This window comes from Vicugna pacos, chromosome 7 (assembly GCF_048564905.1).
Source record: "Vicugna pacos chromosome 7, VicPac4, whole genome shotgun sequence".
Taxonomy (NCBI): Eukaryota; Metazoa; Chordata; class Mammalia; order Artiodactyla; family Camelidae; genus Vicugna; species Vicugna pacos.
The window spans coordinates 40,443,580-40,584,326 of record NC_132993.1 but is presented as its reverse complement, the minus strand read 5'-3'; the positions used below and the strand labels follow the sequence as shown (position 1 = coordinate 40,584,326).

General features: G+C 51.3%; 2 protein-coding genes and 1 pseudogene across 13 annotated transcripts; 2 read left to right on the top strand and 1 right to left on the bottom strand.

Annotated features, from left to right (window-relative positions):
* Positions 1–8,385: 8,385 nt before the first annotated feature.
* INMT (indolethylamine N-methyltransferase) lies at positions 8,386–12,916 on the bottom strand. The gene is made up of 3 exons (XM_072965420.1): positions 12,730–12,916; positions 11,046–11,253; positions 8,386–9,026 (listed from the first exon to the last, which is right to left on the bottom strand). Exons 1-3 carry the CDS (start codon positions 12,881–12,883, stop codon positions 8,597–8,599), a joined length of 792 nt encoding a protein of 263 aa, XP_072821521.1. The 5' UTR covers positions 12,884–12,916; the 3' UTR covers positions 8,386–8,596.
* A 10,984-nt stretch (positions 12,917–23,900) lies between these two features.
* MINDY4 (MINDY lysine 48 deubiquitinase 4) lies at positions 23,901–131,601 on the top strand. 12 transcript variants are annotated; one of them, XR_012074373.1, is made up of 22 exons: positions 23,903–24,071; positions 30,081–30,200; positions 32,953–33,188; positions 34,596–34,842; positions 38,345–38,772; positions 64,692–64,750; positions 69,463–69,569; positions 72,006–72,122; positions 73,358–73,446; positions 82,295–82,396; positions 84,064–84,127; positions 85,259–85,324; positions 89,745–89,812; positions 100,026–100,286; positions 101,614–101,677; positions 104,679–104,840; positions 111,197–111,377; positions 111,931–112,003; positions 121,592–121,652; positions 123,424–124,743; positions 124,907–125,045; positions 131,392–131,601. XR_012074373.1 is itself a non-coding variant. In XM_072964726.1 (19 exons), exons 1-19 carry the CDS (start codon positions 24,009–24,011, stop codon positions 115,396–115,398), a joined length of 2,526 nt encoding a protein of 841 aa, XP_072820827.1. In that variant the 5' UTR covers positions 23,901–24,008; the 3' UTR covers positions 115,399–115,729. The 12 variants fall into 12 exon arrangements, 6 of the variants coding, with proteins under 6 accessions (XP_072820827.1, XP_072820824.1, XP_072820826.1 ...); XR_012074372.1 differs by having other exon boundaries at positions 123,424–125,045; XR_012074374.1 differs by lacking the exons at positions 123,424–124,743; positions 124,907–125,045; positions 131,392–131,601 and adding an exon at positions 112,202–112,330 and having other exon boundaries at positions 121,592–122,043.
* On the top strand, positions 118,829–119,542 carry LOC140697489 (oxysterol-binding protein-related protein 9-like; annotated as a pseudogene).
* Positions 131,602–140,747: the final 9,146 nt, after the last annotated feature.

Sequence of the window (140,747 nt, the reverse complement as noted above, 5' to 3'; positions counted from 1 at the left end):
ATCACCTGGAGAACCTGCAGGTGAGGTGGGACATCCTTCTGACAGGTAAAACTTGAATTCTACATTTCGAGAGTCCTCCTGGCTTCTTTTACATACAAGGCATTCTGACCACTGTCTAGCCAGCAGTTGGGCCAGAGCCACTGCCAGGGGTGGGCCTCGAGCAGAGGCCACTGGGTCCTGCACTGAGCTGGGGCCAAGACCCCATGGTTCTCTCAGGCCCACCTGCTAACAGGCCTCCTGTTATTTCTCACCAAAATGGCTCCTTCTTCCTGAGAAAAACTGCTGCTATGGGGGGACTTAGGACTTCAGGTGGTTTCCCAGCCACCAAAACAGGGCTCAACCTGGCCTCTGTTGATATCTTTCCGTTTCATAATGTAATTCTACCTTGAATTTGCATCAGCTTTTTCCTTTTCTTCTTGAAGCCCGGTCATATCATTCATTCAAAGCCATTCAAAGCCAGCTCCTCTTCCCTCAGTATATCAACCAAAGCCTTCTTCCTGCTCCCCAGATGGTCAACGGGGACCCCTCAGCAAGTCACAGGCGCCTGGGACCCACAGAGCAGTCCATACAGACAGCCCGCCCCGACAGAAACATGTCTCGGTGGTGAAGGGGCCTGGTTATCCGGGTGACCCCTCACCCATCGTGTGGACAGCGCTCTGGGCCCAGAGAGTGAGCACAGGCCAGAGACCCTGCCCCAGAGGCCGGGACACCCACCAGGGCTACGAGCGGAGCGGAACCAGCCTGACAGCACCGCACCCGGTGCACGGGGTCTTCAGGGCACCTGGCGGTTTTCACACAGCCTGAGAGCTGGCGTCATGCAAATTGCTGGATTTGGTTTTAATTTATTTGCAGGTGAACATCTCTCCCTGGAGGTGGAGGCAGGAGGAAGGGGAGGTACAATCTCTCTCTAATTATTCGGGGCATTATTTACGGAGCCCTCTGAGCTGAGGCTGGGCCAAGGGTGATTGTAGTCTCCCTTCTCAACTGTTCTTCCACAATTAGATGCCCAAGAATTCGTTTGGGGCCCAGGCCGAGCCCAACCTACTCCCGCCCCCTCTGCTGCCCATCCTCCCCTTCCCCTGTTGCCCCCCTGCTCTGGGCCTGGATGAACAGAGCTTGGGTAGCACCGCTGAGCCCAGGCCTCGGCGCGGGTCCAGGTGGCACCAGGGCCGGCAGCCAGATGACCAGGCAGAGACGCGGCCCCTGGGGGGCTGCCCCTACTCTCGACCCCTCTGCTGGATTTGAAGGCTGCGTCCCAGCTTGTCAGGCCTCTGCTCAAGTGCCTCTGATGGATCTCACCTCACTCAGGGGAAGGGCCTGGGCCTTACGGTGGCCCACAGGGCTCGCCACAGACACGGGCACGGATGTGCGCAGACACACACACACACAGGGGCCAGCACTAACGACACACTCACCATTCACACACGTGTCTACAGGCACAAGTGTGCCCCTCGGTGCACAAACACAGACATTTGCACAAACAACACAGACACGGATGCCTGCACACACACACACACAGACACCTTTATACCTTGTCCCTGGAACTTGCCAGGCACCCTCCCTTCTCAGAGTCTTTGACACCAGCTGTTCCCTCTGCCTGGAAGGCACTTTTCAGATACCCCTGTGGCTCCTTCCTGCATCTCCTGCCTCACATGTCACCTGACCGAGGCCCTCCGTGGCCGCCCTTCAGTGGACACTGCTGTGCCCCATCAGGTCCCTTCCCTTTAGGCTGGGGCACCACGGAGAGGAGACGGAGAGGCCTTTGAGCCTTGGGGGGAGACCCCGTGCCCCACCTTGCTTCTACCACCTTGCATCAGGGAGGGGTGACTGCCCAGGCCACATGGCTGATGAGAGGTCCAGCTGGGCCTGGAATCCAGGGCACCTAACTCGGGTAAACCTCCAGGGCACGGGGTTCCCACCCAGCTTCCTGCTCTCGGGCTGCTCCCCGCCTACTAGAGTCTAGCTTTTCCCATTTGTGAGCTGGGTGGTTGACTCCGTGGTGCTCAAGTGGCCTGCCTGTGCTGGGACCCCCTTTCCTGACAGCTCTGCACCCGCTGGCAGGCGCCACCCATTGGGTCCTTCTCCCGAGGGCTCTGGAACTTGTCACACCTTCCCCCTCCCCCGGCACCGCAATGCAGGAGCCGTGGTGGGGGGTGGTGTGACATGCTCAGCCCCCTTCATGCATTTCCAGAAGCTTTCTGCCTTGGCCGCCGCAGTACACAAGATTTCCTTCTTTGTGGTATTGAGGGAAAAACAAGCAGTTACGCCTTTTGAGGTCTAAAATGGGCACAGTAACTCTGGGGGAGAGGCAGAGCGGGATTCCACTGCCAGCAGAGTAGACAGGGGACCCCGAGAGACCCAGAGGGAACAGAGGAGAGCAGAGACGTGTCTGTGTGTGTGTAGAGTGTGTGTATGATATATATTTAGCTGTGTTTGTATGTATGTGATGTGTGTGTATAATGTGCGTAGACAACATTGTGTTATGTGTGTGTGGTGTCATCTGTGGGGTGCAGGGTGGGAGCGGGTGTGCCAGGGCACTCGGGAGAGAGAAGCTAATGGGGCAGGGAGTTGCTGCTTCTCCCTGGCTCCATGACACAAGATTGTCTGTCTTAGAGACAAGAACCAGGGGCCCATGATCTGGAGCTGGGGGCTTGAGAGTTGCAGCAGGAGGGAGCCAGCAGCGGCTTGGGTTCTGTGTGAGGAAAGATGCTATCCATGCAGCCACACTGGGTGAGGGCATGAGACTCACACCCGTGAGGCTCAAGGGGAGAAGACTTCCCTGAGGTCACACCACTGTCACTGGTAGCATCAGAACCGGAACCTGGGCCTCCTGGTACCCAGGCCAGGCCTCCACTCGTGCCTCTGGCTCACCTGGTACCTCCTCTGAAAGCAGGGCCCACGGCTTCCTGGAATGCATGTGACCCGGGTATGCACTGGAGAGCCCCTCTCCTCAGATCTCATCCCCTGTGGGGTGCTGAGCCTGCCTCCTGCCCAACTCTCCCTCCACGTGTAGGGCCCCGGGGCTGCCAGTCTTCCTTTGAGCCCTTCCAACTTCAGATTTTGCATGTTGGTGCCTTTGCAATGCTGCTTCCTCCTTGTTCATTCAAAGGACATGAGGCTGGGGCATTTATTCCAGGTTGTCATATAGTTAAAATCATGTAGTGCATAGCCTTTTCCCATTGGCTTCTTTCACTTAGTAACATGATTGAAGGTTCCTCCATGTCTTTCATGGCTTGAGAAATCATTACTTTTTTTTAGCACCAAATAATATTCCATGTCTGGATGGACCACAGTTTATTCATTCACCTACTGAAGGACATCTTGGTTGCTTCCATTTTGGCAGTTATCAATAAGGCAGGAATAGACATTATGTACCAGCATTTGTGTAGACATAAATTTTCAACCCTTTGGTGAAATACCAAGAGCAAGTCATGGTACAAGCCCCAGTGGCATCACTTTTATTAATATAGCATTGGCCAAAGCAACTCACATGGCAAACCCAGATGGGGAGAGGGGAGGTGATGGAGAGAAATGGACTTGACCTCTCAGTGGGAGAAGCAGCAAAGGCATTTGCAAAGACATGTTGGCTGCTGGAAAGGGAAGGCAATCTACCCTACCCTTTTGAACACGCTTTTGAATTCTCCATGTTCTGCCTGAAGCACCAAGTTGTTGGACTGTGGGCCAATGGAAATGTAAAGAATGAGACAAAGCCGCTGGATTAGATGGCTTCAGCAGCTCTGAAGTTCAAAGGGAGAAGGTTGTAGCAGCACCAAGTCCACAATTGTAAGTTTCACATCGTCAACTGATTTCTTGAACAATACTGGTGGGGCACGGAGCTGGTGAAGGGCACTGGGGATACAGCAGGGAAATGGAGGCAATGACTCTTCCAGGGAGGGAAGGGGATGGAGAAGGGAAGACAGCGACATGTGAGGTGAAGGAAATAAAAGGGTGATCTGGTGGCGAAGGGACGGAGTGAGGAGGGAGGAGTTCCTCTGAGCTGTGAGGCAGGGACCTGTCACAACTGAGCTGAGAGGCTGAGTGTGAGGGGGGCCCAGAGGAGGCCACGAGCAAGGAGGCTGTCTCCCTCTCTCTGTCCCTCCTCCCCCTCTGTTTCCTGTCTTCATTTCTCCAGTTCTAGATCAGTCCCTTTCAGGCTTTAATATGCATCAAAGCCTTTGGGGATCTAGTTAAGATTCGGATGTGCTGCAGCAGGTCGGGGCTGGGACCTGAGAGTCTGCATTTCTAACAAGCTCCCTGTGATGTCCATCCTGCTGCCATGAGTCCGGAGGTGGGGACAGCCTGACCTTTCTCAAGCCCGGGGGCTCCAGGTTCAGGAGAGGGCTTGGCTAAGGGTGAGGAGACAGGGAGGGGAAAAACGCATCTCTTCTCTGTTTACCTGTCACGCCTGAGCTCAGGAGGCCCCTGGCAGTTCTCTCCTGGGCCACTCAGCTGTCCCTCCTGGCCTGGGGTGAGCAGTGAGCAGGAACAAGTCACAATCTCCTCCCAGGATCTCAAAACTGATGTTTCAGCATCACTGGGTCCAGTTTCAGATGAGGAGAGTGAGGCCAGGGAGGACAAAGGGTGTCCCCGCAATCAGCAAGAAAGTGAAAAGAGCCAAGACTGGACACCAGGGCCCCTGACTCTGTCCTTCATGCAGACAGCATCTAACAGACACCTCCTGTGTGGCAGGCCCTGCATGTGGTTAAGGACAACGTGCTCCAGGGAGTTCACTGTCTGGTGGAAAAGATGGAAAGAGACACAATTTGATGGATCCGGAGGCCGGGGCTGGTCAGGAAACCACTGCGGACTGGAAGTGAAGCTCAAACAGCTGGGTTCAGGGCAGTGATGGGGTTGAGAGCAGCTGAGTGGATCTGAGAAGCTGTTTGGGGGAACATCAAGAGACTGGGGTGAGCCGGGGTGGGGACCGAGGTGAGAGAGGAAGGAGGCTGAGACGGGTGAGAGCGTGGACGGAAGTGTCCCCTCTGGGGTGGGAACGTGGTAGGAGCAGCGTGTGGGGGATGGGAGTCTTGTCTAAGGACTTGCTAAGTTAGAGGGGCCGAGGGCCAGGCACATGGAGGCAGCTGGACACTGTAGTCGGGAGCGCCGGGCAGTAAGCAGGGCTAAAATACAGACAGCTGCTCTGTGGGGGAGCTTCTGGGAGGGGTGAGTGATTCTTGGATGGCCAATGACAGTAGAGGCAGCACGGAGATTTCTGGCCTTGATGATTGAGAGGCCTTTTCTGATTCATTCAAGACCCCAGGTCCTGAAGGACGTGGTACCTCAGGGGTCATTACTTTACACTTGGACCACTGTACTGTGTTCCTCAGTCCCCCTCTGTACTCTTGTTACTCAAGCTGGTTCTGGAATCAGCAGCAGAGGCATCACATGGGAACAGGTCAGAAATGCAGATTCCCAGCCCACCACAACCCTGCCAAATCAGACTCTGCATGTTCACAGCGCCCCAAATGGTGTAGGAGTAAAGTAATGTTTCAGAAGCCCTGGCCCAGGCCAGCAGTTGTCAATCTTGGCTACACATTCAAATCACCAGGAGATTGTCATGAAATACTGCTGCCTGGGCCCCCCAGCCTGTACCTCAGATCTTCTGATCTAGTTGGTCGGGGGGAGACCCGGGCTGCAGGAAGGTGACAGCTCCCTGGGTGATTGCAATGCATATCCAGGGTGCGAGCCCCGGCCCGAGCCCCTGCCAGGCTTCTCTGAGGGACTAGAGCTGGGAATATTGAAGGTGATGCCTTTGTGGAAGTCATTTTGCATCTGTGGGCCTCAAGTTGGAAATGTGCAACAAAAGCACCCTGTCCCCTCTGCCTCGTAGGAGCTCAGAGGAGGGCATGTGATGTGGCTGTGGGGGGACCTTCGTCACCAAGGGCTGGCTGGAAGGTGTCCAGTTGTTTGAAATACACACCAGCTTTAGCAGCAGCAGATCCTGCCGCGTCTGACAGGGAACTGCTGCGGTGAGGCGTCTGGGGCACCCCCAGCCCCTGCCCTGGAGAAGTTCCATCTGGTGGAGAAGACTGTCAAAGACCAGAGGGAGGCGGAGGGCCCCCCACCCCTGGGAGTAAGAGAAGGGGAGTGGGGTATTTCCTGGGTGGAGTGCTGGGCTCCTCCCTCTCTCACCTGGAGACGGGAGCCAGAGAAGTGAGCTGTGCCAGCTCCAAGCTGTGCCCAGCAGCCCTGTTATTTCAGGGAAAAGTCAGAATTCAAGATGCATTCCTCAGGGCCTTGATCCTCCAAGTATGGCCCTCAGACCAGTAGTGTTTGGATCCCTTGAGGCCTGCTGGCAATGCAGAATCCCAGGCCTACTGCATCAGATCTCCTGGATCAGGATCCACAGGTAAACAAGCTCCCCAGGTGACTCACAGGCACCTTCGTTTGCAGAGCCCTGGTCTCTGGGGCCCAGCTGAAATTCAGTGTCCAGCACCCACAGAGACATGAAGTTCTGGCTTCTTCCTGCCCAGGGGTTTCCAGGCTCCTATGAGTGTGCTGGCTTCTGGGCTCAGTGAGGCCTAGCATAGCCCCCGTGAGCCAAAAGGTGGCCCAAGCACAGTTTTCTTTCCTGAGGAACCTCTGCCTTCTGCCCGCCCTGCACCTCTGCTGGCAGCTTCCTGCCCTGCACTGCTCTCTGGTGGCCATGGGAAGTCATTGCTGTCTCCCATTGCCCCTTCTCTCCTGCCAGCTCCCCAAGTCCCAGCTGAGGTTGGAAGGAGGAGGACTCGCCTGCTACTGACCTCTGGGACTCCCAACAACACCGTGGAAGCAGTTTGGAAAATACTGGGTTTAGCAGCAGGCTCGCAGTTGAGGCTGCCCTTTCATCTGGCTGAGGGGTCCTGGCTCAGCCCTTCCCCTGGCACTGCCCTTTCCTGCACAGCTTGTTGGAAGCTGTTCAGAGCTGGGACATGGGCTGGAGGAGGGAGAAGGAGTTCTTTGTAGGGAGGACGTGCAGGTGGGAGGTCGCTGGCCTGGTTCAAGGAGCCCTGCATGGTGGCTGCAGGACAGGAGGCAGCAGTGAGGTTGTGGAGGGCCTCGTGGGCCGTTAGGTTATGTGTGGGACCTTAGTCTGCGGCCCGGGGTTTCAACAGGGCAGAGGCGTGACTGCGTTTGCCTTGGGAGGCTGCTCGGGGGAGCGTGACTGGGGTTGGAACATTGGGAGCAGAGAGGGGCCCATGCCACAGTTCAGAGAGCATTAGGGGCTTCACGGGAGCCAAGCTTGGGTGGACCAAGGCTGACGCCCTCCCACATCCCAGGGAGAACATGGCAGCGCAGTGTCAGGACCTGACCGGGATGTGAGCTGACCATCTGTGCGGACAAGGAGGGTGTCCAGAGACAGCTGATCTTGTGAAGGTTCTTCTAGGGACATGACCCTAGTTCTTCCCTAAGCTCCAGGAGCTCGCTTTCTTGGTCATATGGATGGAACAGCCTGACTCCCTGCCCTGCGTGGGCTGCTCAGCTGACCATCCCCGCGGCTCCATCCCCTGCCAGATCCGCAGTAACCTGGCCTCACAGGTACTGTGGGGAGCTGCCTCAGAATGCCTGGTTCCCCTCCTAAGGCCAGGGTGCTGGGCCCATGGGGTGACCTCAGCAAGAAAAATCAAGGGCACAGGTCCATTGGCTGGGTACCGGTTCCCAGTAGACTCTCCTGGCCCCACGTTGTACCCACTCCCTGGAAGCTCCGTCTCGCCCCAGGTCCAGCCTAACCCGGTTCCCGGCTCCTGTTTAGGCTGTGCAGTTGACTCACTGAGCTGTCAGGAGCCGGTCACCTCCCCTCCCAGTTGTTAGCTTTCCCACCTGAGCGGGAGCAGGAGTTTGGCCTAGAAGTCACCTAGTTCTTGCAGTTGTTTGGCCTTTGAGAACCTGAGGTCGTGCTCCTCCTGCAGAAGGGCCAGGCTGCCCAGAACCGGCCCCACACCTGAGCCAATGCGGCATCTGTATCCGTTGGGGGAGCTCTCGGAGCCCCCTCCCTGTCCCACTGGCCTGGGGCCCACCTCCAGGAACCAGCCCTGCCAGTCTTTGCCTGAGCGTGTCTCCCCCTCTGGCCCATGAACAGGCAGGCTGAAGATGCTGCCAATTAACGCCCTTGGGAAAGCCCTCACCCGTGACACTGGGAGCTGGTGGACAAAGGCCCTGCTCTCTCAGGTGGATCTCCCAAGGCCCTGCCCCATAGATGAGCGCGAGTTTCCACAGTGGTGACCGGCTTGATGACACACCCTGTGTCACCTCCCTGCCTTCCTGCTGTCCTTCCCACGCTCCCGTGTCTGTTTCCTGGGATCCCTCTCAGATCAGCTCTTTGCACTCAAATCCTATTCCCCGGGTCTGCTGAGGGGGAACCCAAATCACAACAATATCTAGTTGAGCCACTTTGTTTCCCTGATTTTTGATGCGCAATGAACAAGAAGGGGTGTGGGGGCCAGATCCCTGGGCTAGGGGAGAGGAGGGCCTGCTTTTCTCGTGTGACCTTGGGATGTGCTGATCAGAGTGAAGGGGGGAGTTAAAGCTCAGCCATTTTTAGAGGGCTGTGGGTGAGACTCTGGCCACTCTGGCTGTGACTTGCCCTCTGGGGCAGGGCCCCTGTGCCAGGGTGTCGTCAGGCCCTGGGGCCTTTGCGGGCGACCACAAAGCAGGTGCCCTCGTTGGTGCAGTGAACCTCTGAGTAGCTGATGGGGCAGTACTCGCACCGCAGCACCTGGCAGCCGGCCTCCTGCATGGCCTTCTCCACCGTCTCCTTCTCCAAGTGGAGCGCAAAGAACTTCTTGGCGCCTACCATGTAGCTCTGGCAGCGGAGGGCTATGGCCGTGACCAGGTGCCCGCCTGGCTTCAGCAGGCTGACCAAGCGCCGGATCGCTGCCCGGTAGGCGTCCACATCAGGACAGGCACACTCCATCGCCAGGAGGGTCAGCACGCAGTCAGCTGGTGGCACCTGGGCTGGTGCCAGGGGGTGTGGCTGGGTCACATCACACTTCAGGATCCGTGTGACTGTCCTTCGGAGCCGTGCCTCCTTCTCCTGACATCTGCTCCTGTGGGGAAGGGTCACAGAGGTGATGATGAAAATCGTGACATGGCCCCTGCCCTGGCCCCTTTCCAGGGTGCTCCCCATGGTCAAGGCCAGTGATTTAATCTGTTCAGCTACTCTTTGAGGGAGTCCATATTCCCCCATTGTACAGATGAGGATACTGAGGTCCAGAGAGGCTGAGTGATTTGCCCAAGTCTGTACAGCTGGTAGGTGATAGGGATTTGACATTTTATTCCTCGTTTGCCCTCTTCTTCCACCACCGGCTTCTCCTATTTTTCTTTTTCTTTTTGATTATTCAAAATAATTCAAATGTTATTATGCTACATTATTAATTTTTAAAATTATAAATCTATATAACAGAAAATTTGCCATCCTAACAGTGTTTAGGGTACAATTCAGGGCCATTAAATGCATTCCCATTGTGTGCAACTATTGCTACTGCTTCCACAATTTTTTATCAGCCATACTGACATGTTGGGCTCAGTAAGCAATATAACCCCCACCCTGCTCCCTGCAGGCCCTGGCCCTTTAAATATGTTTTTCAAACACACTCCTTCCCACTGATGGGCCTTTGCCCTTGCTGGCCCCCTGCCCGACACTCTTTCCTCACGTCTTCAAGTCCTTCCTCCCTCACCTCACCCAGGAAGCTGCTCCAGGGGCTCCTGCTTGGAGAGGCCATCTCTTGCCATCTGCTATGGGCTGAATTATGCCCTGCTCACATTCATATGTTGAAGCCTTGACACTCAGTGTGAAGGTACTTGGAGACAGGAATTTACAGAAGTTATCAGAGTTAGATGAGGTCATGTGGGGCCCTTCAGGGTGGGATTCGTGCTTTTTACAAGAAGTGACACCAGGGGGCTTGCTCTCTCTCTGCTTCTCCTCCATGTGAGGACACAGCGAGAAGACGGACGTCTACAAGCCAGGAAGAGGGCCCTCACTGGACCATGGTTTGGACTTTATCCTCCAGGACTGTGAGAAATAAATGTTTTTAAGCCCCTGGGTCCATTTAAATGGCAGCCTGAGGTGACCAAGGCAAGATCATAACCAACACAGAACGCCTACCTCTCTCTAAGCCCCTGTGAGCTGACGATTATTCTTTGGGCACTTAATTTCCCTGAATGTCACCTCTGCCTAGTTGGTTGTGTTGCCCTTACTAGTAGGAAGTGAGCTCCATGGAGCTGAGACTTTGTTCACTGCGATGTCCCCAGTACTTAGAAGTGAGAGTGACCCTCAGAATGCTCTCCACGAATGGTGACAGAAATGAATGAGGCCCAGGCTGGGTTTCATGGAGACCCCTGTGCTTAGAGACCCTCCAGCCCTGACCCACTTCAGGCTGCCGCCACCTGTAACTGGGTCAGGCCCCAGTGACCCTAGGGTGGGGCAGGAATTTAAATTTAAACTCTGGTCTTTATCCTGGCTCTAAGGTGGCCTAGAGGTCACTCTCCAGGTCTGAGCCTCAGTTTCCTTGGCTGTAGAATCAGGGCCAGGTTGCTGCCTGTACGCCTGGGGCTCTGGTAGATGCATGTCCTCTCTGTGACTTGAATGGGGACGGTGCCTGGAGGGGGTGGGTGCTGTTGGTCTATGGGTTTTGGCAACAGTGCTTCAGGGGGATACCCTGAGATCCATGGACTCAAATAACAAGTGTCCTTCCAACATTAGTTAAAGGAGAGCTGAACCACCAGTTTTCAGAGGAACGTGATACCTGTGTGGTCAGGGGCAATCAGAGGAGGCTTCTAGGGAGCAGTGAGACTGAGGCTAGTCCCACAGCATGGGCAGGATGTAACTCGTGGAGCACAGAGAGGGCAACCTAAGCTAAGAACACAGGCAGCTAAGCTTAGCTGAGCTAAACTAAGGCTGGTTGTGGGACTCACTTCAAGAGAAGGGGGAGCTCGGGGGCAAGGAGACCCAAGTGGTTCAGGAAGAAAGAGTAGGGAGGTGGTGGGGGGAGCAGGGTGGCAGGCCCACGCTCTGTCCTGTGGGGGCTGGGGAGACCTCGTCTGAGAAGGACGGTGGCCGTGGGTACCTGTCTCCCTCCAGCTCACACACGTATTGCACGGCTGGGGACCAGTCATAGGCCCCCGGCTCCTTCTTCAGCCACTTCTCCAGCTCCCGGAGGTTCTGCTCCGTGTAGTCCGAGACGATGATCTCCCGGAAGGCCTCACAGGCCGAGAGCAGCTGGTAGATGGTGGGGCCCGAGCCAATGTCGATCAGGATGTCGCCTCCCACTCCTCCTGCAGGAGACAGCATGTGCGGGTCTGTGGTGGGGACACCCTCCTCCGGGCCCAGCTTTGGTGGCTGGACACGCCAGGCCCTGCCCTTCCCCAGGACTTGCCGGCTGGGGAGGGTGACACACAGGAGACCGACCCTGCCATTGAGTGGCACCCAGATGTGTGGGGACACCAGAGCCCATGCCTGGGGCTCAGGTGGGTAACAGCTGGAGGGCGGGCCACAGCCTGGCTCACATCAAGTCCCCCTTGCTGCCCCCAGAGGCCTGATAGGACAAGTTCTGCACTTCTGGGCAGGTTTCAGATTGACTTCCCACGTGGAACTGGTTTGTTTCCAACAGTGCTCTGACTCTGGGTTTAAAACAGTGTTGAGAATCACCCCAACCACCTGCCTCCCTCCCTACCTCCTTGCTGCCAAGGGCAGAGCTTGTGATAAAGAGTAAGACCTGAGCCAGTGGTTCCACTTTGGCTCAGCCAATCGGGGAAGGCGAGGGAGTCCGATGAAGACAGGGAAGGCTCTTTGCTTCAGAGGAGCACCAAGTGCTTACTGTCCTCTTTTCTCTGCTCCCTCTTTCCTCCATTCAAACCCATCTGTCCATTTTTCAAGGCCTAATGCCAGTCCCTCCTCCAGAAGTATCTTGAGATTTCCCTGTGAACCCTAAGCCTTCTTTCTTCTGTATTTCTATGGATGTTGCTTGATCTAGCTTTCTTGGCACTGATTACATAATTAGGCAAGATTTGTTGAGTGACTGAGTAACCCCTACTTGTTCAGTACCCTCCCTGCCCAACTGTGCATGGCAGCCATAAATTAACTGATCTTTAGTTTTGTTGTTGCCACTGACTGGCAGTCTGAACTGGGCTGACCACGCCAGTCTCTCCCATCTCGGTCTCCCCCTGGGTTTTACTGAGGAACTTGGGTGGTAATCTCTGTTGACCACCCAGTCTGATGCCCCAGAGCAGGGATTTGTAAACTGAGCTCTGTAGTTTGGCTTTTGTTACCCATGAACTCTCTTAATTTCATATAGAATATTAGGAATCTGTGTGTATGTGTGTGTGTGTGTGTGTGTGTACGTACCAGAGCATTTGTCAGATTTCCAAGGGGATTCATGAGCCCAGGCTACAAAGCTGGGCTTTAAGGGAAGACAGGCAGAGATGGTCAGATGCAGGCAGTGTGCTCATGTCTGTTGTCTCATTTTCCCTCCAGAATGAGCCTGTGAGCCCCACAGGTTACCTTCCCATTTCCCAGGGGAAGACACTGAGGCCGACTGTCATAGGTTCAAGCCTGGCTCTTTGGCCTCCAAGGCCAGTGCTCCGGCCCCAGTGGGTGGCCACCAGGCAGAGGCCCTTGTAGGTTCACAGGCTGGGCTGCCTTTGCAGCATCCTTGGTGAGCAGTGTCCCAGAGGACAGGTCCCCTGCCACCTGCCGTTCTTCCTGTCAGGTGAAACCCCATCTTCCTCCCAAGATAGAGACCAGCCACTCACCTGAAGAGAAGGTTTGGAAGAGGTTTTTGAGGTTAAATTTCAGGATTTCATTTTCAGCTACAGTGCCTGAATCGAAGGCATAGTAGGTCTTCAAGTAGTGTTGGGGGTCAAATTCTTTCTTATAGTCTTCTCCAGCATACAGCCTGCCTTCCATCCTGGCTGGGAACCCGGCTGTGCCTCCTCACTCCTGCGGTCCCCTTATATCTACCCTCCTCTCCCAGCCTCTCCCCATCAGGAGTTTCATAATCTCATTAGACAGACCCTCCTCCCTCCCAGGGAGGGCATTGGATTCCACACAGTTGGAGACAGGCCACAAGGTTAGCTGGCTGGAGCTTATCTAGTCAATAATATCGAGAACAGAAATGTAAGAAGATCATCAACATGTGCTCTCTGGGGTTCTCAGTTCTTGACTGCTGAGGGTGATGTTTTGAGGGTAGGTGCTGCTAGTGGGGGTTGGGGATGGGAGAGAATAAAACAGAGGACAGGGAAACTGAGAGAATAAAGAAAGACAGATGGGCAAAGAGAGATAGAGACAAAGACACAGAGAGAGACCAAGCATTTATTATGGCTCAAGAATGCTTCCTTCTTTGATGTTTTGTGGGAAAACATGAACCAGAACAGAAAGACCCCTAAGGGTGGAAAACAGGATTCAGAGACGGCTAAGATTTCACTGAGTGAGGTCTGTGAACTTGCTCTTGAAAATAGTTTGTCCTGAACTTGGTTAAATATTTCCCTCTGTCTTCGATTCTGTTTACTCTATTCACTTAATCCATTCTTTATTTTGCTGAGGGCAGAAGTGAACTTAGCTAGGGCCCCTGAAAATGCTGGGAAATCTCTGTTTGTGCAAGCCATTTAAATAGTGTTGGCATACATAAACAAATCATGTGTTAAACTGCTCAGTACTTGCGTGCACACAGACACATACATGCACAGCAAACAGGAGTGCCAGTAAAACGGGGGAAAGCTAATGAGAGCAGTGGGTTGTATCAATGACAACATCCTGGTTGTGATATTTGCCATGTTTTGAAAGATGCCATCATTGGGAGAAACTGGGTAAAGCTTAGACAGATCTCTGCATTACTTCCTACAGCTGCAGGTGAATGTAAAATGATCTCAAAATATAAAGTTTTATATAAAAAAAAAAGGATTCCCAAATCTCTTTCAACAATTCACCTAAGAGCGGAGACCTCAGGTAGTGAACTCTAGTGTGTTTTGCAAATGGGCAAGTCTGAGGCCCTGGTGTGTAGTGAGCTACCCCTACAGAGTTCCTGCTATGTTACTGGTGTCCCCTGGTCCTCTGCCGTCATCACAGCAATCTGTAGAGCAGGTGTTGGGACCACCCCTCCTTGGAGACGAAGAAGCTGAAGGTGATGGGCTTTTCCCCAGGGGTTCCTGGCAGCAAGTGACAGGGTCTAGGTTCCTACTGATTCAAGGCCAGTGTCCAAAGCCAATGTAAAGACCAGCTGCACAGCTTCTTCTCTACCCATCACACTGTGCTGCTCAAACTCCTGTGCCCGGGAGTCCCCTGGGGAGTCCGCTAAGTGCAGATTGTGGTTGTGAGATTCTGTATCTCTGACAGCTCCCGGCTGAGACTGAGGCCACCACACTGTTAGCTCTACCGCCCAGAATCAACATTTGTTTTTCAGGTTTTTGAATTTCCACAGAAATAAACTCTAATTGTATTGTGCTGAGTGAAATGAACAGAAACTGGACTCTGTGGTGTTCCCAGCCAGTAAGAAAAGGGTGGATTATATAACAAATGGTGATGGCACAACCGTCTTTCCAGTTGGAAGAAAATGAAGTTAGACCTCTCTCCAATTTATTAAATAAACAATTTTTATATTGAAACCCAGTTAACATAAATTCTAAAAGGATTAAAATGACTAGTGACATGGAGTGTATCATATGTATCCCAGGGTTTTTTTATTATGAATGTGCCCCCAGACACGTGAACCTGCAGTGGTTTGCAGGCCTGTGGTCTTGTTGCAGAAAAACGTGTTATAGCTCTGCGTTGCAGCTCAGTTGTGACAGCAACCTGGATCCGAGTGAGAGACCAAACAGCACTTGGAGATTTGGAGAACTCAGGTTTATTATGCCAGCAGACCCAGAGGAGTTACCACTCCAAGCTCCAGACCCCATCTGTAGGGTTACACAGGCTTTTATAGGCTGCCAGTTTACACTTTGCAACATGATATGCAAATAAGGTATAACAAAAGTTGACTAATTAGAAACAAGCTTTGTAGAAATGGGCCAATCAGGAGGGAGAGAAGTAACCAATCAGGAGTGAGGGAAATGGACCAATCAGAAGTGAAAGAAAGAACCAATCAGGAGTGAGCTCAGGGAACCAATAGAATTTTAGGGGTAAGTTCCCCTTCCCTAGAATTAAGCCCTTTCATAGGCAAAAAGGGAGATAGAGCTTCTGGGTCAGGGAATGGGATGGTGGCAGGAGAGTAGTGGCCCTGCCTGGGGGTCCTGCTGTTCTTTTTTTATGGGGCTTCCCACCTCAGTCTCACCATGTGCCCCTCGTGCCTGCTTGACTGTTCCTGCCCTGGGTCAGCGTTCCTTCTCCATGTCACTCTCAGTGAGCTGGAAATAGCAGTTTCCTAACAGTGCTGCTTAGTAAACAGCACACAGAGGCTCAAGTACACTGTACACAGGGGTTTGACTTAACTGCTCCCTAATGGGTTGCCAGGTAAGACCCTTACGGGTGTTCATTATTTTAAGTAACATTGCAAGCAGTATCCTTGTGCAGTAAGCTTTTTCTGTATTTTGGATTCTGGCTTTAGGTTGGATTCCTTGTCTTAGGATTAATGAATCAAGGTTTAAAACTTGTATTACAAATAATTTAAGAAATAATTTAGGCAAGATTCTATATATTTGGCTTTCTATATATTTGTCTTTAGGCTGGATTCCTGGACTTAGGATTCATGGATCAAGGTTTTGAAACTTTTAGTACAAATAATTTAACATAAGTAATTTAGACAAATAATTGCCAAATTATTTTTCCAAAGTAAAATAATTTTTTTAGCTTTAAATTGTTTCAGGACAAATATTTGTTTAATTAATTTTTAATAAAATATATTATTTTTTCCTTTGGACTTGCTTCTATCTAAGCTTTTGAAATCCTTCCCTATCCAGAGATTAAAAAAAAAAAATCTGTTTCCTAAAAAAAATTATTTATTTATTTAATGAAAGTGCTTGGGATTGAACCCAGGACCTCCCACTGAGCTATTCCCACACTCACCCTCAGAGATTTGATAACTATTCATTCACTTGTGTTACCCTCAGTGATTGATTTTTATGAAGATATTAGGCTTTATTTCAGTGTTTGGCCTGAGATGAGGCTCTGCTTGGTTGATTATAACTCACCAGAGAAAAGTCTTGTTTACACTTGCAAGTTTTGGTCTCGTCTCTTAACACCAGAGGCTCATGTGGGAGGAAAGATAACAGAGGCATGGGGTGCTGAGATGGTAATTTTCCTAATCTGGAGAAGATTAATTCTTTCCTCATCTGGTCAACTCTTCAGCAATTTATTTTCTTGATAGTTATCTTGGAATGTGCTCTTGTGCTTGAAATTAAGGCAGAAGTCCCCTTGAATGGAAATCTCCCTGAATTAATCAAAAGTCACTATATCAAAATGCTTGAGATGATGAAGACATTCTCTTCTAAATTAAACATTTATTGACAATGAAATTAATAATTCATATTTGTGTATGAGAATATCCCTTTATGCTTGTGAATCTACTTCAGTGATGATCTAGATTAAAAACTGTACAATGAAAATCGCTATTCCAGATTCTCCTCTCTTTCTTTTTTTAATTGAAGTATAGTCAGTTTAAAATATGTTAATCTCTGGTGTACAGAATAATGTTTTAGCTATACATATATACACATATTCCTTTTCATTATAGGTTACTACAAGATATTGAATTGAACTATGTTCCCTGTGCTATACAGTAGAAACTTGTTGTTTACGTATTTTATATATAGTAGTTAGTATCTGCAAATCTCAAACTCCCAATTTATCCCTTCCCACACCCTTTCCCCCTAGTAACCATAAATTTGTTCTCTATGTCTGTGAGTCTGTTTCTGTTTTGTAAATAAGTTCATTCGTGTCATTTTTTAAAATTCCACATATGAGTGATATCATATGGCATTTTCCTTTCTCCTTCTGGGTTACTTTACTTAGAGTGATGATCTCCAGGTCCATCCATGTTGCTGCAAATGGCATTTATTTTATTCTTTTTTGTGTCTGAGTAATATTCCATTGTATAAATATATCACAACTTCTTTATTCAGTCATCTGTTGATGGACATTTAGGTTGTTTTTATGTCTTGACTATTATAAACAGTGCTGCTGTGAACACTGGGGTGCATGTTTCTTTCCGAATTAGAGTTTCCTCTGGATATATGCCCAGGAGTAAGATTGCTGGATTATATGGTAAGTCTATTTTTAGTTTTTTGAGGAATCTCCATATTATTTTCCAAATGGCTACACCAGACTACATTCCCACCAATACCATAGGAGGATCCCCTTTTCTCTACACCCTCTCTAACATTTATCATTTGTGGACTTTGGAATGATGGCCATTCTGAGTGGTGTGAGGTGATACCTCATTGTAGTTTTGATTTGCATTTCTCTGATAATTAGCCATATTGAGCATTTTTTCATGTGTCTTTTGGCCATTTGTATGTCTTCACTGGAAATTGCTTGTTTAGGTCTTCTGCCCATTTTTGGATTGTGTTGTTTGTTTTTTTTTTGTTATTAAATTGCATGAGCTGAATGCAGACTTTCTTAAAAGGGACTGAAACTGCCTAGCATGAACAAAACATGTCAAATTGATGAAGGCAAACCTTAGGACAGTGGTTCTCAACAGGGTTGGGTTGGGGGAGGGTTTGTCTCCCTGGGGACATCTGGCTGTGCCTGGAGACATGCTTGGTTGTCACAGCTAGAGATTAGATGCAACTGACGTCTGGTAGGTAGAGGCCAGGGATGCTGGTAGAGATCCTCCAATGCAGAGTTTGGTCCCCCACCCCAGTAAAGAATTATCTGGCCTGAAATGTCAGTGGTACTGAGGTTGAGAAACCCTTCCTTAGAGTGTATTCATCAAAAACTTGACTTTGAGCAGATTACCCCAGTGCACGAAGACCCCTGGCCAGGCCAGAGTCAGGATGTATGGCCGCCCTGAACACCTTCCCCCATTTCCCATCCTGGTCCCTGGAGACAGGTTCTAGGGACTGCAGGGAGTGGGGCTTGAGGTAGGGGGCTGGTGGGGCCCTTCCTCTCTCTTTGGGTAGATGTTATTCAGGAGGTGGGATCTGTCTCCCCTTAGCTCTGGATTTGTGAGCTGGGCCAGAAAACAGGAAATGCAGTGGGAAAGGTATATCACCTGATCCCAACACTCTCCATTAGCCCCTAGATCTTTGAGGTGGAGCAAGGAGGGCTCTCCTGGTCACCACCCCAGCCCCCCAGGCCTCAGAGACCCTGAGAGGGCTAAGGGCAAAAAGTAGGATTGTGATGGGGTCAGGATGTGGCTATAACAAGGGTCTGGAAAGCCCTCCGTGGGGAGTCAGGAGTGCAGGGTGGGGTCTCAGTCCCATCAGAAACCTGCTGGCAGGACCCTCAGCCTCCAAGGGCCTCACCTGAACCAACTGTAGAATGGCTTGTGGCATCGACCTGCCTCCCAATCATCACTACCTGCCCTGGGGACACAGGGATTTGGCAGTGTCCTCTGGGCTCTCATGGCTGTGACCTCCTGGTGAGGAGGGCAGTAGACGGTTAAGAGGCTGCTGAGCCTGGAGAAGCAGAAGGGGTGGGGAGGCAGAAATCAGAGAATAGACTGGCCGGATGTGACCCCACAGGCCGACAGATGGCCCCAAGCCTGGGCTCCCTCCGGGCAGCAGGTTGGAAGCTTCACTGCAGCTTCCAGGCCTCCCTCCATTCACCCCTGGGCCATTTTCCCAGGTCATCACCTTCTCAGTCCTGCTTCCTGACCTCACCTGCTCTCCCAGAGGAAGCCGTCCAGGCAGGGCTGGACATCCGGGGAGGGTCCCAGTCGGCCCTGAATCTAAAGGCCCTGCCCCAGGATGGCTTCTCTGCTTACCCTGCTGGCTGCAGTGTGTCTGCTGTAGCCTGGGCCCCTACTGCACCGCTCTGTGCAACCCTGCCTCGCTGCTCAAGCCTGGTGATGGGGTGATCATAGTCATACTTGGCGTCCCGTCCTACATGGTGTGGAAGCATGAGTTCTCCTGCTTGGCCCTGCAGAAGGAAGAGGTGGAGCAGACCATCCTGGATGCTGGCTTTGACATTGAGTAGCTGCTGCACAGCCCCCAGTGCTGCCAACCCAGGGGTCTGCTTCACTGTGGTCCGCCAGAGGCCTGATCCCTCAGCCAGCAGGGCCAGCCAGAGGTCTGGCCAGGGTCAGATCTGGCCTTGGCCAGCTATATACTAGAGAGGGGTAAGGAATGGGGAGTGTCTCCCAGCCCCTGCTTTCAACACTAATGTTCCAGTTTCTGAACTTCGGAGATTTTAACATTTTGCTTTAGAATTCTGTTTCCAATATACCTAGTTTTAGGATCCTGGAGTGAAATATTCCATTTTCTAATGTACTAATCCTGACAGCTACCCTCAGATGCTATCTGCCTCCCATAGGACTGTAAGTCACCCAGAGACATGGTTTCAGAATCTTTGCCCAGTATGTTAAAGATGGGAAGCCTCTGGACAGTGGAGCATTGGTAAATATGTCACAACCAGCTCTAAAAAGAGAAAGGCACCGATCTGTGGCGATCATGTTTCTATGGTGTACTCACGCTACGGTTGATTTTGAGCTCTCAGTGATTTAACAACTGGCTCACAAAATTGCTAAAAATTGAACAGTTAACAGTTGGCTCTTACGTGCTGACACAAGTCAGCTTGAGCAAACCACTGCCTCCAGACGAGGGCTGGCAGATTTAGCAAATACAAATACAGGATGCCCCATTAACAGAATACACAAAAACAGATACACAAAATAAAATTTTTTTAGGATAAGTGCTTTTCCAAAATTGCACGGGACATGATTATTCCAAAACAGTCTTAATCATTTATTAAGATTCAAATTTAATTGGGTGTGCTATGTTTCATCTGGCAACCCTACTCCAGCCCTAAATGGAAGAGGTGCAGCTTAGGAGATAGAGCTGCTGCTCGCACATAAGGTGTTTTTGTGCAAATTAGGAAAAGATGCCCCTATGGACAAACAGACAGACAAATTGTAGAAAGTTGCCCTCTGGGCTGATGAACTGGGAAAAACGTGTCCCCTCTCCGTCTGGAAGGACTATGAGAAGAAGGTGCCTCTCTGGGCAAACCAGTTAGAGAAAGGTGCCCTTTCCTTAATGACTTGATCCCACCCCCGAGCACCTTTCAGCCTCCTCTGCCCTACAACCTGCACCTTTGTGCAGAGTAAACCTAGCAGAGCTGAATACAGCAGCCCTGACAAGAGTCAAAAGACCTAGATCTGGTCTCAGCTCTGCCATTAATTGGCTGAGTGACCTCGGGTGAGTCTTTTCCTTTCTTTAGGCCTCATGTTATTCCTTTCTGTGACGCTGGAGAAATGGAACCTAATCTAATAATCTACAAGAAAGTTCTAGTTCATTGATGTGAAAGTGCTTTGAAAGGTAAAAGAATTTTCACAAATTGACTGTTGACATTATTTCCCCAAATAAGAATTGGAATAGCTCTTCAAAATTACATAGTTCAATTTCTTTGTTCTATAGTCCAGAAAGAGGGTCCTGAGAAGGTAAGTGACTTGCCCAGAGACACACAGCAAGCTGGTGACAGAGCTGGAGTAAGAACCTGGGGCAGGGTACCCTCCACTCCATTAGGTGTCCTCGCAGGCTTGGGAGGGCATGGAAGTCCCTCTTCACCTTGGGTCTCTCCTAGAACACACTTGGTCGGTAACAGCAGTCCCAGCTTTTCCCCAAATGTATGTGTATCTGAGTAGACCCCTCTCTGGACTCATCTGGAGAGGCATGGGTAGGTTTTGGAAATGCTTGTGGTGGAATGCTGCCGCCTTGGGCTGTGAGGTCCAGGCCACACATGGTGGAGAGACATGATAGAAGGAAACTGGAAACCTAATAACATGCGGCATCGAGTGAGCCCTGGGCTTCTGTATGAGAGAAAAGACTTCCATCTTGTTTCCAAGCCCTGATGTTGTTGACCTTCTTGTTATTGTTTGGGCAGGAATACTATGGAAGTGGGGTTGTGTTTTTGTCAGGTTTAAGTGGGTACATGATGTTGATTTGTCCCAGCGCTGGTGATGGTAACTGATTGCTTGGTTAATGTTGTGTCAGCCAACTTTCTTTACTGTAAAGAGACCATTTTCCCCTTTGTAATACAGAAATGTCTATGGAGAGATACTTTGAGACTATGTAAATACCCTGTTCCTCATCAAACTTTTACCCAGGAGTTTTAGCTCCATTGGTAATTCTTGCCCAAATGAATTATTATTATGCTAGTTGCCAAGTGGTGATTTGTTAATTCTATCATTTTTCTACATTTATTACTCGACATACAAAGCTTTCTTTATTTCTTTGCTTTCTTCTTTATATAAAAATGACTCATGGATTCTTATTTTATTCAATGGCTTATAATCACAATAGTATCATTACTTACTTTGAGAGAGAGAGAGAAATCTGCAGAGCAGGCTGGCAGGCCGGCAACCCAGGGAGGAGTTGATGTTGCAGCTTGGGTCCAAAGGCAGTCTGGAGACAGGATGTCATCTTCCTTGGGGGACCTCCGTCTTTTCCTTTTAAGGCCTTTAGTGGATTGGATGCTGACTCCATTATGGAGGGTAATATGCTTTACGCAGAGTCAACTGATTTAAATAGCAATCTCATGTAAACAATACCTTTGCAGTGACATCTAGGCTGATGTTTGACCAAATATCTGGGTACCATGGCTTAGGACGTGGACACATGAAATCAACCATCACAGTGGTGGAAGAGCATTAGATACACTTCTTGGTTAAAATGCACACATTTTCAAAATTTCATTGCATGCCTCTGCTTCTTCCTCATACTCTGTCTGGGTGGCCCTGTTGCACCGCCTGTTGGACCCCATCACTCGCGAAAGGGAGGAGGTCTGGGATGCTTTGGACTGAGTGAAAGGCTGAGAGCCTCACCAGTGTTGTGGCTGTCCCACTTTATCCTGCTGGAGCCGGGCTGAGGATTGGTGTTTCCTTCATCAACAGTCTCACATTGGAAGACACGTGAAGTAGAGATTGGGAGGTGGCCAATAAGATAAGACCATATGGAAAGCATGTGGATGAAATGTTCCTTCATTTTGCCAAGGACACTGGCCTGGGATAAACCCCTTGCCCTGACATCTGGGATTGGTGGCCAGAACAGCTGGGAAAGATTGAGTGTCACAGCATTAGAAGTACTTTTATTATGTGTTTCCAACCCAGCTGATCCAGACATGTTGCACCTGGTCAGATCCATGTTCCCACTTTCCTGAGCCTGGAAAGCAGGTCCCCGGGGAGGTCATGGTTATGGCGACAAGTGTGTGTGCTTCCATTCTCTGGATCCTCCTGACCCAAGTGAATGCCCAGCCCTGCCCTGCCCTCAAGGGGCCCTAGGTTGGTGGGGGATCCATTCAGTCAGTCCCCTCCCTGGAGCATCCTAGAGGAGGCACCACATGACCTTCACCTCTCACAAAACAACACAGCAGTCCCACCTCCCTGTTCAAGGCCCCTACCACCCCTGCTGCACCCCACTGCCAGAGCCCAACAGGGTACCAGGCAGAATCGGGGTACCAGGCAGAATCAGGGATCCCATAAACTCCTGTGGTTAGACTCACACAAATGCAGGAGCTTACAAACTCTTAGATGCCTAGAGCCACTGCTGTATAGTGATGTAGATGATTTATACCCACCCGTATATGCACGCATACACACGTATGTGTGGATACACACATGCTGGCAAGGCCTCTAAATCGTCCCTCCCATGAGGGACTTCGAACGTCCTTCCACTCCACTTTCTTCTCTCCCTTCCTTCGGGACCTCAGGGGCATAGAATTAATAAATAATACACTTTGATTCATGACATCTTCACATCATTGTTCCCTGAAAGGCCACCTTTTATTAACTAATGGATCAAGGAAATACTATAACAAACACTTATGAAACAAATGCCCTGGTGACACTTAGAACACTTACTTTAGAACATTACTTATGTCTACCCACAGGGTTCTCCCCTACCCTATCCCCCTGCTTCCCTCTCCCAAGGCAATCGTTATCCTGAATCATGCAGTCTTCACTCCCTTGCTTTTTATTTATATAAAGCTCTTCTGAAGCTCTGTTTCCCTCCAAATTATGATTTTTTTTTTTGGTTTAAGTTGGTTTAAGCTTACACAAAGATCTGCTGTATGTAATCTTTTGCAGGTTAACTTTTTTCACTCAGAATTCTATTGCTTAGCTCCGTGAGTAGTCCATTGAATTTGTGAGCAGGCAAATGAAATGACTGCCAATCACTAGTGAGGCCAACACTATGTTGGCTAATGCTGGCTTTAGGCCAATGTGTGGCATGGAGAAATTCCTAGCTGTGTGGCTTTTAGCACAATCTTAACCTCTCTGAATCTCAATGTCTTGTTTTGAAGAATGGGCCAATAGTAACCACTTTGCCTAGAGGTTATAGGATTAAAGATGTGATAATGTGTGTAAATGCTTGGTGCTCAATAACTGGCAGTCTTGTTAAGGGAAAGCGGGCATCAAGGGGGCCCGGGACACATTCTTTAATTTCAGTACCAAGTCAGCAGAAAGTCCTGGGTCTCCTTACTCTTGCAGCCTAGGCCAGTAAAAGTCAGTCAGCCTAGGTGAACCCAGGAGCCAGCTGGGTTGCTGGGGGTGGACCTCTAGGGGCCACTTCACTCCATGAACCAGGAGGCAGATATTCTCCCCAATTCATACCTTGGGAAATGAAGACTCAAGCTGGAACAGTGACTTGTTCTAGGCCACCCAGGCAGACAGGGCCAGGGCCAGAGCCAGGTCCAAAGCCAGGAGCCTACAGCCTGGCTCTGGACTGCAGAGGCTTGTGCTTTCTGGCTGCTGCCGCTTGCTCTCAGAGCAAGTTTGAAGGATGCTCCTCCCCTTCCCTCCCGCCTTTCCAGCCCAGGGGTTCCCAGGGAAGGGGCGGAGTTCTCCAGCTCTGATGACACTGTCGCCACGGCAACGCGGCCATACTGGCCCCAACGGACCCCGGAGCCTGGGGCTGCAGCGCGGCGGCCTCGTGGGCAGAGCCAGAGCATGGACAGTCTCTTCGTGGAGGAGGTGGCGGCCTCCCTGGTCAGGGAATTCCTCAGCAGAAAGGTACAAGGCCCCGCCCTCACAACTCTGGGTAGTTGCTCGAATTGCGAGGACGTTGGGGGAAAGCAGTCTGGGGGCTCCCCTGATACCTCTGCACCTTCGGGAAGGGAGCCCTTCCCAGGCCCGCTGCCTGCCCCCGAGATGCCCGATGGAAGCGCCACTTTCCCGAGTTAGGGAACTACATTTCCCAGGAGCCATTTCTGTCACCGCGTACTTCCCGCAAAGCCGGGCAGGACTGTGGCCGCCCTCCCTGGGCATCTCCCCTCCCGGGGCGCGCGAACCCGACGGGCTGGGCCGCCCCTCATTCTTCTGAAAGTCTCGCAGCTCCGGAACCCGACTAAGATGGCCTGGCTGCCGGACCCCATAACCAGTTCCAAGGTTTAGGTTCCACTTGGAAAGAACTTCCGCCGAAGGGAACCCAAGGGCTAACAAGTTTTTGCCTGTCGAACTCTTCAGTCATGTTCGTCAGTGGGAAGTTCAGTCGTTGGGGTCGTTTTTGTTTTTAAGTTCTCCTGTTGCCTTGTCTCAGGGGAGTTTTCTGAGAACTCAGAAGCTGTGGAGGGCCTTGGCTCTCATCTGCCCTTACAGCGGAGATGAGGAGAGGTGGGGACACGGTCTGGGGTCATGGTGTGTGCAGATGTAGGGAGAGCACCTATTAATTACTCCTACACAGCTGACGAGGCTGGCCACGTGCTGTGTGTTTTGTGTCCTTGCCCTGTCATGTTGGGTGGGGGCGATGGGCACTTGTCGGGCATTAAAAGACTCACACCAATGAAAAACAATGTTCTGAATGGGGGGAAAGGGAAGGGCTTTGGAATCAGAGGGAGCAGTTCAAATACCTGCTACTAGTTAGCAGGGTAAGTTTGGTTATGTAACTCACTGCCTGGATTTCCTTATAAATAATAAGGAAAACAGGAATAAGACCTACCCTTGTCAGATTTATAATGAGGATTAATAACAATGTGTGGGCAGGTCCCAGCCTTTGTATCTGGCACCTAGGAGGCATTCAGCATTGTCTCCTCCCCCATCTCTGAAGTACATTTGTTTTGAAAGTGTCTTTCTTTGCTTTTCAAAAATGTGTTTTTATTTAAAATGCAATGTGGCCTTACTTTATCTGCCCTGTTTTCATGACTAATTGATCTTGTACTCACCAAGTCCTGGCTTCACTCAGGATAGCAATGACACAACCTGTGAGGCTGACCACCGCCATCATTTCTTTCAAGCCTGGGCTACTAAGCAGAACCCTCCGAGAGCTTTCCTCATGCCTTTCCTTTCTTGAGTACAAATGAAATCCAATGGCCTCACCTGATATCCAAGGCTCCCCTGTAGCTTGACCCCAGTGTACCATCCCAGTCTCAATTCCAGTTTCTCTCACATGCTTTCCCCTGTTCCCACCGTGGCCCATTCCCAAGTCCCATGTCCTTCAAGAGGTCTCCAGTAACTCCAGTTGGAATAACTGACTCACCGGTCTGTGGTCTGCTCATTGGCGCTCGTGTTATAGTTTATACGCCTGCCTGTCTCACCCACTAGACAGGCCCACAGAGCTGACGCCTGAACTGGGCGGGACCTTGGCAGTTGTCTGGTTCACCTGGCCTCCTCTCCTGCCCACTTTTTATCTGGGCACACTTCTAAATGCTGAAAGGAGAGAGGAGTTGCCCACAGTCACTCAGATGGTCATGGAGAGCTGGGACTGCAGCCCAGGCTTTGCTCCTGGGCAGAGACCATGGACTACCCTCAGGGCTTGGCACAGGCGGGTACTGAGCGGTTATAACCAAGAGAGTTCCCGTCGTGGCGTGAGGTACTTTCTAGGTACCTGTTCGTCTTCTCAAATCCTCACAACATGCCTGAAAGGAAAGTATGATTATTCCCTTTCATGTAAGACTATCATGAGATGAGGAGGCGAAGAAGCTTGCCTAGGGTGAGCAGGTCAGATCATGTCACTCCTCTGCTCAAAACCCTCCGTGAGCTTCCTATTATAGTGAAAATAAAATCCAAAGGAAGGCCTCACCAGGGCCTACCAGGCTCTCTGTGACCCGGCTCCCGGCTTCCCCTCGGAGCTCACCTTCCACTACTGCCTCCTCTACCCTCTGCCCCTACCAGCTACATTGGCCTCCTCCAAGCATGGTCCCCGCTCAGGGAGAGTCATGACAGTCTCCTGGCAATGTTAGGGTACCCCAGGTGACTCTGCTGGCACCCTAGCCTTCCAGGTCTCCCTCCCCTGCAGTGTCCTGTCCCATCCTACTCTGCCACCTCTTTCAAGTGGTCGTGCCCTAGGCTTGTTGTTTTCATAATCTCAGTTCCCAGCATCCCATCATCCTCACTTCCAGCTCACCCCACTTAAGAGGCCAATATAAACTATTCTTCAGCCTCACTCCCATCTCCATTCCATTGTTCCTGCCAACTTTTCAGTCCCTCAGCCCTCCTGTGACCTGCCCCGAGGCTTATCCACCCATCATTGTAATCACGCCCCCAGTACCACGCTCAACTCCCTTGCCCTTCTCTCCTTCCATCATATTCTCCTGATTAAAAAATTCAGCTTGGCCTCCTCCCTGCCTGCACTGCAGAGCTGAATGGGGCTCTGGGAAAACTCATCACCATGCTGATGGTTTCACTCTACATTCATGGCCACGCATCTTGTGGGATGCCTCGGGGATGCCTGTCCCCTCTTTCAAATCTTGGGTGACCACTTCACATCTCTCTCTTCGCACTCCAAAGCCCTATCCCCCTCTAATTTCACTGAGAAAATAGAAGCAGTCTTGAGAAAACTCCAGAAGGTTCTACCACTAGTTACTAACCCTTTTGGGCCTGAACCATTTGCTCCACCCTGCCTCCTGTTCTTAGGAATGAATTCTCCACACTCCTGGGTGAGGCCAGCCCCTCCCGATGTGCCTGTCCCCTCTTGCATGCTCCAGGACACTGGTGCAATTAACATCATCTCTCTCTATTGTATCATACATTTTGCCTTCTCTACTGGGTTAGTCGTATCAAAGCATACATACACGTTCCTACAAATTCCATCTTGACCCCCAAACCCCTCCAGCTTCTAGTCTATTTTTCTTCTCCCTTTTAGAGTCAAATCCCATGAAAGGGCTATGTATGCTCTGAGTTTAATTCTCTCCCTGTTTTCTCAAACCCACTTTAATGAGGCTTTTGATCCCATCAATCCATGGAAACAACTTGTCAAGTTCATCAGTGACTTCTGATTTTCAGTCCTTACACTTATTGATCTAACAATTGTTTGCCTCAGTTGACTACAGCCTTCTTGGAAACTCATCTGCTTGACTTCTGGAGACCACCTCCTCTGGGTTTTCCTTCTATACCGATCTGGTCCCTCATTGTCAGGTTCCTGGCAGGTCCCCTCTCATTTCCTGAGCTGTGCATGCTGATGGGCTTAAAGACTTAGTGTCTGGTCCTCTTCTCTTCTCCACTCACTTTCCCAACACATCTGCCTGTTTTGTCAGTTCCAATACCGTCGATATGCTGAAAATCCCCAAATGTCTATCCTTAGCCAAGACTTCTCTTTGAACTCTTACATTCTTTCTAACTGCTTGTTTTAAATTTCCACTTGGATATCCAATAAACATCTCAACTTAACACATTCAAAGCTCAATTCTTGATTCCTTCTACCTCCTGCAATTTTTCCCGCTTTAATAAGTAGTGTTGCTAACTGTCTGGTTGCTTGAGCCAAAACCTTTGGAACCATTCCTGGCTATTTTTTCCCTCTTGTGCACCCCACATGCAGTCCATCAGTAAACCTACAGGCTTTACCACACAGCACATAGGGAATGTAACTGCTTCTTTCCACTTCTGCTGTAACCACCCTGGTCCAAGCCACCTCCATCTTTCATGTGAATTGTTCAGTAGCCTCCTAATCTTAATGCTTAATCCCCTGTCTCCTAAAGTCTGTTCTCAACCTAGTAGCCAAGTGATCGTTTACAAATATAAATTAGTCTAGGATGCTTCTTTTTTCAAATCCTCCAGTAGCCTCCCCATTTCACCGAAGCCAACAAGTCCTTTCTTTAGCAGGCTCTGGGCAACCGCTCTGACCTCATTTCCTGCCACTTTCCCCTGATTACTTGTCTCCAGCTGTACTGGCCTCCTTTTTCCTGCCACAGGGCCTTTGCACTTGTTGTCATTTTCCTAGAACACTCTACCCACAAGTGTCTGCATGGTCTGCACTCTCAGTTCCCTCACGTCTTTGCTCAAATGTCACTGAATCATGAAGCCTTTCCTGATCACCTTTTATAAAGTGGCAACCCTTTCCTGCACCCCCTCCCGACCCTCCCTGTCTCCTGACTCTGCTGTATTTTTTTTCCCATAGCATATTCTACTTGTTTTCTTCTCCCTGATAGAAAGTAAGCTCCATGAGGGCCAGCACTTTGATCTGTTCACTCCTCTGCCTCTAGCAGATGAACTAGTGGACTAGTGGTTCTTTCATTTCATGGATGGGGAAACCAGAAGACAGGAGTGAGCACATGGATGATGCTCAATAAATAGCTGACTGTCTCAAATAGCATCCTTTCTCTTTGTCTCCTCCCTTCCTGTTTTCTGCATCTCCACAATAGTGCATATTAGCAGCTGCCATACTGTACATTTACCCCTTTGTTTATGGTTTGTGTCCCTGACAGAATGTCAGTTCCATGAGGGCAGGGCTTGGGCTTATTCCTTCTATATCTCCTGCATCTGGAACAGAGCCTGCTGCATAGTAGGTGCACGACTGGTGTTTTTTGAGTGAATGATGGAACTGAGGACTGGCTGACTCCCGAGGGCATCCTCCTCCAGTGTGCACCACAGTCCTGGAGAATTTGTTACGCGTGCTAAGACTTGCTGATCTGAACTGTTGACAAACAACTGGAGTTACATCAAGAGCAGACAGGGACCCTTGTTATAGAGGTTTCCACATCACTTTGGTGGGAAAGCCATGGCTAAGGTGAAATGCAGGTGCCTCTTGAATCCCACCCCTCCTTCCAGCTGACTCTCCCTAATGCACCCAGGCATGTCCCTACCTTTTCCCCAGCATGTACGCTCATTTCTTTCTGTTCCCTCATCCCTAAGACTTCCTTTTCATTCTCTTTGGTTCAAGGTTGTGTTCATACATCTTGTTTTGCAAATTCTTCTTGCCCCAATTCATGGCAGGCAGCAGGTTCTGTCTTGTTTTCCCAGCACTGACAGCTTCTGTAAAATTCTGAGCACAAAGTCTAAGGGAGCCCTTGAGGCTTGGCTAGCACTGGGGTCTGGATCCATCAAGAGCCAGGAGCTCCCTTAGTGCCAGGCTGAGCTGTGTGTGAGGCATTCCCTCATCCTCCACCCTTGAGTGATCACCGCGATCTGGTAAGATGGGCAGGCCACAGCTGCTGTGGTTGTTTTCAAATGGAGAACCCAGGCTCTTCGGGGAACAGCACTTCCCACAGCTGGGCCTCCTGGGCATTCAGGTCCGGGTGAGGGAAAGCGGCTGCTAGGGCACAGCAAACGTTTACCACGTGCTTCATGTGGGTCTGAGTCCTGGCCTCATCGCCTCGCAGCCTGGGATGGCAGAACTCCTGCAGTATGAGTCCACTGTTTCATGTTGGGCAAATCAACCCTGGCGTCCCCTCTAAGCAAAGAAGGGAATGAACATTGTCATTTCACTTATGTTTCTCCATTTGTTTATTTTTAAAGCTTTATGTTCTGTGGCCCCAACTCTAGGCCAAATCCAAGGCTCCCCAGCCAGCTTGGGGCAAGACTTTTACTGGGTTTTTACTTTCTTTATCTATGAAACGCGCTGACTGCTGCAGCCTGAGCTCAGCCCACAGGGGATTGTAAGATTCGGAATAATAATTGTGAAGATGTTGTCAAATGTAAAGGTTATATAAAAACAAATTCTCAAGTCAGTTTTTGGTCCTCCCAATATCCTGTGAAGAAAGGAGGGTAAGATGATCGTCATGAACATCAACATTTTGTTTATACTCTGTGTCAGAGAGCGGAAGGTTTTGATTTAAAATGGTAAATAATGAGCCAGAGTTCTTCCCACAGGGCTTGAAGAAGACGTGTGTGACCATGGACCAGGAACGCCCACGCTCTAACCTCAGCATAAACAGCAGAAATGATCTCCGAAAGGTTTTGCATCTTGAATTTCTCTACAAGGAGAACAAGGTACATGCCTTTAAGGTGTGATATGGCGTTCTGGAACTGAGTTTGGCAATGTCAGAGCACTCATGAGCCCTGCCAAACCATCAGAGACCCATCGCGGGAGGCTTCCCATACTGTGGCCAGGAGAAACAGACCCAGCTGAGGGCGGACAAATCCCAGCTGTGTGTGGGGTTTCCAGCCTCTGTCGGCCCTGCTCCACTGGCATAGTGAGCTTGCGCGGCTGTGAAGCTCATTTTGAACCCAAGTCTGTAACAGTTATTCCTGGTGCTCCCTCCACCCCCGTGAGGCTATTTTTAGTAAAAGCGTACTTTAAAATGTAGCATTCACTGGTACTAAAATTTTCCATTCTCTGCCTGCATAAGGTTTTCCTTCTTCGGTTCTGAGTAATACCTTTTTCTTAAGGCCACTGGTGATATTTAATTCAGGCAGATGCGGGCTTGGGTTCAGTTAACCCTGGTGCATTGGAGTTGAGATAGCAAAAGGAAACAGGCACCTCCTTGGGTGGTGGTGTGGATACTTCTCTGATCCCCCGACCCCCTAGCCTCGATCTGATCCCCCATCTTCTCCTAGAAGCCTTCAGGGTACCCTGTGCTTTTCATTTGCTGTACTTACTAGGCTTAACAATAGAATGTATGGTTTTTTAATTAGGATCTGCCTCCCTCACTACCTTGGACGCTGCCAGGGATACTATTGTACCCCGTACTTAAATGTTGCCTGATGACATAGTAAATAGCCAGTATGTGTTTGTGGAATATATGAATGAATGAATGAGTGAATGAAGCTACCGTTTGACTTAATTGTTCTTTCTCTGGGTCCTGGGATGACACTTGGGCCCCTCCATCTCCTGTATGCACTCGGTTGAAGTTCTTTAGGTGGAAGACTGTTGCCCCAGGCAGCAGACACTCAGTGATCCTCTATTTGCTGTCTGTAAGGCTGGAGAATGGACTGTACATTCTAGAAAGCTTTTCCACAGAGAGTGAAACAGTTAACCAGAAAATTCAAATAACCATTGAGGTACAGTGGGATTTTTATGTAAATGTATCTTTACCTAATTTCCAAGAAGTATCTTTGCCGTTTAAGTTATTTTTATTTCTCCATCATAATATAGTCTTTCTAAAGTAACTGTTAATACTTAAGATATTTTCATTAGATATTGATAAGTGCACTGATTTTTTGATTTATATACTAGTTATTAGCTGTTATACAATGAATTAGAGCTTATATTTTACAGGAAAATATACTCATTAATCTACCCATGGCATTATAATTTTGACATTCACTCAGCACAAAGCTAGAATTCCGGGAAAGCCTTGCAATTTAGTGTTAATTCCAGTAACTTGTTTTTTTCCTATTAAATGTGCAATAGATAAAAATGCCTATGTAAAATTGAGGTTTTGAAAAATGAAATATATTTGAAATATATTTGAAAAATATATCTAGATTCATATGAAGGCTGTATCTATTCTGAGCAAAGTGATATGAAAAGCCACAAAGTATAGTTCAGGTATCTAGGGCCCTAAATCTCTCATATTGGAAGAAAAAAACAAGATTGAAGTAAATTATATAATGTCCCCCTGCCAACTCTCTTCCTTGTACATGTCACTAAACTTAGACAAAATAGTTCTTTTTGAATAGAATAGGTCCCATTCTGAAAATAAATAAACTGTCCCCAGATTTTAACTGCCCGAGAAATCTGTTGAATTTGGTTATAACCCACTGAGCTGTGGGTCTTGGTCCCAGAAAAGAGGGGAGAAGGACTGGCTATACCCAAGGGTCCCCTGCATGCCAAGCTCTTTGTCAGGTGCCTTACCACTCTGACTGCGGACTCACCACATGCCCCATGCCTGGCCACAGTCCCAAAGCGCCTGTATGTACCAGTCCGGTGGGATGCGGACTGACACGCGGTCCAGTCCTTGCGGCCAGCCTATGGATTGCTACTTGGGTAACTGTGTCTACCCAAATGACCTAGGAGAATTTCTAAAAGAAATCAGGGCTCTAATCTTTGCAATTCTGGCTTAGTAAGACTCAGAAGGGCCTAAGAATCTGTCTTTTTAAAAAAAAAACTCCAAAAGTAGTACTTAGTGCCATCAGGGTTGGGAAATACTGATACCATTTGTTTCTAAAATCTACCTTTGAAGAGTTTCTTTTTATCTTTTTTAAGGATTGGGATATAAATGAAGTCAGTCTTGCCTGCCTGCCTCTCTGTGTTCTTTGTAGTAACATTCTGCTGCATCGTCTCTGTAATCCCTTGTGTCCAGCATTAAATGTAGAGTACACAAACTAAGAAATCATTCAAGTCCCAAATATTTACAAACGTGTAGAGTTAGCAAACCTAAAGACTTAATTTTTTTATAACATTTATAATATATAATATATATGTGTATTATAAAGTTGTTCCCAGGAATAAAAACCAAGAAGAAATTTGCTTGGGTATTCCTCTGTTCATATCACATTTTATTACATTTTGGGTATTCCTCTGTTCGTATCACATTTTATTACATTTTATTTATCAAGTGATTATGAATCACTTGACTCATGCACTGGATGCTAGTTCATTTAGGGTACAGATTTTTATTTTCATCTCTGTGTTGCTACCTAACACAGTACCCAACATGTAAAAGGTGGTCAGTGAACATTTGCTGAAAGAATGTATGAATGAGTGAGAAGGTGATAAACAATTAGAATAGCTGTCTTTTCCACCCTTCCCCTGAAGCAATACATAAAATTAATGATTTTTCATTCTTTCAAATAATAGGCAAAGGAAAATCCTCTAAAAACAAACCTTGAACTCATTACCAGATATTTTCTGGATCAGTTCGGAAAGACTGCTAACAATTTCACTCAAGAAACTCCAATCCCTGCACTCTCACTTCCAAAGAAAAATAACAAATTACCATTGAGATGCTCAGAGACCACGCTGGTAAATATATATGACCTTGCAGATGAAGATACAAGCTGGAGAACATCACTGTCAGAAACAAGCAAAGCCAGGTACCTCTTCTCATTTTTACTATAGATTAGTTTCTTATTGCTGCTGAAACAAATTACTATAAACTCAATGGTTCTAATGGTCAGGGTTCTCCAGCAAAACAAAACCAACAGGAACCAATAGGATATATGTATATGTGTATATATATATATGTTTTTATATATATATGTGTAAGTATATATGTGTATGTAAATATTGTATGTATAAATAAAGAGATTTATTTTAAGAAATTGGTTCACATGATTGTAGGGGCTGGCAAGTCTGAAATCTGTAGAGCTGACTGGGATGCTGGAAATTCAGGTGGGATTTCTGTGTTACAGTCTTGAGGCAGAATTACTTCTTGGGAAACCTTTGTTTTTGCTCCTAAGGGCTTCAACTGATTGAACGAGACCCACCCACTTTATCTAGGGTAATCTCCTTTACTTGAAGTCAACTGATTGTAGATATTAATCACATCTTAAAAATATCTTCATGGCAACATCTAGACTAGCGTTTGACCAAACAATCAGGCACCATAGCCTAGCCAAGTTGACATATAAAATTTAACCATTGTATGTCTTAAAGCAACACCAATTTATTGTCTTACAGTTCTAGAGGTCAGAAGTCCAAAATTGGTCTCACTGGGCTAATGGCAAGGTGTCAGGAGAGCTGGTTCTTTCTAGAGCCTTTGAGGGGAGAATCTATTTCCTTTTTTCAGGTTCTAGAGACTGCCTACATTCTTTGGCTTGTGCCCACTTCCTCCAACTTCAAAGTATATGACTACAACCTCTGCTTCTGTTGTCACATCTACTACTGACTCTTATCCCCCTATCTCCCTCTAATCTGGACCCTTGTGACTACACTGGGCCCACCCAGTCAATCTTGGGTAACCTGCCCATCGCAAGATTCTTAACTTAATCATGTCTGCAAAGTCCCTCTTGCCATGTAAGGTAACATATTCACAGCTTCCAGGGATTAGGACGTGGGCATGTTTGGGAAGCCATTACTCAGCCTCCTACACTCTGCACTTTAAGAATCTCTGTCATGATGGAGCATGTTATTTTTCTCTAGAGGCCAGGGGAATGGATCGCTTTGTGACGGAGGATACTTAATGATTTCAAAATGTTTAATTTAAAGTCCATGATTTATAAGGTCCAGGGGCTTGCTTTGTTTGCATTTTCTTAAAAAAAAAATAGAACTCTAAAAGGCCATGAAACACTGATTTTGTGTCTTGTTTCCTGGTCTCATTTTATAGGCCAGACTTGCCCTAATACAAAGGTATTTTTATGTTCTTTACCTTTAATGATAAAGCACTGACTGGTTAGAAATCACCACAGATTTGTGAATGCCTGTTGAATGTGGATTTTATTATCATTGCTAATGATTCCTTTTGAGGAGTCTGTTTTCATGGAAGTATCCCTCTTTTGCAGGCATGACAATCTTGATGGGGATGTACTTGGTAATTTTGCATCGTCCAAAAGGCCCTCACACAGAAGTAAGCCCGTGCAGACTGTCCCAGCTGAAAGCCCCCCTGTGGCTCCTGCTTGGGAGAAGATGGACAAGCTGCAGTCGTCAGAGCCTTCCTTGGACACAAAAAAGATGGGAGAGAAGATCAGGCCAAAGTCTGGCCTGATTGTCCGAGGCATGATGGCCGGGCCCATCGCCAGCTCCTCACAGGTGGGGTTGGTGCTCTTACTGTTATCATGACCGTGGAAAGCAAGAACCGGACAAGGCTTACGGGGCTGTCTGGGTTTATTTGGGGTACCCCACAAGACAGGAGGATCTGTGTGGTGGGATGGGAAGAACACTCGCCTTTTTTATTCCTTCCTGGCTCTACTGTCAACTCCCCACGGAACCATGGGCAGCCTCATCACCTCCCCTGCCCTCACCTTGACCCATCTCGTCAACCAGGTGGTTGCCATGGTTTTATATTCCTTTGCCAAGTGAGAACACATCTACCCAGCTTTATGTTTGCAGTACAGGAATGGGGGACCCATCCACATCTAGAGAACATCTTTTTTTATTTTCAAAAACATGATAGTCAAAAGGGAAAGAGGAATCCCAATCCTTACACTTTTGTTTTGCTTTTAAAAAATTCTAAAAATTTAACACTGATGTTTTATAGTCTCCCTTAAGGAGGGGCCGTGGTAGGGAGACTAAACCAGATGAGAGAGTGAAAGGGGTTTGTAAAATAAAAGAGAAACTGAAAAACAAAGGAAAATCAAACACTAAACTTAACTCTGTAGTAGCAGTCAAATCAGGCAGCCTAAGCAAACCAAAAATGGGAGCCTAACAAGCCAAAAATAGTTCGTCTGGGTCCAGGACTGGTCACCCCCACTCTTACGTGCTACATGTTTAGATGTGGGTGTGACTGTTGAGGCCAGCACTGTTCTCCCAATTCATTTGGAATTTTGGCAAGCAGTGGACTCTCTCCCTGCCTCTGCCTATATCTGGTGAGATTTTTGGACAAGGTCTTTATTTCTCTTGGCCGTGGTGTTGTTTGTTAGGTTAGGTATCTAAGGTCCCTTCGAGATCTGGAATTTCATGGCTTGGAGCTGGTCATGCATTTGGAAAAGTATTTTAATCGTCTTTTCAGAAAACTAGGAGTATTCTTTAACTACTACACCAAAGCTAGACAAGTTGTAGTTTCGTAAAGTGGAATCTGACACCATGCCAATGAACTTTTTGTACTTTATCAGTTTCTATTGATTTGTCTTGCACTTTGGATGAATCTTTTACCACTGCATGATTTTGTAACATAATGCACTGGTCATTTGGAAATTATTGGTTTACTAGGTTATGTAGATCTTCTGAATGTTGACACATTTCATTATACAAAAACAAAACAAAACCCCAAAACCCCTAAAGAAGTATTGGAAGCTCTCAAGTTCACAGTGACAAAGACAAGTTTCCCCAAATTCTACTTTTTACCTGACAACATGTATTTGATCACTGACATGACAGGTTCAACTTATTTTCAAGACAATGTCTGCCAGAGACTCAAGTCTGAATAACCATAGTTCGTCTATCAGTTGTTCCATGAAAAAAATATCGAGTTCAGCTCACAACTCAGATGGTTGGTTGCATAAGTGCTTTTCCTGGAGACAACAGTCATCCTCTGCATCCCACAGAACGTTCATACCTACCTCCCATTTTGTCACACAGACTATTAAAGAGATGTATACCATAGGGTCAAGATTGAATATATTTAATATTTTTTATGTTCCACCAAGGACATTCTTAAGTGAAATTAACATTTTACTTATTTATTTTTTATTGCCAGTTGTGCTGAATACCTTAAGTACTAGTAAAGTTTGGTGCTGCTGCCTTGATTCCTGCCAACGGCCAGCAGGTTTTCCCACCAATGCTTTTATACCATCACTGCAAATGTTGACCCAGTGAAAAAAAGCAAATCATGTTGTATTATTATTATGAAAATAGTTTCGATCTCCCTGAAAGGGTTTGGGGACAGACCCCTAAGGTCTGTGGGTCACACTTTAGAAACTGGTGGAACAGATGAATGCGAGGGTCCTGTCCTGCCATGACTTTCTGATCATCAGGTCCATGCCGTTCAGACCCCTTCCTAACTGGGGTGTGAGGGAGATGACTTGGACCTGCCTCACTGCCAAGAGATTGCCGCAGACTTCTCCCAACAGGGGAAATGATTGTTCTTGGAGGGGTTCTTTTCTCCTGGGGTATTGTAATCCCCTGAGGAACACTGAAGTAGAGGTTTTCTGGTGTTCTGCGGGCCTTTGATTATGTTGGCCGTGCTTACCGTTTGCTCAAGAGAAAGAGCAAGGTTTTCTGGATATTGCATCATTTTTCACTGCCAGACCAGCTCTGCACTTTTGAAGGATGAGTAAGAGCCTGAGTGCCCTGCCCTTGGCCGGAAGTTTGGGTCCCCTTGGGAATGGTGATTAATGTTTCCCTCACTCTGGGGCAAGGGATGCCCTGGGTGGCTTTTGGAGGAGGTTTAGAGTGCCTAGTAATTTCCACTAGGTGGGAACATGACAGAATTAGCTGTTCTTTTTCCAGCACAGGCTTTACCATTTGGCTCAGGATTATTTCTGGAAATGCTGAGAGGTCCAGAATTTTAAACCCAAGAAAAGCCCAGCAGGTGTATTTTGTCCCCTCCCTCTACTCCTCCACTTCAGATTGGTAACAACGTTGAGTTCCCATTTCATCGGTTAATGATGGATAGTGAGAGAGGATATTTCAGTTGACTCCCCTGGAATTCCTTCATTTCAAAAAGTATGGAAATCTTGAGTGCTTACTAGGTATAGGTCACTGAACTGGGAGCTCTGTGGACACCAGAGAATGAAGAATAGCCTCCACCATCTGGTCTACCAGGCAGGAGGGGTTTAAGGCCATACGTAAGTGGGAGCAGGGGCAAAGATTCATAGCAGTGGCTAATATTTGTTGGCTGCTGTGACGGGTCTGGCTCTGTGCTATGCCTTACACGGGTCTCTTCTTTAGTCCTCATCATGGTCTTGCAGAAGATAGGCACTGCAGGTCCCCAATCCCTCATCCAAAACCTTTAGGCCAAATGTGTTTTGGAATTTAGATTTAAAAAAAAATTTACAGAAAGGAAATATGGTACATAAAGCACAGACCACTGAACGCCTGCAGGAGGGTCTGGAGTTGGCAAAACATTTCTGCAACAAAATATATGAATATTCACAGTCTTTAAAAAAAGACTGTAAGCAACCTCATAACAATTGAAAAAGAATCTTCCACAGGATTCCGAGAGAAACATTCACTTTTAGAGATTTTGGGATTTAGAAATTACATATAGTGCATTGTGGACAGGTTATATTACTGGTGGGGGAAGTGAGGGACAAAGTTCAGTGATTTTACCACAGGGGATGTGATGCAGGAATTAGAACACAGGTCTGACCCCGGAGCTGTGGCCTTACCTGCAGCTGGAGCCTGCTCTCTGTAAGTGGTGTGCGCGGAGGGCCGAGGCGGACTCTTGGGGTTCATGCCGTTGGGGTGCCCTGGAAGCATTACAGAAGTGGTAGCCCTTGAGTCTCTCCTCAAAGGGTAGGTAGGATTTTACGAGAAGGAGTTGGGGAAGGACATTCCTGGCGGAGGGAGCATCATGGATAAGCGCTTGAAGTGGGGTCTTTTCCCACCTCCTTCTGGGGGAGCCTCACTGCTTTGTCCTTGCGCCTTTCAGGATTCCCTCCACAAACGCTCCATGAGGCGGTCCCCGGCCTTGAGCAGTCGGGCCCAGGCGCAGGAGGAAGGGAGCCCACCAGTGCCTGAGCTCTCAGCTCACACCCCACCCTGTCCCGCCCCGCAGGAGGGCCGGGCTGCAGGCACCGGATCCACCCCCAGGAGTCCCCTGGACCCGCTCAGTCAGCTGACCTCGGAAAAGCGGAGAACCTCGCCCAGCAGCCCACCTCACCTGCCGGGCAAAGGGCTGCCCCAGAGGGGGAGTGGCAGGTGGCGAGATCTTTTAGAGGACAGCCCAGCCGTGGACTGCGGCCCAGAAGCCGACAGGACCGCCTTGAAGTTCTCCTTGTTTGGTGGGAGTGCCCGAACGAGCCAGGAGAGCCCAGAAAGAGCGTTCAAGTGGCAGGGGAGCCAGCCCCCCGCCCTTAGGTGAGTGTGCTGTGCCCAGGTGATGGTTTTTACAACTGTCCAGTCCTGAGTGGCTCCTTGGGCTCTCAGAGCAAGGCTGTGAATTGGGGAAGGTGGTGATGGTGGTCACTGTAGGTCACCCAGAGCCCACACACCCAGAAGCCTTGGGGAGGTTTCTTTGACCTTCCTTACTTCTCGGTGGTCAGGCTGATGTGGTACAAGAAGTGTATGGAGGCTGGATGTATGGTGGTGAGTCAGCTCCCACAAGCCTCCTTTGGAAATTGTTTTTAACCCTATTCTAACTTTGCTTTTATTCTTTCACAATAGACCTTGATGATTCCTACACTGATTGATTTTTGAATATTAAACCAACCTTCCATTCCTGGAATATATTACACTTGGCTATGATAGATTATCTTTTTGTCTATGGTTTGATTTGATTTATTAATATTTTGCATAGGGTTTTGTGTATAAATTCATGAGGGAGGTTGGTTGGCAAATTTCCTTTCTTGCAACAACAGCCTTGTCAAATGTTGGTATCTAGGATGTGCTAGAAGTGATCCCTCTTTTCTTTTTTTTAATTGTCTTGAAGAGTTAGTGTAAGATTGGTGTTATTTCTTCCTTAAATATTTTGGGAGAATTTACTGGAGAAGCCTTCTGAACATTGAGTTAAAAGGTTTTAAATTATGGATTTGAAAGTTTTTGTAATTCAAATTTTGTATTTCTTCTTGTGTCAATTTTGGCAGGTTCTATTTTTACAAAGAATTTAACCATTTAATCTATATTTCAACTTTTCTAGTATAAAGTTGTGTAATTATAATATTCTCTTATTGCCATTCTAAAGTCTGTAAGATCTATAGGGATGTGTGTTTCCGTTCCCAATATCGGTAATTTGTGTTCTGTGTCTTAACTAGTTTCTCTAGGGGGCTATGAATTATACACTATTTTCAAAGAGCTAACTTTTGGCTTTGTAGGTTTGTTTTCTAACTCATTGATTCCCACTCTTATTCTTTCTTTCATTCTGGTTTTTTTGAGTTTAATTTGCTATTATTTTCTACTTTATTGATGTGTATCTTAATTGATTCTCAGCTGCCTTCTTCTCTTCCTCCTTCTTGTTCTTGTTCTCCTTCCTCTTCCTCTTCTTCCTTTTCTTCTTCTTCTTTTGGCATTTCTGATTCTAATTTTTAGGTGGTTTCTGCTATTCCAGGATTATTTTCAATATTTCATACATGTAATTATTAATTGCTACCATTAATCGAGTGTTTACTTAGTGCTTGATACTATATTAGGCACTTTTCATATATTTTTCCATTTCATACGTGAAAAAACCTGCAAGGAGGTATTATTATTCCTCAATTTACAGATGAGGAATGACAGACTTATAGAGGTTATCCAAGGTTACATAGCCAATAAGTGAAGGAGCTGGGATATGAGCCCAGGCCTTTCTGAATCCATAGCCCATCATGCCTGTAAGCACCATCCTATCCCAGGTAGGTTACTGTGGGTTTTTTTGTGTATGTATGTGTGTGTGTGTTGTGTATGTTTTAAGCACTAGTAATATGCTTGTTAGAATTTCTGTAGGAGTGGGTAAAAGAAATATTAGGCATCGTGATTTGTATTACTGGCTTTTTTAGTTATTTGCTGTGCACCTAATACGTGCCATGCACTTAGGCACTGATAGTACAAGGCAAGCTAAACAGATACAGTCCATGAACTCCCTTTGTGACCATAGGTAAACTGGGCCTGCTTTGCTTATACATTTTGTAGCTATGTTATTTGATATATATATAGAGAGAGAATAAATAAATAAATAAATAAATAAATAATATAGTTTCCTGTTGGTTAGACTTTTCTATCATTATGAAATCTCTTTGTCTCTAGTAATGCTTATTGCCCTAATGTCTATTTAGGGATAGCGACCACTACTTTCTTTTAGTGTTTTCATGATATATTTTTTTCCATCTTTTCATGTTCATCCATTCTGTAGCCATATATTTAAGGGTGCCAACTGAAAGCCTTTGGGGTTTGCCAGGATCCTTCCCCCCGTTTTAAAAATAATTGTTATAATTTATTTATACTAAACTAAAACAAAGCAAAAGAAAAACATTCACCCCTTTCTCCCACCTTCTACCCACCTCAATCTTCTTCTTTTATAATATCTTTTAAGGCTACAAATTTCCTTCTAGGTAATTATTTGTCTGTAACCCACAAGTTAATATATTATATAATCATATAATTTAGTTTAAATATTTTCTAACTATTATTGTTATTTATTCTTTTGGCACATGGGTTGTTTAGACATATGTTGACTAATTCAAAGTATTTGGGCTGTTTTTCTGGTTATCTTTTTGTTTTTGCTTTCTAGCTTATTTCTACTTTGGTCATGATATAATGTGGATGATTTCAATCTTTTGGTATTTGTTGAGATTTCTTTATGGACTCGTGTATATTTAGAGCTTATCTCTTAGAAGCAGCATATATTTGGATTTTTAAAATCCAGCCTGATAATTTTTTGTTTTAGTCTGATAATTATTGCATTTATGTTTTCTTTAGTATTTCTTTAGCAGATACGTTACAATAACTTTTTTTTCAGTTTTTGTTTGGTAATGTCTTTATTTTGCCTTATTTTTGAAGGATGTTTTCAATGGGTATAGAATTCTAGATTGGTGTTTTATTTTTTTTCAGCACTTTAAGTATTTCATTTCATTGTCTGATCTTAGTCTTTCATTATCTCTGTTGATAAATAAGGTGGCATTTTTATTATTACTGTGTGGAAGAATAATTTGGAAGGTAATAATGACTTTTTTTAACCTCTGGCTGATTTTTTTTTTTTGGCTTCTTTTGAGATTTTCTCTTTCTCTGATTTTCAGCAGTGTTACTATGACATACACAGACATATTTTTCTTTGATGAATCTGCTTGGGATAAGTAGAGGTTCCTGCAGTTTGGGGTTGATACTTTTCATCAGTTTTGAAAATTACTGTCTATTATCTTTTCAAATATTGCTTTTGTCTCATCCGCTCTTTTCTCTCCTAGCACTCCAGTTACATGTGTACTAGATATTCTCATTGTGTTCTACAGGGTTAAAAAAAAAATTCTTCCCTATATTTTCCATCTTTTTCTCTATCTGTACTTTAATCTAGATATTTTCTCTTAATCTATCTTGAAGTTTGTGTTTCTTCTCTTCTGGTATACTATTAAATATGTATAATGAATTCTTAATTTCAATTATTTTTCAGTTTTATAATATCTATTTCTTTTAAAAAAGTAGATATCAGTCTTTTATGAGTTTCTCCATCTTTTATTTTCTTGAGCATATTATTCATAGTTACTTTAAAGTCCCTGTCTGGTAACTTCCATATCTGGATCACCTGTAGGTCTGTTACTATTGTCTATTTTTCTTTGGGGTTTTAATCATTTTGCCCAATTTCTTTGCATTTTTGATAATTTTGATTCTCCAGAATTCTCCAGACATTGTATATGAATAATTGTATAGGCCCTGGTTAAAGTTACCTTCCTCCAAGGAGGATTTAATTTCCTTTTGTTAGATATTAATCTCTTGTTAGTTTTAGACTTTGTAAAATATCTTCTGTCTTTCTGTTATTTGCCCCATGACTTTGTCCATTATCTCCTCTGTTGAACAGAAGTTCTTAATTTGATATAATTAATCAGTCTCTTTTCGGCATATGATTTGCATTTTTGAATTTTTAAAAATCTTTACCAAGTTTTTTCTTTCCTTTAGGTTTCAGTGATATCCCCTCATATTTTTTCTATTAAGTATGTAATTTTAGCTTTCATGTTCAGGTATTTAATCTTTTATATTTATTAGGATGAAAGACTCTTGTTTATTTTCCTCCACAGTAATAGTGAGACAGTTATCCCAGTGTCTGCTCTGCGCTCTGTTCTTTACCCCATTGACTTACGGAGCTGCCTTGATTCTATTCTAAGTTCCCATATAGACATGAATCTGTCTTTGAACTCTCTGTTGTGTTTGATTGGTGTTCTGTCTTTTTTTAAAAACTAAAACCACGTGAACATAGCTTTTCTTACATGTCTTTGTAGTCATAACTTAGCATCTTGGTAGGGTCAGTTCCCTACTTCTCCTTTCTTTTAGGAATGACATAGCTATATACAGATCCTTTTTTTTCCTACAGGCTTTTTTTCCTGTTCACCTAACATGTTTAGCTTATTTCTACATGAGAGAGAACTAGCCTGTCCCCTAGCTATAAAGGCCCTGCTCCCATGTCATCCTATGACTATCTCTTTCTAGTCAATCAGATGTTCCATACTCATAGTGGTTTTCTTTGGCTACCTTCACCTCCGGTCCCTCGCCTCCAGCCAGTTTTATTGTCATCACAGCACCTATCATTGCCTGAAATTATTTCACTTATTTGCTTATCCATTATTTGTCTTCTTCACAATAGAATATAAGTTTCATGAGAGCAGAGACCTTTGCACCTGGAATAGTAACTGGTACACAAAAGGCACTCAATGAATATTTGTTTAATACTATTAGTACTGCCACTACTACCAACAAAAATAACGAGATCAATAAACTTTTGATATTGGCCTATTTTGTGCAAAACATAGTTCTGTTTTAAATAAATTTACTTTTTAAACTCTCGTAAAGGGTTTCTGAGGGAAATACTGTTATAATTGCTGTTTTACAGATGAAGGAAGTCACACAGAGAAGTTGCTTAATTGCCCCAGTTTCCACACCTAGGAAGAGGCAGAGCAGGGGTTTGAACCCAGGCAGCTAGCTCTGGAGTCTAGTGAATACACGAATGAATGGTGTCACCTCTCTCCCCGAACAGAAGTCTCTTCCACAGCCTTAAGATGGTAACTGCCTTCAGCTTAGGTGCTCGTAGGCTGCGGTTGAGAATGGACTCAAGGGGGCAAGGTTGGAAGCAGGGAGACAGGCAGGGGAGAATGCAGTTGTCTGGAGGAGAGCTGAGGGTGGCCTGAATTGGGCAGTGGCAGTGAAGGTGGTGAGACGTGGGCTGGACTCTAACACAGACACACAGACACACATGGATCCTCTGCTTTTTAAGTTAGCTTTATACAACTTTGCTTTTATAAAAGACCTGTGTTAGCTAACCAAAAGAAATCCTAAAAGGATTTTTGCTTGGAAGGAAAAAGGCCAAAAGGGAAAATAGTGATCAGTGTTTTGTAATGAGTTCTTCCAAAGGCAGCTCGCACCCTGAACAGCAGTGAGAGTGGCATGGCCGAGCTCCTGCCCCGGAGTCACACTCCGTATCGGGCTGCCATAGCTCGGAACCATGTCTGCAAGCCTCTGTGCTCAATCTCGATTTATCTTGTGCCTCTTTTAGCAAGATGTGTCCTAAGGTAATTGCTTCTTTGCTTTATACCATTTTGGCTTAGGAAAGGTTTCGTCGGAACGGTCTACTTCCAGGTCATAGGGGAAACTTGTACGTGGTCGAGTCAGCAGGATTTGCCCATGGGTTTGATGTGCCGTATTAGAGAAAGAGAAGAGGCAAGGGTGACTCCCAAGTATCTGGCTGAACAACTGCCAGATGGGGTGGCCATTCCCTGAGACGAAGACGACATGGGGAGAAGCAGGTTTAGGTCACGGGCACTGGGCCATGGTCCATAGCCCTGGCCACTGTGATGCTTTCTATCAGACCAGTGGTGTTTCTTTGCTAACTGGTCTCCTTGTGGCCTGTGAGTCTGAGACCACGTTTCTGGAATCCACAAGTGTGAGCAGTCAGTTGTCCTGTGGTTCTCATTTCAGACCCTGTCGTTGCTGCGGTGACAGGACAATTTTATTCTGGCCTCGGGGCCTCATTGAAGTGGTAAAGAGATTGTCTCCCACACCAGGACTATTGCTAGAGCCCATGTAATAGGATTGTTCACGGATATTCTCTGAGGACAGTATAAAATCATTGTCTTGCCTTTAAATCGCGCACCTATTTTTCCTGTGTTGCAGGTTGAATTTCTACCTTGGTCAGATCTCCAGCCCTCTCTGGGGCTTTGTGTTCCTGTCTGTAAGAGAAGGGGTTGGATGGACTGCTCTTTAGTGGCTCCTTCATCTCTGACACCGCTCCTCCCCTATCCTACCTTGTACATATGGCCTTGGGTGTGCTTAGACCAAACTTCCGCCTTCTCTGTGAACTAAGACTCACAGTCTATTCAGTTGACCTCTGAGGTTCATCCTGGGTAAAGAGTGAGCCTGTAAACCGGGGGCCTTTGTCTTTGGAGTCCCTCCCAGAATGTGGGCTCCTCTGAGCTCCTGTAGTAAAATGTTCTAGGGCTCGGCAGCCTGGAGTCACCCCCAGCCCTGAGCACGAGGCTCTGTTGCTGGGTCATGATCTCCTGTTCCTGCTGCAGGTTTCGGAGCTGGGAGGCGGGCTGACCGCTGCATGGTTAAGTCCTGCCATCTCTAACCCCTTTATCTATTACTTGCTGAATGATTTCTGTCTGAGGTCAGGGTCCCAAGAACAGCTATTCTCAAACTGTGACCCCTGGACCAGCAGCATCTGTATCCCTTGGGAACTTGTCGGAAACACAGCTTGTCTGACCTGCTAAATCGGAACTCTGGGGGCAAAGCGCAACAGTGTGTTAATAAGCCCTCCAGGTGATGGGCTGCAGGCCAAGTTTTGGGAACCAGTGTCCTGGAAGCTAAGCCTGAGATGGAGGGTCAGGGGCATGCAATCTGTTGGGGGTGTGCTCTCAGGAGAAAGACAGTGAGGGAAGCAGGATAGGGCAGGGGAAGGTCTCAGCAAGGATGTGGGGTCTTAGGCTGCTCCCATAGGGAGATGAGAATGAGTTGACCCAGAGCTGATCCTACTTTTAATCCAGGAGTAGGCTTTTTTTTTTTTAAGCTGTGTCAGTCACTGGCCATGGGTTGTCCATCCTGGGGTGGGGTGGGCAGTGTGCCACCTCCTTGATGAGTTTGGTGAAGGGTGATCCTCTGAAGAAGGGTGCAGCTGCGGGCTTTTAGCAGCCACCACAGTCAGCAGCTGGGACAGGTGTGCCCCGTCAAGGGCATCTAGGGGGGACATCTGCATCTTCCATGTCAGTTCTCACGGTTCCTTCTACATTCACCCAGCTCCCAGTGGTGTAACAAAAATAGACAAGCTCGAAGCCTGCTCATGGCCATCACCTCTGGTGCACAGGATGCCCTGGTGAGGCAGGCCAAGCAGGGATCATTTACAGGTGAGGAGATAGATCCCACAGCGGGAGACTAGAAAGAAGCCTGATACAGACCCACAGACAGCCCCTCCCATCAAGACACCCGCAGCCCTCCTTGCAAAAGCACCGTGTTACCCCGTTACCGGCTTCACAGCTGGGTGATGCCCTGCTGTCTCAATCAGACAGGAAGTGTGTCTTGAGCTTTCTTGGCGCCGAGATCCGGCACTAGTGATGTGGAAGAGGGGGCTGGCTCTGGGTTCCGAAGCCCAGGGCCTGCCTGACGCTCTGTGTAATTGGGTGCTAAACTGTGGCCCTCCCAGGGGAGTGGAAGATCTGGGAGCAGATGGGGGCGCTGTTGATGGACAGGAGGGCCTTGGACTTGGAGAGGCTGTGTTTAACACAGAGGCTTTATGGTGAACTAGTAACAGCTGGAGAGGAATAGCCTGTCTTGTTCTGTGTAGGTCTCTGCAGCCTTGACACAGCCATGGCCCCACCAAAGCGTCAGTGTCCCTGCCTCTGTGTTGAAACCAGTAGTCAGTTCCAGGGATTCAGCCACTCTGACACTGGGGGTGCCCAGGTCAGATTTTGGGGTTTTGCAGGAGAATGGACGGTAGGTGGCAGCAGATCTTCATCAATCTTCAGGATCCCAGAGACTAGGTTGGCCCTGCTGCATGATTTCAACCAGGCCCCTACCAGCGATGAAGACAACACACTCAGGTGGGAGAAAGATGAGTGAGATCCAGCCCCTCCTGGGTCCTTACCCATCCTGGGCTCCTGATCATGAGCTGAGACCTGCCTGTGTCCTGACAGGGAGTGAGTGTTGCCATCTGGGGCCTGGCAGAGGCTGGGCAGAGGATGTGGCATTTGTGGTTTATTGACTATTCCCCATATCCGAGCATCCTGACTCTAAAACGCCTGCCTTGCGTGGGACAATAATGAGTGGAATTTCCATTTTAATTTGTCTCTGTACATTATTTGGACCTTATGTCAGACTAGGGAGGGTTGAAATTAGCTGACTCGAAACATACAGAACACACAGTTGCATTCCTGTGTGCCAGCAGCCCCATGCAAGCAGGTGGCCTACCTGGGGCTCCTGTGCTGGTCCAGCTCCCTCTTCATAACTGACTCCAGGGACCTGTCTCCTGGGGGGGAGATGGCTGCCCCCACACCTGCCCTCAGTGCCCTGTGCCCCGCTGGCTCTCCTTCCCACCTCTTACCCACATTTACCTTACATGTGTGCCCCCGGGCCACAGTGGAACGTCACTTCTCTCTCCTCTGAGTGCTCATGTCTCCCTAGCATGCCCAGGAGATTAAAGATGAGAAATAGCTCCAGTGCACATTGCAGGCCACTTGGATCCCTCCAGGAATAGGGTTGACGCCCTTCCGCTGTGCCGTAATTATAGCTGCTGGGTACCTTCAGATCCAGGATTTCTGAGTCTTTGATTCAATGCACCCTCCAGGGGAAGGAGACTTCTTATGACTCACATTTCCTTGGAGATCAAGAAAGTGTGGCTAAAGAGGTAAGAGAGTGTCCACACCTCTCCTTGGAAGGGTGAATGATCTCATTTTGCCTGTCTCTGGACATCAGAATGGCAGCTCTGAGCTCCTCCTCTGATCAGGTCTTGCCAGCTCTGCCCTAGGCCTGAGTCCATAGCACGTAGGCCGGGAAGATGTTCCATGCAGAGGATGCTGCTGCTGCTGCTAGATGGAAAGAGGCTGTTAAAGCTCAGGGATAATTTTGGGGAGGTGAGTGTCAGAGAGCAGGGAAGGTGTATAAAGATTTTCTTTCCTGAGTGCTTTTTTCCCCTCACTCTAAGATGCTTATCAGCTGGTCTGCAAGCCAGCTTCCAGCAGAGTCTGGCCTCCAAAACCCCAAAGAGAGGCCCATATAGAAACCAGCAATGGGGTCAGGATGAGAGTGAAGCATGTGAGGTATCTGGGATGCAAAATTTAAGGAGGCACTCACCGTTAAGGTGGTTCAACTGCAGTGTAGTGCCTCCATGAACCCAAGAGTGAGTGCCTCCTTAAATTTTGCATCCTAGTTACCTTGTATGTTTCACCCCAATCCCAGCCTGGTCTACAGAGTCGGCTGCTTCTCTTTTGCTCCTACGTGTCATGGGTAACACTCAACAGAGCCTAATGATTTGATAATTCATCTTTACTTCCATGATACTCTTTGAGGACTGGAGTGGGCCTTATTCCTCTGTTGTTGTTTCTAGCTATGTCCTTTGACCTGACAATTAATATTGAACAAATGAGAAAATGTACATAGTAAGGAGAATGAAAGGAAATACTATGCTGATCTCTTTGGGACAGTGTCACAGTGTCATGAAACTTAAACTAATCACCTTTAATAGAATTGGAACAGTCCAAACTTGATCTTCAACTTCACCTGTTGGCATTCATTCATTCACTCATTTATTTTTCATTCATACATTCAGTTAACCAACTAGTCATCCCGCCAACCAACCATCCACCCAGCCAACCAACCTACCGGCCCACCAACCCTGTGTAACCAGGCAACACGACCCATCACAACTGGGATGTTCCATGTTTAAATCATCTTAAATATTGCCTTCTCTCAGAATCCTTTCCGATCTCTTCCCTGCTCCTGGCCCTGGATGTGATTCCTTTCTCATACCTCTCACAGCACATGTCACACTGGAGGGAGCCAGATTGTCAGCCACCTGAGTATGGGCATGAGTTGTCTGTGACTCTGCCTCCCTCAGTTTTGCTCAGAATTGTTCCAAACCTATTGGGTGGAACCGAATCATTGGCTTTGCCTTGGGGTGGAGGGAAGTGAAATGTGAGGTCTTCCCTTCACTCAGGGAACACACAGGAGAGTGAGGTTAGTGATTGAGCAAACAGGAGAAGTCACCCAAAAATAACAGGCAGTGTTTGTCTCAGAGCCAGATGGATGGTGCCCAGTGAGGTACCATAGGACCTTAGAGGAGGGACTGTTCCTGGGCTGGGCTTTGATGGCTGAGCGGGGTTGGACTGGCCCAGTTGGGGGCCAGCCAAGGAACTCACTGCTATGCCTGACATACTCCTCACTCTTCTCCACCTTCCTCCAAGCCTGAGGTTTTTGGGAAAGAGTCTACTGGTGTTCTTGGAGGTCTCATTCCTGAGGACTGAAGTGGCTCTCTTGCTCATCCTCAGTTCCTTTTTTCCCTTGCAGCTTACCCTGGGTTCTGCTGCCTTTGCAGATGTTTCTGGATGGTGTGCACTTATGGAGACAGAGCCCAAGCTTTTAGCTTTCCTAAGGACTGGGAGAGGGCATTGATTTAGGGGAAAGATGGGCATCCTTGTTCCCACCCCGAGTGTAACTCTGATAGGCTGGCTACCTTGGGGGCCTGGGTAGAGAGAGTTGGAGTCTTTCCCCTGCCAAGTCCTGTTCCATCCTGCTGGAGTGGACCCTCCCTCGTGATTCCTTGGCTGGTTTTCCCAAACGGTGGCCGTGGGATGGAATGGCTGCTGTGACTCATCAGGCTGGTGCCTCCACCTTGGAAAGATGGCCTTTGATGCTGAGTTCTGTCAGGGCCACTTGGGGCAGAGCTCTTCAGATCACAAAGATGACATGCTGGGGTGGTTTCCTGTATAGCTGGATTCCGTGTGTGCCTCATTCCAGAAAATTCTACTTTGTTTTCTCTGCTCATTCCACACGAAGTTACTAAAGCCATGGGATTCCTTCCATTTCCTGTTGAGGCCAGTTTCGTGGCCATGGGTCCCTCAGAAGTAGAGCCTCTTCCCAATAGAGTAAACAGTTTTTGATCTCAATCTAAATACCTGTTATTTAATTTTATTCAATTCAACAAAGCATTTGTGGAGTGCCTTTTGAGTGTTCGAATAGTGCTGGGGAGAGAGATGCTGAAGATGTGATTCTTGGCCCCAAAAGGCTGAGACATCCATGCAAATAACTGTTCTATAGGAGTGAAAAAAAAAAAAAAGACAAGAGTGAGACGGGGACAGGCAGTGCCATGAGGCCCGAGTCTGGACTAGTTCAGGGATAATTGAGCTATTGATATTTATTGAATATTCATTATTTGAGAGTTCCTGCTGCAGAAACCTTAGATGCATTACCTCATTTAATCCTGACAGTGACTCTAGGAGGGTTGCAGCTCCATTTTACAGGTGGGGAAGCTGAGGCACAGAATGACCAAGCAGGCTGGGTTCATGCAGGCAGTCTGGCTCTAGGGGCCTCAGTCTTAACCACTCTCCCCTGTCTGAGGAAGAAGGACAGTTGGGGAGCTGACATGGGCAGGGACTTGGAGGGTTGGCCTGATGATTCAAGGAGTGGACGTGTCCCATGCTGAGGGGATGGTGTAAGCTAGTGTGAAGAGGCAGATGAGTTGGTGCAGCTGGAACACAAGGCACGTGTGGGGGCCAGGAAGAGAAGAGACTGGAGGACAGGGCAGAGCAATAGAGAGTAGAAGATCTCTTGAGTTTTTGGTTAGGTGGTGGCTGTTTTTTTAACCAATCCGAGCCGTGCTTTAGGAAGATAAATCCATAGGCTCTGCAGGACTGAGCAGGGGGACCAGCAGAGGCAGAGTGGGCCCTAACCTGACTGGACCAGAGGGGCGAGGAGCAGGGGATCTGAGAGGAGAATCCGCAGGACGTGACATGTGGGGAAGTTGTGGGCCTGATGGGCCGGGAGGCTAGGCATGCAGATGGCAGAGAGAGGGGACCCAAGGTGGGAGGCACTGGCTGGGTCAGGAAGCAGGTGAGGAGGCTGTTCCAGGACACGTCCAGTGGAGCAGTTGTTTTCAAGATCAGGAGTTGGGCAGGAACGCAGATCCTGGGAAATGTTGGATGAGAGGTTGTGAGAGGGGCGTCTGGAGGTGCTGGCGCAGGGATGAGAGCTCAAGTCCTTGGAGGGGCGGGCACGGCCAAGGGTACATGATAAAGGTGCCAAGGTCAGCACTCCACAGCTGGAGAGCCACGCGTTTGGTGTGATAAGAGGAGCGATCGGAGCAGGAGGAGGACCTGGGAGATGAGGGAGGGGAAGGTCTCCAGGAAAGAGGAGGTGGGCAGATTCAGACCCTTAGGGAGGTTAGGAAGGTCACCAGGTCTGGTGATGGAGTGGCTTTGGAGAGAGCACTTTCAGTAGGGTCTGGGGCCAGAAGGTCACCTGCGTGAGGACATGCAGCTTTTTAAAAGAAGTTAGAGGGGACAGGAAGCAGAGGGATAGGATGGCGGCTCAAGAGGGTAGAGGGTAAGGGAACAGGGTCTTTCCAGGGTGGAGGAGATGTGAGCATGTTTGTAAGTCAAGGGCTGGGTGCCAGCAACAGAGAGGAGAAACTGGTCAGTCACAGAGACTCTGAGGAGGCAGGAAGTGAGCCTGGGCAGGCCTGGGAGAGGGCAGCGGCGACAGTAGCCAGATTCATTTTCTGCCACGCTCCACGATGATAATTGATGTCCATAATGACAGGCCCAGGGCATTACAAGTTCCCAAAGTGCCTTTTAAATCCTCAGTGAAAGAGCTGGTTCTGCTCAGCTGAGTTTTTGAGTTATTTGAAATTTATTCCAATTAAGCAAAGCTTTGTTAAGTTCATGAGGACTGCTGTTTGGAAACACTGCTTTTTATTGTATTCTGAAACTTTGAAACGTGGCTCTCCATCTTTAATATATTTAGTAACTCAGCATGGTGAGGTTGAAAGGGCTCAAGATTTAAAATTGGACAGATCTGTCCCTTGCTAACAGGGTGACCTTGGGCACAATGTTGGTTTTTTTTTTTTTTACATTTTTAAAAATTAAAAACAAATCTCTTTACAGCTTAGTTTCTTCATGTGAAAAGTGGGATGATCTACCCTCCTTTATGTTTATGTTATCTTTATGTTATGAAGAATAAGTGAAATAATATATATAAAATATTTGGCCAACAATAGTTAATTTAATAAACACCTGCTTTCTTTCCTACTACTCAGTTAGCTAAAAACATCCTATTTCTGAAATGGACAGATGTATTCCTACATAAACAGAAATTTTGTAAGAAAGGACTGGGAAGTGATGCTAGAGCCTGATTATGGAAGATCATGATGGTCAGAGAGAAATGTTCAGTTCCACTGGGTGGTCCATGGCTGGGGGCAGTGAAGACGAGAGCGGGCTGGGTGCCCTGACTTGGGCTTGGAGCGGGCCCTCTGTGAGGTATGCCCCTTCTTGTGCCCTGAAGGCCCAGCTGAGGCTGGGTCCATGTGAAAGCTCTGGAGGTCCACGTGGATGTTCCTCCCACCTTTCTCTTTTCCAGAGGCTCTCCCGAGGCCAGGCCTGGACAGTGGGCTGGCGCAGGGAGCTGCCTGGGCCCGGGCCTGGGCCCAGGTGGCTGTGGATCCCTCTGACGGCTCCTGCTCCAGGCTCAGGGCATCACTAGATTCTGTGAGGGAGTATAGAGAAAGAGATGTCTGTGAGAGGAGGATGGCGTTCCTATGACTGACGATGATGCTTCCTTTGGTCCTAGTGTCACTTGTTCAGTCTTATCCTTTCTTCTTTTGAACGAGAAAAAAAAAATTGAGCAAACTAAAAAAGTCAGTGATCCAAACCAAACCGAGTTCTCACCTGGAGGCGGAGGCTCTTCTGTAAGGCTTAGAGCCGCCTTGTTTTCGTTGTTGGCCTCCTCATGGAGCAGTGACACATTGAGTGTTCCCTTTGCAGAAACTACTTTCCGGAGGGCAGATGAACTTATAAGGGCATTTCAACAAGTGTCTAAGGAGCCAGTGCCAGAAGCTGCCAAGGAAATACATCCACACAACTCTACAACTCAGAGTCTCCACCCCACCCCCGCCAGGAGTGTATTAACAGAAGAAACGAGAAGTTGAAAGTATCCACATTAAATAAAAACCAAAAACTGATCTGGCTCATTTAATATTTAATGAGGACATTACAACTGATTTATCACTCTTCTTTTTAAAGACAATAATTCCAAGAGGGCACACTTAATCAGATGCAGGAGTCTGGGAGAGCTTAAACAAGGATCCTGGTTTTAAAAAGTGTTGTCGTACGAATAAAGTGGATTTTGAGGAGACTATTCTTAGGAGTTACAGGCCGAAGTAGTATCTGCAACTTGCTTTCAGATGGTCTAGGGAAAAAAAAAAGGTGTGTGTGTTTGTATGTGTATGTGTGTGTGGAGAGAGAGAGGGAGAAATAGAGAGGGGAAGCAAATATTCCAGGATATTGACAATTTGTCACTATAAGTGAAGGGTCTTCCTTGCATTATTCTTAGGTTTAACATTTTTCAAAATGAAAAAGGAAAATTTACATGGGACAGATAGGCAAAATGAATAGTCAGTAGAATCTATCTTTTGTCTCTCAGTGAAGATCGTGCAGTGTAACAGGCTTGTAGTGTGTCACTAATGCTGGAATCTGGGTGAGGTGACAGCATAGACCCAAGGCTAGCCCAAGAAACATTGAGGGAACACCCCAACACAGCCCCTTCCTTCCTCAAGCCCTTTGACCTCCAAGGAACCAGTGGCTGTGAGAGAGGCAAGAGTCACATATGTTTCCCAGATGCGCAGATGCGCAGAAAGCAGCCTCTTTTGGTGTCATCCCGGTGGGCGCGGGAAGCCCTTTCCTCCCCTCCCTCGCCAGATCCGTCCTCCCCCACCCACGCTGCTGGGCCTGCAATCTGCACGCCCACAGCCTGGCGGTACGAGCTGGCCGCATCTTCCCTCTCCCGACCTTCTGCATGTTTTCTCAAAACTCGCAATTCTTTGATTACACCCACATCGTGAGGCTCAACGTGACATTTCCAACAGGAGACTGCCCGGCGTGGGTCCAGCTGCTTCACATGGTTTTTCTATTTGTCCTGGAAAAAGCTCCAGATACCTTTGGTCAAAGCTCTTCCTGTTGGCTGCGCTGCTGGGGCCACTGCTCGCCCACATGGTCCCGCTGGGGCTGCAGTCGGTAGATCCCTGCACGTCCACCCCTGCCTGCCTGCCTGCCTGCCTTCCGGGGACAGGTAACCATGGCAGAAGGGTGTGGCCTGGAGAAGCGAGGTCTCCAGGGGGTTTGGAGGGTGTGTGCTTTCAGTCTCCTGCCAGTGTTATCTGCATTTAGATCCCTAGAAACCAAGGGAGTCGGAGCCTTGCCGAAGGGCTTCATTCCGCTTCTGCAGAAGTTTCACTATTAAGGAGAAAAGAGAACGTGCTGCTTTGATGTTTTTTTTTTCCTCCGTACAAATTCACATGAAATATTGTTACCTCTTAAGGATCTGGAAAGGAATACCTGCCCTGTGCTAAAATTCTAAGTCCCTACTACCTGACTTCTGTGTGAGTTGAGTCCTGCGTTCTCCTGCTTTGGGGCTCTTGGAAGGTTCCAGCACAGATTCCCCACCTTTGAGCAGCTCTTCTCATCCACGTCCCAGCTCCCACTGGATACCCCTGCCTGCCAAGCTCTCCACCCATGAGCCACCTGTGCTGAATACCTGGGAATGCTCATTAGAGGCAAGGGTGGTCACCCCAGAGGGGCGGGGAGGAGGGGCTCCCATACTCTGGTTGGTACCCAAGGACCCTTAACACCCAATTTCAAGTGTGGACGCTGCCAGGAGAGGCACAGGGAAACTGCCTGGCTGGCTCAGGGACACATCTCATTTTAGCCCAGGGTGTGCTTTTCCTAATGGAAGCTGGCTCACCCATGGAAATTCCACCACTCTCCGGTTTTATGCGTGTGAGTGGTGTAATACTCAAAGTTTGCAAAGCTCACTTGGGTTTAAAGCAACACATTTCTTTCTCCTTTTTCTAAGAAATGCCCAGAAAACAATCAGTCCTCTGTGTTTTTGGAGTAGGTCAAAATTTCCTGGACATTTCCTTTTTGTGTGTGTGATGAGGCAGTGTACGGTGGAAGAAAGGGGAGTTCCACGAGCCAGTCTTGGCTGGGCCTTTCTCTATGTGAACTTGGACAAGACAATTACAAGGTGTCTGGGGCGGTGGAGACTTGGAGACATCCATCGGTATAGTGGGTCACTGTGAATTCAAGGGTCAGCAAGATAAAAACAAAAACAAAAAACAAACTCCTTGGGTTCAGGTTCAGATCCAGACATTGTGGGCCTGAAACATACAGTTTGGGTGCCTCTTGAAGACAAAGAATATTAAACTACCTCATTTTTGCAAATTTGACCAAAATAGAAGACTATGCCAACATAAGCGAGGGCCTCTTGGAGGGCACCGTGCAAGTGAGGGTCCTTGAGGCTTAGGCCCTGTTAACTTCATGGTAAATCAGACACTGTTAAGGTTGTTGTTGTAATAATAATAATAATAACCTTTTCTAGAAGTAAATGCACCCAAATTTCTTTGTTTTCAAATTGATAGGAAGTTAACCTCGGACCCAAACAGTGTTGTTTCAGACTTTCTGCTTATGGCTCTTTTATTAATGCTTATGCAGAGGAAGGTTTTGTGGATTAAAAATGAAAATATTTCACCCCAGAAGTTGTTTGAAGCCAGCCTTTGGCATATTTCACCAAACAGAACCTAAGTGGACTTAATGTTTAGTGGGACTCAGAAAGTGTCGGGCTCTCGTTGAAACAGCTCCTTCTCTGGATATGTTGGCTTTTATTAGGACAGTAAAGGACAGTCACAGTGCCAAAATGCAGCTTCTCCTAGCAGCTAAGTAAACATCTCTGCACGGCTTTCCAGACCATGGTGGAACTGGCGGCAACTCTTACGTAATGTCTTTTGGATGCGTGTTAGAACCTTCACTTTTATAACTCCAAGTGTGACTTTAGACTTCCTGGGACAGGGCCAAGGTTGGAGAGGCAATCTTTTCCATCCTGGGCTCTCATGCTAGCCTCAGGGAGGGCAGGGCCAGGGGGAATCTTTGTCTCTGATAGAGTCATCCCATTAGGTCCTCACTCCACTGCCAGGAGCCCTAATCAGAGGCAGCTGTAGTGATCCTACTGCTGGGCGTGCAGTCTGGGGCTCACGCTGGGGGGCCCTCATGGTGTGGGCCAGATACCACATCGCCTCTCTGGCTCTGGCTCTGGCTCTGGCTCTGGTCATTGCCCTCATCCTGCGTCTCACGATGGTTGGGCTTGGCCAAGCCATGCAGCCACGTGCTATTGGGCAGAGGGAAGGAAGCAAGACCAAGAGGAAGGAAGATCGTGGGCTGGCAACGTTCTGCTTGGTGAACTGCACAGCTCGGGTGAAGGAATGATTACTCAGTGGATCTGGCCATGTTCCAGAGGTGTGCTCCGTAGAGACCACTTGTTCTTCAGGAGGATGTTTTTCTTTCCCCGGAGCAGCAGCATCTCTCCTCACCTTTTCACTGCCTGTTGAGCAATGCCTGCCTCTCAGCACCAGTCACCATGTGGAGGTGAGCTCAGCCACATCCAGGAAACAGCAACCTGAGAGAAGAGCAGAGAGATAGGAGTTGGGAGAGCTGCAAAGCCCTGCTGGGAAGAGCAACCAACCTGTTTCAATGCATTTTAGGTCTTAAGATAATGCAGTCAGTGCCTCCAACATCCAGACATGGGATAGATGGAAATGAACGGAGGTGAGAGTCTGGAGCCTAAAATTCTATTTCTGACTTTGTCCATTACCCAGGGAACCTTGGCAAAAGCGTGCCACCCCCATCTCCATCCCTGCCCCCACCCCTGACAGGGTGGCAGGGTTAGACAAGATGGTCTTTCAGCCAAGATTAGACTAGATGGTCTGAGTTAGCTTTCCAGCCTTTCCAGATGGACAGACCATACCCAGGTGAACTCTGAGTACTCCTCAGCTTCCAGAGGGAGCATCCATTAAGCCTCAGTTATATGCCAAGGCCTTCTGCCAAATTGGGGGAATAACATGAGGGAAGGTCACAGCTGGTAGAATTTTATTTTCCGAAATGTGTGCCCTTGAAGGAACTCTCCCAGTCTGATACCTTGGTGACTGGGGTAAATTTTTTCTCTGTTCCTGGAATGTGCCAGAATCCAGCCCAACTCAAGGAAGGAGAAATGTTGGACTTGGTTTCGGATCTTGCCCTGGCTCTGCACACGTCTGGCCAAAGGTGTGTGCCAAAGCCTGTAGGCAAGGGCACTTATGGAAAGATAGTTAAGCCAAGACATCATCACCCCCAAAGAACAATGGCTCAGGAGGCAGGAATACAGCGTGTGTTCTCACCAGCTAGGCAGGCTGAGCCGATGGCTTTTCCAGGATGCAGGGCCATCAGTGACCCCTCCCCTCCCAGGCTGTCCTCACTGGACGATCCCTATCTTTGTCCAGGCTTTGTCCAACCTGGATGAGAGAGACTTGGGTATGCAGCTCAGTCCCAATTAAGGTTATTCACTAGTTTCAGAAAGATAATTTATTGGAGTTAAATTGTTATGGCAGATTGCTTTCACAGTATTCCAGGCAGAATGCTTTCTCACAGGAAATGTCAGACCCAGCAGTTCTAGTCAGGTTTTCCACATCCTTAGGAGAAAAGGGAAAGGAAAAAAAAAAAAAGATTCTTTTTATATGTTGAAGGTCAACAGTTGGAGAACTGGCAACTGCTCCAGTGTTAAAACTGAGATCCATGCCCACGATGACTTCTTGATAACCCAACCCTTGAGACCTCTTGTTCTTTTACAGCTTAATTTTTAACATGCCTGCTGATGCGGAGACCCAGGGAGGGGGAGCGCTTCCCAAGGCTGGGACAAGGATCCCCTCGGGCTGAGCTCCCCCGGGGTCAGGGGAGACCCTGGAGGAGCCCCCTTCCTCTCTCCAGAGTGCAGTTTCCTCATCTGTGAAACCAAAGGTGATGCCATGTAACTCCTAAGCACCCTCCAAATCTAAGTCACCATGATTCTGTACCTCGTCTTCATCTGGGGGAGCTTGGCAGGGACTCTATAGGAAGCCAAAGAGAAGTGGAGAGCAGGAAAGACAAAAGAAGAAATCTTTTCTTCTGTGGAGACTTTTTTTTTTAAAGTTCTTATGTTAGCTTGCCCTCAGGGATCTGTCTCACTAAGGCTCACCCCTCCTGAAGTTCAGTCGTTACTGTGAGCCTTTAAGCACAAGGATTGTGCAGAGTAATCGTTGGGAAGACAGGTAAGGAACACAACACAACAGAGCTGCTTCTCTGAGGGCGCCTCCTAAGTGCCTGCCAGGTGGCCAAGAAGCGCCTGCGGGTGGGGATGGGGTGGGTCCAAAGAGCTGAAGTGCAGAATCTTTAGAGGTTATGGTCCTTATAGCTTCCCAAAGATGATTCTGGTGGAAAGGAAGTTGAGGCTTGAGGCAATCAGTTTATTGCCAGGTGATGCCGTCTTCTCTGGCATGGGCTGGTCCTATTCTGTCCAGTTCCTCTAAGTCCATGGATAGCAGAACAGTTCTCTGCTTCATCACCATCTAACCTTCTTGTTCATGTCAAAAGGATGTTCTCTTTGAAGAGGCATAGTGGCAAGTATACGAACCGGGGTCAGGAAACCCGAACTCTGGCCCTGGGGTTGCCCGTTTCACTGTCTAGTACTGCCTCTAGCATGTCTCTGGTATAGTTTTGAATCTCGTGGGATACTGGGCGTCCTCATCCAGATGCTGCTGCCTGTAGTAGGGAAGCTTCCAGTGCTTCAGTGTTAGGATGCTCTGTAGACTTCAAATATATGTATCAAAACCCTTCCCTTCCCTTGAGCTGGCTAAGATTTATTTTTTAAATATATGTATGAGATGCTTTTATCAGATGCTTTTCCTGCATCTATTGAGATTATTTTAGATTTTTTTCCCTCTGGAGATTTCTAGATTTTCTAGGGAATTATTAGATTTCCTAATTGTTAAAATATTCTTGCATCCCTAGTTGATCAAAAATCTCTTCAAACTCACTGCTGGTCCAGTTGCCTATTATCTTATTTTATATTTTTGCATTATGTTTACAACTGTTAGGTTTTGGGAATCAAGGTTATACTAGCGTCATTAATCATCATCATCATTGCAGCTAATACACAGTGATTTCTGTGGTGGGAACTGTTCTCAGCACTCGGTGTATTAACTTGTTGAATTCTCACCACCATCTTTAGAGGTAGAACTATTATTAACTATTTCACAGAGGTTCACAATGACTAAATTTTCCTGTTGAATCGCTCCTTTTGCAATTCTGTAACAAATAGGTTTATCACTAACGATGCTTCCTATCCTATGGTCTATTTTTATCTGCATTTAGCTACCTTAGCTTTTAAATGATTGGCATACAAGGGATATATATCTTTCCCATGCTTTACTGTTCTCCTTTTGTGTCATGTATCATGTGAAACAGCATATGGCTCATTTTAAAAAGTCAGTATATCTCTGTCTTTTCACTGGCGAGTTTAATTTGTCCACCTTTATTATAATTACGAATGTACCTGAATTCATTTGTCCTGTTACACTTTACACTTGGATTTTGCTGTACTTTGACTTTCTTTCTGTTTTTCGTCTTTTCTTTTCCTATTCATTTATTTATTCCTTTCTTTAAATTAACTATTATAAAGTGAACAATCCAGTGGCATTTAGTGCATTCACAATGTTGCATAACCACCACTTCTCCCTAGTTCTAAAACATTTTCTTCTCTTCCAAGTAAAATCTCTTCCTGTTAAGCAGTTTCTCCCCACTACCCCCATGCCTAGCCTCTGGAAATCACTGGTGTCCCATATTTGACATAAATGGAATCTTATGTGCCCATTTGTCTCTGGCTGTTCCCACTTAGCATCATGTGATGGAGGCTCATCCTTGTTGCAGCATGTATCAGTACTTCACTCCTTTTGATGGTGGAATGGTATTCTGTTGTGTGAAGATAACATTTTGTTTATTCACTCATCCGTTGGTGGGCATTTGCGTTGTTTCCACCTTTTGGCTTTTGAGAATAGGGCTGCTGTGAACATGTATCCCTATTTTCAGTTCTTTTGGTGATTTGGAAGTGGAATTGCAGGGTCATATGTTAATTCTATGTTTAATTTTTTGAGGAAAGGCCAAATTGTTTTTCACAGTGGCACTTTCTTGTGCATCAGCTGATATGTATTCTTATTTCTTCTGCGTTCTGGTTTGGAAGTTATATACTATGTTTTTACTGTTTTAATGGTTGCTCTTAAACTTGACCATAATTGACTTGAAGTTTCAGTTCAATCAATATCATTTTATTGATACTGATTGAATTCTTTTTCCATTTCTTGGTTAACGGTGTTGTGTAAAGAAGTACTTTCTGTTATCTGTTATCCCAGCCCCATCTCCTTCCTCCTCTAGTCGCAGATTCATGGATTAAAAAACACGTATTTAATACGTCATTATCCATCACCATCATGATATGCCCACAAGTTTTTAATTTCTATGACTGTATTTGCTTTTCCGAGATGCCCAATCTTTTCTCGTAGTGTCCATTTCTTTTTGTATGATTTCCAATCCTTTTTAAAAAAAAGTTCCCCTCTCTCTCTAATTACAGCCTCTTTTAGATTGTTACTGTATTATCTCCAGTTCTTGGGAGTCGTATTTGTTGTGTCAGTTGACTTTCATTTGTGGTGGATCTTATATGTATGTATATATAACAGCTTTTTGTTTTAAGCGTATTTTCAGTGGGCCTTAAAAAAACCTTTCTCTCCCCTGGGGGAGTCTTGTGTGACCTGCTTTGTAGAAGTGCCCCTCTAGACAATTTTACATCACTTCTGTCAGAGGTGCTGGGATATCGCTGGCTTGGGAAAATTCCATGTTAATTTCTCATATTCTGGATTCTAGTGCTGCATGGGTGGGGTCATTTTGGATGCCATTCACACTGTCTTTTCATCAGACAGAATATATGGTAAGTGATCGATGTCTTTATTCTCATGGGGTATCTTTCTTTTGTAATCATAACTAATTTAGCCAAGTATCCAGTACCAAACTTCGAGGAAGGAGCATCTCCTTGTCTCTGTTCTTATGTTAAGAGCTGGTGAACTATTCTGAGTTTGGGTGCATAAGCCACAGAGCATCTTCAGGAACAGCATAACCCAGCACATCAGTCCTCTCAGAGCCCCCGCGCCTGGTCATCTTCCACAGTGAATGGTCTGGCTGAGGCTTCACCCAAGGTTCAGATGATGCGTTTGATGCCCACAGAGGGTAAGTTACTTGCCCAAGATCACTCAGAGTTGGAGGGTCAGGGGCAAGAGCTCTAGTCTCTGAGTGGCTCTTTCTACCCACCCAAGACTCAGTTATTCAGGGATTGAGTCCTGGTCCCATGTAGCCCCAAACACCTGCAGTGCCCTGGCCCTTGTCTCTCCCTTGAGGGCACAGAGAGGAGCTCGGCTGGAAAGTGGAGGCCCTAGACCCAGCAAGCAAGCTGCGTGTCTACAGCCTGGCTCCCGCGGTTTTATTAGATGCACGCTTTGACACATGTCTCCGGGTTATCTGCATGATCACATTTGGAAAAAGTGTTTTGAATCCCTGATTTATCTTTTTGTCATTGTTTTTCATAATAGGTTTCACTCAAAGGCAAGGACATGCTTTTAAACTGACCTTTTAAACTTTGTAATACTTAGGCCACAAAGGGGCACATGAAAGGAACAATGCACATTCCCTAAGTGTGAGCACTGCCGAGGTCTCCTCTGGTGAAGAGATCTATGGGGAACGGCACAAAGCATCTGAGCTTCGCTCTTGCAGCTGATGGATGGCCTTGGGGTGGAAGTCTCATGACTGGAAAGAGGCCCAGCTCCACCCTACGCAGTGGGCACTTCATCCCCACCCTCTCCCCACGGCTCGTGGCCTGGTCAGCGTGCCGCCGCGGTTCTGCCCTTGGGAGCCAAGGGAGCCACTTGGGAGGTTTGGACTTTGTCCCCTGGCCCGCAGGAAGCCATGGAGAGTTCTGGGCAGGGGAAGGAAGCATAAAATAGAAAAAGGAGCAAAACAGAACATTCAGAGTCAGCGGCCTGGGTTTGAGTCCTGGCTCTGGGGCTGCTAAGTTGCGTGATCTGTGTGAGTCACCTAGCTTCTGTGAGGGTCACCCGTGTACGGAGCACTTACTAGGTGCTGGGCACGCAGGGCACAGAGGCAACCAAGAGAATCCTGCAGGCCTTCATTCCTCCTTGGTTGTTTCTCTTACTATGTGTATTAGTTTCTCATGGCTGCTATGACGAATTACCACAAACTTAGTGACTAATAACAACATGGATTTATGATCTCACTGTTCTGGAGGACTGAAGTCTGAAATCAGCTCCACTGGGCTAAAGTTAAGGTGTTGGCAGGGCAGTTCTTCCTGGAGGCCCTAGAGAAGAATCTGTTTCCTTGCCTTTTTCAGCTTCTAGTGGACACCCTCATTTCTTGGTTTGTGGCCCCTTCCTCACCTCTGCTTCCTCATCACATCACCTCTCCTCTTCTGTGTCAAATCTCCTTCTGCCTCCGTCTTATAACGACACTTGTGATTAGGTTGGCCCCTCCTGGAGAATCCAGGATACTCTCTTCCATCTCAAGATCTTTAACTTAATCCCATCTGCAAAGTTCTTTTAACATGTAAGGTACCATTTGCAGGTTTTACGGATTAGGATGTGGATATCTTTGGGGGCCATTATTCAGCCTACCACACCACGACATGTTGCAATTTATGTCTGTTTATGTTACTCAACTGGGTCTCCTTTGGGCAGGGAGACAGCACTGCCAGTTAACTGCTACATGTTTGCTAGGTGAGCGAGTGAAGAAATGAATGAATGCATGTATTGAGGCTGAGAAGAAGGTAACATTCCAAAGGGCTGTAGAGGATTAGTATGAGTTTGCCAAAGTATATTCTAGCTGGAGTGAATGGCTTATGGAAAGGTGCAGAGACATGGGCAGTTCAGCATGGAGGAAATGCAGGTGGAGAGGGAGGGTGGAGAGGGAGATGAGGCTGGGGGGCAGGTGGTCAGGTCATAGATAGCCCACAGGGCACCCTAGTGGGCCTGGGTTTTTTGTGTTATAAGGAAGCAGTGTGTGTGGTGGTTGCTGTCATTATCTTTGGAGTTATTACCTGGGTTCAAATTCCTGTGCTGCCGTTTATTTGCTGTGTACCTCTGGGGAAATTACTGGACCTCTCTGAGACTTAGTGCACTAATACTTCATAAGGCTGTTCTGAGGAGCAGGTGACTTTTGTTGCTTGCAAGGCACTTAGCACAAAACCTGCAACAGTCAAAAGAATCAGAAAGTATGTGCTGTTATTATTGCCATCATTTTTATAAATATGATTGTTGGTGATGATGGTGATGCTGATGGGGAATCTTTGAAGAATTTCAGCCGAGCCATGGCATGGTCATATTTGCTTTTTAGAAAGATACCTTTGACACCCATGTGAAGATGTGGGGGCTGGCACAGGGTGGGGCATCACACTGGGGGTCAGGAAACCAGTGAGGGGGCTGTTAGAATGATCTAGGTCGGAGATGAATAGGCAGAGAGCAGAGATGGGTACCAGAGAGATGCTCTTGCCGCCTTTGGGATGTCCCAGAGATGTCCTTACTCCTACTGTTCCCTACTTGAGGTGGTTCTAGGGGGATTTTAGAGGCCATCTAGCACCTGTGCCTCAGACCTTCCTTTTCGGACAGGCTCAGCAAGGAGAAGTCCCCTTGCCTTAGTCTCCAGATGAATTAGTGACAGAAGGGATAGTCAAGAGATGAGACTCAGGTCCTGGGTTTTAGTGCAGCACCGTTTGGGGTGGGAGAGGTGTGGCTGGCGGAGGCTTCTGATGAAAGGCCAGTTGTCCATTGCTGGGCACTGGGGAGGGGTGGCTGTGACACAGCCTCTTTGTTGACCCCTCCATATCCTTCTACTGCCCCTCCATGCCTTAGCCCCTGTTTCCAGCTTGTTCTTTCACCATTCCCACAGGAAAGCTTGCAGAATCCTGGTAGCAAAGGGGCATAGGAATTTTGTGGTTTTAAATTGAGGAAAATGGGCTTGACTGAGTAGGGAGGACAAGGGGAGACTTAGGGCTGCCTGGGAGAGGTGGGAAGGAACTCCATGTTCTAGCGCAGGAGAAAGGAACCCGGAGTCCAAGCAGTATGCAATCAGGGATTTGGTACTGCGCGTCCTCCGAGGTCTTCCACTCAGCCCCTTCACACATCGCCAGGAGGAAGCCAATTCAATAGAACGTACCGTGGCAAGATTACGATTGTTACTTCAATCATATCTTACTCTGCAAGGATGTTGGAGGAAAATATATTTCAATGCCATGTTCAAAAGAGCTGTCATTTTTAACATAGTAAATGGGTTTTTCAAGAGGGTGATGTAATGTTATTATTTTTAATACATCCTTTTTAAAAATGATTTTACTTTAGTTCAGAATGATGCACACTGAAGAGAAAAAAAAATCTAAAGAGAGCTGAAGTACAGGTGGGCCATTTTATGAAAGCTCTGGGTGCACATCCTTGAATTTACAAGTCAGAATCACTGGACATGTTCTTTGGTGCATTCTAGAGGTTTCTTGTAAATGGCTGCTGATAGCTTTAGAAGAAAGCTGGGAGAAAGGCAACAAACAATTGAGATTAAAAAAATCTGGGCAGTGATTGTAAGAATTCGGGGTGTGTGTTGTGTGTGTGTTTGTGTGTGAGTGTGTGTGTTTGTGTGTGATTTCCCAGCAGTATTACAGTCACATCAGCAAATTAACTTGCAAGTGTCAAACTACAGGGTTTATCAGCCTATATTGGCTGCTCTGTGTGTGTGTGCGTGTGTGTGTGTACACAACTGAAAAGCACCTGGAAGTATATAGTCCCACCCAATGTGGAACCTGTGGCTCAGAGAGGGGGAGTGCTGGTGCAAGGCACACACAATGCCACAGGCCAAGGCTACAGAGAACCCATCTCCTGAAGCCCCATCCAGTGCTCCTCCCATTCTTCTCTGCTGTTTGCATTTCTCTGTCATTCTCCTCCAGTACACTGACATTTCCTTTTCTTCTAGGAAAAGTCAGTTGCCAGTGTCCAACAAAGTCGACAATGAGCCGGGTGTTCTGCAGCTTGGTAGGTACCACTGGGGCCTCTGTGCTGTGCTCATCAAGGTCTAGGGGTCTTCATTTGGTCTGTCTGGGAGGTGGTGGGTGGTGGGGCTCTCTGCTGGCTGGGGTGGGGACTCCTCTCCTCCTACATGACCTCAGGAGGCAGGGGCTGGACCGGGGAGTAGAGCAGGCTGGGCTTCTCTCTTTTTGGTTGATGTCCAAATCCATCTTCCAATGCCTGTCTTTCCTGGAGAAATCCTTATAAGAAGTCTGGACATTTTTAGAGCCACAAAGGGGGCAGGGGGTGGGCAGAGGAGTCTTTTCATCATTTGGAGGTTCTTTTAGGGTCACTCAGCATCTTCAGAGGTCTCCAGAAGTCAGTTCTTAGTCACAGTATCAGTCCAGGTCCGTCTAGAGAAGTCCATCCTTTAAAAATGTTTACCCATATACTATTGAGGTGTAAAATACAGGGAGGTGCATCAGTGCACGAACCTCTGATGTTCCGCTCGGTGCCCTCTCACACGTGTATACATCTGGGTAGCTCCTTTCCAGGATCAAGATAAGAACATACCCATCCGCTCTTTCATTTTGAAGCCATGTATTTTTTTTTTTCCTGTTTCTGGAATTCTCTACTCGCCGAAGACTGGTGTGTTTGCTGGTGTTGGCAAAAGCAGCAGTAGAAAAAAGGATGACGGCCAAGGACCAGACATGAAAGGACGAGGCTTGGGTGCCGTTGACGCTTGCTCTTCTGGAAGCCAGCAGTTTACCTGTGGGACCATTTTGGTGTACAAGAGCTGCTCACATCCTCTTCCTCTCTTTTTAAGCACTTTCTTTTACACCGAAGGAAGAAAGCAGCTCGCCCTTTAGAAGTGACTTGTGTGAGACACGCCGTCTGACAGTTTGCTTTGATGAGGTTGAAAGGCGGGGGCCGGCCTCTGAATCATGGAAACAGGGGTTTGTTTATTCTGCTTAGTTTGCTTCAGAAGTAGCAGTTGCTCAGAGTTTTCACCATCAGAAGTGGCCGGTGGGATCAGCTGGTCTACCGAGGAAGGGGCAGATTTCGCTCTGCACACGGCTATGCAGAATCAAGTACAGAGCCAGGAAACCCTGGCATCCGAAGCCTTTCTGTAAAGCGCTTTAAGGTTTTCTAATGAAAGCCACTCCTCTTTGGACATAAACTGAAGCAGTTCCTGGCTTTCAGAACCCAGAGGGCTTCCATTGGAAGGAAGGCTTTTAGCAATTCTCTCAGAACCCAGCTGTTTGAAGTATTTGAGTGTTTTCCGGAGGGAGGCCGACCCCTCTTTGCTAGTGGCTCAGCTGACGATTTAGAGACAAAAGATTAAGAGGTCATGAAACCCAGTCACTGAGAGAAAGGAGAAGAGAAGTTTGGGGTGAGGGATCAGAAACAAGGAATAATATTTGGTTAGAGGAACAGCATTCCCTTCCCCAGCCCAGTTCAGTTTTCTTTGGTTCAAAGAAACTCAGCAAACTTCTGTTAGCAGCCACGTGCCCAGGCACAGACAGGACTGTTGAAAGCAGCTGGAGGTGAATGAAAAGTAGCCTTGCCTTCTTGGAGGGCAGGGTTGGGTGGCATGAGGAAATAGAGGTGTCCTTTGATGGCAACAAGCAAAGCAGATGACCAGAAGCTCTTCACCACTTCAGGAGGCTTATAAGCCAAGCTCGGTGGTGGGTTCTGGAAGTTTCCATAGTGAGGTGGTGTTTAGACTGGGCTTCGAAAGGTGGTCAAGGTCTCGTTAAGCAGTGATGTGAAACGAATGATGTTTGGGGCCATCTCTGGCTGTGTGTCTGGGTGGGTTTTAGGGGTAAGAGCCTGGATCTTGGGAGACTGGTGAGGGGGCCATTGTTCTATCGGGGAGACTATATTTCAAGACCCTGCTTAAGTATTTCTCTCTCATGAGAAGCTTCCCTGATCCCTTAAGGCAGAATTATTTGTCTCCTGCCTTTTGCTCTTACAACCTTTGCACCTGTTGCCATTTTAGCACTTACGATCGGGGGCTCTGCCTCCCCCTGTAGTTGGTGAGCTCCTTGAAGGCAGGGATGGTGTTTTCATCGTCTCTGGCCCTCCTCTGTCACACATAATCCCTGGCACATCATGGGTGCTCAATAAAGTGCTCTGTGAACAAGTAGAAAAACGATGACACTTTCTTGTAATCAAGGAGCGAAAAAGGCTGGAGGGGAGCGTAAGAGGCACTTCAGAGGCAGGATAATCGGGAGGCTGGAGCGGCGCGGTATGTGGGAGAGGGCTGAGGTTTTGGCCTGGGTCCCTTGTGGAGGGTTGGGGAGATGGAGTCTGTTATCATAACGGAAGCTTGGAGAGGTTCTGTGCTGAAATCCCCGAGTCTGGGGTGTTGGGGTACTTCCAGGGGAAGATATCTTGTAGTCAGTGGGAAGTCCTGAGTAGGGACATGGGAAAAGAAGTATACGGGTCTCTATTTAGTATTCCTATATATATGTACATGTTTTCCTCCAAAGGATGAATTAAATGGTATGGGAAACAAAATTCCTTGCTTCTTTTCAATCAGGTATTTACAGCAGGGACTTGAAAGTAGCATTTCCAGACCAGCAGTATTTGCAGCTGGTTTTGTCTGCCTGGCCGACGTGTCTTGCTGGAGTGCTTTTGTTTTTCTTTGCATGGCGGTCCCGCCACATCTGGGCCCAAGGCCTGCTACGCAGTCCTCAACCAACTCCCTCCACAGGCGCCAGCTGCCTCCTGGCAGAAGCCAAAGGAGGCTGCTTCTTGCTGGGGGCTCCACTCCGTCAGCCCCCACTCCGGGGCTCCCAGCCTCCACCCTCAGACTTACTTCATGGGACCTGAGCAGAGCACATTTCAGCCCCAGCTCCCTCCTGTACAACCTCAGACTAAACAGAAGCCTCCGAATAGACTTAAGTCCTGCCGCTTCTGGGCCTCCAGGAAACAGTCGGGACTGAGGCATTGCAGGTCCTTCAGGGCCTGGCGGAAGCACCCAGTTACTCTCCCCCTCTGGTTTGGGCCTCTGGTGCCTTCAGTTGAATTAATCACACATCTCTATTCCTTCATGAACATTCTCAGTACTGATCTTTGCAAAGCCTGCCCATCGGCCTCCCGCCACCCTCTCCTGCCCTCTTGCCTTCCTTCCTTATTTCCCTTGCATCCCACCCCCACACTCCATGACCCTGCTCTCCATAAGCAACCATTCTCTGGTATTTAGTGATTTCTTCTTGCTTGTGCACGTTCTTGCAAACTGTGTAGTGTTGTTTTGTGTGCATGTGTTTCTAATGGATGTAAACAGTGCTGTGTTGCATATCTAGTTTGCTTTCTTACTTCCTCTACCCAGCACCATGTTTTTAAGACCTGTGTATGTTGCTGGGTGAACATCTGGTCTTTATTTCAGGGTATTTTTGGAAGACCACAGTCACAGGCTTTTTCAGAGACCCTAACTAAGAAAGGTTTTCATTTAAATTCCAGACTTATTAAAAAAATTTTTTTTCAGCCTAAAGGTAGAATCTGTCTCCTTTTCTGTGGACTGAGACTCTAGGAGTTGGTCTCCTGCTGTGCCTGGTCCTCCTCCAGGGAGAAAAGCAGGCTGTAGAACTAGATTTAAGCATGTGTCCTGGGGGTGTCAGCCTTTGGACACTATCTCAGAAGATGTGGGACAGGAACAGTGACATCTCTATAGTCCCAGATGCACAGAATTATGGCAGAGAATGTTGATTTCTCAACAGTGTGGCATGCTTTTAAAATAATCATTTAATCTTGGGAAAATGGGAAAGAAGTTCTCCAGAGACTCTCTGGAGACTGGCCTGCTCAGCTCTGCCAGCATAATTGCCTTGGGCTGTTTTCGCTTGGGCCCTTCGTCTGAGTGTTCTGGTAAATGCTGCGGCAGTGAGTGTAATGGCAAGAGGGAACCTCACCGGCAGGGAGGGCACGGGCTGCCACTGCCAGGACTCACGATGGGACCCTCTCTGGGCCTCAGCTGCCCTCGCCGTAAGAGGACTGTATCCAGAATGTGACTTAGCGTCCCCTGTGGCTGGAGGTCCAGGGAGGTCTGGCTGGCAAGATGGCAGAGCGGTTAGGAATTGGCCTGGGTTTATATTCTGTCTCTGCCGCTTTCTATCTGTGCGACTTTAGGCCAGTTACTTAACTTCTCAAGCCTCAGTTTCCTCATCTGTAAATGGGAGTGATGATAATTACTGTCTCATGGGGCTGTTATGGGGCGTAGGTGATGAAACACAAGTGGTCAATGAATGGAAGCCACAGTAGTGATAGTCCATTACTCCTATTACTGTTCTCTCAGGAATGGGGGCATTTTCTTTCCTAACTCTGCCCTCTTCATGTTCATCCTCAGGGGGACGGATTTGTGGGTTATGCCCACCTTTTGTAAGACTTGTGTGTGAGCCAGACTTTTCTGGGCCTGACTCGACAGCTTAGGCCCAAGGCCCTTGTTTCTGCATGTCCACAAGCAGAACTTTCTAGTGGACAGATAGCCAAGTCCCACTTGCCAGCATCCTTGGACCTGTGTGGGGGTGACAAGGAGCAAGGGCTCTCTCTCTGCCTTTTTCCTTCTGATGAAGGCTTAGGAGCCCCAGAGGGGACAGGGGTGGATGGTGGAGGAGCCCTCTTCTCATTCCAACCATCGCAAAACTCATCTGTGTCCTGGGTGTTAAATGGCTTCCTATTCTTGGTTTGCTCTCCACGAATCATAACAAGGAGCTCACGTGGCCACGGTTTTCTTTCAGAGGATGTGGAGGACGAACTGGTCAGGGAAGAAGTCATCCTGTCTCCAGTCCCGTCAATGCTCAAGCTGCAAGTAGTGTCAAAGCCCATCGACCTCTCAGTGGCAAAGGTGGGTGTCAGTTGAAAAGGATGAGTTGATACGTCTTGATTTGAGTTGGTGTGAAGTGGTGTGGTGTGAACTGAAGGCTTCTTGATTTGACTTGGTGTGGATGAGGTGATTTTCATCGCTCTGGCCCCATTCATCTCATCATCGTCTCTCGGTCACTGTTAAAATGGAAATTTGTGTATGATGTGGAAGAAAACCTAAGCTGAGAGTCAGAAAAACGGGTGTCTAGTCCTGGCAGCTCCCTTTCCCTCTCCAAGACAAAAGGTGAGGATACAACCTCCTCCCACTCAAACATTCCAGGATCCAGCTTTTCTTTTGGTCCAGAGCTGCTTCACAGCATCCTCAGTGGGCAACTCCAGAGCTGTGATGGGACCAGGATAATTGTCCTCATTAGCTTGACTCTGCTTCTGCACTGGTCCCCTGAGCTGGGTTCAGGCTGGGTTGCAGTGAGGGAAGGACAGGGAATTGTTACCAATTCTTCAGCACCATCTGGATTCGCACCAGTGGCCTCCTGGAGTCACAGGGCTTAGGGAGCCGGTTACTGGCCTTAGCAGCCTCCTCTGCAGGGACCTCCTCTGCGGGGATGTCCTGGATTCCTCACCATCTCCGCTGCAGGATGGCCTCGCCCTTCCCCAAGGTTCCTGTGGGATGGAATGCCGCTCCTACTGTCCTCCGCTGGTTCTTCAGCCAGGAACCAGGAGGGAAAAAATAAAACTCCTGGGGACAGAGCTGACCCTATTCTCTTGCTACTTCCCAAGTATTTACTCAGCACACATAAAAAGGTCAAAGGTTTTTCTAGAGGTTTCTGTCCTTCTCCATCCTCCCCTCCCTTTCCCTTCCTTCTTTTGAGACCACAGGGTGTCAGACACATTTAAGTCGCCCCAAGCCTGGGAGTAAGTGCTCTGGCTGTAGCCACAGGGCGATGATTCTTTGGGAGGGGCTCTCAAGGCCCCTAAAGACCACCGAGCAGTCGCATCTCCAAAAGCACCTGAAAAACTGAAAAGGAGGACCCAGGACACATGGCATCTGCAGCAAGTAGGCCCCAGGTTTCCAGGCTTCTGCCCCTGTGACCTGACAGTCATTCTGTGCCTAGCTGGGAGCTGTAACTCCGTGATCGAGAGAACGGACATAGGCTTCAGCCAGAACACTCGAGGTCCTGTAGTTTCTAGGCTTTCGGGAAGCTCCGTTCAGCTACATGGACAAGTGCAGTTGGTGCAGGAAGGGGAACCAAGCCCTGACAGGTGATTGACCCGTCCCTGTGTCCTGTGTGCCGCCAGCCCACATTTGGTGACATGCAGACATATGCTGTTATAGAGATTTTCCTTGTACTTAATGAAATGGAGAAAAAAAACTGATTCTGGAGAGAAATAATACGAGCATGTAGAAAAGATCTGACCCAGAGAAGGGGTCTGAGGGAGTAGTGACAGAATCCACGTGTTGGCCCTTCAGATGTAAAATCGCGGCAGAGAGAGAAGCAGCCGGCAGGAAGGAGGAGCATCTGGGGAAGGCTCTGCTTTCCCATCCAGGGGCTGGTCGCTGGGGAGGGTTTGGCACTTCCTGGGGCTCTGGAGGGTGAGGCTTAGATTGCTGGGAGCTCAATTTCAGCCAGAAGTTTTGAGAAGAAAGAGCTGTGAAAAAATGGAGGAGGTGCCTTGGAAGGTGGTGGGAACCCCTTCACTTGGTGGCTGATGTCCAAGCCAAGTTCCTGGGGAAACCACTAACCGGTGATGGCGTCAAGGAGGTGCTTACGTGCTATAAGTGGTTGTACTAGTGTGGGGTTGGCAAACTTTTTCTGTCAAGGGCCAGATAGTATATTTTTGGCTCTCTGTTACAATCACACAACTCTGCCACTGTAATGTAGAAGCAAACACAGACACGGTGTAAACAAATGAGCATTGCTGTGTTTCAATACAACTTTATTTACAAAGTAAGCGGGGGGCCAGATTTTGCCTATGGTCTGAGTTTGCTAAGCCTGTGCTAGGGCACCAGTTCTCAAACTTGGCTGCACATTGGAATCACCTGGGGAGCTTTTAAAACTACAGATACCAGCGTCTGATGCCCAGGGGTTCCGCTTTGGTCGGCCTGGCATGCGGCCTGAGCATTCAGGCTTCATAGGTGATTATAGCACATAGCCAAGATCTTCCAAGTTCCCCTGAACATCTAAAATTTTGTGTTTCATGGATGGATAGATTCTGGCCTGGGTCAGCACAGGCTAATTGGGTTTACAGATGTTCCAGAGGCAAGACCCTCAGGGTCAATTTTCTCTCTCCTCAAAGATGAGAAGAATGGGTTTGCAAAATAAAAAGAAAACAGATGACCCTGTTGGAAAATAAATAACCCTGCTGGAATTCAAGACCAGCTCCTGTGGGAATGCAAACACCCAGCAGTGTATTGTTGTTTGCTTTTAAAATAACTAATAAAACTCTCTTCTTTTGACAGGACATAAAGACCCTTCTGTTTGGGTCCAGCTTTTGCTGTTTCAATGAAGAGTGGAAACTTCAGAGTTTTTCCTTTAATGACGCAGCCTCGTTAAAGTATGGCATTGTGCAGAACAAGGCAGGTTGTTTTTAAGCTTCCTGGGGACCTTTCTATGGGCCCATCACAGATAGGGGCACACATCCCCTAGCCTGGTAAATCCCGTGAGAATTTCCCGAGCCAGCCCTACATTTGCCGAGTTGTCACGTGGGCAGGAACTTCACGTGTGGCTGGCAGAGCAAGAGCCAGGAACGTGCCGCCTACCATGACTGATGCATGGTGCTGGAATCCTCTCTGAGAGGGAACAGAAGGGGGCCCTGCGTCTGGCTGGGAGCACCAGAGAGCGTCCTTAGGCTGAGGATTGAGAAATGACTTTTCAGGTAGAGCTGGAGAAAGGACACTGGAGGCAGGTGGCAGCATGAACAAAGGATGGCCATGTGAAAATCCTGGGGATGCAGGAAGTGGCAGAAGTACCAAGGGTGAGGACCAGAAGCGAGTGAAGAGGAGGTGTGATCTAAGACCGGGAAACGTAGGTAGATTGTGGCAGGATTTGAAGGTGGCTGATACACATTTCCCAAGATATGCACTTTCAGGACCAGATGATGCTCAAAATCTTGCAGCTCATCCAGGTTCCATTTCTCAAGCCCCAGGAGCCTCCGCTGCCCCATTCTGCCTGAGGAAGAACCCTCACACTTCTGTCCCTAATGTAACCAAGTCAGCATGTCTTCTTGCACCCGAGTTCAAGGTCACCCACAATCTGCTGCTCTGACAGTCCTTGCACCTGTTGATCCCTACAGAGGTGAGCTCCTCAAGGAGCCCTCTCCCTGTAAGACACACCCGAAGGGTTCCTGAGGCAGGTCGCAGTCCAAGCTCAAGATTGCTCACATACGCGGAGGTTGTCCAAGGGGCTCGCTTCTGGCTGGGAGGGGCAGAGAAGCCTTCCTGGGAGGAGGCCTTAGGATGGGCCTTGAGGGCTGAGTAGACAATTGACACCCTCAGCCTGTGGACGTGGAAATATGTCTCCGGATGACAGAACACCCATGGTGACACACCTGACTGGTGATAGAGTCACTTTCCTCCCCTCACACACTACAGACTTTTTCGTTCCTCTAGCCATGGGTGCCAGGGCCTTAGTCGCCCCTGATCTGTGAGTCAGAGTCAGTGCTTCACTGAATGTCGCCAGGTCAGAGGCCCCTGTTAGAGGGGCATGGGCTCCCCGTGTTTTGTAACCTGTGGACAGAGGCTAGTTCTGGAGGAGCAGACCGCTCTGCCCTGGGTCAGTTCTCACAGGCTCTAACGCATGTCCTTCGTTGCAGGGTGGTCCCTGTGGGGTTCTGGCGGCTGTCCAAGGCTGTGTTCTACAAAAACTCCTGTTTGCAGGAGATAGCAGAGCCGACTGCGCTCGGTAAGTCAACGCTCATTCCGGCAATATCTTCTTTTCCCAAGGCTTTTCCGAACTGTCCAGAAAAAATAAGCAAGGAAACGTGTGTGTTCCCTGATATTTCCTGTCTTCTGGAAAGGGAAATGGCGGCTGGCTAACAGGGCCAGCGCTGGCCAGTTTAAATGACCTGCATGCATTTGTTTCTAAGAGCAGGGAGGCTTGGTAAGTCCTGTTCCACGTAGGAAGCGGCTGCTGGAACAATATTGACACTCAGGCCACCCCCTCCTCAGGAGTGGAGCGCAGCGGCTGCCCAAATCCTGTCCATACTCATGTCAACCTGCCGACCCCCCCACTGAGTCCAGGTCTCCCCTCCCTCCCCGCGTTACCCCGCCTCTGCCAGCACCATCTCCACGCGGTCCAGCCAGCCCCGCAGGGCACGGCTTCCCTCCCTTGGGCCACTCATTCTCCACCTCCCACACTGAGTGCCTGCACGTGGCACCTCATTCTCATTCTCACTCAACAGAGATTTCTGGAACATTGTCTCTGGGCAGGCACAGGTGATACAGAGAGGAATGGATGCATTCTCTGTTCTCCAGAGTGCCCTGTGAGGTTGAGGGATGGACAGAAAACTGTAATCCTGCCCTGTGGTTAGTGCTAAGATAGAAGGCTTGCAGAGGTGCTGGCCGGTGCTGGGGCCAGCAGGGCCAGTTTGAGGAGGCAGCCCTCTTACCTTAACCAGTAACTGTGTGCCCAGTTCTGAGTCACCCTCAGAGCTACAGAACTTCTGGCACTTGGGTTTTTTTTTTTTTAGTTGAATTCTAACATACATACAGAAGAGTACACAACTCATACATGTTCTGCTTAATTAATTATTGCAAAATCACACACCCAGATCAAGAAGGAAAATATGTCCAGCATCCTGAACAATGCCTATGTTCTTGATATAGGCATTTTAGTCCTTTTTTTTTTTTTTTAAGATATCGAGACCCATCCCCTATTTATTCATGTTCAGATTCCTGGGAGAGACACTGGTTTCCCAGATATCCAGCCAAGCTCGGCACAAATGAAACACATTTTACCAGCTTAGAGGATGTGGCCTTAGGGTCCAAGTGAAGGTAGCCTTTCATGCTTGGCATTTTATACTTTGTCCGATAATATAATTTGTCTAATTACTTTACAAAGTCATAATTAAGGATGTCTTCACTCAAGCTGGAAGATGCTAACCACAAGCGTGGCATAACCATAACCAGAAGCCTGGCGACATAACATTTCCACAGCAAGGTCTCACCTTGCCCCGTTCTCCTCCCTGCTGCCTGCCCTGGAGTCCAGTCCAGCAAAGTGCCGGCCACGCTGTGGCTGGGAGAGGCCTGCGCAGTGCCCGATGGTCAGGGCTGCTCCTGGCTGACTGGGTGGGGCTGCCTAAGTGAGGGGCCTCTGGCTGTCCAGCCTCAAAGAGTGCAGGGACCCTCTCTGAGCGTATATACACCCCCTGCCCACCTCCCCTCCTTGCACTGGAGAGGAGCACACTGGGAGAACTCAGCAGGTGCTTGGAGGGGATGCAGGGCTCAACACGGCAGCTGTGGCCTTGCCATCATGGCACCTATGGTTAAACATGAGAGCCAGATGAGTAGGAGGTCCCAGGGGACATGCAGGGAGCTCAGGGCCCACCCAGCACGAGGAGGGGTGGGCAGGCTTCCCGGGGGAGTGACGTTTTAATCTTACTGAGATCTGGAGGATGAACAATACTCCTGGTTCGCCTCACAGGCATCCTTGTACAAGCTTGCTCCTCCCTCGATGTCTCCCTTCCCAGCAGATCCCTCAGACTCCTTCCCCAGCTCCTCACCACGCAGAGGCCATGATTTCACGGGGACCTTCCGTGACCTCCCAGCTAAGACAAACCCAGGCCAGCCTCCAAGGCCCCTTACCAATGGTCGTCCTTTTTACTGCAGTCATTACCTGCCCATTGTCTGCCCCTAGAACACAAGCCCCCTGAGAACAGGGGCCTTCCTGGGCTGCCTGGTTCATAGCCTGTCCCTGGCATCCAGCCCAGGGCCTAGTCCACAGAGGAGGCCCTCGGAATTTTTGTTAAATGAACGCATGGGCAAATGCATGAGCTATCCAGACCAACAGGGAGGGGAGGGGATGGTATTCCAGTAAAGAGAACAAAGAGTACAGAGGCCTGAGGGCAGGGAGAGGAGCTGAGAGTGACCTGGGGGAGCCAGGGTGGAGTGTGGAGGGGCAGGGTGAGACCTGGGCCAGTGGGTGGGTCAGGGCCAGGCTGCCAGAGGGGCCCCAGGGCCCAGTGTTCTGCTCAGGTCAAGCCTTGGCCCTCGTGGAAGATGTTTCATAACTCTTTTCAGCCCCATGCCCCTTCAGAGCTGCTTTTGAACTTGGACTTTGGACTTCTCAGGAGAGGCTGTGGATCATTTCCCAAAAGTTCAGAAAGGGGTGTTTAAGTTGGTTCCAGGAAGGGCCATTTCTACCCAGGGCACAGGGCAGGCCTGGTTCCTTGTCTCCCGCCCCACTCCCCCACTAAGAGGAAGAGGGAACCTCTGGGTCCCCAGACAGATCCTTGGGAGTGAGTTCTGCTCTCCACACCAGAGAGGGGGCCAGTGCTTGGAAAGCAGAAGGCCATCAGGTTGGGGGCCCAAGATGGGCTCTGGGTAGAAAGAAAACTGTACCAGCTGTGGGAAGTGAGTTCTCTCCCACTGCCCACTGCCTGCCAGTCAGCCACCAGCCAAGCACTGACTCAGGCTCCCGTTTATATCAACAGTTGTCTATTTAGTCACCAACGACGGTGGATTCTGCGAAGGCCCTGCTGGGGAGGAGGGGGTGGACGGAGGAGGGGTTTCTGCCGTTGGGGGGCTCCCTGTTAGCTGGGACCCTGAGAGGATAGTTGGGGCCAGCGTAGGTTGAAGACCATCAGAGGCCGGGCTGGTGGGGCAGAGCTGGGTCCTGGGGGCAGTGGTGGGTGGGCAGAGGGGGAAGAGGTTGGAAGGAGCTACTGGCTGCTGGGGGTTATGTGTGGAGTGAGCCCTGCTCTGGGGGGAAGGCTTCCTGGCTGGGCTAGAGGAAGTCTGTGCTGAGCTGCCAGGAGAGCTCGGCCTGCTGGCCAGGGCCCCTCACCTCCTGCAGGAAGGAAGCAGGGAAGGATTCACGCTACAGAAAAGTGACCTCACCTTCCTTTGGAGCCCCACAGCTATGGGTGCTCCATGTAAGTCCCTCCCCTATGCTGTCCCTCCCCCTGCCCCACAAGCCTTGCACCCAGAGCTGCTCTCCATGCAGGCTGAGCATAGAGGACCGGCTTCCTGCTCACGTCGCCAGCAGAGCTGGCCCGGGAGTGGGCAATCTTTATACCCAACTGAGAGGGAGGAGCGGAGATCTTGGCGCCATGACCTGGCCCTCTAGTCTGGCCAGGGCTGCTAAAGGTGCTACGGGGACTCAGGAAGATGTGGCTCTGAGGGGGTCCCAGTGGTGGTGGGCTGTGGGCAAGGGGCGTCAGCTGCCTCCACACCCCTCCTTTTCCTTGTCCTCCCACTTCCGCTGCTGTGAGCCTGGTTTTGCTGAGGTATGAGCCTGCCTCAGGGGCTGGAGGGTGATTGCGGGTGGGAGGGGAGAGTCCTTTTGGGTTCAAGCTAGGACTTGGGTCAAGCCAAGGCTGAGGGGGAGTGAGGGGCTGGGGCCTCGGGCTGGCAGCAGAGGAGGGAGGTAAGAGTAGAGTTTGGATCACTGTTTGCTGAGGTGAGGCCCTGCAGATCAGAGACCACAGAAAGGCCTTGCCAAGTGGGCGTCAGTGCAGCCTGTGGGTGCCTGTGCCAAGGCTGGGGGGAGTGCCCAGCTCTGTGGTCCTTAGCCTGTGTCCAGGGCGGGGATTGCTGAAAAGAGTGCTGGACTGGCCAGAGACCTGGATTACAGTTCAGTCTTGAGCGAGCAAGGCCTCACTTTCTCCGTTTGTGAATCTGTCCTGCCCAAGTCTGACTCAGTAAGGAAATGCAGGCCAAGTCCTTTGTAAATCGTGAAGGGCTGTGCAAATGAGTGGGACCTCGAGACTGCCTGCCGTGGTACATACAGGGGAACTGCGTCCCAGAGAGAGGAAGGTGCTTGCCCAGGGTCACACCTGGCCTCTGTGACAGAGCCAAGCCTGTCACGTGACACCCTGTCATATCATGCTGGCTGTGCCCTGTAAGACACCGAGCAACAGGAGAGCCAGAGAGGCCAGGAGGGGGGGTGAGGGGGCGGCGCCGGGAGGCTGTCTTGAGCTTGAAACACCCTAGGGTTCGACCCCCAGACGGACTCTCAGTGACCAAGGTGCGGCTCTGTAGTTTACGAAGGGCTTCTGGGAAGAACCTCCCAATTTTTCCTAATTTGGAAAAAAAAAAATCAATACAGAAGAGTTCAGAGAGTAATACAGCAAACTCCTGGGGACCCGCTGCCTCACATGAGCCAAGGGTGACATTTGACACCCCTGAGGGAGGGAACCTTCTCAGCCCCAGCTCTTTTGGTTTCATTGATTCCTTTATACAGTTTCAGGACTGATTGACTGAGTCACTGATGTTGCTGCATGGGCTGTGTATGCTGAGCTGGGTTTGTGCCTTCAGGACTCCCTTTTGACTCTGAAATTCCAGGATTTCAGAAATGATCCAGATTAAAAAAAAAAAGCAGACAAGCTCCTCTGTTCCTTTCAGAAACACCACGATGGCCCGCAGGCCACACAGAGGCGGCCCCTGCAGCTGCACAGCGAACTCTGGGCCCTTGCTGGGCTCCGGGACTGGTGTGTCTTCCTGCGCTGGGTCTGCAGGCCTGGGCGAGGGGCGGGGAGTGGTCCCCTGCTTGCTGTCTCCCCCACAACGGACAGGGAAGTGGTTCTGTGAAAGCAGCACGAGGTTGTGACTGCGCCCTCCAGGGAAGTCATGCTGAAATAAAGGCATCTTGGCAGGGGTGATGTTTTTTCTGCAGGACTGTCTGTCTTCATTATGACTCATTCCATCAGGCCGGCAGCCCACCTCTCCTCAAACGGGGAAGACAGAGCCTGGCAGCAGGATCTGGTGTTTTTCCACTTGAGGAGGGGCTGTGCCTGCCGGCTTGGCTCGTGGGAAAAGATAGTGAGCCTCGTTCTTCTGCGGGCCTGGGGAGAGCCACGGACAAGGGAGCTGTCCTCTCACCCCCATTTCGCGTATCAACTGGGAAAGTCAAGGCCCAGAGAAGGAGGGGCACTTGCTCAGGGTCTCTCTGGACACTAGTTAGCGGAGCCAGGCTCGGAACCCAGGTCTGGTGGTCCCCAGGTCAGCCTTCTTCCCACCCTCCGCTAGCAGCTTTTGACCCTGAGATGGGGCGGAAAGACCTACAGTTATTCACCGGCTTTCCTCCAATCTTTTCAGCCTAGTGGGCACATCAGAGTGGACGGGTCAGCCTGTTTTGAGATGATGAGAGTAGAAACATCTCTTTAATCTGAAAGACTTGGGTAATTAAGCCAAAGATGGGATGTATTACTCTCCCACACCCGCTGCCATCCCTAGACAAATCCTGCCCTTCTACTGTGAGGAATAAGACTCTTTTAAAAAGAAACTTCTCTTGGTTTAAGAGCCCAGCCAGGTGCTAGATTCATGGTAGGAGTCTGATAAATATGTGCCTGACTGTTCAGGCTATACAGGGTCATCCTGGTCCCCGAAATGAAGGCAGACACTGAGTTTCCTGGTGAAGGTGGCGTCTGGGTGATTCACCACAGCGCCCCCTTCCCCTTGTCATCTGCAGCCACTGCAGCCCTGTCTACCCTGTGGCCGGGTCAGTGGCAGAATGGCAAGGCTAAAATGATGCCCGGAGGCAGCTGGCTTGATGCTGGCATTTATGGGTGGGGAGACAAAGGCCATTGAGGGTCAGGGACTTCCCCAAGGCCTTGAGTCAGGATAGGAGCCCAGGCCCCACCACCGTATTTCCCAATGTCACTGTTTTCTGGAAAGCTATGTCTCCAAAGAGCAGGCTGGAGAAGGCCCAGGAAAGGATGGAGAGGCTAAATGGAAGCCAATGAGAAGAACGAGGACTTTTATATAGAAACAGGCTCAAAGGGTCTGTAATTAGAGCCTGGGAGACGCAGAAGACAGGCTGGGCCAGGAGCCAGAGCCCTTGATAGCGCTGCACGTGCTGGGAAGACAGGCTCAGAGGCAAAGGGGTGCTGGTTCCCAACACCAGGAGCTCTGGACAGCTGGTTCCCCTCTCTCCCCTTCCTCCCTCACTGCTGTTTCACTTTATCCAGTTTTTACTGTGTGGCTTTGGGTAAATCATTTAGTCTCTGTGCCTCAGTTTCCCCATTCTAAAAGACGACAATAATAGTACCTCCTTCATAGGGTGGTTTTAATAATTAATGAAATAATATGAATGGAGTGCTTCTAACAGGGCCTGGCACATAAGCACTTAATATATGTTGCTTTTTAAAGTCTTATCTGTGGCTGCACTGAGAAGCTTTCAATCAAGCATCGCCTGCTTCAGTAAGTTAGTGTGGAACACAGTGAATGATTGGAAGGTGCCCACTTAGTTCTGTCTGGAGGTTTTCAGCATAGATGTTCAGGGTGGAGTATACAATCCAGGCATAACTATGCACCACTCCTACGCCTGTTGAGGGATCTAACTGGGGAGTGCCCTGGTCACATCTGTGCTGTAGGAAGAGCCCACAGTGAGTATGTGCAGTGAGGACTGGAGGGAGGGCAAGATGGACCAGCAACGTTGGTCAGGCACTGGCTGTACAGCCCAGCTGAGGAGCAGGGCACCCCAGTCCCAGGTGGGGACGGGTAGGGAGGGGGCACGGGTACTCAGGAGGTGGGATTGACACGACTGACTGTCACCTGGGGCAGCACAGAAACAGGAGCTACAGTGATGATGGAGTCCACATTCACGAGTTCTGAATTCAAAAGAGATAAACGTCCAGTCCTTTCTCTTTTGCCTGACGAGCCCTACTTTCCAGGCCCCCCGCTGGCCCTTGGCGTCCTCTCCTGAACCCAGAGCAACGTTTCCTTACCTTTGTTTTCATAGTTGACGGTGGCCTGGGGCAGCGCTCCTCACAGCTCTGGCCCCCGGGTTTGCTGATGGTGTGGTAGCTGTTTCTAGGGAGCAGTGGGCTTCCTGAGGCTGCAGACGTACCAGGCAGTGTGTGTTTCGTTTCTCAAGTGGTTGAGTGCTTGTTTGTCTCATTGGAGTTTGAAGGATCGCCTGGTGTCAGCGGCTTGTTCTCACTTTCACATCAGATGTTGGGAGTTCATTTTTCCATGAACTCGTTGGCCATGGACTTGATGTTTCCATAAAAACAACAGCAATAGGCCTTTTTATTTAACACTGTCCACGTGCCAGGCGCTTTACACACGTCATCTCCTTTAAAGCTCCCAATGCAATGAAGGAAGTACCACTGTTATTGCCAGTTTAGGGATGGGGAAACTGAGGGACCCTAAGTCACATCACCTCCCACCTTAAAGTTATTGGACCACAACAGCCTGGGTGCAGACAGCTGTCCTGGGCACTGGACAGTGACCACAAGCTGCCTACCATGGTGACCTGTGTCCTGGTGTCCTGGTTCCTCTTTCCTACCCTGGAGAAGAAGGAAGAAATGCCCAGTCATCATCCCCCCCCCACACACACACACACTGCCGCCACCCCAGCTCAGCCTGGAGCTCAGGGGCTCCTTGGTGACTGACAACACTGAAACTCCCCCTGTATCCCTCTGAGCCCCAGCAGGGTCTTCATCAAGCCCCTTTTATTTGTTAGGAAGTGAGACACTCAGACCCTCAGCCCACTTTTGCAAGAATTTCGAAAACCTTCCCAGAATCCAGGAGTGGGCAAGAGGCACAGCTCTGCGGAGCCCTGGAGATGTGACAGAGAAGCAGCGTCTGTATTCGGTTGCTGCCTCTTCTCTCTCATGCACTTTGAGCACTAGGGACCTCTTAGTTACTGGTTTTATGGTAAGAGATCTCTCTGCCACTTTTGACACCGCTGACTACCATCCTTTTTAAACCCTTTTGCCCCTAAGACTGTAGCAGCCCATCTCCCAGCTCTGCCTTTCCTGCCTTCCTCCCCCACCTCCTCCATTCGCCAGAGTTCCACTGGGCTCCTCCCTTGGCCGCTGCCTCCACCTTCCTCATCCTCTCTCTGGCAAATCTTAGCCACTCAAAGTGCTTAGGATTCCTACATGCTGGTGGTTCTTAAACCTCTGCTCAGCCCGGACCACTCTCCCAGGCGTCAGAGCAACAGCTTCACCTGGGGGTCCCCTATGCACCTCCAGCTGCCTCTCCCCTCCCCACCCCATATTCCTCATTTCAGCTGGTGGCATCACCATGCACTCAGTAAAAACCCAGGGGTCACCCATGTCCTGTGTCTAAGTAACCAGCAAGTCAGGCTACTTTCCCCTCACATGAGTGGTCTCATTTCCTATCAGCTGGTGGGAGCGCAGGGCACCCGCTTGCGTGAGCCGTCGTCTCCAAGGACCTGGGTGTCAGGGCTGGCCCGGGTAGGGTGGGGCTGTGCCTCTGCCTGGAGTGGGAGCAGTTTCCGGGCATGTTGAGCTTGGCCCCCTGGGCTGCTCCTGTCAGAACTCATGGCCTTTTTTTCCACACACCTCTGGGCCCTGCCAAGCCTCCAGAGTCCCCTTTGCTCCCATGGGTGATTTCCTTGGCCTGCTCCTCCTCCAGCATACCTGCCTGGGCCCCTCCCTCAAAGCTCTTCCCTGGGTCCTCATCTGTGGAGGCCCCTCCCCCCAGGCTCCTCTTGAGTCCCTGGGCTGCAGGGCCCCTCTGGGTGGCAGAGGAAAGGACAGGCCGTCTGCCACAGGGCGGCGCTGTCTCTGACTTGTGTTCTCAGAGGCATAAACCCGTTTCCTTTTTTTTGCCCCCAGGCAGCTGCAGCCTTCGAACGCCCACAGGACCCACTGCCTGGCCCTGGCCATCGCGGACATTGTGTGGCGGGCTGGGGGCCATGAGAGAGCTGTGATCACACTGTAAGTGCTTCCCAGGACTGTGTTGCTAGCACTCAGTCTCGGGCGGGCACAGCTGCAGGCAAGCTGGCTGTGTGCTTTCCTGTCCTTGGGGAAATCTTCTCACGCAGGCTGTCTGGGCATAAGGACCATGTCTGTGTCCTCCCAGACCTCTGCCCTGTGCTCCAGGCCAGGAGGAGCCCAAAGAGTCAGCCTGATGTGCTGGGCAGCCCCGCTCTGGGAGAGGGCCAGCCCTCCACACAGCTCTAGTCGAGAGGGGATCAGATCTGGGAGGACACCCCCCGCCCAGAGAGCCCTGGGGGACACAGCCGGCTCCCTCCTTCTATATTTCTCTAATCCAGACACTTTGGAAGACAGCCCCTCAGCTGACCCAGTCACTTGTACTGCTCCCCCCAGCCCCCAAAGCATGGGGCGGTTTGCTCTGCCACTTGGATCCCCGTTCTGTTGACGAGGAGAACTCAGAGCGGTGGGAGGGTGGTGGCAGAGCCAGCGCTGTCCTTTCCCTGCCGCCTCTGTCCTGCTGACGGATAAGCCATCCTCGTAATCCACACGGCTAGTCTGCTGGCTCTTCAGCCTGACCCTCTAGAGTGGAAGCATCATACCATCCCAGCTGTGTGGCTAAGTTTTAGTAAAGGGGGTGCCCTTTGGGGCCACGGGCCACATTCTGGTGGTGCACAGTGGTCAGTGGAGCACAGTACTTAAGTGAAGAGATTCCAGAGGCTGACTCCCAGTGCCGTTGATTATTGACTGTGGAACTTTGGGCAACTGACTCACCCTGTCTGTGCCTAATCTGTTTACTTATCTGAAAAATAGGGGTGATATTAATGATCACTTAATAGGGTGACTGTGAGAATTAAATAAGTCAATATAAATAAAATGATATATAATAGATGATTATAAGGAACTTGATAAGTTTAAATCGCTTATCCGTATAAATAAGTGATAAATAATAATAATACAAAGCACTTAGGACCAAGTCTAGCACATCTAAGTATCTGTCAGTGTTAGGTATCATCATCATCATTATCACTATTGTTCCTACTGAGTGCTTGTGCTTGGTACCCATATTCTAGGTAACTTACTAATGCTGGCCCTTAGGATCTGCATGGTAGCCCTAAGAGCAGATGGGGCAAAAATGCAATCCCTCCTCATTTTACAGGTTAGGAAACAGAAGCCCAGAGAGGGGCAATGGCTAGTCTAAGGCTGCACAGCAGGCTGATGTCATAATAGCCCCAAACCCAAATGCTGCTTCTAGTCCATGCCTCCCTGGGCTGCACATGCAGGTGCTGCGTAAACAGACGTCCGCTGAGAGGACGGAGGCTGGGCTTCCTCACGTCCCTGAGAATGAAGGGAAGTCAGCATCCCTTAGTCTGCAGATACGCTCGTCAGCGGGTGAGAGGCAGACAGACTTCCTTGGGTTTGGTTACCCCAAGCTCTCTTTCGGCTGCCTTTTTTTCATTCCACGTGCCTCCTCCCCCGTCAGTGGAGTTTTCCAGCCTCAGCCTAGTGGGTGAGTTCAAAGCAGAGAAAACTGGGAGCACTTGGCTCCCTTTTCCCCTCTGGGCCACCTTTTTGTTTGTCCTCACTGAGCGGCCTGTGTGGTTTCGCCCTGGCTCTAGGGCACGTCTTCTCTCCGCGCAGAGACTCATGCATCTCCTTTTCCTTTTTAGGGCTTCGGGAACACAGCAGTTCAGTCCAACAGGGAAATACAAAGCAGATGGAGTCTTAGAAACAGTACGGCTTTCTGGAAAATTATCACGCAAGCTTTGGCTTTGTTTGGGGACAATCTCCTTTCATATAAGTAAATCCTTTCTTAGCTGGGGATGCCAGCCCTCCTGGTGGTCCAGGCCAGCAGAATCCTCCACTTGGGACTGGGGTGGGGGCAGAGTTGGGGGGCTTTGGGGATGGGCTCTGGTCAGAACTGGCCAGAAGGCTGATGGCGCCCTGTCATGTCGGGGTTGTACAGAGCCTGAAGTTCCCTTAACATTGTGAGCATAATGCCTTTCGGCTAAACCCCAGCCTTCCCTGGGTCCTTCTTTGTATGTCTTAGCATCCTCTCTCGAATGGTTATGGGAAGGGGTGGGGGGCGTAGGAGGGAGAGGGGGAGGAAGTTAGATAAGCAGAGAAGAGCTCTGATGGACAGAGTACCAGCTGTAAAGCCAGACCCAAGCAAGGCAAAGGATGGGAAAGAAATGAGAGATGTGTGAAAAATGCAGAAACAGTGACATTTCCCTCAAATGAACCTCCTCTTCACTGAGGATTTTTGTTTTGCTTAGCTTGTTTCCTTTGACCTTGGTTTGGGCATGCGTGCCCTGGGATCATAATTAAGGGTCTCACTCTGTTGGATGTTTTCTGTAAAAGTGTTTTTTCCTGACCTGCCTGAGAAAGCACAGGAAACTCAACACCACTGCTTGCCACTGAACTCTGGACTCTGCCTGGCAGGCTTAGAACTGGCCTGGCCATGACGCTCTGGGTGGGTCACCCACCCTGCACCCCCTTGTGTCCCCCGCCCCCAGGTGCTTCTCAGATATGCGTAACTAGCCCGCAGGGTGCGGCCCCAGCCTGCCGTCAGGGCCGTGCGTGATGCTGGCTCCTTGGCTTTAGTCCCGTGTCTTGAATGCTGGGGTCTCTAAAGGCAGGCCCAGAGCTTCCTCAGGGTAGCAGCCCCACAGACCCCAGCTGGGTCCTGAAGCCTTTAAACTGCACACCAGTGTGGGAGCGCCTCTCCACCATGGCTCTCTGACTGCAGGGACATCCCGCCCCGGGGTCTTATAGATACTGAAGTCGGGGCCACAGACGCTAATCCAGCACGGGCCGCCGTCCACGGGGCTTGGGCAGTTTACTCTGTGTGTTTGTGTTTCTCAGCTCATCCTCCACAGCTTGACCTGCTTTGAGGAGCTGGTGACTTTTCTTCAGCAGAGTGTCCATCAGGTATGAACAATGGTTTGGTTTATGGGATGGGTATTGCTAAGCCTCTGCTTTCTTTGTGGAAGGGATGCTGGTGAGCTGGGGTTGTTCCCTGTTCATCCCCGCCCTGGGGTTGTGAGGTGATGTAAGCTGGAGAAGAGTGGGCTTGAGGGGCCGAGGATTTAATCTCTGCCACTGTGTCCTTGAGGGTTAACATGACTACAGGTGAAGGGATGGGTTGGAGGTCTGAGCACCACTGATGGAGACCCCGCTGGTAGAGGACCTCGGTTGGTGTCCCTGGAGGCAGGGCCAGGCCAGGCGGGGCCTGGGGAGCATCCTGTCTGCTGGAGGAGATCCATGCATCTGCCCCTGGCTGTGAGATGGGGTGGAACCCCACCAGAGCCTGGGAGCAGCCCAGTTAGAGGGCTGAGGGAACTCAGAGTTTGACTGTAGCCTCGCTGGCCTTGTGGAGGAGGCTGTTGAATGCTCCAGGGCTGGAGAGTGTGGTCTCTGGAGCCGTCAGCCTGCGTTTGCATCTAGGCTACACCCCTTAGTAGCTTTGTGGCCTAGGGCAACTTACTGGACCCTTTGTGCCTCAGTTTCCTCCTGTGTAAAATGTGGATGACAACAGTGCCTGCTCAGAGCACCGTGCAAAGTGCCTGGAGCCACTGCGTCCTGTTCCCCATTGCCGTGATCCTTAGCTTTCATCCTGGATGCTTTGTCACCATTGCCATGATCACTTAAGGCAACCTTGAGATGGGTTAGTTGTAGACACATAGAGGCCGGAGGGAAACATGACAGGCAGGAGGCAGCCTGAGCCAAGGCCGGGGACCGATGCCTCCTGAGATGTGTCAGGGCTGAAGGAAAGAAAGGGCATGAGGCCACCCTCTCCTGGAGTACAGGCCAGTCCCTGTGCCTCCTCTCGGCCTTCCCTTCAGCCTTCTGGGCTGTGGGCTCGGCTCTTTCAGGGTCCAGAGAAGACATGAGAGCATTTGGTGGTGAGTCCAGAGGGTGAGAGAACTTGCCGGATGTGGGACCAGACCAAACACTCTTGCTGTCAGAATACCCTCCTCGGACATAATTCCCGGAAGATGCTGAGGGTCTGGGCACAGCCTGGGACGTGTCCTGGCCCTGAACACACAGCTGCCCCTTGCATAGGAAAATGGGGCCTGTACTGAGCCCACAAGGAGGCAGGTGTGCCATCCCTAAGGCACTGGGCTACCTGAAACCCTCTGCCCCGGAGCTGACGCCTTGGACGTGACTCCACTCAAGGAGAGGCCCAGAGCCTGGCCAGGGCTGCCAACTCAGGGTGCTCCCTTCTGTGCTGGCCTGTCCCGGTGGTGCGTGGGAGGCACTCTGATGTAAGAGGGGTCCTGGCCTCGGCATCTGGAGGTCCCATCTGACTGTCACTTGCTCCCTGTCCCTGGCTCTCACTGGGTCTTCATGGGCATAACCCAGTGGGCCATCTGCAGGTGCAGCATGCATACTGCCTGCTCAGGGCCATGGGGGGCCTAGAGCAGGGGCCCCAGAACCTCCTCTGGCTTATTCTTGGGTTATTTGTGGCCCCATCTGGAAAATGGAAGATGGAGTAGTTAGCAGGAATCTTCCAGCTCTTTACTGTCCATCTGTGGTTCTTAAAGAAGAAACTTGAACATACGAGAAAGAATGTCTTCCAAATTAAGTACTAGGCAATTTAAATAAGCAGAAAGGGCAGCTGCTATTAAACACGCCCAGAGTGGTGAGAGAATACAGCAGTGCGTCTGAGAGAAGAGCAAACCCTGATAGCATCAGTGTGCATTCAGGGAGGCCAGGACCAAGGCACCTGTGTTCACACCGTCGGGTGAAGTGGAGCTGGAGGAGAGAAGTTCCCTGTGGGGCTTCTATGGGGCAAAGGAGGGGCCCCAGGGTGATTGCTCCCATGCCCCAAGGATCTGAGGCCCCATCTTTGCCCCTGATGGCCTGGGGTGGCCCTTTAGCACCAAGGTTGTCTATGTCCTTGTCTATAAGATGGGGTCCCTCCTCCCTTGGCCTGTCCCCCCAGAGTTTCAGTGACGGCCAAGCAAGGCAGTGAGTGTGAAAGAGGTCCTGAGAGTGGGGCTGGTGCCAAGGGAGGGAACTGCCTTCTTTCTGCCACGCCTCTGGACGCAAAGCAATTCCTCCTCCTCTCCTGGCTTTGGTTCCCGGGTACCAGCGGTCAGTATTTGGCCTCTTTGCTCTGGAAGGCGGTGTCTACCCCCTGCAGTTGAATTGATGTTTTTGCTGGAAGCTGTGCAGCTGCCTCAGCACTCCCCTCACCAAAGTCATTTTTCATGGCCTGGGCCTAAGAGGGGTTCCTCATGCCAGGGCTGGAAGTGAACACTGATCCGCCGCTGCCCAGAATAAACAGCCTCCTTGCTGCGTTTTCATTACCACTCACCCTCTCGGTGAGGTGTCTGGCCCCTCTGTGAGCTGGGGGACGCTCCCACTCCTGCCTCCCATCGGGGTTCTTGATGGACCCAGGTCTCCGCAGGGCCAGAGCCTCAAGGAAGAGTGGCCCCTTGTTCCCAAGCAGTACCAAACATTTTTCCAGACCCTGCTGGTGGGTTCCGGCCCCATTGCCTGCCTGAGCTCTCCTTTTAATGCAGGCACTTCGCCCTGTGGCCTTCCATGTCTTGATGGCTGGAATTTGATGAGATAATTTTAATAAATATTTTTTAAAAACAGAATGGAATATTGGTGCCATTCAGTCCTATTCCAGCAAGGGCCAGATGCCCCAGGCCAGGATCATGTCCCCACCCTCTGCCGTCTCACCTCAACCATCCACATGGACAGGCATATCCACAGCTCAGGGTGAGGTCCCCTTGGAGGTGGCCCCAGGACTATGGAAAATGCTGGCCTGAATATAATAAGAGTTCTGTACGTTTACACAGAGAGTTAGGCTTCCAATGGGTGTCTGTGTTCCTTACTTCATTGCTGTCCTGCAAGTAGGAAGGCACTGCAGGCAGGGCAGAGGGCTAAACAGACCAAGGATGGGCTGTGGCCTCCCCAAGACCATGTGCACGTCTATGGCAGAAGTGGGTAGGCATTTCAGAAGGAAAACTGAGACTCAGCTTTGTCACCCCCTAAGGCAATAGGCAAGCCTGTAGTAGAGCTGTGACAAGGGCGCTGGTGGCCTGGGGCCTCCCAGGCCTCTGTCCCCTGGTGCGGGATTGGCAGCGTTACTCTTTGCAATTGTCAGAGCACTTCCACAGTTGTGGTCTCATAGGATGTGCACCGTAACCCAAGGAAATATGCAAGGGAGGTATTGGTCATCCTTGTTTTGCAAATGGAGAAACTGAGAACAACAGAAGCCTGAGATCACAAAATTAAGATGAGGTTGATTTAAGATTGTTGTGGATTTATTCATTCCATTTCTGCTTCCAAAAAAAATTTAAAGTTACTTAAAAAAAAATGATGGCCTCAGGCTTTTCTGTGCTCCCACCACAGTAAACCAGACCTTTCTCGTCTCTGGGCCTTTGCACGTGCTTTTTCTCTAGCCTGGAACAACGTTCCCTTCTCTTCTGATTCCTCCTTGTCCCTTGGGTTTCTGTCTAGACATCACTTCCTCCAGAAAGCCTTCCTTGACTCTCCTTCCTTCCCTAAGCCCTGAGTCTGTACTGAAGGTCCTTTGTGTGTTTCCAGAGAACCTGTATTTCCCATCAGCATAGAGCCTTTTCCCCATTTTTTTCAAGTTGCTTACTATTATTTCTTTCCTGAGTTACTTCCTGTGAAGGTGGATCTACGTCTACCTTGTTTACAAGTATAGCTTTATTTTAGCAGGGAGCATCTTCTTGACACAAAAAGTTTATGCAGTAATTTTTTTGAATAACTGATTGAATTACTGGGTGAAAATAAGACTACGTATGTATAGTATTTAGAAAATACACATATTTTTAAATTGAAGTGTAGTTGATTTACAATATTATGTTAGTTTCAGATGTATAACACAGTAATTCAGCATTTTTATGGATTATACTCCATTTAAAGTTATTATAAAATAATGGCTATATTTCCCTGTCCTGTGCAATATATCCTTGTTGCTTATTTATTTTGTACGTAATTGTTTGTATCTCTTAACCTTCTGCCCGTTCTTGTCCCTCCCCTGCCCCTCTCTCCATGGGTAACCACTGATTTGTTCTCTATATCTGTGAGTCTGTTTCTGTTTTATTATATTTGTTTTATGTCTTCAAGACTCAGAGGTTGGGGGATGCTCCTTGGCGGGCACTGCATCTACTCCCCATCCCTTAGGGGGTCTGATTGTTGAGATCTGCATGGGGTCTGCCGTGAGGCCGCCTGGCAATCTCTGGGACCAAGGGGAGGCAGCTGGTTGAGAGTCAGGCTGTTCCCTGGGGTGCGGCCCCCAAAGAAGTGAGAGGAGGGAGGTTCAGACACCAGATGGGTGCTCATTCGTTTCTCATCTTCCCAGTTCGAGGCAGGCCCCTACGGATGTGTCCTGCTCACCCTGTCGGCCATCCTGTCCAGGTCCACAGAGCTGTGAGTATCTTCCTCCTCCAACTCCCAGGGTCGGGCTTGTCTGTCTGGTTCACTGCCGCCTCCCCAGAGCCCAGGGCAGAGATTGGCACCCTGCGGGCGCTCAGGGAGCGTGGGCGAAAGGACGAATGAAGCAGCGGACCAGGGGGCAGTTAGCCATTGTGGCGTGAGAGAACAGTTACATTCTGAAGCCTGAAGACCCGGGGGAATGAATTTTTACTTTAGGGAGGTGCTTGGTGTTGGGGAAGTTTTGAGAACAACTCTGAGCAGGTGGCCCCTGGGGACTGGGGAGATGGAAAGAGTGGCCATGTGGTGCCCAGTCTGGGGAGGCCCCGGCAGAAGAAGGCACTTGCTCCCCACACCTGGGCTCGGGTGGGCCCTGTCCGCATTTCCCGTGGCCTCTGGTGCGGGTAGGAGGAGGATGGCAGGAGCTCTGCAGCCTCGTGCTGCTGGCCTGCCTGCTGCTCACTGCTACTGACCTTATTAAATGCGTGTGTGTGCACTTTCTAATGGCATTTTTCTCCTAATCCTGCCATAATGATATGATTCATTACTGGCCGGACTCACGTGCACAGAGACCATAAGCCGCACTGCCTTCTCCCCAGGCCTGGGTTTGCTAATCCCTGGGCTGATGGTTGTGTGGGTGAGATCTCTGAGCTCACTGAGGGGAAGCTGAGTTCCCGGAAAGGTGGGGCCCTTTTGCAATTCTCTTGGCCTCAGTTTTCCCTTCTGAACGGGGCCTCCTAGCTCTGGGGATCAAAGTGTCTCTGCTCTAGGTGTCGTGGGGGCAGCTGCTGCAGACCCTGCTTGCTAGCCGGGCACCCTGTTCACATGTATGCTCCTTAGGGAGCTCTTCTGGCAGCCCTGTCCATCTGAGGGGCTTTCCAGGCCCATGTGCAGGCAACACTTCATGTCATCCACAGAGCTGCTTCTGCCACCTCCCTGCTCCATCCAACCAAGCCAGGCAAGGGTCAGTCCCTGCCTAGGTCATGACACCTGTGGGGCATCTGTGTGGGGAAGGCTGCCCCGCTGGACCTGCACAGCCTTGTGCCCATGGGCCCGAAGTCACAACCCTGTCATGCCCCTCCCCATCTACTATACACAGGCACACAGACACACACACACGGAGACACACAGACACACACACAGAGACAGATAAACACACACAGACGCAGAGATGCACACACAGACACACACACAGACACATGCAGTGTGGCTGGAGTCCCCTCTTCCCCTTGTCCCCACTGCAAGCAAGAGAGAGTATGTAAAGACAGTCTCTCTCCTGCTCAGGGCCCCTGAGGACCTTCCCGGGTCCCGGAGGCCGAGGCGCGAAGCCTCCCCAGGCACTGTGGCCAGCCTGGCCGCCTTCCAGGAGGACCAGCACAGAGACCTGCTTTAGCGCTGGACCCAGCAGCGCATTGGTGCGGCTTGTCTTACCCCTGTGGCCTCCCACACAGCGTGGAGGACATTGCCATCGGCAGTGAGAACGGTAGCAGCCAACACCGAGTAAGCGTCCCGCTTGCCAGATCGTCTGCTGTAACGTCCTACGCGTGAAACGCCTTTAATCCCCACAGCAACCCTGTTAGGTGGCACTAGTGTGGTTACTGTCACCACCTCTGTCTTTCAGATGAGAGGCCAGTGACTTCCCCAAAGTCGCGCAGCTCGACCCAGGCAGCCTGACCCGAGACGGGGCTCTTTGGGTTTGCTAACTTGGGAGTAAAACAGACTTGGTTTCAGGTCTGAGTCCATACTCCTTCGAGCCTGAGTTTCTTACTCTGTATAATGGGGGTGATGATTCCTGCCTCACCAGATTAAATGCAGAAATACATGTTGTGTGCTTGGCGTGGCTCGGGGTAGGTGGCAAGCCTTGGATGGTGGCGCTGCTGGTCCCATCCTCTCCCGCGGTGCTCAGGGTCCTCTTGTGTCTCATCCTGTCCTGTCTTGGCTTGGTACCTCGTGGTGAAGATGGCCTGCAACGTGTGATGGGTCCCCCTGTGGCAGCGCTCACCCTTGGCAGACACTCCCTGAGTGGCCCGGGGGCTGCCTAGGTACTGTGTGTCATTGTTCAGAGGGGCCAGGAAAAGGGGCAGCGGGAGGACCAATTTCTGCCCTGGGAGTGCGCTGCCCAGAGGTGTGCTTGGAAAGACACCCGGTTCAAGAAAACTTTTAGTTAGACTGTCTGAGGGCTTCAGGTGGAGAATGGGGCCTCGGGGGCTTCTCCAGACCCACCCTCCTTCCCGGCCAGGCACTCCCAGACTGGCTGCCCGACCACTCCACTCCCCGCCAGGGCTGCCAGAGACACGAAGGTTGGAGTGGAGCTGGCCTGCCATCCCTAAGTTCCAAGGGGCTTCCAAAGGGGTGGCAGCCGTGAGGAGGAGACACAGGACTGACAGTGAGGACGGGAATAGCCTGTTGAGATGCCGCCCAGATCCTGTGAAAGAGTCACACTGAAATTATTTAAAATAGCACGTTAGTTTTCCCAGCATTTCTGAGCTCCTCTGAAGAAGCTGTTCCCTCGCCCTCCTTGAGAAGGGGAGCTCCTGAGTGGTCCCCTCCCCATCAGGTGTCAGTCACATTGCACGCCAGAGCTCCCGTCTCTGTCTCTGGGGGATGCCAGGCCTGGCTGGGGGTTTGCTGTGACTTGCTTGGCAGTAATAATGACCCGGGGACCACGAAAGCCCCCCTTTTCGTGGCCTACCTCAGGGATTAGCACCTTATAGAGGCCTTTCTTTATGGACCTTTGGGCACATGGCACCCTGCACAGGCAGCACTTGTCAGACTGAGCTGAGAGGCTGGTCCAGGCTAGCCCAGGTGGTGACATCACAGGAAGACACCCACTAGTTGGCTGCTATGTAGCGTCTGAACACCTGGGTCCCCGTCTCTGTTCTGCCACCGGCAAGGTGTATGGCAGAACCAACCTGTGCCTTCGGCTCTCTACCTCTAACAGGAGTGGGTCGGACTAGTGCTTCTGAAACTCTCTTTGCAGTGAAACAAGATCTGACTTTTTTCCCAATGAATCGAATCCCAAAGCTCACCTCACAAAGCCTATGCAGCAGAATCGCTTTGACCAGAGCAGTGGGGGTGGGGAGGAGCAAACCCCTGCCTGCCCCTTCCTGGTGCCAGGAGACCCCTCTTTGGAGAAGCCCCAGTTGTGCAAACACAGCTTAAAAACTGTAGGACCAGGCAATCCCCAAGGGCCTTCCTGCTCTGAGGTTCAGGTTCAGCTTTGCTGAACTTTTTGATACCGTTTTAGGGTGATCTGGTGCTGCTTTGGGTTGTTGAAAACATGACCTCGTAGCCCGAAAGAGAGCAGAGTCTCTTAAATCATACACTGTCCAGCCAGGAGACACAGAGTAGGGGGGGCTGGGAAGACACCCAGTTCTTCACAAACACGGCATGTGTGCATTTGTGGTGGTGTGTGTGTGTGGTTGGAAGATCGGTGAGTGGGTGTGAGATGATGCGGGGGTTGGTGGTGGTTTCTGAATACTGTGCAAAGGGCGACCTGATGTGTGTGTGCAGAGTGTGTGGGTGACTGAGGGCATGGCCATCCTGCCCTCCTAGCAAGGGCTCTGAGACTCATGCCTGAGGCCCAGCAGCAGCCCTCACTCCAGAGTCAGCCTCTCGTGTCCGTCAGCTGTCCCCAGCCCTGGGTGGAGCCAGGGTGAGGGCCCCATGGGCAGACACAGATGCAGCAGAGGGCAGCCTGGCCACTTTACCCTCGGAGGCCGAATGAACAGTAGCAAAGCTGGTCTTGGACTTTTGTTTTCCCCAGGCTGAGTGCAAAGCCTTGAGAAGGTTTTCATTATTTTTCACTTGATTTCAAACCATCTATTTTCTTTCCTAAGATCTCAAGTTGCTTACAGTAAGTCTTGTACTGGATTTCATGTTTACCTAGATCCCTGCTTTCCAAACCACATGGGCTAGAACTTTCCCCAGCACACTCTCACAAGCCCCAAGGGTGCTCAAGGCCCTGGTGTCAAGGCCAGCTCTGAGCCAGGCCTGCACAGCACAGTGCAAGGGTGTGCCAGCCCCTCGGGGAGTCAGCAGTGAGCTGGGACCTGGCACAGGGGAGGGCTTGAGCGATGCCCCCCGGGCGGCTTAGGCCTGGGCAGTGCGGGGAGGTAGCTTGTGAAGAAAACCTTTTCATTCAGTAGACCCTTGGCATTCATTACAGTGGCAACTTTGGCCTACCCAGGGTAATCTTGAAAGTCCAAAATAGGCCCTAGTTTGCCATTTGCTGAAATAATTTTTGAACAGCACAAGCTAGGAACTGAGGGCAGCCCCTGCACCATGGTGACTCTGTGCTCTGTCTCCAAGAGAGTTAAAACAAGAGCACAGTTTACTTCTTTGTGGAAATAGCCTTGAAATTAAAGCCAACTGTGAGCATTGGTCATGCAAAGGCAAGTGACAGAAATGCAGTTCTTAGCCAGTGTACGCAGAAAACAGCGCTATTAATTGATTCATATCAAAAGCCCAGGGCTTTAAGGAGGGGTTAGGTCCAGGAACCCAGATGTTTTGGGGACTTGGTCTCTTCATTCTCCTTTCCTGTGTCTCCTCTATGTTTTGGGGGCACCCTCCCGCATGGTGGGCTCTGGGGAGCCCGGCGGGAAAGGGAGACTTTTCCCCAGCACTCCTCAGCCCGTTGGGAGCCGTGCCCCCATTTCTGGTGCCTCAAGGTGGCCGGGCCTGGGCTGCACCCATCCTGGGGCATGTGAACTCAGGGGCTGCCCCAGACGGCGGTCAGAACCCTCAGGGATCTACCACCCTGGCTGGGGAAGGGATGGGCTGTATAGTCAGGGCCTGGAAGTGTGGGACATATCAAGGAGCTCAGAGCAGACGTGAGCTCGGGGCTGGGTCAGATCTGGCCCCTGCAGGCTGCTCTCAGAAATGAAGAGAAGCAATGACGGAGCTTCCAGTCCATCTCAGGAAGGCTGGGCTGGCCAGGGGATGGCGGCGTAAGGATTCAAGCCCAAGGCGCTTCTGGTTGAGAATCTTAGGTTTTTGGTGGCCCAGGACGTGGTGTCCTGATGGGAGGGGATAAATGGCGTACACATCTGCATTCTCCATCACCATCCTGTCATACCACTTAACCTTTCCAGCCCAGAATGGGAGGTGCACACGGAACCTCCCAGACCTGGTGCCCTGACTCAACACAGCAACCGATTTGCAGCCCTGAACAGAGCCCTGGCCTTTCTCCCTTGTGTCTTCCACATGGGACACAGGAGACCGGACAGGATGGTTAATCGCTTCCTTCCCAACATGTCAAGCTCTTTTGACTATAGGTGGGAAACAGGAGAGGAACTTTCTCAATGAACTCCAAGTCACCTTTAACCTGGATTCAGATGCAGGTGGAGGCTATGCTAGTGAGCGCTCTCAGCAGACGTGTCTGAAGAGGCCAAGGTGGTGGGCAGGAGACAGACCCAAAGGGCTTGTCGATACCTTTGTCATCAGAAACAACAGGTGTTCCACCCAGACCCCACTTCCTTCAGCTCTTTCCTTCCATACCCCGGTTCCTTTCCTGGGAGTCCCCAGCTCCTGTGCAGTGACCAAAGCTCCATCCTGTAGCTCTCTGGCCAGCTCCCTCACCATGAAGAAGACTGGTGCTGAGAGGGGCCCTGGGCCCCTGCGGGTACACAGCAGATGGACCCTAAATTATGTGAGCCGCCCACACCCAGCCCTGCGGAACGCCTCCAGAAGCTGGATCCCATGCAGTACTTGGAAGCAGGCAGAAGCAAGCGTCCCACCCAAGTAGCTGAGGCTGCCTGGAACATCCCACCCTGGGCTTTTGGGGCTGGCAGCAACCCAAGGGGCAGGCCCATAGGCCTGGGGCCATTATCCTATTTTGCAGATGTGGGGACCAAGGCTCTGAGAATTAAGGCCAGGTTGACGGCACAGCTGACAGCATCACCTAAGTCTCCTGTACCTGCATCGCCCTTCCTGAGCTGGGGGAGGAATGATGGGCACTGCTCGGCTGCGTCTGCCCACTTAGGAGGAGATGTGGGAAGCAAGACCACAGGGAGGCTCAGACCAAACTGATGCTCATCCACCACCTTCACTCTACACCTAATTTCAGCTGGCGTGGTCTGGTCTCAGGCTGCTAAGATGGCAAGTCATGGCCAGTGAGTGCCAGCAGGGCATGGTTGAGGGTGGCCAGTCTGCCCACGGACACTGAGCCTGAGGGCTGGATACAGAGGAGTGGGACCAAGCTCAGGCCACGCTGGAGTTAGTGGTAGAGCTGGGAGTGTCTCCTGACCCTCAGCGCAGCCAGCCACCCAAGGCTGCACCTCCTTGTTCCACGAAGGGCTCACTCAGGTGCCCAAGTAAAGAGGACAGGCCTCAGGAGGAGGGAGAGGCCTTTAACCTTTTGGAAGAACTTTCTGTGCCAGGCAGCCCAGCTGCTTGGGTGGGATGCTTGCTTCTGCTGCCTCCAAGTGCCGCCTGGGATCCAGCTTCCGGAGGCCGTTCTGCAGGCCTGGGTGTGGTGGGCTCACGCACTTAAGCGCCCGTTTACTGTGCACCTGCAGGTTAGGGCCGAGCTCTGGGCACCACAGGCAGATGGACACAATGTAACCCTGGCCCTCAAAGTCCTTGCTGCCCGGAGGGGCAAGACCAGCACCCAAAAAACAGTGGGTGGGTGCTCTTAGGAAAGGGATGTCCACAGAGACATGGACCACATCTTCCCAGGGGCAAGGGAGGTGTCTCTTTATGCAGGAGGCCACATTTAACAGGGCCCTGGGATGTGTGGGAAGGGTTATGGTGGACAGCAAGAACAAAGTAGGCGAAGGCCGACAGAGGGGTTTGCAGGGAACAATTGTACAACGTGTGGTTGGGAGAGAGGGACTGGCACCTGGGGAGAGGACTGGGAGTGGTGAGGCGGAAGGCAGCGGGGGAAGGGTTTAGGCATCTTTGCTTCCTCTTCCTTCCTCCAGGCAGCTCCCTCTCTCTCCATCCTCGGTCCTTGCCCTGCTTCCTGGGTCCCCACCTGGCCCCTTCCTCCTCCGGGCCCCTGACTGCAGAATGAACATAACACCATTCCCTCCGACCTGTGGAGCTATCTGCAGTTCGCAAGGCCTTTTTATGGCCTCAGCCCTTATTGCAACAACTCTGTGAGGTGGTTATTGTTCTTCCCATCAGGGGTTGACATACCCAAGGCTCAGAGATGGAAAGCAATCTACCAAAGGTCACACAGCGCTCACGCTAGAGGGGGCCTGACACCCGTGTGTTCTGACTCATTGTCCATTTCCTCTCAGCTTTCCTGGGAAAACAGTTAATATCTGCTCTATCCAAACCCTTTTCAGATATTCATGGCCCCAGTTCCATCACTGGGAACCTCCATTTATTCTGGGTTCTTGGCCATGGTACGAACAGTTGAGGTTGCAGGAATCATGACCTCTCAGTCATTGTGGGTTTTCCTTTTTTTTTATTCTTCTTGTTATTATTGCTGTTATCATAGGAAAAAGGAAGTGACATTTACTAAATTCCGAATGCTTTAAATACTTCATCTCATTCAGTTCTCACAGCAATCTATAATAGAAGCAGGCATCTTCATACCCATTTTGCAAGCAGGGAAACTGAGGCTCAGAGAGGGGAGCAACTGGTAAGCAGGAGCAGCTGGATTTGAGTCAGAGCCCAGGTTCTCTTAGCTGTTTCACAGCTGTCCTTTTTGATGTTGATGTTGTCCTCGAGAGTCAATAGAAACCCCACTGAACAATGGGTGATTGTTTCTGGAAGCCGCTGCTTCCAGGTAGCGGGGACTGCAGTGGAAGGCGCAGTCTCTCTGGGGGAGAGGTCTCCCTGGGTGGGACAGGCAGGAGCTGGCCCAGAGGATGTGATGGTGCCTGGGCCTGGCGTCCCAGAGGTCAGGTGGAGGGGAGGTGGCTGACTGGCTCCTCCTGGGTTAATCACTGCCTATTTTAGGCATGATGTTTTAAATATCAAAGTCGTGGACCAGGCACACTTGTTCACATCCCAGAAGGTCCCCAGAGACCACCGGCTCCAGGACTCTGGTTTTATAAATGAAGACACAGGCTGAAAGTAGGCAGCAACTTGCCTGAGGTCACTGAGCCAGCCTGAAGCCGAGCTGGCCCCTGACCCCGCCTCTCGTGGACGTTGATTTTAGGTGAATGACTTGGACTGTAGACTGGAACCATAGTTTTAGGCCACTTGGACGTATCTTCCTTCTTATTCAGAAACTTCTGTACGAAATGCCCGGATTCACGTGTTCGGTCACATGGTGGGGAGGCTTTAGGGTGAAGGGACAAGCTGTGTCCCAGTAGGGGAGGGGAGGAGCCAGGAACGGGGCTTCAGGGCTCTGGGACCTGCCTGGAGCTGGCCAGCCAGGCTGACCATCACGTGTTTCAGACCACAGTGGACGTTGTGAGACTGGTGCCAGGGACACAGTCCTGGCCCACCGACTCTGACCACAGGACTGCAAGTCCCTTCTCCTTTCCCCATCAGTAGAACGGAGGTGGCTGTTCCCTGGCTCTGGCCTCACAGGGCCGTAGAGGGAGGGCAGTGCACCTGGAAGTGTCTGCGACCGCAGACTCTGCGGAGCCGAGGCTCGGGTGTTGTAAGCTGCTCGGTGGCAGAACCTCTGCTCCTCTAAGCCCCGTGACGGAGGGCCGGCTGGACGTAGGCAATGGAGCCCTAGGGCCAGCTTCGGGCCTGAATGTGGGCTGGCACCTGCCACTGGCCCTGGACCAGTTTGTCCTCTCTCTAGGCTTCTATTCTTGTGTCTGCAAAATGCTGGGCCCTGAGGCCTCTGCCATCCCTGACGTCCGCTTTGTTCTGTTTCTTTGTGCAATGCAGTGTCTCTGGGACCTCCTGATGGGGGCAGAACTGGGAGAAGCAGTCCTTGCTGGCATCCTGGGCAGAGCTCTCTGCTCCCCTTCCTCTGACAGTGGGTAGACTGGACACCCCCAAGGTCAGGTCATCACCCCAGACCATTGGTTAGGTTCTGGACTTTGGCTTCCAGGATGCTGAGGAGGTTGGCGGCAGGGCAGCCAGGGCCAAGCCCCTCCTCAGAAGCTCAAAAAGTAGGAACCTCAGAACTCAGGCAGCCCCTCCACTGATTCAGCCTCTGCTCTCAGGACATTTCATGACCTTGGAGACCTAGGGGTTCCCCAGAGGGGCCACAGGGCCTGGTGGAGAGGAAGAAGGATGGAACCAGCCTTTGCACTGCCTCCAGCCCAGAGCATCTCTGCCTTTGTGTTTCACGTATTGGCTTCTGCATGTAAGAGTTCATTTGAAGAAAGATGTTGGAGCCCCTTGTGTTGGTTTGCTAGGGCTGCCACCTGGGGAGCTCAGGCTGCAGAGGTCGGCTGTCTCACAGTTCTGGAGGCCAGAGATCCAAGATCAAGGTGTTGCAGAGGTGGTGTCCTCTGAGGCCGCTCTCCTTGGCCTGCAGATGGCCATGTCTTCTCTGTGTCCTCACATGGTCTTTACTCTGTGGGCACACATCCCTGGTGTCCTACCATGTGTCCAAGTTTCCTCTTCTTAAAAGGACACCAGTCAGGTTGAATTAGGGCCCACCCTCGTGGGGTCAGTTAACTTAATCACCCCTTTGAAACACTTTATCTCCAAATATAGTCACATTCTGAGGTACTGAAAGCTAGGGCTTCAACATATGCATTCTGGGGGACACCACCCCCATCATGTGCAACCCCCTCATATTATAAAAGGGGAGACCAAGGCCCAGAGAGGAGAGGTTTGTGGCTGCACAGCTAGTCGGGGCTAGAAATCGGGCCTGGTGATGGCCGTGCTGTGTGAGTCCCCTCTTCTCCGGGCAGAGCAGAAGCCGCTGTTTCCTTGCTCTCGGACTCCTCACACTCAGCTCTCCAGGGAATTCCCCAAGAGGGAGGCCTGGGCATCTAGATTTGCCAAAGTTGTAAATCTCTTAAGCCATAAGCCGCTCCTTGGCGTCTCCCGAATGCCCTAATATGAAATACAGATGTTCCTCCCTTTTAAGATCTGAGCCTACTTCTAAATTTCCCATCGTGTTTGCACCTAAGGATGCAATTACCATTTCCTCCCATTGTCCTTTCTGCATGTCCCCCTGCTCTCTCTCAACTGACGCAGGCGCCCAAACCCGCTGGGTGAACACGAGGCTGTGAGATTACGAGGATCGGACTGCTTCTGAAAGCCTTGGGGTGGCTCAGGGCCAGCGATGCTTATCAGTCCACCCAGGGCTCCTCTGAGGTTATTTTCTTCTTTTCAGAAGATGCCTGAATGTGCCGCGGGAAGCATTTCCATCAATTCTTCTGCCGGAGCCGGTACCAGTCGAGCGCTGCCCTCGGCTCCTTGTCCCCCTTCCCCCTAGCCGGCTCCATCCCAGGCCCGCTGGGCTGTCTTCCGGGGTGAGGCCCGCCTCCAAGGCCTTTCCCAAGGAGCCCTGGCCTCCGTGGTTCTCAGCTGGCCCTGCAGTGCCAGCCCAGCCCGTCCTCTCTTGTGGACCACAAACCATCCCCGTGGGGCCACGGTTAGTGAAAACCACAAGAAAGCATTTCTCCTGAGGAGTCCTGGAGCTTGAGTTTCTCAGCTCATTTGGAAGTTTGCAGGGACCAGGGTGTGGATTTTAGATTTGTGGACTTCTGGCAGATCTTAGATTTAAAGCATAAAATTGAGACCAGGTTTCTCTTCTCTAGAAGGAGAAACAAACGGCATGACTGCTCAGCTCTTCCTACCTCTGGGCCGCCCCTGGGCGCTCTCTTTGGGGTGGGGATGGGCAGGGCAGGCCACGGCCCGTGCTGGGTGGGCGGCAGTGTGGGGAACCGGCTTCCTGGCCTCACATCACCCCCCTGGCATTACCTCTCTGAGCTTCTCTCCATGTCCATAGTGGTTTCTACCTCACTGGGTGGCTGGAGGGTTGAAATGCTGTCCTCTGAGTGCGGCCTGTATACAGGAGCTCTTTTCCTGTTTACCCGGCCCACGGCTCTGCTCAACAATAACGCATGGTCTCCCGAGAGATTCGCTTTGGGGGTCAAAGGAATAATGTCCTAATGGTGGGCTTTCTGGGTGGCCGGAGGGTTTTGAGATTTGTGGATGGGGAGACTTGCTCCCTGGTGCTGACCTCACATGTGACAGGGCCACTGCTGACATGACACCCTGAATCATTCTGGCCCCGGATGGCATCCCACCCTAGCAATCTATTTCTGTCGGCAAAATGGCTTTTCATTTTGCACCTTTTGGGGGACCCCGTTCTGAAGGTGGAGCCACAGAGGTGACATCTGAGACTGGCAGGGAGGTCCCCCACCGGCTCCACTGCCCATGGGCCCAGCTCCCTGGGCAAGTCGATTCTCCCCTGAGCTCCAGTTTCCTCTCAGTGTAGGGAATAAGGGGTGTGCAGGGCCTGGTACAGAGTCTACGCCCAGGTGTGGCAGCTCTTGTTTTAGGACTCAAGGAGGCATTAGAGACCCATTCTTCCCATTTAAAAGACTTGCAGACTGAGAATGGGAGGTGGCAAGGGATGCCCCAGTCCCCACCATTAGTAAGTGATAGCTGGGGTGTGAATGCAGAACGTGGATTCCCAACCTGGGGCCCTTTCTGCTGCGGCATGCTTCCATCACTGACTTCTGGTGTCCGCAGAGGGCCTGGTGAAGCCAGGCTGGAGGCCTTTGCCAGAGCAGAGTGAGCCCCAGGCTTCAGCCCCAGGGAGGGCACAGAGCGCAGAGGCTCAGCTTCCCACCAAATCCAGAATTCTGGGCCTCAGTCTGGAACTGGGGGGGAACCCCTGGCCACCCAGGGTTTTGCCCAGCAGCCTGAGTTAGGCAGAGACATGCTAACACCCCTTCCTTTTTGTTCTCCAGCGTCCGCCAGGACTTCGACGTCCCCACCAACCACCTGATTGGAGCACACGGATACTGCACGCAGGTCAGGGGCACAGTGGGCGTGGGGCAGTCAGTGCTTCTTTCCCTTCCTCTTCCCTTCTGTCTTTGCCCCTGCTGCTTTCATGTTCCACCTCTGCTGGGCTTCCGCATCATGAAGACCTAGAGAGGGAACTCAGATTAGCTTCTGTTTCTGGAGTTTGCTGTGCTTGATCTGTATGTGTGGAGCTGCAGGAGATGCAAAAGAGGCAGACCCAGGCGCCGTCCAGTGCAGAGCTGCGGCACAGGCTGGGGTCCCTGGATCCAGCTGGGGAGATGACAGCCATGGCACCCTGAACATTTGCACAGGACACTGTCTTTATAATGACCTTCTTCATCTTCATAAAGGGGACTTCAAAGGGCCTTGTGGAGGGCAGGGGGGGACCCTTGGCACAGTTGCTTATTATCAATACTCCCAGTCACCTGGTGACACAGGGAAGGGGTCTGTTCAAGATCCTATCAGCGAGCATCAGGACTGGGAGCCAAATGCTACACCTGGCTTCTGTCTGAGCCTTCCTCTGCATGGCAAGGCCTCCCCAGGTGGCCCCTGGGCCACAGTTAATCTGATCCACGGTGCATCCAGGGGCAATGTGTGTAGCACAGACAGGCTAGGCAGAGCTGCTCTGTCTGCTGGGCCCAGCTGAGGACCCAGTTATCTTAGGGGGTCCTGGCTCACTTGTGTCAGCCCTGAAAACATACCTGGGCACCATGCAGGGGCCAGCTCAGGGCCTGTGGTTTATCCAAGGTACCCAAGGAGATGTGGGGTTGGCTGCGGCCCCCACTAGGAAGGGTTTCAGGCTGAACGACCAACCAGGGTGGTCCAGATCCCACTCTAGGTGTCCATCCTCCCTGTGGGAGCTTCCCCATGGGCAGGCAGAGAGCAGTGGGGCCCAGGGGTGGGCAGTTAAGCAGGGTACAGAGGATGCGGCCAGAGTCTGGGGCTGAATTCTGAACTGTGCTGGCTGTGGAATGAGCCTGGGTGATTTTCTTCCCCTCCCTGAAGCCTGGTTTCCTCATTTGTAGAATGAGGCATCTGGACTAGACCAGTGCTTCTGAAACTTGGATGTTCACAAAAGTCCCCCAGGGTCTTGTTGAAGAGCAGGCTCAGAGTCAATGGCTGGGGCCTGAGGTTTTGAATTTCTAACAGCTCCCAGGAAGGGTGACTCTGCTGGTCCGCGGGCCACACTTTGAGCGGCAAGGGACTAGATGATCTCTAAGCTTTATCACTGTGTGATTTTGAGTCTTGGAGCAAGAAGTGGCCTGTTGTCCCTTCTCCCCCATTTTGAGAAGGCTTCCTGCTCTAAGGGAAGTTTTGAGACACATCCTAGGTGGGGTGCAGGACCTTGTTCCCCCTTGAAAACCAGATGGGAACACTCGAACATGTCTGAAGAAGGTCGTGCCTTTCTTAGGCAACCACTGCCCCTGGGGTGCAGTATCTCAGAGCAGACATTTCCTCCAAATTCTTTCTCATTTCCTCCGCAAGAACACAATGCAGCCCCCTCGGTATCTTCCTCCAGTGGGGGTCCCTCGGTGGCCATCAGAGGGGCCTCTTTTACTGCCAGTGAGGCCAGCATCCTGGTGTTGACAGAGGGATTTATCAACCTGGGCATCACTCTCACAATTCAGGGGAAACACTTCTGTGAACTCTGCCCTCCAGAGTTTACGATGGACAAGGGCTGTCATGGCCGTTCCCACACCCCTCTGGGGAGACTCCTGCCTGCTGGCCTCACACACCTACCAGCCCGGCAGGAGGGGCTTAGGCAGAAGGTCCTGCCGCGGCGCTTGGGCCGGGCTCGTGTGACTCCTTCCTCAGCAGCGGAGCAGGTGCTTAGAGGTCACCCTTCATCTTGAATCTTTGACCAGCCAGGTGGTACCCTGAGGGTAACAAGTGACGGGAGAGGGAAGGGACACTGGACAGGGAGCCAGAAAGTGAGGAGAGAAGTCCAGCTCTGTCACTAACCAGCTGTGTTAGTGAAAGGCAAATCCTTTCCCAGCTGTGAGCCTGTTTCCCCATTCCTAGCAGGAGACTGGACCCTGGGTGCCCTGCTTGAGGAAGGGCCCTTACAGCCACCTCGGTGCAGGAGGCACTGGCTGAAGGAGACGGCTGGAGAGTCGGGGCGCCACAAGTCGCCGTCTCCGGGTTCCGGGGTCGGCAGGCTTGCTGGCCCATCGGGTGTGCAGCATGAGTCCCATGGCCAGTGGACCCCCGATGCCCCGCAGCTGGTGGGGCAGAGACAAGAGTGGAAACCCTACTTCCGCCTCTCTGCCGCTGCTGTCCTCTCCTCTCCCTCCCAGCTTGAAGGCCCCACCGTCAGGTCAGCGGTGAAATCCAAACATGGCCTGGAGATGGATTATTCGTATCGCCTCGTGGTCAGCTTCCTGGTGTTGATAGTGTACTGTGGTTTTACAAGATGTTATCACTGGGGGAAGCCGGGTGAAGGGTACACAGGAACTCTGTGCTATTTTTATACCATCTTTTGAGTCTAAAACTATTTCAAAATAAAAAAAAGTTTATTTAAAAAAAATGCCGTCCTTCAAGACCCACCCAAGTGTCACTTCTCCACAAAGCAGCTCTGACTCTGTCATGGGGTTGTGTCCGCCTGGGCTGTGAGTGCCCTGTGCACACATGTTTATAGTCTCAGTCACATCTTACAATGTGCTCCAGCCATCCAGGCCCACAGCTGATCCTCTCTCTAGACCCGGATGCCCGAGGTCAGGAGCCACCCACCCCCGCAACAACACAGAGACATATGCAGGGCTTAGGACAGGGTCTTGGGCACATTGGCCCTCAGTGAATGCGTGGGACGAAGATTGATGAGTTCCCAGAGTCGCTTTGATGGGCAGAGTTGGCGACTTTCCCTTAGGGCTGTGGGAATGCGGAAGTCACAGCCCCCCCGCCCCAGATTTCGGCCCCTCGCCCTCCTTGCTTTCTTTCCTTCCTTCTCTGCCCTTTGTCTCTTGCTGCCCATCTCCCCTTGACAAGCCTTTCCCCTTTCTCTCATCAACAGGAACTTGTCAATCTGCTCCTGACCGGGAAAGCTGTGTCCAATGTTTTCAATAACGTGGTCGAGCTGGACTCTGGGGACGGGAACATCACGCTCCTCAAAGGCATCGCCACACGCAGTGACGTCGGCTTCCTGTCTCTCTTTGAGCACTACAACGTGTGCCAGGTACTGAGGGACCCCCGGGAAGGAGGGAGGGGAAGCAGAATTCGACTCCCGTTCCCAGAGCCGGGTCTAGCCTCCATCATGGAGGGTTTGGGAAAAGTGCACCTTCACTGCCAACCAGTACAGGCACGAATTCACACCCAGAGCCAGCGGATACCATGTTCTGGGAGAGGCTGTTTGAAAGGGACTTCAGGAGATTTATGGTGTGACCGTGGGTCAGAGTGGCTGCTGTTGCCGTGTGTGTGTGTGTGTGAGCACGTTGGGCCTGAGGTCTTAGCTTTATGTTGGTTCCCTAGGACTGTCACAACAAAGCACCATAAACTAGGTGGCCTAAAACAACAAAAATGTCTTGTCTCATCATTCTGGAGCAGAAATTCTCCTAACAGTAAAAAAGCAAGATGTGGACAGGGCTGTGCTCCCCCCAAAACCCATAGGGAGAATCCCTCCTCTTCTCTTCTAGTTTTTGGTGTTTTTCACACACACATCCTTGGCCTGTACATGCGTCACTCCAATCTCTGCCTCTGGTGTCATGTGGCCATCTTCTCCCTCCGTGTCTGCTTTTCTTATGAGGCTGTCAGTCATGCTGGATTCTGGGCCCACCCTCCTCCACTAACCTCACCTTCACTAATTACATCTGCAACAATCCTATTTCCAAATAAGGCCACATTCTGAGGTGCTAGGGGTCCACAGTTTGGAGGGACACAGTTCAACCTGTAACAGGGCTCACTCAGTCTGTTTGTGAGTGTATTGGTCCCCCTACCTTCTCTCGTCCTGCAGCCAGGGTCTTAGAAAGGGCCAGACCTCTAGGTGAAGCTGAGCAGGGGACAGGGTGACAGTCTCTCTGGGCAGTGTGGGCAGAGGAACACCCAGGGCCCTGTGTTCTTGTCCCACCCTGCTGCAGAACTTTGAACCTCGGTTTTCATGTCTTTAGGGAAGAAATTGCTCTGTGGTTGATTACCTGAAAAGGGTTGTCCTCAAGGGCTAGCAGATCTTTATGTGCTGAGTGGCCCAGCAAAGGGTCAAGATGAGACCTGATTCATCTTATATCCCCAGGACCAGGGACACAGAGACTGGCCAAGGGGACACTCAGAGCATGGTAGGTGGATGGATTTGCAGAGTGGGTGGAGACTGGCACTTTAAGGCAGGGCTCAATTTCATTGTGCCCTTCCTGCACGACCACATGTTGAGATGTGCTGTCCCATTGCTAATGGGCCACGTGACATGGCCCTGTCCCCAGATCCTCTCTCTGGGTGACCTCCCTACCCCCAAAGACAGGAAACAGACTTGTGGGCTCCAAAGATTTGGGGAGAAAAGAATGATAGTGACTCCTTCCCAGATGTGCTGGTGTTAGGAGGAACCCCAAGAATGTGGCCACATGGCCCGTGGGATGCACGAGGAACCCTGAGCGTCAGACCCTGGGTGGGCTCTGAAAGCTTTCAGCCTGAAATTCTGCGAGCTAAGAGGGGTAACCTTGGCCAGGCTCGCAGAATCCCCAGGTTTACCACGAGCCCTGGTTTTACTCTTGTGTGGAGGGCGTTGGTCAAAAAGTAAACTATTTTTCTTTGGTCTTTTGAGGGTAATTGATGGGAACATCAGTTGGGTATCATTCTTCCCTTGGAATGAAATGCTGATTGCAGAAATTCAGGCCTTACAATGATCCAAATCCTTGAATCCCCATGGACCCCCCTCTTTGTTGCTGTGCTTGGTCAAAGACTAGGAGCATTATCTCTCTGCAGCAAGAGGTGGTTTGCTCCTCTGCCTTGGGACTGCAACCTTGCTAAAGAAGGAGCCTTGGGTCCCTCTCCTTCTCCCCAGAGCTCACTGAGGGTTCAGCCTCTGAAGGAGAAGATAGAGGCCTGGCAGTTTCAGCAAAGCGCTTTCCTCTCCCTTAACTCCACCCGCTATGCCATCTGTTGCTGAGTTCCTCCGTGATTAGTGAACAGAGAAGGAATCCAAGGAGGTTTAGCATCCAGGTCCAGACCTGGACCCAGAGCCAGGGCCCACACTCTGGCCTGGCCTGGTCTTCCTCCACTGAGCAGCACATAGGTGGTCATGGGGACAGTCTGGCATCGGGGGCAGCCTGGTCATGGCATCCACAGCAGGGCTGTTCTGGTAAGGCTGAAGGCTTTCTTTCATGTAGACAATAGAACCAGGCCTGCCTCTCACTTGCAGCCCATCTCCATGTTTCTTGGTGCAGCCTCTGACTGGGAGCCAGGGTTCTGGGGCCCTTACGAATATGTGGGGGGCGATAGGTCATGCCCATTGGTGAGCTTGTCAGGTGACCCACATTCTGGCTGCGCCTGGGTTAATCAGAGGCAACCCAAGGCCAAGAAATGCACTCCTGCTGTAAGTAACCGGCCCTCCGCCCCAGCCTGGCTATGTCCTATGGGACCTTATCTGCTATCTGTGACCCACTGGGCCAGTCTTGCCCGTCTGACTTCCCCTTCACTCCCTTCATCCCAGAGCTCAAAGTGAGGGCTGGACTGCACTGCAGGCTGCAGTGGGAAGACCAGCCCCACCTGGCTCACAGGGGCAGTGGTGACGGGGGACTGTTAGGCCAGGAAAGGACAGCACGGCACAGGAAGTTTAACCCCAGGGCTTCCCCATGACCTATAAGTCACATTCATTGCTGCCTTCATGAAGGGAGTTGGGCAAAGACGGCTTGGCAGGGAGAGCTCTGCAAACGCCATCCTCTCCCGTGTGTCCCAGCTCCGCAGACGGCACCATCCACCCAGCTTCTCAAACCAGGAGCCTGTCTGACACATCGGGAGGTCATGGGGCTCCTGCCCTAAGTGGTTTCTCAAGTCTGTCCACTTTCATCCCAATCCGAACCATCAGCATCACTCGGTCTGGACGCCTGCGACAGCCTGGCTGGCCTTTGGCTCCTGTCCCCACCTCCTTCCAATCCTGTCCCTTCACTGAAGCCAGTGTGATCTTTAAAGGAGTAGATCAGTCACATCATCCCTTTGCTTAGCAACCTTCCCTGGTTTCCCTGTCCTCTGAGACTGTCATGGCCGAATTGTTGTCCCCTCCCCAACGTTCATCTGTTGGAGTCCTGGCCCCAGCACCTGGGAAGGTGACTGCATTTGGAGACAAGGCCATTGAAGACATAACTAGGGTAAAAGAAAGTCATATGGTTGGGCCCTAATCCATCTGGCTGGTGTCCTTATAAGAAGAGGGGATTAGGACACAGGCACACACAGGGAAGGCCACGTGAAGATGCAGGGAGAAGACGTTCGTCTACAAGCCAAGGAGAGAAGCCTCAGAAGAAACCAGCTCTGCCAGCACCTTAATCCGGGATCTCTGGGCTCCAGACTTGTGAGAAAATACATTTCTGTTGTTTGGGCTGCCCAGTCTGTGGAGCCTGTTACCCAGATCTGGCAAGCGAATACAGAGACTGCCGTCCAGACCTTCCCACGGCCTGCGAGGCCCTATGAGACCTGTCGCTGCTTTACCCCCTTCATGTTTTGGCTCAGCTGTCGCTTTCTAAGGGAAGCCTTTTCTGACCTCTTCACTCTATCTAAATAGAGGTCGGCTTTCGTGGTCCCCAGCCCACCTTGTCATCCTCCGTCATAGAATCTTAAATTCTTTCCTTCACAGGCCTCCTCTTGGTTTTACATTATCCCATTTCATTGCTTTTGAGATGCAGACTTGCCCCACACTTGAACATTGCTGAGATTTTGGTGCATTATTGCAACCTGTCAGTGGTGTGGCAGACTTCAATTGCCAGCCTGCTTGCTTTCTTACAAAAGATAATGGTGAATCTGATGGCATCTCAAATTCAGTGAAATGCGGTGCAAATGAGTCTGTGTGATTATTTGTTGTCTGTTTCCTCCCCATTCATCTGGTAATCCCATAGGGACAGGCTGTTCTAGTGTCCTTCACCTCTGTCCTCATTGCCTTGCCCTGTGCCTGGGACCGAAGTGTGAGTCATGTTGAACGGATGCTATCCTTGGAGATGACCAACCCTCACTCTGCCAGCAATCAAATGTTGAGCTTTTTAAATCAGGGCTTCGGAGCTGACAGTCTGCAGTGGGGTTGGGGGCATTCACCCACCCCACCCCTGCTAAAGATGGAAGAGCCCATTTAAAAGTACAAGTTGGCCCTTGAGCAATGAGGGGCTTAATCCACGTATGATTTATAGTCAGCCCTTTGTATCCGCCATTCCTCTGCACCCAAGGATTCAACCAATTGTAGTATTTACTATTGAAAAATATCCATGTATAAGTGGACCCACATGGTTCAAACCCACATTGTTCAAGGGTCAACTGTAATCTCTAACTGTGCTGCATGTTCACACACCAGGAGAAAGGATGGGGCTATGCTGGAGGAAATGTACCCTGCAATGCACCCTGCCTTGCCCCAGGCCTTTGGTCAGCTACCGCAGAATCCAAAGGAAGCGAATTTCATCTTTGGAAAATTTCACCCACTTGGAAGGGGCTCTTGAATGAGAAAACTCATTTATAAACTCCCTGGGCGGCTTTTTTGCCCTTAATCTTTTGACTGTTGCATAAATGGCAAGCTGCCCTTTTGTCCCTCTGCTGGAAAATTCAGGGTGGCTGATTCTGCAGTTGCCTGTTCCCTGGCGGGCTGCGTGGCTCTTTTTCCTACAGTGAATGAGCACCAGGTCCCCAGTCTTCAAGGCTCCCTGTTCGAGGTGATGCCCTCACCAGAAAAGCCTCTTGGAACCTGGAACAGGAGCCAAGTTTGCAGCGGGGTTTAGGCACGTCCAGCCACGTCCTTTAAGACAACTAATCCTCCCCCATCCCACCGAGGAGTGAGCTCTGCAGTCACACTTTAAAGTCGCAGGGGGCTAGGGTGAGGACCCAACTGGCCACTTGGGGGGGCGGGGCAGGGCACTTGGACAGCAAGGAAATGAACACTTTTTGTAAAGTTCTCCCTGCTACCCTCCAGAGGAGGTAGCTGTTCACAGGCAGCCATTTCTCTGGAGACCTAGCGTGGGGCCTTCTGAGCACAGCCCCTCTGTCCGAGACACCCCAGCCCAGAGTCGGCTCCAGGTGGGCTCTGAGAGGCTGCCCAGTCACTCCTCTGTGATGGGCCCTGGAGAAAGTATGCCCATCTCCCCACTGGAAAAATAATTCCCATTCTTTCCTTAATCCACAGGCTGTGCCTGTAAATACCTGAGCATGCAAACATCTCCCTGGGGCTGGCGGGGATTAGGCCGAATCAGCCTGGCCCACTGCACGTAGGGAAATGAATAAACGTGGGCCTGGGCTAGGGAGTCCCGGGTGATGGGGAGAGAATGCATGGAGGTCTGTCTGGCCAAGCAGCCGAACCAGCCAGGCATCTGAGTAGGCCTTCAGAGGGCTCCCCAGGCCTTTCTCCTTTGCAGGCAGAACGACAGCAAGGCCTGGATGCTGACGTTGTGCATCTGCCTTCCTCCAGCACCTCTCTACCATGAATGTCCTCTGCTGGGAACCTTCCAAGGGACCCCCGTCTCCAAAGGAAGTTCCAGCTCCTTATCCTCCCCTCCTCTTGCTCTCTTTCCTGCTGGTCCCTGAATGTCTCTGGACATTTGTTCCTGGCATCACTCACAGACTGCTCACTCAGATGCCCTCCCCACTTCTCCCCGTGGCTCCAAGTCCCACCTGTCTTCAAACTACAGTTCTAGCTCAAGTTGTGTTCATCCACAGGGACCTTCATTCATCAAATGCTTGCTGATGTTGACTTAGCCTCTGCTCTCGGTGCTAAGGGTATACTCCCGCATGCAAGGCGTAGGTGAACGCTATCATGAGGCAGAGGAGGTTGGGTACCCAGTACCTAGTTCAGAGGACCCCACCCCCAACCTCCACCCCGGAAGCTAGCAGGAGGATGAGATTTGTGCTCCCTGATTGGGTAATCGGGTGATGCAGGACCCCGAAGGGGAGGAGAGGTGTGCTGGTGGACAGTGAATGCCCAGCATGGAAGCTTGCCATGCTGGGTTAGTTTGAGGACTGGTGAGAGGCTCTGTGTGGCTGTGGCTGGGGAGGGGAGGGCGTGGGAAGAACTGGTTAGAGGTCATTGCCTGGGGAGGAGAGGCTGGGCATGAGGGAGCTTTCGGAGGCAGAGTGGGCAACATCACATACCAGCTGGATGTGGGAGGTGAAGGGGAGGGGTGATGCCCAGGTTTCAGGCTGGGATATCTCCATATGATGGTGGGGCAAAGGCCCTCTGGGCAGCGGGCTGTGTGGGCAGGGACAGCTCTGTGTCGGTGAGCAGCACACACAGACTGTCATCCCCAACAGGGCCTCGCTGAGGTCAGCCCGTGCCTGGGGGTGGACAGAAGATGCTCCGGCCCCCTTCCCTGGGGATGGCGCGGTGCTTCAGGTGTCTCTGTCCTCTCCCGCTTCCTCGTCCAGGTTGGCTGCTTCCTGAAGACGCCGAAGTTCCCCATCTGGGTGGTATGCAGCGAGAGCCACTTCAGTGTCCTCTTCAGCCTGCAGCTGGAGCTCCTGAGTGACTGGAAGACCGAGAGGCTTTTTGACCTGTACTACTACGACGGTCTGGCCAACCAGCAGGAGCAGATCCGGCTGACCATTGGTGTGCCACCTCCCCGCCCCGTCCCTGTGCATCCTCTGTGCCGGGGACACTGGCCTTAGCTCGCCTGCTCAGAGCAGTCAGAAAACAATGCAGACTCGACTGGTACTGGGAGATCAGAGGGCGAGTGTGAGCCAGTCCTCCTGCCAGAGGGGCCAGAGCTGAGCCTTGGGAAACTCATGGTGTAAAAGGTGTAAGGTGAGGTTGAGACTATGTAGGAGAGAGTCACGCCCACATTATTCTCTGGGCAGTGGGGAGCCATGGAAGGTTTTGGAGCAGGGGAGTGAGGGGATGAGATGTGCTTTTAGAAGGATTATTCTGGTACCTGAAAGGGGGCAGGAAGGTAGGGTAGAGACTGGAGATGGGAGGCCAGAGAGTAGGGTGCTATGGTGTCCAGGTCAGAACCGACGGGCAGGAATGAAGGAGGGTCCAACTGAGAAGAGAAGAGAGGCCGGTGCCAGAAGTGGGCCCTAGGAGCAGGGTTGTTGGTGCTGACCTCGGGGTGAGCTCGGGCCCTGGGCTGATGAGTGTCTGCCTCTCTCCCCCTGCTCCCCAGACACCTCCCAGACCGTCCCTGAGGACAGAGACAGTGACCTCGTCCCGCCCCTTGAGCTCTGCATCAGAACCAAGTGAGTCAGGCCCTTCTGGGACCTCACCTGAGCGACTGGGAGGTGCAGTGGTTGGGGGTGGCCTGCAGAAAGGGGGCAAGTTCCTGGATTGTCCCAACTAGGAAGGGTGTGGTGAGGGGGGTTGGGACCCCTGCAGACTGGAAAGGCACAGTGCTTGGGGCTTGTTTGAACGTGGATTTTGTGGTCACTGTGGCCCAGGGAGAAGTGTGTGATTTGTGGGATGATGTGCCTTCAGACAGCTTCTTAGGATGTCCCCTTATTCGGGGCCGGGGTGATTTGGTGCCTTTTGAGGCCCTTCCTCATTCAAATCAGCAGCTGCCAGATGTGGTGAGTACTCTTAGGACGGGTAAGGTTACCCGGTGGTAGTGGGGGTGGGAGGGCTTGTATAGGACGGGAAAGTGGGAGGGTCCCACCCAGCCAGGTGTGCTTCTTGGGGCAGCGGCCCCCTCTGTGTCAGGGCGGAGCAGCCTGGGTTCTGCTGGGGCGGGTGGGGCCCTCTGAATACTGAGTGGAGGTGCCCCGTAGTCTCAGAGGCAGTGGGGTCCCTGACTCCTCTTACCCAGCCTCCTTTAAGGGAGGCTGAGGCTCAGGCCAGTGATGGGTTCCCCAGACTCCAGGTGAGTCGGGGCTCACTCCACTCAGGAGTTCTCAGCCCAGGCCCCCAGGCTGGGGCAGCACTCTGCAGGGCTGGGGTTATAGCTGTGGGAATGGCCAGCGCTCAGGCAGGCCCTTCACAGGGCCTTGGGTAGTGACTCGGGGGGCTTAGGGTGCAGAGGGAGGCAGGCTGGGGAAGGGGGGCCACCTGGAGTCCAGCAGGGAAGCAGTAAAACTTGCAGGGGTGATGAGCGTGGTTTCTGAAGTTCGAATCCTGGTCCTGCCGCTTTCTGGCTGTGAGCCCTTGGACTTCTCCAGTCTGTGCCACACTTTGCATCTGTCAGGTGGGGACAATGGCAGTGGCTGGCCGCATAGTGGTTGTGAAGAGTGCCCGGGACGTTACTATGCGGTGTGAGCAGCTCTCGTTATTATGTCTCACTGGGACCTCGGGCGGAACCTCTATTTTCCTGTTTGTGAGATGGTGGGGGTTGGGGTGGAGGCTGTGGGCCATGGCTGGGGCCCTGCAGCTCTGACTGCCGGAGATCCAGGGGGCCTAGGACCACTGCCCACAGTTATGCAAGTGAGCCCTTGAATGGAGCCGCAGAGAGAAAGCAGACTCCACATGCACAGTGGAAACCCAGGGAGGGGACATGGAGTAGACGTTGGGCATCTCATCATGCCCCACCCACGCATCCATCTGCTCATCTGTCCATCTGCCCGCCCACCGGACCAGGGATGGAGCATTCCTGTGGGGTCACACAGCGGTGTTTCTTTCGTCGGGAGGATTAAAGGCACATGCAGGTCGCTTTCCTTTCATGTACAAAGAGCCACTCATTTGGAGTGATGAGAGAAGGGCAGCAGTGGGGGAAGGAGGTGACACCAGCCTTGGCAGTTTCTGCAGAACAGGGTGGGAAGCCACAAGGCATCCTTCCTGCAGGACCCAGCAGGGCTCTGGACCACACCCTGGGCACAGGCTCCGCTCACTGGACGCTGGGACTCCTTGCTGAAGGCCTCTGTCTGCCTCTGTGCTCCTCCCAAGGCCCCGAACCTCTCTGCCTGCCCCATCTGAAGGAACTCCTCTTTCCTCAAGAGTGCCTCTGCGGCAGGGCTCACTGGGAACCTCCTGGGGGCCCAGAGATTGGACTTTTTGGGCTCAGCCCTAATTGGCAAGTGCTTGAGAATGACCTATTCTATCAGGGAGCTCAGTCCAGAGACATCTGAGTGTGAAAGTGGGCCTGGAACAGCTCTTCCTCTTCTGTCAGCTGCCCCCTTCTCCCAGGACCTACTGCCTGCCCCTGTGGCCGTGTGCCATGACATGACCCAGTAAGTGATGGCCTGTGAAATGGTCTGGAGAGGCTGCACGCATCAGGGAGTGAGCCCTTGGCCTGGGGCAGACGTTCCAGGCTGAGTCCCTGCCCTGCCCTGGTCTGTCCCTGCTCACTGTCATGGGAGGAGCTTGGGCAAGGCTGAGCCCTGGCATCTCCTCCAGTGGTGCTTCCTAGTCCTTGTCACAGATAGAAATCATCATACTTGTGAAGCACACAGGGTGAGAGACAACTGGCCCGGGGCCTCTGGTTGGCCCAGACTCCACGCAGCTCCCTGATGGCTGAGGGGATCAGCGTCCCAGCACATCTGTGTTCGTCCCTGCCATTCATTGGGAAGATGTGCTCTAGAGCATGGTCCTCAGGCTTCAGCAGGCATCCCCTGGGGGGCATGGTGAGACACAGACACCAGGTCCCACCCCTAGGGCTTTTGATTCAGTAGGTCTGGCGTGGGGCCTGAGAATGTGCATTTCTGAAGCGTTCCCAGGTGCTCCTGGTGCTGCTGTCCTGGGACTGCACTTTGAGAATTGATGTTCTAGTGGCTGGTGAGGGCAGTGCCTACCTCTTCCTGGCTGCCTTGTGAGAGTCAGATGTCAAGTGAGGTGCTGACCCTCCAATGTCTGGCCTGCTATAACACACTGGACCAGGGGACTTTCCTCCTGGCTCTGCTGGCTGCCCGCTGCCCCCTGCCCCCCCAAGTGTGAGTGTTGCATCCCCTGCCAGGACTTTGCTGAAATCAGTTCTACTTCCCTCATCACTTGCTCCACCACGATGGGTCCATCTGGGCAGTTAACATGGTGAGACATTTCTTAGCATCATTCCCGGAAAGCTGAGTGGATGAATGAAGAGTGGGAATGCTGGGTTTTTCCCCTGAGGTACCCATCAGATAACATACCATGGTAATGCGAAACAGCAGGCCCAGCCTCCTGGAATCCTCTTCCAAGGGATTGGATTACAAAGGCTTTGCGTTTTGTTTTCATCCCAGATTCTCAAATAGCTCAAAGGGGAAAACTTAGGAAAGTGGCCTTCAAGGTTAGTGAGGACCCGCTGGAGCTGCAGCCCTGCCTCTTGGGGAACCAATCCTGCTGCCTTGGTAGGACAGGGGTACACGTGGTGCCACGGCCCGAGCTCAGGTCATTTCCAAGGCAGCCGTATACTCATGGCAGGGTAGACCAACCTGGGGGGCAGGTGGGGCTTCCCTCCTATCACTTCAACCTCATGGAACCCCTGGGCTGGACTCCAGGGAAGAAACAGCTGGATGAGACTTAGTTCTTGCTCTCAGAGTTCACAATCGAATAGAAGTCAAGTTCAGAATCAATTCTGCTCTGATCCAGGGAGAGATGCACTGCCTGCCTTCAAACTTCTGACCCACACAGAGTGTGCCACATACCTGGCCACCTGGCAGCCTGCTTGGATCCACAGAAAGGCCCTTGGACACCACCAGATATGGCCCTTCCTTCTACGGACAGTGGTCTCTAGAGTGGAGGTCTGTGCTCCAGGCCACACCTCGGGTCACAAGCAGTGCAGGGCCTGGAGCTTAGAGCCATGCTGCCCTGGCAGTAGAAGGCCACTGAGTGGGAAGTGTGACTTCCCGCCACCTGGCTTTGTTGCCACGGTGACATTGCACAAAACCAGACTGCCAGTTTTGCCTGTGGAGAAGAGCATCCTAATTTGAACCAACCCTGCGTCGTTCTGTCTCCAGTGTCTGATGTGACGCACACATCGGCCTCAGAAACTCTCCTGTTACCTTCGCTCGTGTCAGGAATGTAGGGTCCATCTGCCCCTCCCTCCTCTGTTCTCTAACCATCTCAGCAAAAAAAAAAAAAAAAAAAAGACTCATGTGTGGTCATTTCCAAACAACACACACATGGTGACCTCTCTCAAGCTTCCAGCCTCGCTAGAATGGGAGAAAATGAAAGAGTTGTCAACAGTCCAGAGGAAAGAGGAAAAATCTCATAACCGGGGCCTGGGGCTGGCCCACAGATGTTTCTGTTTGGAGGCTGAGACAAGAAATTGAAAATGTAATTTCAGCTGGGAACAGTGCCTTTGAGGGGCTAGAGCCGAGTGCCCACCTCCCTCAGCTGCTCCCCTGCCCGCCAGGGGGGCCTGCTCCAGCCTTCACACCTCTGCCAACACCCTTCTTGCATGGGTGCCCTCTTCCCCATGCCTCTCACCCATCAAGGAAGGGCTTCTTGGGTGCTCCCACTGCCCAGCTGCCCCCTTCTGGTTCCCCTCCCTGCAGCCCACATACATAACTGCCTGTGGTGTTCCTTGCCCTGGTTGGGTTCACCACACATGCCATGCCATGATGCAGGGCAGAGCACTGAACAGGAGTCTGGAGATCTCAGCTGAGTCATGGCTCTGCTGCTGTCACATGGCATGGCCCCCAGAAGGTCTGGTTCTGTCTGGACCTCAGTTTCCCCATCTGTCCCTTCCCTGTGCCATTGTGAGGTCGAGAGCAGAGATGTAGAAGCATTCCCTTCCTTTTGGAGACCTTATGGGCTCACACGTGAGTGGGGAGAGGAGGAAGAATGGGAGGAGGCAGAGGAAGAGGGACTGGTGGGCGGTGACTGCTGGGGTCAGAGGGAAGGGAGCGTGGAATGTGGTGAAGACTTAGGTTTCCCCGCTGGTGCCTGGGCTTGTGGAGGGGCAGGTGATGTGCAGGGATGTATTCATCCAGCAGCACCCCTGGAAGCCCAGCACTGAGCTCGAGGTCGTAGAGAGGATGAAGGCAAGGCCAGCTCTGCCTGTTGGGGGCTCCCAGTCTAGCGGGAGAGGGAGACGCCATGACCGTATGGCCGGGGAGAGCCTGACCGCAGTGCTAGGGAAGGATGCTTCTGGAAGGAGGGCTCCTGGATCTGATCCTGAAGGATGAGGGGGTGAGGAGGGAGGATGGTTATTCCAGGGCACAGCAAGTCCAGGTTTTCGGGTGAGAGATAGCTCATGGGGCTCATTCTGGAGCCGCTCTGGCTCCCCGTGGCTGGAGTGCAGGACAGGATGCGTGCACACAGGGATGCTCATCTGGAAATCCGAAGTGAGTAAGAGGAGCTCTGGGGTGTTCCTACTGGTCAGCTCTGGGGGCTTTAAAACCAGGCCTGCGCTCTTCTCCTTGCTGATACAGGCTCTATCAGGCATCTTCTCCCTTTGAAATACACCAGTCTCATCAATGTTGAAAACCTGTTGAGGAGGTGACTGCCACTCTGTTGGGGTGATGGTCCCTGGGGAGGAAAGGGTCTCATTCATGGCCTGCTTGTGACGCTGAGCTGACCTGAGCTCTGAGGACCACAGCGTCTTCACTGAGCTCAACCCCCAAGCCAGTGGTCCTCAGCTGGGGGCAATTTTGCACCCCAGGGGATATTTAGCAACGTCTGGGGACATATTTGGTTGTCTCCGGTTGGGGGGGGGTTACTAAACATCCTGCAATGCACAAGGCAGCCCCCACAACAGAATATCCCGCCCAAAATGTCCACTGTGCCCAGGCTCCAAACTCTCACGCGCTCAGCCTCCTCCTGCATCAGCAAGCCTGAGTGAGCCTGGATGCCTCCTCCACACTTAGAAGTCCGTCTGTTTCACTGCATCCCTCCTGTCTCTCTACCAGCCCCTAATTGCATATGCAGGGCTCTTCTTATTCATCCTTGTAACTGACCCACAGACTTTCAGAACCAGTCCTGCCAGTGACCCGTTAATCCCCTACAGAAGCTCAGCATCCTAGCCTTTCAGCCCTTTCAATTTTGAAAACGTCTCTGCTTTTACTTCCTGTTGTAGTTGTGAACAGCTTCTACTGTGTCTCTAATACTCTCCCTGCCCGGCACCTGTTGGTCATGGTGGGGTAGGTTACTTACCTCTCTAAAAGCCTCAAAGCGAGGCATAAACCCCACAGCCTAAGCTTAGGACTCAGTGACTGGTGGTGTGACATGGACGTCTAGCAGCAGATGAGTGTGACTCACCCCTGCACTGAGGCCAAAGCCTATATTGTCAGGATCTGAGGGGTCTGCAAATTGGGAGGACCTTCTGTCTGCCTGTCAGGGTGGGGAGAGTAAGGCTGGGAGGGGTGGGGAGGAAGGAGGGGAGGCCCTTGGGGGCCAGGCTGAGGATAGGTCTTACAAGGATACAGGAAGTCTGGTCTGTTTCTGACTCTTCCCCTCATTCTCTCCGTGACTGGGGGCAAGAATCTACCCTAGTCTGGGCAGTAGTTTCCCCTTGGCAAATCTGGGTCCCTGGTGCCTGTCTGGAGCCAGGCTGCAGGCAAGAATGTCACTCTCCTCCTTGCCTCCCATCTGCTGCCCTCTGGGGATCTGGATTCAGGGTGTGCCCCTAGTGTCTAAGATTTTAATGGGAAACTTACAGAGGCTGACGCTCCCCTATAAATCTTCACAGAACAGTAAAAGCTTTTTAATGACGCATTTCAAAACTTCAAAGATGATACACAGAGAAAGAAAATTGAAATCCTTAAGTTGCATGGTCGAGTCAATTAGGCCCTTCCATGTGTTGCTGCAGATCGCTGAAGTACTGTTAAGCCAGTAGACACAGTAGGTCCACCCAGTCCCTTGGGACCTGTGGTCAGCACTGTACCTACCCAGCCCGTCTTACCTCCAGAACCTGCTCAGCTGTGTAAGTCAGAGCTGTGTCGATCTTTCTTATCAGCTGGACCAATATTAGTTACCCTGAGACATCATCAGGGTCCAGCGCCAGAAGTGCAGGCAGTGGGCACTCACCACCTACGAGCAGCCTGATTTCTCCCAGAGATGCCCAATTGTCTCCAGATACCATCCCAGTGTCTCTCCTCCAAGCAGTGATGAATGCTAAGATGCTGATGGAGTCCATCAAAGTGGCTCAACCCCGAAGTGTCTAATAGATTCTTCTAGATCTGCCTCAGTGCTGACACACAGCTGCTCAGGAGACAGTCTAAAACATCTGGGTACCAAAGAATCACTTAATTCTTCCACATCCAATGGAACAAGTGATGCTGACCATGTCGATTCACATGACATGACTGATAATGAAGCAGAGGCAGGGTCCGTGGGTGAGCATGAGAGATGATCACGTATTTCTTATCACAAGTTAGGCTTGGAATGGATCTTACTTAGGTAGTTCTTCCAACAATTACTCTTGAGAGAAGAGCTCCTCTAGAAACGTACGTGAACTTTTTGCACATCCAGACCTACCAATGAATATTTGTGATCAGAAGGATCCCAGGGGCCAAATGGTTCAGGTAGTGAAATGGTACCTCTCAGCCTTTCATGCAGGAAGGAAGGGATCAGTTTCCAAAAAACCATACAACCTCATTTGGGGTGAGATCTCTCAGCACCATGGGGCTGAGGGATGTCACCAAATGACACTGGAGAGAACGTAGAGCTAGTTTTGGAAGGACCCGTTCTTTAAAACAGTGTAACATTCATGGCTGAGTAGCTTTTCCATCATCCACCCATCTCAGCCTTTTATGCTGAATGTTTTAGTAAGAAGATGCAATCCAGCGTTCATATTTGGACCAGAAAAATTTGTTGGGATGTCAATTGGCACGCACAACACAGGGCGGGGCTGTGTCTTGTGTCTAGACTACAACAACATTTACACTCTCATATTCCCCAGTGGTTATGGAAGGTCTGTCCTCATAGTGCCTTAGGTAGCCCTAGAAGGAGAATGCAATGTCAGTTGTTCCAAATATGCAAATATGTGCATATGCAAATATCTCCTACTAAACCTTTCTATGGGAGCAGGAAGCACAGAATTACAGCTAAGATTCTTTTTTCTCCAAATTACAGAAATCTTTTTGCTCAGTTGGAGGGGAATGGAACGGTGTAAAGTGTGCAAAATATTCAACAAAGGGTCATAGAGTCTACAGAAACCAAGAAGTTGTGTATAATCAGGAAGCTGGAAGAGCAGAATGAGTATGAATCCCACTGCCTCTGCAAGGCTGTCCCTCTCAACCTAAAACTCAGAGATGTTGATGTGGCCATTGAAGCGAGGTGCAGGCATGAAGAAAGATGAAGAGCCTGGGGAAAGAAGGAGGGAGAAATTCAGTGGGGGTCTAAATCATTCATGAAGATGGAGAATGTTGAACCCCTACTGAAATCACATGGTGTTTCCAGGCATTCGGCTGGGATGTGCAACAGTCTTACTTTGGGAGAACTTGTTCACTCCCTTCTTGCTCCAGTTCCAATCTCAGGGATACAGGCAGACCTCAGAGATACTGCGGACCAACACAGTAAAGCGAGTCATACGATTTTTTGGTTTCCTAGTGCATATTAAAGTATGTTTACACTATCCTGTAGTCTATTAAATGTGCGATAGCATTATGCCTAAAATATGTACATATCTTAATTAGAAAATAATTTATTGCCAAAATGCTCACCATCATCTGAGCCTTCAGCGAGTTATAATCTTTTTGCAATAATAACATTAAAGATCCCTGATCACAGAACACCATAACAAATATAATATAATAATGAAAAAGTTTGAACTACTGTGAAAATTACTAAAATGTGACACAGAGACAGAGTGAATGCTGTTGGAAAAATGGCACTGATAGACTTAACACAGGGTTGCCATGAATCTTCAACTTGTGAAAAAAAAACACAGTATCTGCGAAGCCCAGTAAAGTGAGACAGGCCTGTACTGGACTTTCCAATGCAGATGTACAAGTAAAGAAAGAAAAGCATGCCTATTTCCCTGGGCCAGTTACAATTTTGACTTCAAAAAAACTTTAGGTTTTGAAAATGTCTCCTCTTTCCCCAAACCCTGCACCCCGGGAGGCATTTCTAACCCCCAGTCTCAAACTCCGTGCTCCAGTGCTGCTGTTGAGGTATGCAACATCTGTTTCCTAGTTTGTATAATCTTAGGATAACACCAAAGCCAGATTTTTCAGAAGTATTCCATCTGCACTAAATGTGATTCCTCTGAGTTGTTCTAGAAAACTAGCTCCATGTATTAAAATCAAGTGCTGGGAAGTGCCAGGGTCTCACCTACAACAACTTTAATTTTGAAACTGAACTATTATTAAGTTGTATCTAACCCTGGACTACTGTTTAATTATGCTCGCTGCTTCTTAAGGCTTCATAAAGTAATTTTTTAAAAATGCGGATCTGTGATTACTGAACTGCTCATAGCCCTTCAGTAGCTTCTCCTGGTGACTTTGCTCTTAGAGCAAAGCCCAGAGTCCTCGCAAGGCCTCCCAGGTGACAGGCGGTGCCGCCCCGGTGGCTCCTTGTGTCCTGTGCCAAACCTCTCTCCCTACCTTTCTGGGCTCCAGCAACTGGACCTCCATCTGTGCCTTGAACCTTCCAGGATTTTTTCATACCTGGGTCTTCCCACATGCCTTTAAAGTGCCACCCTCAGGCTCCCCGGGAAAGTGGCTGGATTAAACTGTGTGTAGACCACTCATCGCCAACAGTACCCTGAAGCAACAGCACAAGGGAGGTTCTCAGTCAACAAGTGCGGCACCAGTGAATGAATGAAAGCGTGACTTCTGTCTCCTCCATTGCTCTCTGGGGTCTTGGGTACATTTGTGTTTTGCAAGGGCCTGTGTATATGTTTGTCAGTGAGTCGTGGAGGGGTGAGGTGGGGGTGGTGAAATCCTCAAAGCCCCCCAGATGGGAACTTAACGTGAGTGAGGACAAGAGATGGCTCCTGTGTGGGCCCCTGCAGCCCTAACTCTCTCTTCCTCTGCTTTTAGGTGGAAGGGGGCGTCGGTGAACTGGAATGGCTCAGACCCCATCCTGTGACCCTTCATGTTGGTAAGCCCCATGGCTCCACCGCTCATCACTGGGGGTGACGGCTGAGCCCCAGGCTTCAGGGACAAGTCTCTCAGAAGAGTGTCACCCACACCTGGGCCAGTGCTGCTGCAGAAGCATCCAGAACCTCCCTGCCCCTGCCATGGAGGGCCCGCCCAGGACTGTGACGAGGGCCCAGGGTGTTGCTACTCGCCCCACCCTCCTTCCTCCTTGCGCTGTGACTGCCCAGGACTGGAAGGAGGCTGGCCCCGGCTCTGCTGCTTTTCTTCTGCATCCCTTCCTCCCTCCCTGCTGGGCCACCCCCTCACCAAGCCTCTGACCTGGTTGGCCCGGGGGCCCTGGGCGCTCCGTATTTCTCATAGTTGGCTTTCTATAAAGCAGGAGTCAAACCCATGCCAAGGGCTGAGACTCATTTGTTCTGTTGTCACAGAGGAAGCATGAGGTCTGCACGGTTGGTGGCTGGAGTGGGGATGGGTGGTGGGGCCCCAGTGCCCTAGAGACCTGGGGGCTAAGTTGTTACTAGCTGCAGACCAGCAATGCCCTCTGGGCCAGTGGTGTCCCTGGCTGGGCTTCTGTTCTGGCCTGTCTTCTATCGGTCAGCCCCAGGCCTGAGGCACCAGGTTCCAAAAGCTGTGCTGACCAGGAGCAACTCAGGCCCTCTGGCTGCCCATTTCACCTGGGTCCCTGCAAAACCCCGAGAGGATGGTCATGTGGACTGGAGGGTAGGCTAGACTGGTCGAGCATTGGGAAAAGAACCTTCTAGGGAGGAGCCACTGGGCCATGGAGGACAATAGGATGAGGATGAGGAGACGGACTGGGTGCGGCGCCCCCCGTGTGTCTGCAGTGGAGTGTGTGTGTGGAGAGAACCAGCGGAGAGTGTGGGTGGGCAGAGATGTGGAGACCCTCGCGTTCTAGGTGGGGTAGGTGAGAATGGGGGAGACTCCATAGTCACATGTGAACAGAAAATCACACACTCAGAGCTGCCTTCATGTCACTGATTTGTATCCTGATTCCAAAAAGAAATATGAGCAAGTGTAGCAACACAGTGGGAGGCTGGTGAAGAAGAAGAACAGAGACAGAGGGTTGTGTCAAAAATGGAAGCTACGGACCCCTCTGCAGTGGCCCCCAACAGTGGTCAGCCGGGGCGCCCAGAGGCAGAGCGCGGCCTCCAGGGTCCTCTGTCTGTGACTGTTCACGTGGGAGGCAGAGCCCTCCAGAGCCACGTCCGGCACCCACCCCTCTGTGCTCACCAAGTGCTTGGGCCAGGACTCTGAGTGGGGCCTGCAGAGATGGGTGTTTACACGCGGGGACCAGGGCACACATTCCTCCTGCTTTTGCCCCGGCCCAGGGAGAGGCCTCGGAGACTCCTAGATGCTGGACGGCAGCCAGTCCCCAGTCTCTGCACCCATCCAGGGTTCAGGGCACAAGCATCTTGGGGGCTGTGCTCCCTCTGCAGCACTGGCTGAAAGGAGACCCCTTTTCTTTAAGCGCCAGGCATGCAGGAGGCAAAACTGGCATTCGCTGGTGACAACTTAAGAAGCTGTTTTGCGCTCTGGTGGGCTGGGCATGAGCAGTGGCCAGACTATGGGTCTTTGGGGAGCAGCAGGGAGGAGCTGGGAGGGAAGTGAGAGGGCAGGGAGCGCTTTGTCCAGGCTGTGCCGAGGTCCCCGTGGGGTTTGCTATGTAAACTCGAGTAGCCATTCACAGCAGGCGTCCGGCAGAAATGCTTCCTATATGTCCCTGAAATGTTTATGCATTTGTTTTCCTTGGCCAGGGCCAGGCCGCTCCAGCTGAGCGACCGAGTGGAGGAAGTCGGTTTCCCCGCAGCAGCCTTGTTTATCAGCCTGGGAAGGAAAAGTGTGTCTTTTCAATAAAACACTTAACCTCCTGACCAAGGTCCCATTGCCGGAGCTGGAGAAATCAAAATATTCCCAGCGTTGCTTGAGAAGACTGGTTCCAACAAATTACAAAAGCACTTTTCTAGAAGCCAAGACATAGGTACATGTGCAATATGACGCCCCTTGCCTGGAATTTTCTGTAAAGGAAGATGAGCAAAGTCCGGCACTGCCCTCTCCCAGGCCCACAAGCCAGAATGAACCCAAGGTACTGCTGCCAAACCTGCAAGAATGAAATAGAGGCCCTGCCTCTTTGCACACGGTGGTCTCCATCTGGGCTGAATAATTTTCTAGGGAGACTGTGAATAAGCCTCAGACGGCCCATAACTCCCCCTCCAAATTATATTAAAATCTTTGTGTACATGTACATTTGTGTAATTTCCTAAGGAGAGAGTCGATAGCCTACCTCATGGCCTTGGACTTGGAACAACGCCCCACTCTCTGTGAAAGGTTAAGAACCATATCCTAGAGCTGAGTGGCCTCTCAAGGGCTGAACCTGGGCTTGCCTGCTCCTCTCTGGCCTCTACATGCACAAGGGGCCGGTTTACTGAAAAAAGCAGAACTCAATGTGTTGCAAGCAGGAAGCAGCTTTATTCCTTCTTATTACAGTTGGCACCTTGTATCCGTGGGTTCTGCCTCTGTGGATACTGGAGGGCCAACGATGGGACTTGAGCATCTGCAGAATTTGGTATCCATGGTGCATCCTGGAACCAACCCCCCTCGGATGCCGAGGGACGACTGTATTTCTCATTGGATTCTCTCTTTCTCTTGGCCATTTGTTCCTTGGTCTCTGGATGAAAGAGAAGGCTGATCCCACTGTTCTTCCGGCAGTGTGAACAGTAAGACCAGTCTGCTGGCAACACCTAGCCCCATACTCTTATCACTGAAAAGTGCCCCCTCCCCCTGCTCTTATGGGGACCTCTTACTCATAGGGGTCTTTCCTGAGTCAGCTGATTCATCCTTAGGCTGCTGCTTATGGAAGCTCCCAACACCTGCCCCTACCCAGCTTCTGGTGGAGTCAACCTCCCTTCTTCCCCTTTTAAGAAGACAGGAGTCGTCCTTCTGCGGGATCCACATTTGAACCAAGCAAAGGACCAACGCATCTTTGCCTCCCAAATTCTGGAAGTCAGACCTTTCCCACCTCAGCCTGCCTGTCGGCTCAGCCACCCCTCAGGAGCGCGACATCTCACCGTTCTCAGGTGGGAGTCAGGGACCGCTCCACACTGCGGGGCACATACGACTTTCAAGGAGTTCTTTCAGGGAGTTCTCTTGAAGCCTCCCTCACTTGGCTTAAGGAGAGGAGATGGCCCATGAGTAGGAAGTGGGGAAGGGGATCCCAGCGCACTGATGTCTCTCTCCAAGGAGGTCCTTGCAAGCTGCTGGCCTCTTCCGCTGCCTGCCCAGTGCTTTCCTCGCCTTCTCCCACAGCCAGTGGGCGTGATGAGCCATCCTCGGCAGAACCACCTGCACCTCTCTGCAGTTCTACGTGGCAGCGACACAGGTAAGTAGAGCAGCTTCCAGAGGAACTGCAGGAGTTCCTGGGGGCAGAGCTGGGCCAGGACTCAGGGGACGCTGGGGGATACCCTACACTGGGGTTGCGTCTGGACCCTACTTGACTGCTCCCCAGGGTCTCCATGTCTGAGCTGGAAGGAAAGTCAGGGGCCAGGGCTGGGCCCTAGCCCGTTGAAGTCACCAGTGATAGAAGAGGGGGCAGAGTGGGTGCAGGCTGCTGGGAGGGCCGGGAGCAGTGAGGGGCAAGTGTTGGAAGCTCTGCCCTAGAGCTTGTGATTTTGTGGGGTGACAGTGTGGAAACTCAGAAGCCGTCCGCATAGTGAAGAAGTACTGAAGGGACGCGTAGGAGGAGTGTGTGTAGGCCCGCCAGGGAGGAAACTGCATCAGGTTTAGTCCTGACTCACTGCTTCCTGCCTCTGTGGCCATGAGCCCTTGACATAAGCTCTCTGGACCTCAGTTTCCTCATGGGTAAAATGGCCCCTTCATAGGCTGTGATGAGGATGAGGTGAGTCAATACACTGTGAGCACGTGGAACAGGGCCTGCACAGCACAAGGACTTGGTAAGTTTGTTCTTAGTATTTCCAGCGTGGGCTAGAAGATGCTCCTCAGTGCAGCATCCAACCTGGACCTTTAAAGATGGGCAGGGTTTTGACGAGTGCAGAATTGGATGGAAGATCATTCCAAATGGAAGGAACGGTGAGAGAGCCAAGAGACCATCAAAGTCCAAGGCGTCTGTTGGTCTCATCGAGGATGACCTGAAAGTGGGCGGCCCGGAGACGAGGCAGAGTAAGTGAAGGCCTTCAATGGCGGGCCTCAGGGCTGGGATGTTTTCTCTGGAGACAAGGACTGCTTAGAGCTTTCATTTAGAACTTTCTTCTTGGCAGGCGAATGGGAGTGAGGCAGAGGCGGGTGGGGGGGCACATTGCGGGGCTACTGTGATGCTCCCAGGGAAGGCAGTACTAGTGGAGAGGCAAGGAGGGGATGGAGGTGGCGGATGCTGATGGCCTTTGCTATCGGAGGCCCTGTGGACTGTCCTCCCTGGCCACTGCACCCTTATAGGATCCTGAAACTTGCAGGAGGCAAGGAGGCTGCCAAGCCTATGTGCAGGTATTTCTCTCCACCTACCAGAGTTCTCCCTACTCCCTAATCATGCCCTAATCCTCACGGGGCTGTAGGAGCTGTAATTACCAGGCAAAAATGCCAGGCATTTGTGATAATGGAGATTGCTTAATGCAGGAGAAGGGGTGGGCTGGCAGGTGGGCGGGCAAGTGGGCAGGCAGGCTGCCTGTAGGTCATGGCAGTCCAGTGCCAGTGCCTGCACGTCCTGGGGGCCGTTGCTCCCGCAGACCTGCTCCACACGAGAGAAGGAGCAGAATCCCACTGGCTGGGCACTCAGCAATCACAATCTGCCTGCACACCCCTCCTTCCATATCATGGTGCTTCATCCCACTGCCCAGCCCACATTCCCACAAACAACCCATCCTGTTCTTCAGGAAGTCACCAAAGCCTTCTCTTTACAAATGGGAAACTGACCAGGTAGCAGTCCTTAGTTAAGAGCCCTCCTGGGATGTTTCTGCTTCACAGGGGTCTCTTGGAGACCAGACCCCTAAGATGGTCTTTGGGCGGAAGGGAATACATCTAATGGGAAGGCCGTGGGGGTGGTGATTCCAGTCCGCCTCTAATTCCGTCTCCTCCCCCCTCCACCTCCACTCCCTCCTCCAGCTCCATGCACTCCCCATCCCAGAGCATAGGAGCTGCTTCCCCAGGGAAGCTCCTTGCTGCCTAAGGCCTTCGCTAGTGCTCTTTGCAGCACCTGGGTCCCTGCCCTCTGTCTTCTTGTGTCTGTCTGTCAAATACTACCCATCCTTCAAGGATTATCTCTAAGGCCCCTCCTCTAGGAAGCCCTCCTGGGTTGCCCAGCTGAAAATGCCAGCCACGCCTCTGGTCAGCTCCTCTCTTACAAACCCAGATCCCAGTGAGTGGGTGTTGGTCACACAGCTATAAGTTTCCCCTCCACCACAGGCTGTGTTTCCTTCTCCTGGGCCTAGGAGTCCTGGTCTTTCCTTACCCCCTCCCCACCAACCTGTACCAGCCCCATCCTGGGGGATGAAGCCCAAGGTTCATTCTCTTTGAAAAAGCCCCTCCCCAGCCCACACCTGCAGCCTCCCTTCACCCCCCTGCCCCGCCTCCAGGCCCAGAGCCACAGTCACTGGGTGTTGGGGAGAGGAGGCGGTGCTTGAGGTCTCTAAACCGTTGAGTTGGGTGTGGTTTTGAGATTAAACCTGGCACCTTTCCTGCGGCCTTTGATAAGGGTTATCCTGGGTGCTTATCTGGCAAGTTCTCTTTTAAGGCCCACTCACATCAGTGAGGCTCAGCGAGGTCCCAGCTCCCAGTGGAGTGGAGCCCTGGGGGATAAGCGCCCACCTCCCGTGCCCTGCCGGGGCGCCCAGGGAAGGCACTCTCAGGGACACGGGGCCCTGTCCCCTCTGCCTCACCCCTTCTGTGCTCCAGCACAGAGGCTGAACCCGAGGGGGTGCTGTTAATAATGACGTCAGCACAACTGTGTCAACAGACTGCACTGCATATGGGAACCTTAGTCTAAAGGAAGGATTGTTCTATTATCAGTTGTCTTCTGACATCCTGTTCTCCAAACTCCCGGGCTTAGATCCTTCTTGGATTTTATTGGGGGCATAGGGCTCCGAGGAGAGGACTTGTATGAACGGGAGCAGTTAGGGAGGCTTCTCGGAGGGGGAGGATTGAAGCCTGACCCTGAAGGGGAGGGTAGGAGGGGCAGAGGCACTCGGGGCAGGATGGGCAGGGGCAGAGCTGCCAGGGGAAAGGGGCCTGGGCAGTCTGGGGTGGCAGGGAGACTGAGGATATTAGGGCTGGATCCTGAAGGGCTTTGCACATCAGGCCAAGAAGCCTGAGCTGCCTTTGCGAGCACTGGGGAGCCATGGGGGTTTCAGAGCAGGGCAGTGGTGGATCCAAGCTGTTTTAGAAGACTGACATTGCAACAGTGTGGAGGGCGGCTCAGAGGAAAGAAGACAGCTTCTGGGTTAGGGCTGTGGAGACAAGGAGCAGATGGGTGACATCCTGCCTTTTAGTGATTCAGCCTGGGGAGCAAGGTGGGGGACCCAGGGGCCAGAGTCAAGGCCCCTCTCTCCCCTGCTTCTTGGCAAGCAGATCTCCGCCTTGAGTAACCATTCCCGCTGCCTGCTCTCCTGTCTGCACTGGCAGCTGCAGCTCTCCTGGGAACAGTCTTTACAAAACATCCCTACCTCCTGATGAAGGCTTCCTCCGTCTCCTGCCTTGGCAAACCATGAAGGAGGGGGCCTCAATTCGAGGAAGTGCCCAGGCTTTTGTTCTGGCCCTGGCCACGGCTGGACCCACTGCCCATTGTTTTCAAAGCTGTTGGTGACCTTGGGCCAGCTGGACAGGACCTGCCGGCTCCCTTGGGTCTGGCCACCTCCAAGGGCGCATGGAAGACAGCCAGTCCGGCAGGATGGTTCTCAGTCCCTCGGTGGCCTTGGGGAGGGCCTCTGCCCACTGGGGGGCCTCGGTGCCCCATCTGTGTTCTCAGAGTCTGAAATCTCTAGTACTGGTCATTTGGGGGTGTCAGTGGGCATTCTGGAAACTGCTTATCTTCTGAGGACCAGGAATCAGGCAGCAAAGCAAACAAAGAGCTCCCAGCCCATGGTCTGAGGTTCACGCTTCCTCCACATCTGCTGTACTCTCTCTGGGTTTTGGGGATCCTTGCTGCACCCATTTCAGGGTTTGTGCTGTGTGAAAGGCCCCTGGACAGCTTGGCAGAGTGGTATGAGCTCATGCCTGGAGTTTGATGACATGGGTTTAGAGCTTAGCTCCAACGTCTGAGTTGTATCATCTAAGTTACAAAATAAAAACTTCTCTGAGCCTCAAATTCCCTACCTGTAAGATGGGAATAGTCGTGTCCTGTGCCTCTGAAGGTTGGTATGAGGAGTAAGTGGACAACGCTCGGAACAGGGCTTAGCACCTCATGTGGGCCCAGTAGATGCTGGCTCTTCCACTGGGAGCTGAATGGGAGGGCACAGGAATTGGGGGGGGGGTCTAACTCACTGAGGGTCAAGAAGGATGACCATGCAGAAGCTGTGATGCAGTGAGGCCAACTGGACCTTAGCCATGGCCACTGACCCCTGAAAGTCAGTCCCTCTCCCGCTGTCTTTCCAAACCCACTGCCAAATGGCAGTCCCTCTGCTCCTTTCCCCAGCTCTTATTGGGCCCCATAGCTGCTTCTGCATGAGATGGAGAAATGTCTTCCTCTCTGGTTGCCCCTTTAAGGCTCTCCCTCCCCACTCTGGGCTTTGATCTCCTGTTTGTAAAATGAGGCAATTGGATGAGGTGACATTCGCGGTAGTGACCACTCGTGAGCCGAGACCCGAGGGCTCCAGCGGCCGGCACGGTGGGCAGCACCGACAGGCGTCTCCCTCCCACCTCCCACTTCCAGCTGAGGAAACCGAGTCTCAGAGCGCTAGGGCCCCCAGGCTCACAGAGGGCAGGGGCCACGTCCCTCCTATTTGCTCTCCTGCCTCCTGGAAGGTCAAGCAGGGCGGAGGAGAGGGTGGGGCTTCCTGGAACCCCCTCCTCTCCTATCTTCTCTTGCTGCTGCCCCAGTCGCCAGCCCAGGCCTGAGACTTGGAGGCTCTGGAAACATCTGCGAGTGTACTGGTTTCTACACCCGCAAGCGATTGGGTGGGAGCCCAGCCTTTCCTTCAGTTCAGGCTTTCAGACTTCTCCCCTCGAGCAGCCCGGAGAGAAGGGTGGGTCACAGTCCCTGAATGGCCCTGCCCAGAAGGAAGGCTGACCAGCCAAGGCAGCGGCAGCCATCCAGCCCCAGTGTCTCCTGCAAACCCCACTTCTCGCTGCTCCTCAGCCCCTGATGGCTTCGGCAATCACAGAAAACACCAAGCGCTTTTTCCTTTCTTCCCTGCGAACACAGACACACCTTGGCTTTATTTGTCTAAAGATTTTCCATTTCCTTTACTGGAAAGTCATCAGGGTCCTGCACGTCCCTTTCAACACAAAGGAGGCTGGGAAGAGAGGGTGTGTCCTGGGTCACCCGAGGAAGGCTGAGAACCCAGCCCCGGGTGACCCTGCTGTGCTCTCCCTGAACCCCCTTCAGGCTGAGATGACCACCAGGGTTGGCCTTTCATGAGAACATGCCTGTTTAGGAGTGAGGGGCCTTGGGCTGGGGCAGTGACTTCCCAAGGATCTCATGCCACAAGGCTGACCAAGTCTCTCTCCCCCTGGGTCCCATCCATGGCTTGGCCCACAGTCCCTAACTGTCCAAGCTCCTCTTTCAGCCCCAGCTCCTACCCACACTGCTCTGGGTGTAGAACTCCCTGAGGGCAGAGCCTTTGCACCTCCAGTGAGAGTGCTCCCTGAGCAGGCAGGGCCCAGGCTTTGCCCTCTACACGGGAAGCAGAGACTCAGGCTGTCCTGGGCATGGGGGTGGCAGAGGGGCACTGTGCCATCCCACCCCCACCAGCCTCTCTCTGAGGGTCTGAGCCAGCAGTGGAGAGAGGATCAGTGGGGAAGCTCCCCACCTCTGCTGTGGCTGGAAGCCCACCGCATCCCACCCCTCCTGCTCAGACTTTCCTCTCCCCAGACTGCCTCCCTTCCTTTACATAAACAAATCTATCTGCCATGTCTCCTCCTCCAGGAAGCCTTTCTTGATTATTGGGAAGAGGTGGGGCTCTTCCACTGCCCACAGATCCACCTCACCCCTTCCGGAGGCTCAAATCTGGCCTTAGCTGCCCTCCCCTGGACGCTCAGGGCTGTGTGGTGAGGCATCAGAGCCCCTGGTTTCCTCTGGTGTCAGAGGCCCTCAAGCCAGCTCGTGTCTGAGCCAGTAGGTGGTGGGAGGGTGGTCTCCTATGGGCACTGACCATGGCGCTGACCCAGGCTAGACACTGTTATCTAAACTGTGACTCTCCATCAGGGATGCACCCTGCTGAGGTGCCCAAGCTCAGTCCTTCTCCTGGAAAGGCCCACAGTGCCCCTAAACACAGCCTGTTTCTCAAACCTCCTGATGGTAAGATCTGCTCAAGCAGTTTCCTGGGCAACCAGAATCAGAGGAAAGACTTTCTCCTGGTGACAGGCAGCTGCCCCTGTTACAGAGTAAGAGTTGGTAAACAATTCTTTCCTTTTTTGCCATAGCTTCCAGGAAGCTCAGATGGAGGGTGATACTCAATTGCAATCTGTCTCCTGTATCATCCTGTCTTCCTTACTTTGTGTGTTTTTATTTTAACTAGATTGTGACCAGGGGTTTATTTTGTTTGTTTGCTTTCGTAATTTAGCCTCGGCTGCTCAAAGTCCTGAGACCAGGGGACCTGAAACCAGGAACATCACCTGGGAGCTTATTAGAAATGCAAACTCTTGGGCCCTACCCAGACCTACTGAATCAGATCTGCATTTTAACAAAATCCCCAGGGATCTTGGGGACAGGCATCTTCACCTTAAAGTCTGAGAAGCACTGATGGAATCCTCAAATGCCTTTGGAGAAGCTATAAAAGGTATGTGAAATAAAACCTGTAATGATTTTCCCCTTTCCTACCTTGATTTTCTACCAAAGAAATTTGTCTTTGCTGCAGCCCCATCCAAGCCTGACCCCACCCCTTCAAACCAGCCCTGGCTCTGATTGTGGTCCTCACTTCTGCTCTCTGGCAGGGTCAGATCACTGAGGTGTATGGGATGGGAGCCCTCTTGGGTTGTCAGCTGTAGGATGAAGTGGGTGGGACTCTCCATGAACCAACTATCTGCTCCCTCATGGACCAAGGTCATCCTCCTACACTATGGGGCTCTCAGCAGTGGCCGCTCCTGGCCACTCCTGGGGTAATGAAATTGTGTTGGCGTGATCTTACTGAGCTTGGGCCCCTCATTGCCACCAGGATGAAGCAGGAGCACAGAGGGCATGAGAGACCTGGGGATGGCCCCTCTGAGAAGTGGCAGCTCCTAGAAAATAGTCCTTAAGTTTCCGCTTCTGCTCTAAAGAGCTATTGCTGGTCTGGGGTTGGGACACACTTGGTCTGTGGCCCTGAACGGCAGCACTGGGAAAGGTGGCATCATTGCTGGGAAGTGACATATAAGGAGCAACTCTGTAACCATAAGAGCTGTCCCACAATGTGTGCATAAGAGGTTCCCTGGGGGGAAAGTACCCACAGAAGGGGTCACACCCCTTTGGCAGCGATGATATTAAGGACCTTCCTGAGTCTGATGATATGCGATGCTAGGCAGCCCTTGTGATCCCTTCAGATCCTTTATAGTCTATGATTCAAAGTCCTCCTCCTCCAGAAAGGCTTCTGTGATATCTCCCGCCCTCACTGATTGCTCCCTCCCCTCCAGCTCATAATCTTGCCCAGGTGCTTCTTTGACTGCCCTGTATTTGTAAGTCTGGGTCCCCCAAACAGCCTGGGAACCCGAGGTCTAGGTCTCCTCCTCTGCCCACCTGTGCTTAGACTGGCAGGGTGGGGGTGAGAGGAAAATGCAGACACGCCTGGCGGGCCCCTCCTTCCCGGCTGACTGCCTCAAAAAAATGGCCCCTTTCAGGGCTTCTGGCTCTTCAACAAGGAGGACTTGCAGGAGGACCTCTTACCCATCCCTAGCCTGCTGCCAGCAGTGTGTTTATCCTCTGTCAGGCCTGGGCAGAGGCAGGATCAGTATAAGGGACCTGGAGTTCCTGAGTTTAAGGCCCTGCAGCCCCCACCCCTCCAGCCCTGGCTCCTCAGAGGTCCCAGTGATGTCAGCCTGGGGAGCGGGTGTGTGCGTTGGGGGCAGCGAGTCCTTCCTTGTCCACCGTGTGCCCACCTAGCTAAGGTGCTAAGTCGAGGCTAGCTCACTGTGAATGATATTGGGAAGGCCACTTTAGCCTATGGCCTCAGTTTGCCTTTGTGCAATAGGGTCTTAATAACCTGAAGGCCCTTCTGTCCTAATGGTCTAATACTCTGGGAGTTCAGAGGTGCCCAGTCCTGGTGACAGGAGGTCCCTGGAGGGGGCCACATGGGCACCCTGTGAGCTGACTTCCTAGGACTGACAGGCATACCTGTAGAACAAGAGCACAGAGCAGGAGGTGTGTGTGTTGGGGTGAGGCTGCTGGCGCTGGGGGCTGGGGAGTTAGGGCCTGGCTGAGCACAAGGGCCCTGGGGCAGGGGGCCATGTCATCATTTTCTCATTAGGCAAGACAGCAATCCGCCTGTGTGAGATGATCTTGCTGGCCCTGTGGGCTCCAGGAATGTTGGCTTCACATGAATAGAATCCCCAGACTGGACCACGGAGGGAGGGGTCTCCGGTGGATGGGGACAAGGGCAGCCCTGCCTACTTCCACCCACCCTCCTAGACTTACCCCTACTGGCCCCAGCCCACAGCATCATGACATCCTAGGAAACCTAAGAGAGAAAGAAGGGCATCCTATAATTGGCCTGCCCATCCCTGCTTTGTGGGGGCCAGCACACCCCTCTTGACATTGGCTGGTGGGCTGGCAGATGGCTGGTTTCATCACCTCTGAAAACTTTCCCCGAGCTGCCCTGCACCCTGAGCCTGCTCCCTACCTGGCTGTGAGCAGAGAGCTGGGTCAGACCCAGTCCTCATCCCCACCTGGGGTGACGGGGTCCCATCTGGAGATGAAGAGAGGCTAGGTCACACGTAGCAATAAATATAGTGTCCCCAAGCAAGGAATCACAAAGGTATGGTGTTACGGAAACACCCACCACTGTGTTCCTTTTGCCCACAGCTCCTCCCCTTCACTGTTTAAATTCAGCTTCGTGTTAAGAAGCTGGGAGAGGCCCCTGGATTATGAGCAGCATGGGTGGCCCCAGCTGTGAGTGCTCAGAGGTGCCAGAGAGACCGTTCAGAGGTCCCGAGGGTCAGGGTACAGGCAGCAGGGGCCACAGTATATACATGGTAGAGGGTTTTGGAGGTGCAGGGATTTGTGACCTGTGTGTTTGCACACATTTGTACATGTGAGGATGTGTTTGCACCTGCAGGTGTATGTATTTGGGCATACACAGGTGTTTGTATGAGTGCAGCATGTTTTATATATGCACATTGGACATGTGCACATTGCATGTATATGCATGTGTGTCCATGTGCACTGTCTATGCATATGTGTGTGCACGTGTGTGAGAACTTGCCCTGTGTTTGTGTGCACGTGCACATTCATGCAAGTCCAGTCACTGTCAGGGGAGGAGGAAGGGGACAGCCCGGCCTGTATTGTGGCACCCTGTGTTGTGGCCAGGTGTGACTTGGCAGGGTAGGCAAGAAGGAGGGGGGACCCACAATGAAGGAGGAGAGGGTTGGGGATACAGCCCAGCCCAAGAATACACCTTACTGGTTGGAAGGGTCATTCTGATCACAGCTGGCACAGGCCCGTCTCCAGCCCTGCCCTGGTACTGCCCTTGGCCTTTGTGATGGTGGTGGACACTCACACCTGAACACTCCCTCTGGGATGCTGGCCCTAGGTGAGGCCTGGGGTGGGAGAGGGGAGGGGAACATGAGAAGCCTCAAAAAGTGAGCAGAATTCCAGGAGCCACAGGGAGAGACATGTCAGGGACTACAGCGTTGGTGGGGAGCTGAAGTGGCTCAGGCCCTGCTGGGAGACATGAAAATGGCAGGTCCTGGGGACGGGTGAGTAGAAGGCAGGCTCCCTCAAAGATACCTTCTGGCTGCCTGGGCATTTTTCTGACACCTTGCTAGAGTCCAAGGAGGAGGTGGCCTCTAGTCCAGCAGAGAAGGGAGGAAGAGGCTGGGTGAAGCTGCCAGACCAGGCCTGGGCAGGAACCATTCTGGCTCCACCCTGACGCACCAAAAACCCCCGAGCACGTCCCCTCACTTCTCTGAGCCTCCATTTCCCCACACGCAAAATGAGGGCATCAGATCCCCCGCTGTCTCACCCCCTTCTCCCAAGTCTTGATGCTTTATGATCTAACAAGGCAAATATGGGATATTTTTGAGGGGCCAGGGCAGCAAGTGGTAGGGGGTTTGGAGAGTCAAGCTGAAGCTGCAGTAGCGGCCAGGGCAGAGGAACATGGGAGTGCCCCGTGGGTGCCCAGGGTGAGGAAATGTTCCAGCAGCAACTTCCCTTCCAGGTACCCATCCAGCCGAGGCTGGCTCCAGGTGGAGCCCCTGGTCCTTCCCCCTACCAAGGGTGTGGTCGGCAGCTTGGGACAAATACCACCACTAGCATTTTCTGGAAGTGAGAGATGCCGCCCTTCTCGCCCGAGGGGCAGGGCTAGAGAGATCGTGACCTCACTCCCTCTCAGAGGACCTCCTCCAGTCCCAGCAGAGTTGGGGGAGGGCGGCTGTGTCCTCAGGGCACCCCATTCAGGCCTGGGAACCCAGCCCAGACTCTCCAACACTCTCGCAGACCCCAGACCCCAGCGGGGCAGGGGTAAGCTTTCCCATCCTGTTCTCTGACTCCTCTGTGGCATCAAGCAGGGGCTGCTACTGGGGAGTTGGTAAAATATCAAAATAGAAAATCCTGCTTTCCAAAGATAGGTTTGACTCTGCCCGCCCCACCCCACCCCCTACCCCCCCTCCCAACAAGCCTCAGGGCAGGCAGGGGTGGGGATGAGGGCAGTGAGAGGAGAAATGAATGGGAGGCAGTAGTTTAGAAAATTACTAAATTGTTCCACCTCTGGTGAATCACCGGTGGCCCCGCTAAATCCGGTTTTGATTTAAGGGGGATCGTGTGACGCCTAAATGGCCCACAGTTATCTGTTAGTCAGAGAGGAATTCACATGCTTTGAGAGGTGGGTATCTTGTCTCTCGGGGGAGTTGGACAGACAGAGAGTAGATGCTTCCAAGATGAGCCCCCTGCCACGCCCAGGCCCATGCTAGGCTCTGCTGGGGGCACGGTGGAGCAGGGAGGGGAAGACCCAAGCCCTGCCCTCGGGTCCAGCCTCACCCCACGGGGTCAGGAGGCGACAGCCCAGGCGGGGGTGAGCTCACGGCTGTAACTGTGGGTGCTGCCCTGGAGGAGGGCTGGGGGAGGCTGGTGCAGCTGGGAAGGCGGAGGAAGGAGGCTGCTTGGGCAGGAGGGAGAGTGCACCTGCAAACATCCCGGGACAGAGGGCCAGGGCACAGGAGCCTGGGCCCTTGTCTGGGGCTGGGAAGGGGTGCGGGCCAGTGCCGTAGGGGTGATGAGTGCAGCGTCTTGAGGACAGGCCAAGGAGTTTGAGTCTCCATTTTGGTCTCTGTGCTCTGGGCCTGGGTCCCTCCTCTTCTCTCTCTTGGAGGGGAGTGGCCATGCCTCACAGGAAGGGTGACTCCACACTGGTGCCAAATCCTGCTTTGGCCCAGGCCTCCCGGGCACAGACAGGCCGCATCTGGATGGCCTAGAGCCAGGGCTGGCCGCTCCTAGGTCAAGTTCAGGGTGGGATGGTAGCAAGTGCCCTGCTGAGGGGCAGAGCCAGAGGCAGCAGAGGGATTCTCTGGGAGGGGGCATCCAGTGGTTTTTCACCACCCTCTCCGGGCCCCTCGGGGACTTTGTCCTGTACTGCCACCTCCACCAGTGCTCTCTGACGTGATTTAGAAAAGCCTGAGGGATTTGGGGGAATTCATCCAGCTGCTGGTGAGCTGACGGTCCTGGCCAGTCTGCTGTCTGAGTCCCCTCCCGTCTCACACTCCATCTTCCTGGTGGGCCTCCTGGAGGGAGTGAAGTCATTGTTCCCCACAGCTCAGACTGCGGGTGGGAAATCCCCGCCTGGCCCAGAAGGGAGGGTCCATTCCCCTCGGTCCCTCTGTCCTGTGCTCCACAGAAGCTTCTGGCTAAGAGTGACAGGCACGGCCACACCCATGGGCATCTTCTTCCCACACAGCCGAGGTCTGGATCCTTGGCCAACATCTGAGGCTCTATGCGCCCACCTCTGGACAAAACTGAGGTTCTCCCACTGGATCCGGGTGGGGACTGGGACCAGATGGCCCTGGGAACAGCCAGCTCCCACTGGAATGCCGGTCTCGCAGACGCGTCAGGAATAAGGCACATCTGGAAAAGCGATCACTGAGACTGTTGCTCCAGCAGGGCCAGACAGTGCCCAGGCCTGAATGGCCTCCAGCCCCGCCCCAGGAGCTGGGGAGGGGGGCAACCCCCCTTTGTTTAGCCTGGCTCAGGCCTGTGGGCTCTGGAGGCTGGGCCCACGCCGCTGCCCCTGGGAGGGCCGCACTGCGGGGGGAGCTGGGTGGAGGCAGTGCCCTCCTCAGAGCCCAAGCTCCCAGGCTGGTGGGGCTGCAGGCATGGCTCTGGCCTCTCCCAGCTTCTCCATGTGCGCACTCTTAGCCCAGTGCTCGCTCCCCACACACCCCTTCCTTGCCCCACCCCAGTCATGTGGGAAATTGAAGATGGTCCTCTCACTCCCACCCTGCACCCATCCCAGTGCCTCTGGGGCCAGCTTTGCCCAGCCCTTGTACTTGCTCCTGGGCCAACAGTGGGGTTTCCATCTGGTAACCAGACCCGTCAGGGGCCCTTCCTAACAGAGAACGGGTCCCTGAGTTCTAATCCCAGTTCTGCCGTTCCTTGGAAAATCACCTGCCATCTGAGCCTCCCAGGGTTGTGATGAGGACGGGCCGTCAGACAAAGGCTGTTTCCTTCCTTCCTTCCTTCCCTGATTGGCCTGGATTTGTGGCAGACCAGGGAGAAGGAGGTGGAGGGGTTTGAAGCCCTCTGGGGCCTGGTGCTCCCCTTTCCCCGCTGAAATGGTCAGGTCACGGTCACAGAGGCCGCTCTGCATTGTGCGAGGTAGTGGGTGAATGAGGTGGGCATTGTTCTGGAGATGCCTGCATTCTGCTGGCGCCTCCTGGTGACGGCAATGCCCTTGTCCAAAGGAAGGCGCATAATGGTGACATTAAGGCAGAGGCATTGCTGGCCCGGGGAGGGGTGGGAGACACAGGGGCAGGTGGTGGGGATGTTGCCCTGAGGGTCCTCATATCATTCTGAAGCCAGTGGGTAACTCATTTGCCTGGGCAAATGTCACAACCCCTTGTTCCCCATCTCCTGCCCTGCTCCAGGAGGAGATGGGCCCCTGGCAAGCACACACTCACATACATGTGCCCCCCAACAGTCAGCCACACAGAGCCTGCAGGCTCAGGTGTAGAATGTATACTTCAGGGGAACAAGGAGCTGGGCCGTCTGGCTCATAGATGTCTCCGTGTCCAGAGCAGTGTTTGGCACATGACGTGCGCTAAGTAAATATCTGTTGGATAAACGAGCCCTTCCCAGGTGACTCTTACCTTCATGCATAGTGGCACATCATGTGTCCTCTGCTGCATGGATCCTGACCTGGCCCGCGGACACATTGTGGACCCAGGAGGGTACACAGGCCCACACAGGCTGATTCCTGTCTCTGGGGTGCTGCACCCCAGCACCAGCCCGAGTCCAGTGGCCCCTGTGGGCCTAGTGCCAGCTCTCCCCAGCTGCCTTCCTCAGGCCCTCCTGACTGGGCCCCAGCACCTAACAGCATCAGCACTTGTCCCTGTACCCAGCAGAGCGCAGGGACAGGTGTGAGGGTCAGCAGGAGCAGGAAGCCGAGGGGGAAGGAGGGGAACAATGAACATGTCCCTCAGTGATCACGGAGCCTGTGGCCTGAAGGGATGGTCCTGCTCTAAGGGGCACCGCAGCCCTGCCCTCAGAGTCTGGTCTGAGGGGAAACAGGGCCATCCACCAAAGCCTCAGAGAGAGGGCATCCCCGCCACGTGGAGGGAGCTCTGGTCAAAGGCGCCGGGACTGACCAGAGAACCCTTCACCATGGGGCGTGGTTGCCATCAGACCATAGGACCATGGGCCAGCGTGTGAGGAGCCTCCCGGGGCATGGGGAGCTGAGCCAGGCCTGCCCACAGTGAAGGATGTAGAGGAGGTTCTGGGAAGTGGCCCAGCGGGGCCAGCTCCCTCTCGGATGGTTAATAAGGCACCAATTATCCGGCCACCCGGGCTCTTGGAGCTGGCAGGGCTCACGGCCACCACTCTGCCTCCTTGCTGCAGATCCACACGTCCACTCTGTCCTGTACTTACAGACAGTTCGGTGCGCCCAGGTGAGCATAGCTCTGTCTACCTCCACCCCCTGCGGGGCCTTTGCTCCCGGCAAACACCGGGTTGGTCCCTGGGCGGTTCATCACTGGGGCCAGGGTGGCCCTGGTGTGCTCTGCAGCCAGGCAGGAGGGTGGCCAGTGGGGGCTGCTGTCATCTTCTGCAGATGGCCTCTGGACAGGAGGCACAAGATCCATGTGCTCATCCCTGCCCTGCCCCTGGCACACACAGAACTCAAAGTCTTTCTTCTCACTGGGCCTCAGTTTCCCACCTGTAAAATGGGGAGAAGCCAGCTTTCAGTGTAGGGTTATGGTGAGGCAGGCAGGAGGAGGGAGGGGAGGGCCAGAGAGGCCCCTCCCTTCTGGGCCTGGCCCTGCCCAGGGCCCCGCCTGGCTCCTCTTCCCACACAATAACATGCAGCAGGCTGGTGGACTGGGCCTGGGGGTTCCTGACCGGCCTCCTAGCCCAAGAGTCCAGTTTCTTGCTCAGTTTATTGGCTGCCGCAGGGCCTCTGGATTGGAGACACACGGGGCACAGGTTGGATGAAGGGGCTGAGGTGCAGGGATGGTCTGCAGAGCAGCCTCTTCCCCGCCCCCTGCTGGGGGCGTTGTCTGGTCACCCCCACCTCCCCTCCGCTCACTCATCTTTCTCTTTTCCATTCTTGCCTCTGGGTCCAGTCCTGTATCCCCTCTTTCCAGCTGTCTCTTCACCCTGTGTGCTCTCTCTGTCTCTGCCTGGGGACCTATCTCTTTCACTTCTACTTCTGCACTGATCATAGTTCTCTGTCCTTCCTTGTCTCTCTGTCTCTTCCTCCCTCTGTCTGTCTCATTTTCCTCTTTCCTTCTCGGGTCCGTGTCTCTCTGCCCCTCCCTCTCGTACTCCCTCCTTCTTTCCCCTCTCCTCGTCTTTTCCACCCGGGTCTTCCAGTCTCTGGGTTAAGCTATCCTTCCTCCTATCTCCCCAGCGGCCTGCCAGCTTGAGAGGAAAGTCCTCACCTGCCTGCATCTTCCCCCGCTGGCCCCGAGATCATTTGCTCAAATTGCTCCAGAAGCTTGAGGTCTCCCAGAGTGGGGGGTCTCCCGCATCCCTGCCTGTTTCAGGCCTGCCCTTGACCACAGAGTGGAGGGTGGTGCACAGACAAGCTCTCTGTACTCTCTGATGTCTCTGTGCGCCCATCAACTGAGGCCTGGCCAGTGGGGCAAGGGGCTCTGGGACATTCCGACAGTGACATCCAGTAGGCAGGCCTGGGCTGGGATGTGGGAGGCCCAGACCACCCCTCAGGACCCCTGGACCCGTGGACTCCAGACTAATGCTGCTTCGGGGTGGGATGGGGGTGCCAGGCCAGCAGGGTCATGGTGCCTGCTTTCAGGAGGGCAACGTCCACCTGCTGAGGCCAACCGCTCACCCCGCCTCATCAGGAGTGCCTGGCTTTGTCCTTGGGCACCCCCTGAGCTTTGCACATAGGGCGGGGACACCTGGATTTCTCTGGCCCCCTGAGTGGGGCCAACTTGGAGGAATTTCCCAAAGCCTATTAGAGCAGTGGCTGCCTCCTGCCTGCCTCCTCAGGCTGGGCAGGGCTGAGGGCGGAGGGAGAGAGGGAGGGAGGGGAGAGAGGAGGAAGGGAAAAAAAGTTGGCAGGCC

Bases quoted from the DNA above. Each gene is read 5' to 3' on its own strand.
- INMT (XM_072965420.1), bottom strand. From the start codon at position 12,883: ATGGAAGGCAGGCTGTATGCTGGAGAAGACTATAAGAAAGAATTTGAC. The intron at 11,254-12,729 runs GTGAGTGGCTGG...TGTCTCCTGCAG, and splicing joins CTTCCAAACCTTCTCTTCAG to GAGGAGTGGGAGGCGACATC. The intron at 9,027-11,045 runs GTACCCACGGCC...CCTTCCCCACAG, and splicing joins TGTGAGCTGGAGGGAGACAG to GAGCAGATGTCAGGAGAAGG.
- MINDY4 (XM_072964723.1), top strand. From the start codon at position 24,009: ATGGACAGTCTCTTCGTGGAGGAGGTGGCGGCCTCCCTGGTCAGGGAA. The intron at 64,751-69,462 runs GTAGGTACCACT...GTTTTCTTTCAG, and splicing joins GCCGGGTGTTCTGCAGCTTG to AGGATGTGGAGGACGAACTG. The intron at 84,128-85,258 runs GTACGGCTTTCT...TGTGTTTCTCAG, and splicing joins CAGATGGAGTCTTAGAAACA to CTCATCCTCCACAGCTTGAC.